Source organism: Phodopus roborovskii, unplaced genomic scaffold, assembly GCF_943737965.1.
Source record: "Phodopus roborovskii unplaced genomic scaffold, PHOROB, whole genome shotgun sequence".
In the NCBI taxonomy this organism is placed as follows: Eukaryota; Metazoa; Chordata; class Mammalia; order Rodentia; family Cricetidae; genus Phodopus; species Phodopus roborovskii.
The window spans coordinates 5,883,860-6,028,038 of NW_026126611.1; the positions used below are offsets into that span (position 1 = coordinate 5,883,860).

The 144,179-nt window shown below is 50.1% G+C and overlaps 2 protein-coding genes and 1 pseudogene across 2 annotated transcripts; 1 reads left to right on the plus strand and 2 right to left on the minus strand.

The window, feature by feature from the left end:
* The first annotated feature begins 2,028 nt into the window (after positions 1 to 2,028).
* LOC127237667 (ras-related protein Rab-9A-like) lies at positions 2,029 to 2,813 on the plus strand (annotated as a pseudogene).
* A 3,661-nt stretch (positions 2,814 to 6,474) lies between these two features.
* Positions 6,475 to 28,377, minus strand: Slc22a1 (solute carrier family 22 member 1). Its single transcript, XM_051206092.1, has 11 exons — positions 27,901 to 28,377; positions 22,683 to 22,786; positions 22,132 to 22,286; positions 20,485 to 20,653; positions 18,596 to 18,710; positions 18,359 to 18,465; positions 15,527 to 15,741; positions 13,305 to 13,413; positions 9,652 to 9,764; positions 7,952 to 8,054; positions 6,475 to 6,748 (listed from the first exon to the last, which is right to left on the minus strand). The coding sequence occupies exons 1-11, from the start codon at positions 28,312 to 28,314 to the stop codon at positions 6,682 to 6,684; spliced, it is 1,671 nt and encodes a 556-aa protein (XP_051062049.1). The 5' UTR covers positions 28,315 to 28,377; the 3' UTR covers positions 6,475 to 6,681.
* Positions 28,378 to 37,514: 9,137 nt separating this feature from the next.
* Igf2r (insulin like growth factor 2 receptor) lies at positions 37,515 to 116,121 on the minus strand. The gene is made up of 48 exons (XM_051206089.1): positions 115,896 to 116,121; positions 99,088 to 99,227; positions 94,651 to 94,775; positions 93,703 to 93,801; positions 91,950 to 92,082; positions 90,768 to 90,897; positions 89,193 to 89,298; positions 86,890 to 87,052; positions 86,567 to 86,732; positions 85,662 to 85,765; positions 81,970 to 82,134; positions 79,631 to 79,771; positions 78,605 to 78,748; positions 77,641 to 77,778; positions 76,940 to 77,087; positions 76,057 to 76,234; positions 75,294 to 75,409; positions 74,710 to 74,878; positions 73,852 to 74,031; positions 71,907 to 72,008; positions 70,893 to 70,994; positions 69,054 to 69,246; positions 64,543 to 64,707; positions 63,794 to 63,937; positions 63,524 to 63,699; positions 63,179 to 63,266; positions 62,297 to 62,512; positions 60,350 to 60,480; positions 60,094 to 60,191; positions 56,673 to 56,809; positions 55,634 to 55,824; positions 54,450 to 54,576; positions 53,788 to 53,907; positions 53,313 to 53,569; positions 52,748 to 52,966; positions 50,578 to 50,727; positions 49,693 to 49,854; positions 48,769 to 48,976; positions 48,289 to 48,435; positions 47,331 to 47,565; positions 46,652 to 46,788; positions 45,700 to 45,814; positions 44,585 to 44,731; positions 43,900 to 44,087; positions 42,645 to 42,831; positions 41,227 to 41,370; positions 40,375 to 40,444; positions 37,515 to 39,155 (listed from the first exon to the last, which is right to left on the minus strand). The coding sequence occupies exons 1-48, from the start codon at positions 116,048 to 116,050 to the stop codon at positions 38,739 to 38,741; spliced, it is 7,473 nt and encodes a 2,490-aa protein (XP_051062046.1). The 5' UTR covers positions 116,051 to 116,121; the 3' UTR covers positions 37,515 to 38,738.
* Positions 116,122 to 144,179: the final 28,058 nt, after the last annotated feature.

Genomic DNA, 144,179 nt, shown 5'->3' on the forward strand with positions numbered 1-144,179 from the left:
ATGCACCTTTGCTTTTGGTTGTGGGCATTCACCTTCATTTTGCCTCTTCTCCCTCCCTCTCAGCCTCTGGGCTAAGGGGTTTTGCCTTCTTGTTAACCTTTTTGGCTATGTATAATCAGTAGGTGAACATCAGGTGGTCATTTCTGTTTGTTTATGGCTGGAAAGCCATGACTGAAACACATGCCTTGTGAGCATGAGGACCCGAGTTCAATCCCCAGGACCCACATGACAAGCAGGCATGGTGGTACACCCTTGTAATCTCCGTGCTGGGGATGTGGTGCCCAGCAGGTCCCTGGGGCTCACTGGCAAGTCACCCTGGCCTGGTTGGCAAGCTCCAAACCAGTGAGAGACTCAAAAATAAGGCAGGGGCCAGGAAGATGGTTCAGCAGCTAAAGTGCTGGCTATACAAACAGGAAGGCAGGAGTTCAAATCCCCAGAACCCATGGAAATGCTAGCTTGCCTGTGATTGCAGTGTTGGCTAAAGAACAAGCTGGCTGTTAAGACGGGCTCTGAGGTCGACTGACAAACCCTACCTCAAAGAATGAAGTTGGAGAGTTATCAAGGAAGACTTCCGACATCAACCTCTGGCCTCCACATGCCCATGTCTGCACCTGCACCCATTCACATGCATGTGCACACTCACATGTCGTGTGTGCTCCCATTCACATGTGTGTGCACCCTCACATGTCATGCACCCATACACATGTGTGCACACTCACATGTCATGCACCCATACACATGTGTACACACTCACATGTCATGCACCCATACACATGTGTGCACACTCACATGTCGTGTGTGCTCCCATTCACATGTGTGTGCACACTCACATGTCATGCACCCATTCACATGCATGTGCACACTCACATGTCATGCACCCATACACATGTGTGTGCACTCATGTCTTGCACCCATTCACATGTGTGTGCACACTCACATGTCGCGTGTGCTCCCATCACATGTGTGTGAACCCTCACATGTCATGCACCCATACACATGTGTGCATCCTCACATGTCATGCACCCATTCACATGCATGTGCACCCTCACATGTCATGCAACTATTCACATTTGAACACACACACACAACCACACACATATAAATGAAGTGGAGAAAAAGATAGACAACCCCTAAATAACAGACACATGTGCACACATATGCACCCACACACCAACATACACACACATGGGTGGGGAGATGTCTTAAGTGCATGTGCCTGATTATTATTTCCAAGTGTGGTAGTTAAGGTCATGGCGTCTACATTCATGGTGACATGCTGTCAACCTTGCAAGCAGGCAGGCTTCCCTGGATATGTCAGAGTCAAGGCTGGCTCACTTCTGCATGGTCAGCTGATGTGACGCTCCCTGGACTGTGGGGAGCGAGCTGGGGTGCTGTGGCTATGGAGGTTTAGGTTTTAACCAGCAACAAATGGCTGCCATGCTTTACTTAGTTAGGCCTGTGGCTGTATTTATGCTGAATGTGTACAGGCTTGTACATGTGTCAGTATTTCCTATAACAACCATCTATTAATGACTCACAGAATAGTCAGATTATATGTTGTATTGAGTGATCTAGGTTAAGCTATGTTTGTGTGGGATACTGTGTCCTCCTAGAGTCTTGAGCATCTTCATATTTGGGTGCCCAGCAAAGGGAGAGAGATTGCAGGAGCACGCTCCTCTACTGTGGGACACCTGTCATTCACTGTTAGGAGGAGTTGGTGTGTAATTTCAAGGTTTCCAGAATGGACTAAGGAGTAGTATCCAGTAAGAGGTTATTTCCATGGGTCGGGGCAATAGCTCAGCAATGAAGAGTACATATTGCTTTTCCAGAGGACCCAAGTTCAGTTCCCAGAACCCACACTGGGTGACTCACAATCACCTGTCAACTCTAGCTCCAAGGGATCTGATGCCCTCTCCTAACTTCTGGAGGGACCTGCATTCATGTTCACATACCCATACAAAATACGATTATAAAAAGATGCACAATTTGATAAAAAATAAATCTTAGAAAAGTTTAAGTGGGTATTGATGCGTCTGCCGAAGTCGCCAGCTTTTGGAGCTGGAGCTGGGTACCGCTCTCTACGCTGCCTAACCTCTTCTTCCCTGGTTGCACCCAGGCGGGCTGGCTAACAGCTCCCGGGGCATCCTGGGTGTGGTTGGAAGATAATGATGCTTGAACTGAACTACTAAGGATTCTGAAATTAAAAGCTCACACTATTAATAATGGCAGGAAAATCGTCTCTTTTTAAAGTAATTCTTCTTGGAGATGGTGGAGTTGGCAAAAGTTCTCTTATGAACAGACCAGCTTTTCCACACAACAGGTGTGGAATTCTTAAATAAAGATTTGGAGGTAGATGGACGTTTTTTTTTTTTTAACCATGCAGATTTGGGACACAGCTGGACAAGAGTGATTCCGAAGATTGTGGATGCCATTTCACAGAGGTTTTCTGACTGTTGCCTATTTACTTTTAGTGTCGATGATTCGCAAAGCTTCCAGAATCTGAGCAACTGGAAGAACGGATTCATATATTATGCAGGTGAGAAAGAGCCCCAAGAGCTTTCTTTTTGTGATTTTGGGCAACAAGATTGACATAAAGGAACGGCGGGAGTCTATAGAAGAAGTCCAAGCCAGGTGCAGGGACAATGGCAAATACCCTTACTTTGAAATGAATGCAAAAGATTCCACCAATGTTGCAGCTGCCTTTGAGGAGGCCGTTTGGAGAGTTCTGACTACAGAAGATAGGACAGATCACCTGATTCAGACAGGCACAGTCAATCTGCACCGAACCCAAACCAAACTCATCTTGCTGTTGATGGCATTAAAGAGATGGTCAGTACATTCTACACACACACACACACACACACACACACACACGGATGGTGGAAAAGAGAATTAATATTTGCAGGAGGGCTCACCTAGTAATAAAATCCAACTAACGAAGGAATACTACTGCCTCATTAATTGTTGGGAGAAGGGACACATTCGCTCTGGAGGAAATCTATTTACTCAGTAATGGCACCTTACATTTGTAAATTGTAATAGTGGCCTAATGTTTAATTATAAATGTTAGTACTAATAAGATGACCAAGAATTGAATTGTAATTCAAAAACCTTTACTATTCTAGAAGTTACACTTAGGTTGTCCCCCCGCCCCATGCAAGAAAATGGAGCATTACTTTTATATTTTTATATAATTAGCACTCTATCCTTGGTCCAGGGAAGTAAATTCCTGCAGCAATACTATTAAAGATTATTTTTTAAAAAAAGAAAGAAACGTTTAAGTGTATTTTTGTTAAGTTTCGTTTGTTTACTTTTTATCTCTCTTAGCTTCTCTTCCTGTTGCTGTGATAATCCCGAGTTAAGGGACATGACTTTATTTACTTCAGTTCATAGTTTAAGGGTCTGTCAGTCATGACAGGAAGTTGAGACAGCAGGAGCTTGGAGCAGCTGGTGGCATCACAGTCACAATCAGGAAGCAGAGGGCAATGCATGCTAGTACTCACCCTCTTTTTGCATTTTATACAACCCAGGCTCACCTGCCTAGGGAAAAGCCCACCCGTGACTAAAATGGACCTTCCCACTCCGTATTATCAAGACAACCTCTCATGGGCATGCCCCAGGCCACCCCCCAAGGAATTCCAAATTCTGCCAAGTTGATAGTTAATACTGACCGGCACTGTGTGACAGCTCCAAAAGCATGCTTTGCGACTTACGAGACAGATGAGTGTGAAGTTGTAAGGCACTGTCAGTCTTTCCAGAGCCCACTACCTGCCACCCTGCAGACCAAGCAGTTTACACTCACTATTCCAAACCCTGAAGTTTTTCTCCTTGATTCTTAGGTTACTGTGGTTCTGGGCAGCCAACCCGTTTAGTATAAAATGACCAAACCACAGACATGTCCACTTTAAACAATCTTTATTGTTCCTGTTTGATCTCTTCGCTGGGAGTGCTAGTTGGCTGTGCTGTTAATGCACCATTGCACCATTGCACCATTGCACGGCTCATGTTAGTTGAGTTGAACTGATAAACAGTTTACAAGCGTTATGGAACTCATGGGTGTGTTTTCACTGGCGCAAACTCTATTATTTGTTCTCTGTAAGCACTGTTGCTCTTTTTTACAGAGCCAAAACTATTCTGAGTGACCATAATTACTGTCTCTGCGATGATGAAATTGTCTCTGCTTGGCCATCTGAAGCCTTCCTTATTTAGGCATCTTTGTCTTTTTAACGCTGCCCTGGACATCTCTGAGGACTTGCTCTTTGGCAAAAATGCTTGCCTGCTTTCATGAACTATTCCACCTCTTTATTTATTTATTTATTTATTTTTTGTTCCTAAGTCTAGTCACAATACCCCTTCTTAAAATCCTATTTTAGCAAGTTATGGTTTGCTCTGTAGTACTGTGTTCTTGTGTGAGAACAGATGCCTCTTCGTTTAACTACCAACTGTTTCTCATCCTCGCAAGTCCCTCGTGTGAAAGACCTTTTTATTGATTTTGTTTTCTTTCCTCCCACCAAATGACATCCTAAATTATAACAATACCATCCAAAGTTTTATAAATCTTCCTTTTGAGAAAATAGTACCAAACAGCAATTTTTACAGGCCGGCGGGAAAACACGCTCGTAACAATGTTTCTTAAATCGTATATGTTTGAGTGTTTGCCTGCATAATGTGTATGTGTACCATGTGTATGTCTGGTGCCTGCAGAGGCCAGGACAGGGTGTCAGGTCTCCTAGGATGGAAGTCATGGCTGGTTTTAAGCTACAATATGGGTGCCAGGAATTGAACCCAAGGCTTCTGTCCTCTGCAAGACCATGGAGTCATCTCTCCAGACCCACAGAGAGCAATTTTAAGATGCCAAACCATGGGCTGGGAATGTAGCCATGTTGGTAGAATGCTTGCCTGGGTTCCGCCCCCAGCACCACATAACACCAAGCATGGTGGTGCAGGCCTGCAATCCCACCCAGAGCATGGGAAGTGAAGGGAGGAAAGACTGGAGCTGAGACTCAAGGTCATCTTCAACTACATCGCAAGTTCGGGACCAGCTTGACCTAGCAAGACTCTATCTCAAAATAAACAAACAAGTAAATAGATACACATTCCCTTACACGCCCAATCATGATAGAGACCATGAGCAATTCAACAGTCCAAGGGGGCCGGGAAGTCACCATCAGGAGACAAAGAAGGTCCGTGCTCAGCAAGAGAACAAAAACAAGCCTCTATATAATATCACTTTTACTGACTTACGCATGTGTGTATAACAGAACACACAAGAGCACATACATGCAAGAACATGCCATGGCCAAGGGAAGCTAAGTCTTCCAATGTTTTCCAAAGAAACTCCGTTCTTTTTGTATAATGGTAACAAATGTTCTCCCAACCCCTCCCTGCCCCCCACACACACATACACACACACACACACACACACACACACACACACACACACACACCAAGATGTAAAATCAACATAGCTCTTCAGATGGCAGATATTGAGTTCCTGGCACTAAACTGCTGAGTAAGACCGAATTTCCTCCTAAGAGAAGGAGTGTCTTCTACCAGATTTGTGTGTTGGGGGAACAGAAACACAGTGTTTCCTCCCGTGAGCAGCTCGGTGAGGAGTAAACTTATATTACATGTCTGCACTCTAGCCAGCAATTTCCCAGCTCGTATGGAAGAATGACTTGTTCTTTCTTATCATGGTGTTTTTTTTTCTTCTAATGTCTTCTCCTTTCAGACAGTGCATCCTACCTCCTACCTTTGGTCTCTAGCCACCAATGATGGTGCTGGTATTATCTACAACAGACATGAGCCCGGATAACTCGTGTACCAACCCGAACTCTAATCTCCGGACAAAAGGAGTTCCGTTTCACTGTAATATTGCACTGTGGCCATGGGCGTTCACCTTCTGACCTCACCAATAAGAACCAAAAACAGGAGTGGAGCAGAACAACCTAGTCCCAAAACACGGGCAGGAGAAAAGGCTTTCTAAAACGGTCATAGTAACTGTGATCTAGTAATGTTTGTCCCCATTGCGTGTACTGAACTCAAATGGGAACTGCCACTTTAAGAAACTAACTCCCTCCCAAGCCATCCCTAATTAAAATGCTTTTGACAATGTAAATATTCACCTGTGCAAAGGCGTTTTCCTTCAGAGATGAATGTAGCAATTACTACCAAAACGCAGAGGCCTGTTTGGGCAGCCATGCTTAAAGGCTGTTGGACCTACTAAATGAGCAGTGGTCCTCAACCCTCTTAAGGTTGTGAACCTCTGATACAGTCCCTCACGCTCTGGTGACCCCCCACTCCCCAACCCACAACCATAACGTTATTTTCATTGCTACCTCATAACAGTAATTTTGCTACCGTTACAAATCATAATCTGTGTTTTGCCATGGTTCCTTGGGGTTCATGACCCACGGGTTGAGAACCACTGCTTTAAGGTGAGAACTATCCGTAATAACAATACCAGCATTTCACCAGGACAGACAGACAGGTCAAAGACAACCAGGGCATTTCAGAAGTCAAAAGAAACAAGACAATGCTCTTTCAGAAAACTCTTTAGGGTTGGTGCTCATTGGAAATGGGCAACATAGAAGAGTATGGGAACGCAAAGGTTTCTGGGAATTCTCCAAGTGGTGAGTTCCCCTTTCTCTCTGCTACTCAGCTCCTGGCACAGGGTCCCTGTTAGATATCTGGGGATTTGCCTGTTTGGACCTGAAGATAAATTGTCTTTTCTTTGGCCTTTGATTTCCTGTAGCAACCATAAATAAAAATTAAAGTTAGTGAGTAAAACAATCAACATTTTGCTTGTCCGATACTTGAAACAGGGTATTGTGATGTGGCTGTTGCTGGCCTGTCATTCACTGTGTAAAAATGCTGGTCTCAAAGTCACCATATAGATGAGTCTGCTGCTTCAGTGTCTCAAGTGCTGGAATGACGGCCATGGGCCATTCTGCTCAGCTTAACGGTCAGCATCTTGATAAAGAACTGTGCAACATTGAGACTTGGGGAATGTTGCACAAGAGGGGACAGAGAAAATAAAAAGCCCCAGGGGGTGGGGAAGAGTGCTGCGTAAGAGCACTCCCTCCCGGACACGAGATGGCACAACCATTAAACCCATGCACACTGCCACTGTGGTTATCGACACGAGACCCGAACAAGACCAAGCCAACAAGGTCAGTCAGCATTCCAACAGGCAGCACTAAGTGGATTTAACGGGTGTTGGACAGTGCCATCCTCCAAGCAGAACAGCCTCTGTCTTCACCAGACAGCTGGGTCAGCAAAGAGCATCACAGCTGGGATTGCTGGCATTCCCTCCTAGGAGGAGGGTGTGGGGAGCACCACTAGACCCGTACTGAGCATCCAGTCACTCCTCTCTGCCGGCTGTACGCAGACCTGCCCTAATTACATATGGCCTTGGGGTCTCAGGGAGGAGCTAGGGTTCACACACTGAGGGAGCCTAGAAGAAGACCCCGCCCATGCAGGCCCTGACTTTCCAGTGCTGCTGCTTCGGGGTCCCCTGTGATCTCACTTATAACCCTTGACCCAGCATCTGTAAGTAAGCCTAATAAACGCATGTGTTCCCCCGGGATTAATTTCGGTAGGATCAAAGTTTAGCTTGTCACCGGAACCTTAGAGGAAGGTGGGCAAACACACTGTCTAGTCCCCCTGCCCGGCGTGGGACAACGGTCCAGTGTCCCCGATGCCGTGTGGAACAACTGTCACTATCCCTGGTGCAGCATGGGACAACGGTCCTCTAAGAAGCGGGCTCTGTTTCTCTGCTTTTCTTGCAGAGCTCAGCGGCTGAGTTCTTTTCCCATCTCCAGCACCTCTGGAGGTCATTCCAAGCCCAACACACCTGAAAAGCTCTCCCCAACCCTTATGGGAGAGTCAACAAGGATGTGCAGGAGGATGCTGAGACCACACCCTCCCATGCCGGCAACACAGCCCTCACCTCCTCCGTAGATTCTCTGCTTCTTCGATTGTCTCAGGCAAGGCCACGCCCTTGGTCTCTGGAAGAAGAAATGTCATGACCCCAGCGGTCAGGCCCAAAACCCCTACAAATGAAACAGAATCCAAGAAAGAGGGTTAGAATGGGCTCATGGCCCTTACCCAAGAGCAGTGAGCCAGAGAGGTGCTGCTTGTCTTTAAAAGTCACCAGGAATATTCAGGAAAGAACCAGGGGCAATGGGTGACTTAGAGAAACGCAGTGTTTGCCTTCAGTTTGCATAAATTTCCAAAGCAGCTAATGTTTAAGTATTAGGGAATTTTTGAAGTTGAATGCCTTAAGATGTAAATATCAGCTTTAAATTGTTATCATAGATAGATAATGATAGGATAGAAAGATATATGCATTGATAGATAGCTAGGTGATAGATGATGGATAGATGGATATGTTGATTGATTGATTAGGTAGGTAGGTGGATAGATTGGTTGATTGATGATACTGTATGACAGATGATAGGTAGGTTGAGAAAGATAAATAGATGATTGATGGTAGATGACACATGAAAGATAGGTCGGTAGACATGTGATAGACACCTACTCAGATGATAATGAAATGCGGCAGACACACAAGCAGATGTTATATTCATACGTGCATAAGAGATGAAAGAAAGAAAAAAGTCAGATGAGAAACGTACATGGGTAGATATGGAGATGACGATACAAAGGTGCATAAGCACAGAGACAGGGATGGACAGAGTTGCAGAGCACGACCGACCTATAGGTGCCCTTCTTATTCTATCTCCACCTCTCCTTCCTTCCCTCCAGCTTCCCTTTCTCCTTTCCTCTGCCCTTCCCTCCCTCTCCAGCCCTTTCTCTAACTCCCTCCCTCCCTGGCCTTTCCCCCGCGTCTGCCTGTGCCAGGCATGGTACCTTCCTCACAGAGCCAGACACTTAGCCTTGTGCTAGTGGGTGAGCACGCCTTAGCCCCTCCTTCTCTATGCTGGGGGACAGCATAGGTATGCCTGTCCTCTTTATCAGCAAAGAGGACAGAGAACATTGGTTCCTACGCGTCCTCTCGTGTCCCCCTCCTCACTCTCTGAAACAGGATCGCACATGTAGCCCTCGTAGGCCCTTATTTCTGTGCTTGTCCTCCCTCCCAGGGTACTGGGACGACAGGGGAGCAGCACCACACCCAACACCATCATACCCCTGGCAATGACATGTTCCATGCAAACAAATTAGAAATTAAATGTACAGGGCTGGAGAGATGGCTCAGCAGGTTAAAGTACTGGCCGATCTTCCAGAGGACCTAGGTTCAATTCCCAGCCCTCACAAGGAAGCTCACAACTGTTTGTAACTCCAGTTCCAGGGGACTCAACACCACCCTCGTACGGGCAAACTACTGCACATGGAACAAACATGAGTATTTTAAAAATTAAATGCACAAGAAAGCAGGAGATTACATCAAAAGATTATCAGCCTGCAGACTGCAGGATGGATGGGCAGATTCTGGAGCCACGAGATGGAAATCTCTGGCCACTACATGGCACTCACTTCTTACTATTTCCTGAAACCCAAGGCAGAAAGAGTCAGGAGACAGCTGAATCCCACGCCCCATCCTTGACGCTCGGTCCACAAGCAGCTGCTGATTGCTCACACCATGCCCTCCACCAGGCCAGGAAGAGGGAACAGCTTGTGAAGTCTTACCAAACAAAATGAGGGGCAAGGCTTGCCAAACTTCCATCAGCCTAAACACCATGAAGGGGGTGAAGATCCCACCCAGATCACACAGGGCAGAGCACACCATCATCCCAAGATTCCTGGGGAGACACAGAGACCCAACAGGTCATGTTCATGTTTCATCTTCTAGGTGTTCACAGCAGCCTTGAGCAAGTGCGAGATCGAGATAAGCACTCAGCAGCCCAAAAGCACAGGGCTGGGGAAGGTCTGTGTGGAAAAGAAGCTGTGTGAGAGGTGAGCACAGAGGTAGGCGCGGGCTTGCCACAGCAGCTGAAAAGACAGCCTTCCTCTGCAACTGTATTCTCGTGTTTACCCCTCACACTCCGCAAGGCCGGCTAAGGGCTCCAGGGAGATGGACACGCATGCTCATTCTCTGACTGAAACTTTAGCTCTACCCTGCTCATGCCCCAGGGCTGTGATGTGTTGTCACGTGGGAAGAGAACACCGTATCGGTGTGCGCCTGATACGTTTAGAAGACCCAGATTCATACCAGACGGTGTCTGCTGTCAACCCCACATGACACCTGAGTATGATGCTCAGAGTGTGAGTTCAGCTCAGACAGCTCCTCCCCCTTTTCTCCCCCTCCCCCATGAGTCAGGGTCCTGTGGCTCAAATAGTCCCTCTGCATCGGCAGTGTTTACAAAACGAATGCCTTTTGCCATCTGCATTTGATTCTCTGGACTATAAAAACTGGAACTCCCATGGCTACATATGTATAGGCATCAAGTTTAAGGTTGTTTCTGGACATCCAGTTTCCTCTCCTCCTTCCTGCGAACACTCATCTCTCAGGGCACAGCGGAAAGGGGCATTCGGGAAGGTACCATCTGCCCTTCTCCATAGAGGGCCAGGCACTTGGTGTTGCTGTTGTTTAGGGAAGTGTTGGGATAAGCCTTTGGTGCTACAATATAACTGGAGTTCTTAATCAGTCTAGATAAGAAAAACCTGGAGTCGGATATAGCGGGAAATGCTGAGGGATAGATCAGACAGAAGCAGCCACAGCACACCTTACCTCCTTCGAGTCTCAGCAGACAAGAGAGCGAGTTCCCATTTCTCCCTGTTTCCGCCCAGGTATCTCACTTCCTGTCTGTCTGTCCAGACCTCCAGACCTCTATGGTTAGCCAGTGGCAAGCTCCATTCTCTGACCCCCAGACAGTCTTTATTTGTACAAGCAAGGAATGACCGCACTATAATGAGATACCAAAGCCTTTGGGAGGTAGGGGCTAATGAAATGAAGTTGGGTTAGCAGGAGTGTGCCTTAAGTGGATGATGGGAGCCCCTGTCCTTCCTCTTCCTTCTTTCTGGCCATCTCCCCAGTTGAGATGGTTTGTGATACCTTGAACCCCAACCCCACAGCAACAGGGTCAAGTGACCATGGACGGAGACCTCTGTCTGGAAGCAGGGGCTAAGCTAGATCCTTCCCTTTTAAAAGTTGCTTAGTTTGGGTATTTTGTTACAGTAACACACAGCACCTTTGACCATTTCTCTGCATCCGGCAGCCATGACAATAGACTTGTTTGTCCTGGCTAATTCACTTTTAGACTCTGGGCTCAAAAGTACTAACACAGAAGACTCACCAACCCATGTCCTTGGTTTTCGTAGTTCTTATTTGTTTGGGGTTTTGTTTTTGCTTTGGTTTTAGCTTTTGAGACAGGGTCTCATTACCTAGGCCTGGAAGGCCTGCTAAAACACTTTCTCCTTAATTTGCCTTCATCTCTTTGTACTCAGATAAAGCGACTTTTTGCAAATGAGACTCTAAAACACATTCTTTAATAAAGAAAGTGGCTGAAGACATGAAAGAGCAGCCTGGGCCAGTGGTGTCTTCTTGCTCACTGAGCTGCGGTGTTAAGTGAAACTGGAGTGTCTCCTAGACATTGCCACAGAGCAGATGGAGCAGAAGAATTTATACAAGGGAAAAGGATCTAAGATAATACCACACGTTCTGCCCAAGGGCAGCTTAGGAGAGTGTCTCTTTTTTTTTTTTTAAGTTTGAACAAAGTAGTGACTTTTAAAATGAATCTCTCTTCAAGTTGAGATCTTAGGGCTGGAGACAAGGACCAGCATGGAAAGTTACTTGCTGCCATTCCCAAGACCCATGTAGTAGAAGGAAAGAGTAGCCTCCTGCAAGTTGTCATTTGACTTCTACACACACACACACACACACACACAAACACACACATACACACATATACACATACATATACACACGCATACACACACAGACACACATATACACACATACATACTCACACACACATACACACACATACATACTCACACACACATACACACACACTAAATGTGTTCTAAATAACTCTAACAGGTAAGTTCTTAAAACACAGGAGGCAACGAGCTCATGCAATGATACTGAGCATCATCCAGGTATAGGAAAAGTAAAGCTACTCTGATGCCTCTAAGTGGCCTCCAAGAAGACCTCCAAGTGGCCACGCCCAACTCATCTCCATCCCCAACACATGCTGCAGGATGAAAAAAGTAGAGTATCTTTGGATAGGTTTACTTTTATTTTGATTAAATTAAGCACACACATATCAAAGTATTCCATCCCTGTTTTCATCTGATTCAAATAAAAACGTGACCCCACTCAAAGGCTCCACATGGGTGTAGACAGTAGCCGACTCATTACCATCTTATGCTGGCAGCAAGATTCACCTGCTGATGGGGAAGTGTGCCCTGGGACATCCACATTCTGGGATACTTTCCGGGAAAGAACACAGTGTTTGTCAATACAAACACAGTCAGGCAAATACAGCTCATCATAATTAGTGGCAGAAGCCAGACAAAGGGCCATGACCTTTATTTGCTGGTGGTCCAGAGGAGGCAAATCTCTGTGGACAGAATGGGGTCTACAAGAGGACTTGCTGTGAGGAGGTAGGAAGAAACTTGGTGGGGACAATGGAAATATGCTCTATTTTGGTTGTGCCAAGAGTTGAAGAGCAATACACATAAATGTATATGTGTGTGCCATACATTCATCACCCAAACTCATGAAACTGTTATTTTAGAAAAAGCCAATTTTACTCTGCATATATGAGACTTTAAGAAGAAGAAGAACAAGAAAAAATGTAGACGAAGATGTTGGTTGGACTGTATGAAAACTTAAAACTTCTGTTCATCAAGGAAGCAATCCACAGAGTAGAAAAGCAGCTTTCAGAATGGACATACAAGTCCAGTATCTGAGGAGAGGCTGCTATGCAGAACATATCAAGAACCACAACCCAACAGCAGAGATGACCCAATCACAGGAAAATTACCTCACCAGCCATTTCTCTAAAGACAAGGATCTGAGTCACTAAGAGTGGGCCTTACTAAGAGTGGGACCCTACTTCCTGTTTACTCTTTACTTCCTGGCTGCCAAGGCAGTGTGGCCAGCCAGCCTCCTACTCCAGCAAGTCACACCTTCCCCACCATGATGAACTACCCCCCTAGAACTGTGAGCCAGAGTAAACCGTCCCTTTCTTTAATCACTTTGGCAAGGTATTTTATTGCAGCAAAGAATGGAACTATTACAGTGACCCACCCTTGGAAGCATATTCCAGAAATGTCTTAGAAACGCCTAGCTGCCGGGTGGCTATTTCGATGTCTGTCCCCATTTATGGTCTCACCTGATGAATGTAGGGTAGAGCTCAGCATTCACCAGGCAGATCATCTGCAACACGATGGTGGCTCCCATGCGGCCCAGACAAGCGAGGGTGACATTCAACCAATGCAGCTCTAGGAAGACACAAAAAGATGGTTGGTTGGTGCAAGGGTCCTCCCATGTGAGCTGGGGCCGACAGGGAAGAGGCTGGGCTGGGGCCTGCGATACCCTAGCTCTGTGAAGAAGGCAGTGAAGGGGTCCTCCCTCTGCCCTCAGTGTCATGCCCTCCAAGGGTCTTACTCGGGGCTCTAGAAATGGGGGTGGGAGAGATAAGAGGAGGTCATACACACAAACATATACACACACACACACACAGAGACACACTGAGACTCTCATACACACATACACACACACACACACAGAGAGACACATAAACACATAGACACATACACAAACACAGACAGATACACACACACACACACACAGAAACACTGAGACTCTCATACACACATACACACAAACATACACATACACAGACACACACACATACACACAGAGACACACTGAGACTCTCATACACACATACACACAAACATACACATACACAGACACACACACATACACACAGAGACACACTGAGACTCTCATACACACATACACACACACACATACACACAGAGACACACTGAGACTCTCATACACACATACACACAAACATACACATACATAGACACACACACACATACACACAGAGACACACTGAGACTCTCATACACACATACACACACACACACTGAGACTCTCATACACACATACACACACACACATACACACAGAGACACACTGAGACTCTCATACACACATACACACAAACATATACACACACATACACACGGAGACACACATACACACACACACAGAGACGCATAAACACATAGACACATACACAAACACAGACAGATACACACACACACACACACAGAGACACACTGAGACTCTCATACACACAAACATACACACACACACACAAGAGACACATACACACACAGACACACACACACAAACACAGATACACACACATACAGAGACACACACAATACACTCATACACACAGAGATACACACAGACAGATACACACACAGACACACACACAGAGACACACATACAAACACATACATACACACATACATACACATAGAGACAGACACACACACTCACACACACAGATATACATACACACACACACATATACTCACACAAACACAGACAGAAACACACGCACGCACGCACGCCACCACTATTCATGTCCTGCCCAGTACGACCCTTGAGAAAAGACCCTCTGATCTTTTCGGTGACACCGTCGTGAGAGACTGCCAAAGTGGCTCCCCAGGCCCACAGTGCAAGACAGGGCAATAAGAGGGAGAGAGGGTGGACCAGCCTTCATAGGAATTACTGCTTCCAACATGAAAAGCTTCGAGCAAGACTGCCTCAAGTAACTCTGCCCGGACCCTGTGTGCAGCTATTTGTCTCCGGTTAGAAGAACTACGAAGCAATACCATTGGAGACTTCTGGACGGGCCACAGAGCGGGTGGAAGCTGCTGGCGGAAGCAGAAACTGGCCCAGCCATCTTTGGAAAGCTGTCAGGTGTCCGCCGAAGCTAAACTCAAGTGTCCCCGTGGATTCTGACAGTATGTTCACAGCCATGTCTCCAAGGGAACAAGGGACCCATGTGTACCAAGAAGAACTGTGTAGCATAGCCATACTCCCAATGGACAAACACCACAAGCAACATCAGTAGGGGGAACCACATGATGTGATGTCTCTATAAGGGACATTACAACGCTAAGGGGGAAAAAATAGTCTCCATAGTCATGTGACAACACAGACAAGCCTCACCCGTATAATGGACAGGTCAGCGGAATACGTTCAAGGGGGCTCATCTGTGGCAACAGAGGTCAGGAAAGGTGTTTGGCAAAGCAGTGGTATTGATCATGAGGTCTGCAGGGGACACTAAGGATTGGAAACATCCTCAGACTCGGGGTTCTGCTACCCGATGTGGGTGTGTTTAACAAATTGAGCCATTCACCTACAGAGTGCCTAGTATATGTTTGCTACACTTCAATCTAAAATTGTTTCAAGTCTAGCCAAGGAAACGCCCGGCCTTTGTTCTGGTTCCAGAAGTTTATCAGGGAGTTACAACACATTCCCACAATTCCATGACCCGGGAAGTGATTAAAACGGACTTACCATGTGGGATAAAGATCATGATGAGACAGGCCGCCCCTGCCACCAGATTTGAGATGGCCATTGGGTAGATGCGGCCAATGCGGTCGATGGTGACAAGGATGATGAAGGCCGCAGGGAACTCCACCAGAGCAGAGTAAAAGAAGTCGAGGTAGAGGTTCCCGCCTGTGGCCCCCATGTGCAAGATGAGACCCTGGTAAACCACAGCACAAGAGAACCTGCAGAAGAGACCACAAGTCACAAGCTGGCCCTAAGGACCCCAACCAGCTGGACAGAAGGATGTGGCAGCTGGTACAAACAAGTCCTGGGACGACATGGAAAATATCCTACTAGGGTCTCCAATAGGAAATTGTGTCCCCACCAATGTGACAGTGTCTTGCATATATCCCCCCAAGACACGTGCTGCTAAAACGTTCCCCCCAGCATATCTCAAACAGGAAGAGAGGGGGAGAGATTTCCACTGGATACTCCTGCTTCCTACAAGGTCAGGTGTCTGGAACACTCCTACAGGCCCACCGAGCAGAAAGAAGGTACGGGCAACAAGTGGGTGCATAGGACCTGGTGCCGGCGCTCCGTACGCTGTGTGACTGTGGGGAGACTGAGAGCCCGCCCTTTGCTCCCCCCTCACACGTGAGTGGGACGGCGCTGGCAGGTAGCATATGGCTCTGCTGTGAGTATTTACTGAGGTAACAGACAAAGGAGCAAGAATAGCAAAGGTTGGATATCGTCATGGGCATCAGCATCGTCCCTCCAAAGTCAAGGATCCACAGCTTGACTAGCCAGGTCTCTGGGTCCACAGCACTGTCTTTATCAGGCACGCTCAGGTCCTCTCTTCACCTACCACATCAGCTCCATCCATAGTCAAGGAAGGCACGGAGGCAGCATCGTGGGCCGTGTTGCATAGTCAATGAAGACATTAAATCAGTAGCTCACGTTCAGACTGGAGGGAGCTAGTATCACTAAGGGGAAATGATGCTATTCTGGAAGCTGACACCATTGCATCCAAATTGGCATTGCAATGGTAAGATTTCAATCCATAAGAATCTCAGCCAAACAAAAGGCTGTCAGCCAGCCCCCACTGTCACACTTAAGAAAAAATTATGTCTAACCGGTCAGTGAATTAGTGCTGCCATCTTTTGGCAGGCCCTGGAACTTTAACTGTGTGTGTGTGTGTGTGTGTGTGTGTGTGTGTGTGCGCGCGCGCACAAACAATTTCCTACAACTATGTCCAACACTGTTCCAGGACCTCTACACAGATCATCTCACTCGGCGTATCATTTCTCGTACTAATGATGAGTTCCCTAAGTCACAGACTGGTGCAGGTGCTCTATTACGGCCACTCGGCCATAACAAAAAGAAACAGGTATGGGCTAGGGAGATGGTTCAGTAAAGTACTTGCTACGCAAGCATGAATTCGAAGCCTCAGCACCTACATAAAAAGCCGGTGTGACGGCACATTTTATAACCTCAGAGCTGGGGCCTGCCAGGCAGTCAGTCTAGCTGAATTAGCAAATTCCAGGCCCAGTGAGAGACTGCCTCGATAAATAAGGTGGACAACATAGAAGACATCTCATGTTGACCACACACACACACACACACACACACACACACACACACATACACAGCAAGTAGAGGGCATGGGGCGGGGGGAAGAGGGAGTTTAAGTCACAGGAGACCAAGCAGCCCACAAGAAGGACCGCAACTCTACTCTTGTTGGACTCGGAAGCCAGTGTGCGACTGCCTTACACAGCACAGCCGGTGAGAGGCAGGGTTGATGCAGGCTGCAGCAGCACAAATGAGACGGACCCTGGCCGTGCTCTTACATGACGGAGAAGCAGCAGAAGCCTCGTGCACGTCCAAGGCCAAGTTTGTACGGAGGTTGCTGAGGGGCCGGGTGATGGGGGTTAGAAGACGGAGCTGTCAGCTGCCCTCTTGGGAGGAGTGTGCCTGGACTGCAGACGGTAAATCTGGCAGGGCAGGAGAGCGAGCCACTGTTCCTTCCCACAGTGGGTCACAGGTGCTGCATGGAGGCTGAGTGGAGCGCAGGGTAGACGCGTGGACGGCTGTGACCCCAATGAGAGAGGGATGAAGGGCACAAAGCAGGGCAGGAGAGACGGGCCCAGCATCCATCTAAAGCGGTCAGAGGAACCCATGGAACTATGAGCACTCATTCAGCATCCAGCAAACATTTACCACAGGCCTGCTATGTGTCCGGTAATATCTGACTCCTCAGCTCTTCGTTCCACTAAAACACAGCAGACTGGTCAGCAGGGCAGTCCCTGTGTAAGAGAGGGGGCCCAGAGCACAGCAGCTCGGGCATGGCTGCTCAGGGAGTAGCTTGATATTTGGGTTGGAGCTGGACTGTGTGGAGGATCGACTGATGTCCTGGGAGATCGGGTAGAATTCTTCCTCATGAAAGCAATTAGGGGGCACAAACTACCCTTAGCAGATGCAGGGGCAGATACATCTATGAGCTAGCAACAAGGTTTTTAGATATGAGGAAGGATACTTCCTATTTAAAAGCTACTGGAACCTTCTCCACTACCCCACACCAAGTCAACACTCAGCTACCCCTAGGACATAAGGCATGTAGACTGAGGTGGCCTCGGAAACCCTTCAAGCTTCCTCATCACCCTTCTTGGAATTGACCTCGAACCCATTCTTACTAAAACATGGGAAGACACTGGCCCAATGACTGCTCGGCTCCTCATCATGTTCTTTCTCCAGGGCTATTGGTACCCAGCATTTGGACAGCAACAGAGTAGTCCCCCCACTCCCTACCCCCGGGGGCGGGGCGGGGCGGGGCATGGGGAGATGTGTAGGTAGAGCACCCACCATAAATACATCAGGATGAAGGTATGCTTCCTCATGCTGGGAGTGCGAAACAGGTCCCCAAAGGAAGGACTCTGCTTTTCTGAGACGTCCTCCTTAACGCAGAGCATCTGGGAGAGAGTCAGTGTTCACTACACTTGGTCTGCGTGCGCACGACAGTCCCCCCGGGGAGGGGTCCCAGGTAGATCACGAGGCAGTCCCAAACCCACAGAGGGAAGAGCCCCTTCTGAATTCCGGTACCTTCAAGTCAGCAGGGGGCAACTTCCCATTCTTCTGAGCAATGTGCTCCATAACCTTCACTGCTTGGGTGGTTCTCTTCTGGGACAGCAGCCACCGAGGGGACTCTGGCACACACCTGCAGACACACCTCAGAACTGCAGTACCTTCCCCCAAGAGCTCACCCCACCTTAGCCCTTGACAAGAGTGGTGCAGCGAGGGGCACGACTTAGAGCAGCCCAAGACCCTCCCGCAGGATAGTGACGCCCCCCCCCCCAAGATGCTTGCAAAGGAAGGCCTCGGCTCTGGTGCGCAGTTGTGAGCCATGGCATGTGACCCATGCTGGCTAGCCCATACACAACCTCTGTGGGTCACTCCTACCCAGGGACACTGGCCGAGATTCCCAAAGCAGAAGGGATCCAAGCTCCCTGGCAGCCTTCTTTTCTTGTGAAGTAGGGTCCCATCTCTCTTAGAAGTTGGGAGCCCTGTTCTACATAAACTGGTCAGGTACTTCACATACATGTTATATGTATATGTACAAGGGCTGCTGAACAAGGCCCATGCTACTTCCAAACAAAAGTTTTACTTGCCCTAAAACCAAATAGACATGTGTTTTTTCTTCCTCCTTTCAATTTTTTTTTTCTCTCCTTTTTGTTTGGAAACAAGGACTATTGCCTCTGAGTTTTACACTGAGATCATATGGAGACAGGGTCTTTGTATGTATTCCTAGATAGCTAGGTACTTCCTATGTAGCCTGGATGGCCTTGAACCCCATGGCAATCCTCCTGCCTCAGCATCCTCCACACCTGCCCCCAATCCTGAGTGCTGGGATTGCAGGCATTCGTCACCATGTCCAGTTCAAGCCATTTCACACAGGACTGGGAAGTTGCAGCTCAGGGATTGAGACGCTGATGTGATGGATCTCCCACAACTCGGGTATGTCCTGGGTAAACACCCACATGGAGCCAGGGTCCTTTCTCACAGAAAACCCCTTTTCACTCTGCAGGGAGGCTACAGGCTCCTCCCAGCCCCATCTGCCCACCCAGGTACCAGCTTCCATGTAGAGGCTGAGCCTAGCCCAGTGTCTTCCTGAAGTAAGATGTGTCCTCAGTAAAACTGGCAAAAGCTGCATGGGTGAGGTAGCTTTCCCTGCAGTGGCCTCTCCCCTGCATAGTCCTGCCTAGCTCTGTGGATTTGCTTACCCCTTGGACCTGCAAAGTGCACACAGCTAATAAGATTGACACCTCACCTGGTGGCAGCCAGCAGGGCCCTGCCATTCACTGACCCACTCATAGGTTCTTTTAACGGAGATCAAGTGCCTGCTGTATCATTAGATGGGAGGTGGGCAGAGCCTTTCTAACGGGCACATTGTGAGACAGGAAGCGAGGAGAGGAGGCAGGGGACTGAGGAGGGAAAGCAGGTAACAAAGTGAGGTGATGTGGCTTAAAGTGGTTAGAGGAACTCTGGCGACTGCAGGCTGTAGCGGCCATGGCAGCAAAGCATCCTGTCTTGTCTGTCTCCCTGTGCTACTTTATCTCCGAGGTTTCCCAGGGCCTCTGGGAAACACACATTATTTGATGCTGGCCCAGGGCAGACTCCCAAGGTCAGTCTCCCTGTGGTTGGCTTGCTTTGCGTTTCTACAAGAAGGTGCACTTCCTTTGAGATGGGAAGGCAGCCTCGGGGCTCCCTTGTAGTATCACTCCTGTCTCTCTGAGGGTGAGGCAAATTTGGACAAGCTCTGTGCAAGGACACGCATAGCGTGTTAAGCTCCAGGCCGCGGAAGTGGTAGTGAGGGCTCATGCCTCTTGGAAGGTGGCCTGTGTGGTGGCAGAGGTCAGGACAGCCCCCAGAGTCTAGGCCTGAAGCAGACAGCGTGGAGCGGGAATGTCTCTGGCAGTAGGTGAGTTCGTTACCAGTAATACAGCAAGAAGAAGAAGGTGGGCAGGGAGACCGCCAGCTGAAGCCAGCGCCAGTGCGGAATGGCGTAGGCCACCCCAGAAAGCCCCACGAGCCCCACTGTGAAGGCCACTTGGTACAGGATTGCTGTTGTTCTTCGGTAGTCAGAGCCGACGAACTCTGTGACTGAAAGGGAGATGGTGGTCAGGGACAGCTTCCAGAGAAGACAGACCTAGAGGTGGGCTTGCTTCTGACTCCCGCTCCTCCTCAGCAGTCACAGACCTCGACCTACGCCCCACCCCACCCCCAGGTGCTTCTTTCCACATCTACACATGCCCGGCCTCTCGCTGGCCGAATGCACTCCACCTGAGCCCACAGCTTACGGGCCAGGTTTGCCACCCGGCTTTCTCTGGGTACACTCTCCCTTTGCCTATATGTCTCCCTTGCTATGCATGCTTCAAGGCTCAAGTCTGTCCTCCCCCAAATATTCACAGAAACTCCCAGCTGAGCTGCAAAGTCTCCCTAATTCTACAAGTACCTTAGCACGCCTTCTGCGAACCTGGTATGTAGTTCTTGGGGTTGGAAGGTTAATGAAGTCTCCTTGCTCCCAGATGGAAAGACATTCTCCTTCCACGTAGGAGATAAATGAGTCAAACACAGTTGTGTAAGTAAGTCACTTGCTGGGGACTGTGAGGGCAAAGGGGACGCCACCTTACACGGGATTGGTGGGCAGGGAAGTGAATGGAACATAGCCCATTCACTGGGAAGGGAGCAGCTTTGCCTCTCAGTTATAGGAGGAGCTCGGTCCTGGGGGCAAGGACGCCGTAAGGTATGGAGAAGGAACTGTGGAGATGTAGGAGGGAAGAGGATGGGTTACAAAGGCAGAGGAGTAAGGCCGAGTTAGGGGACAACAAGAAATCCTGGGGGCTTGCCGGACAGTAAGGGAACCTCATGCTTGGTGTGGTCCCGCCGGCAGCAGAGTGCCACGAGCTTATGCCAGCCGCCTCCCACATCCAGCTAGATCTACTTGGGTATCTGTCAGTAGGCCCCTCTCTAGCCTTGAGAGCCAAGCAGGCAAAAGGGACATCTTATCTACCGTGGAGCCCCTACAGCCTACCACAGTGCCCACAGCAGTACCAGCAATCTTCAGAGAGATGCTTACAAGCCCCCACGCTGCTCCCGATGCTCAGTAACATGCCTGTTTCTCACAAACCCACATCGTTTCCAAAACACTAAGGCACAGATGAATTAGCTTGCCTAAACTCCCACAGCTGCTCAGACCTGGAATGTGGGTTCAACCCCGAGTTTCCCTTCTTTAACCAACCACTCATTATCACTGGACAGGTTTTTCAGGCTATCCTGTAGTACCTGAACCTCAATAGTGAGTCATTATTTCTCAACGCAGAACCTCTTTTGTCCCTATATCTAGCTTAACCTGGCTTGGTTCTTACTAAATATTAAACATTAATATTCTTCTACATACCTTACTTCCTAAACATCTCCTACCCACCTACCCACACAAACAGGACTGCCTATCAGCCTCAGTTTCTCTCTCTCTCTCTCTCTCTCTCTCCTTTCCCAAGAGCCCACAAGCATCCCCCGCTCTCTCTCACCCCTATCTTTCATGGAGCCAGGGAACCCCACCCCCCCAGCCCTGTAATTACTCAGTGTGTAGCCAGACACCCAGCTGCCCTTGCTGACCGTGCCTTGCAGCAAACGAAAGAGCAGCATGGATACGTAGTCTGGGGCCACAGCTGTTAGCACACCCGACAGCGAAGTGATCAGAGTAGTCACCAGGAGGCACAGCTTACGACCAAACCTGCGGAGACAGAGGGGTGTGTGGGAGGGATTAGGGATCCGGGGTCGGGCATACAGAAACTCCACTGACAGCCTTTGTCAGTGTCTCAGACCACACTTCCACCTCCAGCAGGTGTGCCGACCCCACAAACAGCTGAGACTTGGTCATGGCCACCTCCCTGCTCAAAGCATAACAACATTCTGTTTCTCTCAGCCCCAATCCCCTTCCCCATTTGCACACCGTTCCACAACAGCCCAGCTTCTCTGCCATCCATCCCGGCAGCCAGAAGCCCCAATGTCACATATATTTTTGTTTGTTTGTTTGTTTGTTTCTTCTGCAGAACTCTTCACACTAGATCCTGGCCAAGCACGCTCTCACCCTTGCTCGCTCGCCGAAGGCTGGCTCACGTGGACATACCTATCTGCAAGGTAACCCACAGCCAGCGAGCCGAGGAAGAAGCCCAGGTTCACACAGGACTGAAAAAGGTCGACCTTCCAGGCGTCTCCACACACCAGGTTAAACTGTAGCAGCGGAGAGAGAAGGAAACTGAGAATCCTAGGAAAGCCTGCTCCCATCCTCTGCCATGGGAAGCAAGCTGTTCCACAGAAGTTGGTTCTGCCTCCCTCCCCCCCCCACCCAAACCAGGGTGGATCAGTTGTATCTAAGACGCTTTTCCAAGAGGCAGGAAGCCACGTTTCTTCTTGACGTCTTTGTGGTAGTGAGGTTGGCTCTGTTGTTGGCTTCGCCATTGGTGGTTAGCTGCCATTCTAAAAGGAGCAAGAGCAGTTAAAGACCCTCAGAAGAGTCTCTAGCTGCCAAGAACGCTCTCCTTAGACAAATACAACAAGAGCCAGGGAGGTAGCTCAGTGGGTAAGGCGGGCAAGTGTGAAGACCAGACTTCAGAACCCCGGAACCCATGTAAAAAGCAGCTGGACACTTGCCGGGCAGTGATGGCATGCTGGGTGGTGATGGCATGTGCCTTTAATCTCAGCGCTGGGGAGGCACAGGCAGGCAGATCTCAGATATCAGAGTTCAAGGACAGCCTGGTCTACAGGATGAGTTCCAGGACAGCCAGGGCTACACAGAGAAACCCTGACTGTGCCATCACCACTGGGCGAGTATAGACAGGAAGGTAGAGTCAGAAGGAGTAGACGTTCAAGGTTATCCTCAGGCTGAATAGTAAGTTCAAGGCCAGTCTGGGCTCCATGAGACCCTGTCTCAAAAAAAGTGAACAGCCTTGTTTTTCAGAGTATATAGATATTGTGCACGTAACTGAACTCTATTGCTAACGGAGCGGTGAGAAGCAATGGACTGGAAGGGCTCAGGCAGGGCTAAGACCGTGGAGGTGGAGTCTGAGAGAGAGGGGCAATACTACACGTCGAGAACTAGGCATAGGATGAAGTAGGAGACGGAAAAACAGAACAGGCCTAGATGTCACCTGTTTAGAGGCCTGGAGAGAGAGATGCAGGGGGAAGATGTTCCTGGCCAAAAGCCCAGGGCAGCAGGGCACATCCTGAGCATGCACAAGGCCTGTGTCCAGCGGGTCATGCTCTCCTCACAGCTGAGCGGGGTAGACAGGAGGCACTCCAGGAGGCTGGGCACTAGTGCTAAATGGGACCTCTCCTTCCCAGTGCTGGCACAGCTCTTCCTACCCTCCTGCAACCTCTGTCCCATTGTTCTTCTCTGCTCTGTGGCCTGTAGCCATGGCTCTAGCAGCCTACAGCAACCCTGTGGGGTATGACAGCAACAAGCCACTTAGCAACCGGAGGCTCTGAGTTCCTGAAACATTCTTACTGTGCCCCTACAGAGCTGCTGTGAGGTCCATTTTAATTTAAACGCTAAGGTTGTATTAGCTATCTGCTGATTCTGAAGTTGGCATGTGAGCTGTACCCTTGACCCGTCATAAGATCAAATACTCTGAGTCTTAGAGATGCTTCACAGGTCTGTGTGACCAGCCTATGTGTTCTTTAAGCCATCCCCTCGCTGTTTTTGGGGAGTTACATGCAATTTTCAATCTGATCTTTGCAGGTTAGTGTTGCCATAGGGTGTTCTGACCCCTTCCTTCTTCTTGACAGGTGGAGACAGCCACTCTACCCCGGGACTGTGTGTGGAGCCAGTCAGCTGCCATAGCAGAGGAAGTCCACCCACCTTGATTCAGTCTCACCCGCCAGTGCCGAGATCCCCCGCTCCTCAACGCCACTCACCCATTGCACCCTAGGCATGTTTATGGCCCTGCCTGGGTGGAGAGGGTGGGGTTGCTGGACTTATCTGCTATGCCCACTGGAGTTGCACCAGAGCAAGGCAACTTTTCCAGTCCACAAAACAACCTTCACAGTTTGCCTCATCGGAGCCGTCCAAGGCCCTTGTTCAAACACCCGTCCTCCGTGGGTTATGTATGCAGGTAAGTTTGGGAAGCACCAACCCGGCCACGTCGGCTCTCCGCTGTCCAAAGGCTGCACCCTATTGCTCAACGCCCACAGCTGGGAGGACCAGTGGCTCTCTCTAGCCTGCTGCATGGGCATGGGCCGTGGTGAAACTGAGGCTCACAAAGCAGGTAAGGGACAGTTAATCCCTTCCCCAGTCCTTAGCCTTGGGGTAGACAAAGGTCACCCATCTACCTCCCTAACGGAAGTTCCAACGTCCAAGATAACGATGAGTTAAAAATTAGTTCTGCAGGAATGAGTAACTACTCCTGATCTCTGGTTTGGGGTAAGTGGCGAGGCATGGGCAGTTTGAAAGCAGCTGGGGGGCAGAAACAGATGGGAGAGAGCGCCTGTCCCCACTGCCCTGCACTCCCCCCCCCCCCGCCACAGCTGAGCTTTCCTAGTAGCTGGGCATGTGCATGTCACATGAACACTTGCGAGTCTATATGTATACACATCTGTGTGGGCCTGCACACAGAGGTCAGAGGCCAACATGAAATATCTTCCTCTGCCAATTTCCATTTTATTTTTTTCCTTTTTGTGTGTGTGTGAAATGAATGTGTGTGTATATGGTATGTGTGTGTGTGTGTGTGTGTGTGTGTGTGTGTGTGTGACTGCAGGCATGCACAGGCCATGGTGTACATGTGGAAGTCAGACCCCTTTAGTGTCAGCCCTTACCTTCTGCCTTGTTTAAGACAGGGCCTCTCTTTTTTATATTCACTGTGTGTGTGATATGCACACATCCGTGGACATCAGAGGACAACTTTGCAGGAGTTGGTGTGGTGATGTATGATTTATTAAAACCGTGTGAGGATTCAGAAAGCATACTCAGCCATAGGTCATAGAAGCCAGGCACACACCTTTAATCCCAGCAGCCAGAAACTAGGAGGTGGCGGTGCACACCTTTAATCCTAGGACTCAGGATGAAGAGAGAGACAGATATCTGTGAGTTCGAGGCCACCCAGATCTACACAAGAGTGAATCGGTCTAAAAGAGAATTATAGCTCACACCTTTAATCCCAGGACTCATGAGAGGTATATAAGTCAGGATGGGAACTGAGTATCAGGCATTCATTCTCCAGCCATGCTGAGGAGACGTTGCAGTCTGAGGCGTGGTGAGAGCTCATGGAGACAGGGCCAGCCCATTCAGCCTGAGGTAGAGGTAAGAAGCTAGCGGCTAGCGGCTTCGCTTTTCTGATATTCAGCTTGAAGTTTGAACCCCGATATCTGCCTCTGGGTCATTTATTAACTCATGATACAATTTGGTCCTCTCCTGCCATCATATGAGTTGCGAGGACTGAACTCAGGTAGTCATGCTTGGTGGTGAGGACCTCTGCCAGCCTAACCATCTCACCAGCCCTCTTTGCTGATTTACCGTTGCACACCGTTGCACACCGTTGCTAGCTGGCCCTCAAGGTTTGGGTGAACCTTCTCTTCCCACTTCCCGTCTCTCTGCAGGAGCGATGGTGTTACAGGTATGTGCTGCCGTACCTGGCTTTTAACAGGAGTTGTGGGCATCTGGACTCAAAATCTAGGTTTACACAATGGTTCTCATGATTGCAGAGTAAGCAGCTCCCCAAATGAAGCCTTTCCCCCCCCCCAGGCCTCACATCGGTGTTTCTTATTACCCTTGACTGTTTCTGGATAGGTACAGCGGACTTTCAAACAGCCCGGCTCAGCGCTTAGTCCCAGGACGGCATAAGCTATGTGGTGGTCTATAAACACCTATAACCTGCTCAGGAGGCAGAGGCAGGAGGATGAGAAGTTCAAGACCATCCTAGGCTATATAGCATGTTGGAAGCCAGTCTGAGCCCAAGCAGGGGGCACCCTGGGACCAAGGAGACAGTGTTGCTTGGATCCCACATTTCCCAGCGGTACATCCTTGCAAGGTGAGCCATTTAACTCGGTGTCCGTCACTGGAAGGTGCCCGAGGGCCAATATCCATATCCAAGCCGAAAAACAAGGTGTCCAGCAGACATTCTGCAGGCAGCCAGAGGGAGCACTGAGCAGGACAAGGGGAACCCTCCCAGGAGTAGCCAGCCCTACCTGTATTGACTTTAAAACCATTAAGTAAAGGGGAGAAAAGGGGAAGAAACCCCAAGTGGTCTATGCGGGGGGTGGAGGACATGGGTGAGGAGGACAATGGCCTCAGCCTGTCAGTTCTGGTGAGCTGTGCTCTGGCCATAGGCCAGACAGTGCTAATACAGCTTCTCAGCTGCACACACTCTCAGAGGAATCCATGAAGGGGGAAACAAGGGGCATTTTTCCCCTAAAGTCTCTTTCTGAGTGCGGTGATGCACACGGTTAATCCCAGCACTAGGGAGGCGGAGGCAGGAGGATCTACAAAGAGGCTGATCAGGCTAGCAAGGGCTACGTAGTGACACCCTGTCTCAAAACAAGCAAGCAAACAAAACTTCTCAAAGACAAGTGCGCAAACAGTCAACTACAAGGTGGCATCAAGGCCCCTGGATGTCATCACACCCCCTATGACCAGAAAGAGTGTAACTGTGTTTGTGTTTGCAGCTATCTGCCCAGTTCCCAGCTGATCCTTACAGTAGGTGAAGTTATTGTGATCCTGCGGGCCTAGAGGGAGATCGAGGCTCAGAGAGAAACCGAGGCGCTTACCCAGATATATTCGGCCAATAAGAGCTGGCATCACAGTCTGACCCGAGCCAAGGCAATTCCCATACCATCCCAATAGCCACTTACCACCCACTGAGGAGATGGATGAGGGGTTTCCACAACATCAAGAACAGGGAAGCAGGACATACAGTGAAGACTATAGGTTCAGGGATGAGTCAGCAAGTTACAGGAGACTTGGCGATTCTCGAGTCGTGAGGGCCTCAGGAGATAAAGGGGCCAGCTGCCAAGCCTGCTGACCTGAGTTCAATCCCTGGGACCCACAGGATCTTCTGACCTTCAAACACACACATACACACACACACACACACACACACACACACACAAACACATACCCACATACATGGGTACATGTAAAATAAAACTTAAAACAAAACAGGCCCTCCACATAACACCTGTGCCGGAATGGCCTCTCTAGTCCTCAGCTGGTGGGAAGGACACAGAGGCCAGGGCAGACCCTGCTGCTGAACAGCAGGCAGGAAGTTGGCCCTCTCCCTCCCTGGAAAGACACTGATCCATCCAGGAATTGTTCTCAGCCTCAACATTACCCGAAATGTAGAGCCCATTAGTACCTCGGTGACGATGGAGGAGCCAGGGGTGTCATACACCCAGCCCTGCTGGCAAGGGCTCAGTGCAAAGTGGCTCCTGTTGGCAGCCAGGCTGGACAGGGGGTCCACACAGTCAATGGAGCTCTGGTTCCAGTCCACCTCGTACTGCATGCACTGGCTGAGGAAGGAGGGTTCATGTGTAGACCCCAGGCCCGGCACGGTGTAGTTCAGTTCCTCTTCCAGGCTCCAGCCACAGCGCTGGCTCAGCTCGGCCACCCCAGGACTCCGGCAGTAATGGTCAGGGGTAAAGGCCAGGAAGACGATGCCCATGTAGACTGGAGCTATGGAAGCTGAGATCAGGCACAACAGCAAAAAGGCCTGCTTCTGGAACCAGCCAAACTCTCCAACCTGCTCCAGGACATCATCCACAGACGGCATGGCTGGATAGTGCCCTCAGCAATTTGGCCAGACCGGCTCTCGTCTGCCACCAGGGCTGGCCACGGTGTCTCATTTAAAGCCCGTGGAGCTGGGGTGGTTAGAAATCAAATTGTTGTCTAAGCACAATACATCTGGAAGGCAACCAACCAGAAATAACCTTTTATCCCATGATACCAGTGTGAGGGTCAGGGCAGGGTGTACATCAATCTTGCCCCAAGCCTTGTTTGCTCTTCTGGGAAGTGAGCCAGGACTCAGTCCCGGGAGGAGGGACCTTCTGAGGGAGGGGCACGCCTACCGGAGAGCCTTCTGTGGCCTCGGTTTGTCACCCAGCGGAGTGCTTGCGGGCACATACTAAGCCCCGAGTTCAATCCCCAACAGCACACAACCCAGATACAGCAGTGCACACCTGTAATCCCTGCAGCCAGGGATCAGGAATTCAAGGTCATTCTTGGCTACACGGCCAAGTCTGGGCTACATGAGCTCTTGTCTCAAAAGTTCATAAAGGACCGCCACTTTGCAGGGATAGCAGGTCACCGTTAAGTAGCCTTGAGCCGAACCAATGATTCACTTAGATCAAGTGGCCAAAGCCAGGGAGGAGGCCTCTGTGATTACATCTCAGAGGATTGGCTACCCCACCTGCAGCAAGGAGGTAAGAACAGAGGGCCAAGAGATAGTGATGGGTGAGCAACTGAGACCCTCAGCTCTCAGCCCTCAACCACAGGAGCCAGATCCTGCCAGCAGTCGGGCAGGCTCAGAGCCTCATCTCTCCTTAAAGGTGCACATGCTTAAAAATTCAGTCTCTTCAAACGTCCATGCTGAGGTCCAGGGCCTGTGCTGACTCGGGAGAACACTGACTGTAAAGGGAGCTACTTCTGCAGGCACATCAAGGACCGAACCTCACCGTTAAAAAGGGGACGCAGAAGGCTTCTGAGAGTTCCCACCCCTACCCCTCACCACTTTGCCCCCCAAAAAGTAACAGCCTAGGCAGGAAGCCATCGAAGAGAACTCTTAAACACTGTGATAAGGATGCTGAAGTGTAGCCCTCCACGGTGAGAGAAGGCTCTGGCAGGGGGGGCAGACTCCGTTTTCTTTAGTGGGCCGACCTCTGAAGTTTGACCACGCTCCCGTGAGTATATGGGCGACGCAACTGGACTTGTTTTTTTGTTTGTTCATTTGTTTGTTTGTTTCTTTTTGCGGAGGGTCACAAGGGTTGGAGGGCACAAACCTGGGAGGACTAGGAAGTATGATCAGGATTCGTGACATCAAGTACCAAAGTAATCAATAAAATCACATTAAACGCTAACTATCCAGTCTCCTTTAAAATCCAGTGTCTCTCAAGTGTGGGCTCCTATAAAATAAAATAAAAAAAAAATAAGTTAAATACTTTCTTCTTTCAAGAGGGAAGAACTAAAGAGTGAACAAAGCAAAATCGAACACTACCTGCAAATAACTCAACATCCCATGTCTGGGATCCACTCACTGTATTCCAGGCTCCTCCAAGGGGCCTGGGTGTCTTCTCCAGCCCCGCCCTCTGCAGCATACACAGCTGTCTTCTGGGCTCCGGCTGCCTCCACTCCCCTGCTGCTGTTCTTGGTGGTCACCCCGTGGTCCTGGCATCTCCAAAGCGCTGGGGTCTTCTGACGCAACTGGTCTTCATGGTGCCAAGAAGCCTCAGCTGCTCTCCAGACCCCTTCATACCAACAAAGCCTGAACCACCTGGGTGACTCTTAGATTACCGAGTTTAGCTGCCAGCACCAGGTATAACCTTGGCCACATCAGGAACACAGCTGACTCTAAGGAAGCACCTCCCAGAAGATTTCACCACAGTGGCCTCTTCTTAAATTACTTCTTAGCTTCAGCTGGCCAGCATCAGTTTTCCCAGTAAAATAAAGGTTTTACTTTAGTGGCTCTGGTCTCTTGTTAATCACAGCCTATCCTTCAACGCCAGCTAACCACAGCTACAAAGGACCTGGTAGAGTCTCTGCTTCCCTTGGAACCTTCACGAGCCAGGCTTCATTGTCTGCAACACACACACACACACACACACACACACACACACACACACACACACACACACCCCTACCTTCTAAGCTCCTACAAACAAGCCCAATGAGCTCTCAACACTCAATGGCTTTTCTATTCAAAAGTTCCAAAAGTCTCCTGAAGTCCTCCCCAAAACCTGGCCAGGTCTGTCACAGCAATACCCCACCATCCTGGTACCAACTTATCTTAGTTAGGGTTACTATCACTGTGATGAAACACCGTAATCAAAAGAAAAGCTAGGAGGAGAGGAGGCCTTATTCTTCCGCATCCATAGTCCATCACCGAAGGAGTCAGCACAGGAACTCAAGCAGGGCAGGAACCTGGAGGCAGGAGCTGATGCAGAGGCCATGGAGGGTGCTGCTTACTGACTTGCTCATCACGGCTCGCTCAGCCTGGGTCTTATAGGACCCAGGACCACCAGCCAGGGGCGGCCCCACCCACAATGGACTGAGCCCTCTGACATCAATCATTAGTAAGGAAACTATGGCTTGCCTGCAGGCTGAAATTACAGAGGCATTTCCTCAGTTGGCTGTAGCCTGCATCAAGTTGACATAAAACCAGCCAGCACACATCGCTCAAATTATGTCATTTACAAGATTGAAAGACTGACTAAACCTTGGGGCTGGGGATGAACTTCAGTGTGTAGAGGGTTTGCCAAGCAAGCATGGGGTCCTGGGTTTGATGCCCAGCACCTCAGGAATCAACGATAGGCACTCACGCCTGTAATCCCAGGACTGAGGAGGTGGAGGCAGGATGATCAGAAGTTCAAGGTCACCTTCCACTCACCATGCATTCGAGGCCAGCCTGAGACTTTGTCTCAAAATGAGAAAACATTAAACGAAGCTTAAAATATAAGTGAAATTTTATAATTGTCTGTCTGTGCATATGTATGTACATATATAACACACATGTACACATACATTTTGGGCTCTACAAGGGCACGTGACAGAAGCAGGGCCCGTGGTAGTTTAAGTGAGAAATGTCACTGAAGGGTCATGCGTGTGAATACTTGGTCACAGAGCTTTAGCTGCACAGGTTCTTGACCCCAGGCCCCGTCCTACTGTCCCTGTCTGAGGAGGCCTCTCTCCTGAGTGGTACTAGCTCAGGTTTGGGCCATGCCCTTTCTTGGGCTTCAGGGCAGTCACCTCCAAGCCGCATACTTTCCATTACCTTTGGCCTCACTCGCTGCTCTCATCCTATTTGTGGAACAACACACAGATCATCGCTAATAGCCATGCCGTGGCCTCAGCCAAAGCCACGCTGCCCCGGAAGCTTCCTCCATCAGAGAAATTAGAGCATCGCTCTCCACGCCAGCCTCATGCCGGTGCTCAGAACATGGGTAGAACGCAGCCAGATTCCTCCACGAAGTATCACAGCAGTGGCCTCTGGATGGGCTGCTAACACAGTCCTGGTTCCCCTCTGAAACCTCATGCGCCGGCCTCCACCGCCTGCACTGAAGCCTTCCACCCTCCAACTAGAAAGCAACTACACACAAAAGCTGCTGCCCATGGCCCAGCGCCAGGCTGGCAGCCATACCCAGGAGTGTTGTCTACATGGCAACGGGTTTGGAGGCTTTAAAAAAAATAAAAAAGCACGCTTAAGGAAGCCTTCCTCCATGGGTGGAGGTAGCCACCGCACGTGGCGGCTGTTTGTGAGTCTCTTTGAGGAGGCACCGAGAAGCCATTGCCTGAAGCTGTAAAGGTGGAGCTCGGGTTGTTGTTGACGATGACAAAGTCACGAGACATGAGCCAGCCAGAGCCCAAGGGAGGTGTATGCTGCAGGCCCCGTAGGGAGGAGCCAGAGAAGCCCCTGAAACCCAAGTCCCAGGCAGCAGGCTCAGATGTACAGGACTTGGACATTTTTATATTTTGGCCCTTTTGGTTTTTTTTTTTTTTTTTTTTTTTTTTTTGGTTTGGTTTGCGTTGGTCCAACCTTTGCACTGTGACCCACTTCTCTCTAGTGGGAATATATATCCATGCCATCATCTATTGGAAGTATGTGATTTGTTGCTGGGAAACCCCCCCCCCTATTTTATAGGGGATCACTATTAAGAAATTGGCCAAAGTCTCAGAAATGGCTTTGAACTTTTGAAGTGTTGAGACTGTTAATGACTATGGGGACTTTTGAAGTCGACTTGTATTTTGAACTGTGATACGACCATGAACCCATGGGTGTCAGAGGCTAAACACGGCGGTGGCCTAAATGAGGAGTTCCATGGGGCGCGTATTCAAACCCTCATTTCCCTGCTGATGGTGGTGCTGTTTGGGGGTGACAGGACTTCTCAGAGGTGGAGCATTGCTGGAGAGAGGGTGTCACTGGGGATGGGATTTAAAGGTCTATGGTCTCAACCTACTTCCTGTGTGCTTGCTCATGTGCTCGCTCTGTCTCCCCCTCTCTCCCTCTCTCAAAAGGACTTTATCTCTTCGCAACCATACGCCAAAATAAACCCTCTAGCTTCCTTAGGTGACTTCTGGTCACGGTATTCTACCACGGCAACAGAGAAGTGATACAGATCACACAGACAGACAGACAGACACACACACACAGGAACAAAGGGCCCCACAGACTGGGTCTCCTTCTTGCCCAGGTATCCACTGAGTGCCAATGCCCCTCCCCCCTCACCATCTCCCTCTTCATGAGAAGAGCTCAGCCAATGGGCTCTGCTGGAAGGGTCGAGCTCATCCTGGGAGAAGGGAGGAAGGCAGGAGGACAGGGAAGTAGGCATGAGGGATAGGGAAGGAGAGAGGAAGAGGGAAGGAGGGTGCATCATCAAAGTCCCACCCCGAAGAAAGGCCAAGTGATTAATTCTGAGTAGGATACCTGTCTTTTCTGAGCCCCCAAGATGTTCCTGTCCCTGAGAGGTGCCTGCATATGCCCGTGGAGCAGCCAGGGTCAAAGGTCCCACTTGGAGCACACACCACAAGAGAACAGAAACCCTCACCATCCCCACAACCCCTTCCACCACACTGGGCTCCATGCCCACCTAGGACATTTCCATACATATTAGTTGTCCTAGTCCCGAGAGGCGCTGTGCCCCTTCTACTCTGCGGGCTCAGCCCTTCTTCTGTGTGGACCATGGGTTCTTTCTCTTGTGGTTCTCTTTATGTTGACCCAGGCCCATGGTTCCAGTAGTCCACATTCAAATGTCCAGCTATCCAAGGCAGCTTAAATCGCAAGACTCCTTCCTGAGAGGGACCCATGCTCTGATGAATTCCCAGGGTGACCCCATGTTGTAGATGAGAATCCAGAGCCAGAAGGGCACATGCTATGGTTTGGATGTATTCTCCTGCCAACGTTCAGATCAAGTCTTAACTGTTAGTGCGATGACACTGAGATAGGGCAGGACCTTGAGGTCAGTGGGTGCTGGCTCTCCGCCCTCACGAAGGAATCAAGGCCATAGCTCGCAACCCTTTACAGCTCTGCATGTTGAGGTGACTACCAACCATAAAATTGTTGCTGCTGTTTCAGAACTGTACTTTTGCTGTTATGGATCGTAGCGTAAATATGTTTCCACAGGATCTTAGGTGACCCCTGCGCAAGGATCACTTGACCCACCCCCGCCCCCCGCCCAAGGGGTCTCGATGCACACGTTGAGAATCACTGGGTTAAGGTAATTCCCAAGAGACCGGCTTGGTTACTCCACAGCATCTAACATCCTGTCCCTCCTCACGTGTGAACACTGCCTCTTCTTTCTGCCGTGAGTGGGCAGCACCGGTCACACCAGCTCGATATTCTTGAACTTTTCAGCCTCTACTGTGACTTCAAATTAACTTGTTTTCCTTGGAAATTACTAGTCTCTGGTGTTCTGTTATATGCAAACAAAGTAAGATCACAGGTCACCTGCCCTGAGCGAGGTCATGTCTCAATCAATCAATCAATTCCCCCGGACACCAGCGAGCCATTTTCCAAAACAGTCTATGCATCAGCTCAACTCACCTAATGTCCACCTAGACACACATTCCACGTGGGTGCTTTCCGCCTGTAGGAAATGCACCCCAAGAGCTGGTGCCTCCTGGAGCCAACGGAGGGATGGGCTTGAAGCTGCTGCAGGGTCGAGAACAGGGACTGGAGTCACCTGGAGGGAGAAGCGAGGATAGAGGAGTCTGGGTCCTATGAAGCACTGGCTTCCTAGGGTCTTCGAGATGTGACCTTCCTGGGCCAGCCTCTAGTCCTGCCGAAAGGACGGTGGTAGGATGTGGGGGCACCTACACAAGAGTCAGGAATGACTCAGCAGGAAATGGCAAACGGGCTTCACTCCGGGCCTGCCCAGTGGTCCCCAGGGTGTGGAGCAGCTCCCCTTTGGCCTGTCATTTCTTTCCACACTGAGACGCTTGACCCTCCCAGGGCTGCGTGCAAAGGCAACTCCATTTTACACAAATTAGGGTGCCCTGCGCCTCTGGTGAACACCTTGCCTGCTCCCTCAGCCATGTGACTCTGTAGGTGGTCCTCATCGGGCACAACTACAGCCAGACCTACGGGAAGCTCGGGTTTAGGGTAGGGGTGTCAGCAGAGCCCTGACCAGACAAGCACACAACAGGACGGGCATGGGCAGTCTAAGACCTAGGGCCCCTCAGGGGCCGAAAGAGGGCTTCTGGAAAGACGGAGTCCTCTAGACCGTGTTCCCAACCGGAGTCTGAGGGCCGTGACTCCCCGGGGGGGGGTGCAGAAGAAACCAGTGGGCTCTGGGTTCTTGACCGTCATCATCTGCAGCTTCCCTGACAGGGTGGCTGCGGCCATCCCCAAAGGCTTGGCTGTAGAATGCTGTTTAGTGGCTGAAACTGGGACTTCACGTGCCTTACAAGGTCCTGATAAGCCATTCCTGCTCCTCCATGATTTCCTCAGCGAAGGGTTGCCCGCATCATCATCTTTAAACACCCACTCATTCCGTCAGCATTCAACACTCAAAACCAGAGGCTCAGAAAACCTTGCCGAAAGCAAAATACGAAGGCAGCGTTCTAGTCGATAAAACCCTTTCTCTGAGGAGAGCTGAATTCCTCCCGTTTTCCTGTCAGGCAGGCTTGGTTAAACGATCCTATAGCAACTGCAGGCAAGGACCATTGATCTATATGCTCAGAGGCTGGCGGGGGGGGGGGGGGAGACAGAGCAAAAAGCAGCCATACTTCTTAGCACCCACACTTCCCAGCTGAGGGCCAGAGCTAAGCCCACAGGGCAGGAGCCAGCAAAGCCAATACTCCCCTCCGCTCCTGAGCTTACCAAGTGGCAACAGGCCTCTCTCTGCAAATGCCCGAGTATGGAGAGGTAGGGGAAATGGCTAGAACAGCCCCCCCCCAGGCAGAATGTCTGAGCAACAGGCTAGAGATACAGCTCAGGGGTAGATCTTGCCTCACACACAAAGCTGGGTTGACCTCTAACAGCCTAAGACACGAGCATGGTAACGCATCTCTACACTCCCAGCACTCAGGTGGAGGCAGGGTACCGAAGAATCCAAAGTCCAAGGTCGTCTGTGGCTACAGAGCAAGCTCTAGGCTCCACTAGGCAGGCTGCTGTCCCGAAAGAGCCATGGGGAGCAGTCTGCACATAAGCACCATAGCATGAAAGGGCTGATCTGATCCCGGACATGGCTACTGACTACAAGGTGGGTGAGTACCATGCAGAGGACTTTACACTCAACACAGACGGTTCACTTCCTGGACACCCGAATGCGACGCACAGGATTTCTGCCCATCACACACACACATACACACACACACACACACACTGCCCATCACACACACACACACTGCCCATCACTCACACACACACACTGCCCATCACTCACACACACACACTGCCCATCACACACACACACTGCCCATCACACACACACACTGCCCATCACACACACACACTGCCCATCACTCACACACACACACACACACACACTGCCCATCACACACACACTGCCCATCACACACACACTGCCCATCACACACACTGCCCATCACACACACACACACTGCCCATCACACTCACACACTGCCCATCACACACACACACACACTGCCCATCACTCACACACACACACACACACTGCCCATCACACTCACACACACTGCCCATCACACACACACTGCCCATCACACACACACACTGCCCATCACTCACACACACACACACTGCCCATCACACACACACTGCCCATCACACACACACACACTGCCCATCACACACACACACACACCCATCACACACACACACACTGCCCATCACACACACACACTGCCCATCACACACACACACTGCCCATCACTCACACACACACACACACACACTGCCCATCACACACACACTGCCCATCACACACACTGCCCATCACACACACACACACACACTGCCCATCACACACACACACACACTGCCCATCACTCACACACTCACACACACTGCCCATCACACACACACACACACTGCCCATCACACACACACACTGCCCATCACACACACACACACACTGCCCATCACTCACACACACACACACTGCCCATCACTCACACACACACACTGCCCATCACACACACACTGCCCATCACACACACACACTGCCCATCACACACACACTGCCCATCACACACACACACACTGCCCATCACTCACACACACACTGCCCATCACTCACACACACACACACTGCCCATCACTCACACACACACACACACTGCCCATCACTCACACACACACACACACTGCCCATCACTCACACACACACACACACACTGCTTTAAAACGTGGGAATTATGTGTAGTCTCTTCAACAGGTCAACAGAAACTTGGGGCAGCAAAACGACGACTGGAAGGGGGCGACGTGGGTCAACTTCCTGCTGCCAAGTCAGCTCTCCGTCAAGACAGAACTGGGATTTACCCAGGACTGGACTGGACCGCACACAGAGGCTTTACGGGCCTCTGGACACGAGTGGCAGTCTTGCTTTGGCAGAGGGTTATGTGGGAGAGTGGGGCCCTCAGATCCAGGCAAAGCTGAAGGACAACGTAACACACAAGTGGGCCAGCTGCAGGGAAGCAGCTGCATTACAGGACACTCAGGTAAAACCCAAATGCAAATGCCTTCTGAAATGTAGACAGAATGAAAACCCAGCCAGTCAGAAGAGCCACTGGCTCAGCAAGTTGTCATAACCAAGGGTGGGGGGAATCATTTACACCTAATTAATAATTTATTTTTTATTGAAATCGAATACTTTATATTACAGTAAAGTTGATTGAAAAAAATGGAGAGAAAAAAATCAATTTTTAAAAATACACTTATGTTGAAATCAAATAAGCCAGCCAAAGAGGCATATAACCAAGAAATCTGCAGGGCGGTTTGCTTTCCGGTGCGTAGATGCCGCTATGTACAGTTCCATAATGTGAGAAGTCACTGAACACGTCAGCCAGCGGGAGGTCCCGGCCTTTCCATGCCGGGACACTGGCCAGACACAGGTCCACACACAACACTGGCCCACCGTGTGAAACACGGTGTCTGTGAGTCACCCTGTGCAAATTAAGGCTTCTTATAGGTCAAATGGGTGATAAACACGTCTCCCCATTAAAAAAGAAAGAAAGAAAAAAGCACAGTAAAGGTGGCATCATGAGAACCTGAAGAGATGAGACCTACAGCCCAAACCTGAAGTACAGCTACTCTCCGTGACGCCTCAATTCCAGTCACATGCCCATCTCTGGGTGAGCGGCTGCACTACCCAGGAGCTGCAGCTACATGGGGCACCGAGCAGGTGTGCCTTCCCAAACCGAGGTACTCGGGGCCTGCACGTGTGTGCCCTTACAAAAGGGAGAGCGAAGAGCAATGGCGACCGCGGCTCACTAATGTGTGCATCAAGGACCAGTTCAGGAGCCACACACAATAATGGCCCCAGCACACTGCCAGCTTCACCTCACACCCTTGATGGCAGAAGAAACTGGCTTTTTTCTTTTTGTTTTGTTTTTTTCGTTTTTCGCAAACCTGAGTAGTAATTGTCAAAGTCAATAAATAGGGGGAGAGAATTACAATGCCTAAAAATATAAATGGTCAAACACCCTACAGGGTCTAAAGCAGCAAGGGTTTTTTTCAAACACAGCCCTCTGGGGTGAGATGCACGTGGCTTTGGCACCTGCTGGATGCATACTGCAGCTATGCTTGTGAGGACTTGGGGCAAAACCCTGGCACAAAGTACCGCCCTTTGGCCAATTCAAGCAACACTTGTTCCACTGACTGTAAACGATCATGAAGGAGTGGTACCTGCCTCCTTCACCCTCTCCCCCATCACAAAAACTCTTCCCTTTGAAGCAGTTTTTGTTAAAGGCAAAATGATGGAAGCATCATCGAGTTGAAGTCTTATTTGGTTGGAGGTGCTTGGCTGTCCCATAGGTCCGCGGTCTCCTGCGGGGACCGCGGAGTTAGACGTGTAAGAGGTCCTCATCGCTGTCGTCATGGAAGGACACCAGCTTGGTAGAGGTTGGTGACTTGTGCTGCCCAGGTCTGGGCTTCCCTTTTCTGGCCTTCTCTCCTTGGACCAGCCCCACCCTATCGTCCTCCCTGTCCTTAAGGACCTTGCGCTGTGGGTTTCGCATAGGCTGTGAGCTTTCTACCTCGGCTCCTCTGCCTGAGTGCACCTTCACCTCTGGGACAGCCAGGACTTCGTCCTCACTGTCCTGGTCATCCCCGTGCAGGGAGGTGAGAGCGTCTGCTTTCACGGCCTTGGTGGTGACATGGCCGTTCTCCTGTCCCTCTCTGCCTAGTCTTGGGGCTGGCGGCTGGATCTCTTCCATCAGCCATTCCGTTTCGTTCTCATCTGTCTCCTCTTCCTTGTTCACCTGCCAGGGAACGACAGCAGAGACCGAGTGAGAGCCGGCAAAGACACCCAGATGCTGCTGTGAGCGCTCCGGACACAGCCCACCCCAGGGCCTCTCTATGCTGGCACGAGATGAGAACCTGCAAAGTAGAGCCGCTGGCAAGAGCCTCGCCAGGAGACGAGCAGGTCAGGCAGATGGGACTTGACACGGGCCACCGCTGCCGAGCAGTGCCGGCAGAGAGGGGCTCTCCTGGGCAGCTGTGTGCTGGGGAGGGGGCATCCGGTGTGCAAGAGAAGCCACAGGAAGAACTTCCATCAGAGAATGGGATTTTTAAGTTGTATTTATCTACGTGTATGCTCCGATGTGCACAGGTGCACACGTAGGAAAGTCCCGGGCATCATTCCTCAGAAGCTATGCACCTTGGTCCTTTGTTTTCCAACAAGGGCTCACTCTGGCCTACAGCTCACCAAGTAGACTGGGCTGAGTGGCCAGCGCGGCCGGGCTCTGCCACCTTCGAGCCTCTCCTGTGCTACTCTAGCATGTGTCACCACGCCCAGGGTTTGTTTCTTGGAACTCTGGGCCTTGGGTTTGCAAGGCAAGCACTGTCCCAACCAAGCCATCTCCTCAGCCCCAATTTAGTTTTAAAAAGTGATCCGGCAGTATGTCTGTGGGATATTCTTTACACCGTGTGAATACATCTTACTGTGGTTGGTTTAATATCGAAGCTAGGCAGGGTTTGGGGGCAGAGTCTGAGGACTAGTGAGGGATGCAGAGAGAAGCAGATGAACACGAGATGCCACGTGGCACAGAGTAGATAAGAAATATATATGGGTTAATTTCGGTTATGAGTTAAGTATAAGTTAGCCTAACAAGCCTCAGCTAGGGGCTGAGAATTTTATAATTAATAATAATCCTCTGTGGTTTTTTAGGAGTGGCTGGCAGGACAGGAAACTTCACCTAGGTATGTCTGAGGGCTACACACATATCTGTGACCTTTGACCTCTTTTCAAAGTCTATCTAAGAGATGCTTGGTGCACAGAGACTTCATCACAGGGCTTTTTCAGACGTGTGAGGAAAATCAGCCACAACCACACTGAGAGAAACTTGAAGACAGGAAGTCCACAAAACAGTGAGGCTTCCCTTCCGATGCCAAGCTGCCAAGACACTCTTCCCAAGACACAGGAAGGCTCAGGCACTGGGCAGAGCTGCAGGGGCAGCTGACCCACACAGGGGACAGTACCTTCGAATACTTGTAGGCTACGCCTGAGCTCCTTCTGCAACAATTGGTCAGCTTGTTTATCACGGTCTCCCTGTCAAAACGGAAACCACAGTAAATGGACAGAAGCATGAGCACAGACTGGGGGCCCGGTCGGCAGCCCACAAGTCCAGTCTGTGGGACTCCTAAGGGCTGTATACGCCCCGGGCAGGGCATTTGGAATGACTAACAACTAACTGCGGCATCATAACTGCAACCACTGGGCTAAGCACAGACAGAGAAATGCCACCCTTGCTCCATCTTGAGACCCAAAAGTCAATGTCAGGAATATACTTTCTGTGTGCCCAGACTACTCTGATGATGGCCTCCACAGACACCGTCCACTGCTCTGCCTGAGCCCTGACCCTCCAAGTTCACTTCTGAGCATGGCTGGCTCCAGTCTACGCATTCTTCTACTTGACCAGGGCCTCTCAAATGTGTGACAAAAAAAAATCTGACTTAACAAACAAAACGCTCATATGACAAGCCCTTCACCTAACAAAGCAAGACCAACAGAAGGTGCTTAATAAATGCTCACTTTGTGTGATGTGGGGAAGGAGGGTCAGTTCATCAGTCTAAAACTCCTCTCATAATTTCACATCAGTCTTTGGACTTCACGTAAGGCCCATGTAGCATGGACACACCAGTACCAGCTGAGAAGCCAATGACATACACATCCAGTGTGAACTAGAACCTGTGGTGTGCACACCCAGTGTGAACCAGAACCACATCAGCACCAAAGTTCTGGGCAATCTCATGCCATGCCATTGAAATGAATCATTTAAAGGCAGTACCGCTGGCCCAACCCAGCCCCCCTTAGCACAATGCCCACTTTACCTTCTCTCCTTCTTGTGGAGCAGCAAGGCCAGCAAACAGCATGTCAGCGCCACCAGGAGGAGGCTGAGGACCGCCCCCACGGCCTGACTCCGCTCCGACAGTCCCTTATACTCTGGGCCAGCATCGTCACCATCAAAGGCCATGCTAGAAAGACACCACACCGACAGGAAGGCGTGTCAGCAGCAACACTCTAAGGAACCCAGGGCCCAGGAACCAGCCTAGGGCGCATGACACACTAGGCTTAGAAAACAGCATCTAGAGTGCTCTGAGAATGCATTTATGGGAGGAACAGGGTTAGTGACAGAGACAACTGCGTTAGGTTTCAGGAAGTAGCAGGGGGTGAAGACTTGGACCAGCCATGGACATTATCTCCTGTGGGTCTGCCTGTTCCTAAAGAACCCTGCAGGTTCTTGTCCTGCAGGATCTAGCCCTGGGGCTTCTAGGTAGAGGGACTGTCTATGACAGACTGGCTTAGGTACAAAAACCATGAAGCTTGCTGGCTCTAGCCCAGCTGGCCCAACCACACTGCTATGGACAGAGTAATTCGGCCAGGCCCACTCAATGGTGCCGGTCCCAAGGGAGGAAGCAGGACTCCCAGGAAGTTCAATATACAAGGGAAGCAGCAGCTGTACATGGACACACGCTGACTTTCCCTTCTGCTCAGGAAGACTTGACACTCTGGGCTCCTGTCACTCAAGGCCACCAAACAAAATAACACAAGGACACAACCGGATCTCCTCCCTCAGAGGAAGCTGGGTTGGTGAAGAGTGATGAGAAGCATCTGAACTCTTACTAAAAGAGGGACCGCCTCCCAGGCCACTCGGCTGCAAAGGTGGAGCTTTGGGGCAAACAGGCAAACAGGTATGTAAGAAAGCCAATTACCATTGAAAGTTTGGCTCCAAAATAAGTCAAAGTAACTGGACGACAAATGGCAAACAATCTCGTTTCAACACTAGGAAGACACCTCTTGGCCTGCGCTGGGCAGGAATGTCACATATTAATGGCAGTGTGAGAGCCACAGCCGGCTCGAGCCACTGAGACACACAGGAAGACACTCTGGGACATAGCCTAAGGGCCCGCAGAACGAGTGGCTGTCTCTCACTCCAGCACGTTAAATGCTTCAGGCCAACTGCACTGAATCCCACCACGTGAAGTTCACCTCAGCACACAGAGAGGGCGGGCGGAAGGGGTCCCAGCCAGCCCTGCTCCCGGCCGCTGAGGAGACGGAGATGGTATGCACAAAGGAACCAGTCAATACCGATTGGGACAGAGGGCAGCGGTGTCAATGTCACAGACCAACGAGAACTGCAAGGTGATCTTTTATGAACATCAGAGTACTTCCCAGCGTAATGCCAAGGGAAAACACAGCGGCTTAGCCCTGGACAGTGATGGGAAAGGACATGGGCTGCCACACTCACCCCAGGGGACAAACAGCCGCCGTGTACCAGGAGAACAGGTACTGGCAGTCAGCAGTCTCGTGGCTGAACTCTGGGATGCCATCCTTCACCATGGGGTCACAATGGAAGAAGATGGTGGATGAGACAGATTTGGTCTTATCTTTCCCGCACTTGGAGGACGAGGCAAACACCACATCCAGATCGCCATCTGTCGCCCAGGGAAGGAGACAAGCACAGCATCACTACCACCCACCAAGTGGACACTTCAATGTCCCATGTGCACGCTGTCCTCACGGCTTTAAAAACGGCTTGGTGTCCTAAGCAAGCCAAGAGTGTAACCTCATCTAACATGAGGTCTGGCCCTTGTCCTTGCTGGCGATAGGATTTACCGTGGGCTGACCAGGAGGTCTCATTCTATCTGGCAAGTGAGTGGATGGCAGCAACACACCCTAGCTCCACAGGAGAGGCCAGAGGAGGGTCTGCGCCTGCTCCCAGTCCGTCCCCACGAGCATCGTCAGGGTGACAGCAATCTAAACCCTCCACGGTCACCAACTGCAGGCATGAGGGCAGCAGCTTCCCGTGAATTCTGAGAGCCCTCAACCAAACTTCCCAATGGGGGTGAATTGTGGGAACCCACTGACACAGGCCTTGGCGTTACAACTAAAGAAGACTGGGCGGGGCCTGCTCGAACCGCTCTTATCAGGTCACATCCTCGTAATCAAAAACAAATTAAAAAGGTGTGTGGTGAAAGACGGCCTATTTCAAACAGAAAATACAGACGTGGCCACCCAGGAGCACACTTGCCTGACGAGCACGACTCCGGTGCCAGCCTCCCCAGTACACTCCTACTCTGCTTGGTGGCGTTCCTCCACCATTCCCACTCTTTAACCCTTCTAGCTTTAACACTGCCGGGTAACTGGGTGTGACCATGCGCCCACCCTGGTGAATGTCTGGAGATCAGAGGACAACTTAGGGGAGTATGTCTTTCCTGTCACGTGAGGCCCACTAAGCAGACCCGGGTCCTCAGGCTTGGCAGCAGGCACCCTTACCCACTGAGCCAGCGCCCTCGTGAAACCTGTTCTTCTCTAACTACTGAAGAGTTTCTAAATAAGGAAGCAGCGTATATAATGCCAGATCACAGTCGCACTGTCTGTCTTGACACCCCCCCCCCCAGGGCGTTGGTTCTAGAATGAGTCTGGGATTTCCACAGAGGGTTTGTGGATGAGCATGACTTAAGCTCTCCCTTTGAAAAGCTACACAGGCAGCAGCGAGTTACCTTGCACATAGTACTTGGTCCTGTCCGAGGTGCCCACTTTCCTGCTGAAGTGCTGGTCATTGGGCTTCACCTGGCAGATGTTGGCACCAGAGCACGCAGGGTTGGCAGAGCTGGTGATGGAGGAGAGCTGGATCTCATACAGATAACTGTCCCCATTGGTCCGCATGTCCCCAGAGGCGCTGAACAGCCTGAGGCGGAGCAGAGCACAGGACTCAGCATCCTTCACAAGTTCCCTTTCTCCTGCATCTGCAGCCAAGTTTCAGTCATCTTCCTGCCCCACTGGCACCCACACACACCCGCACACACACTATAGACAGCATACTGCCCCCACACGGCCAAAGGACCCCAAGACAGCCCAATGACACTGCCCAGAGACAGACCTTTACTTTACCCAACACGCTGGTGAGCCCGGGAGATCCCTTGTGCCCCTACACTTCCCGAGGTCCTTTGCTACAAGCCCAGGGCTCCCTAGCAGTGAGGGGAGGGGGAGCTGCTTTTTATAAAGACTCACCATCTGTGGTGCTGAACCACGAGAAACAGAACTACCCTCTGTTTTAAACGACAGTAACGGAGGAGGCGCACAGACTACTTACCTTGCAGCACTCCTGCTAGAGAAAGCCTCACAACTTCTGTTCACTTCTGACTTACGTGTGTGTAAATGCCAAACAGGCAACCTTCCACTTACTTAAAGTAAATTTCCCCGAGGCTGAAGCTCTTGCCGGTCACAGGGTTGGTGAGCGTCCCATTCACCATGCTAACCTCCTGAGGCCTCACGGCGCAGGCAGCCCTGGAATCCCAGCGGAAGTGGTAGGTGCAACTGTCACTGTCAAATCTGGGAGGGAGCAGAACGGTCACCACTTGGCGACATAAGAACAGCTACCAGCAGACACCGCACAGCTGGGGAGGCCTGGGTCCCCACGCACAGTGTGAGTGACAGCTCTGGGGTGGGACGGCTTCCTGGGTCGCCACACTCCAGCACAGTAATACCGATAACATCAGCGGTATGGAAAAGTGGACGCGGGTTCAGTGCCTGCTGACCCCAGGAGGCAGAGGCAGGAGGTGGTAAGTGCCTGTCACAACTACACAATAAATACCCAAGGCCAGCCTGGGCACCTTAGTGACAGCTTGTCTCAGAAATCACGAAAGGGAGAGGGCTTGCTCAGCTTACACGAGGGCCTGGGTTTAAGCCTCTCTCTGTATATGAGAAACAAGCTCAATAAAAATGTCTTAACAAATAAAGCTGGAAATTCTACTTTAAGATCTCACTTTCACAAGCATCTCACGTTACAAAGCCCTTTGATAGTGTATGGTTGTCTTTCCAAAGCACAGCTCCCACAGCAGCAGCTCACATGCTCCCCCTGTTGGCCGCACTCTCACTAGGCACCCAACACTGGAACACACTATGCAACCATTCAAGAACATCCCAGAACTTGCTTGTGGGTGGGTTCTAGACAGGCTGCTGCTGGTGGCCCCTAGTTCCACCATGGTATTTAAGGACAGCAGCTAGCCCTATACCCCTGGGCTCGCACGGTCAGCTCCAAACCAGGCTAAGGAGCTGAAGGGGCCTGGTTATGCTATATCTTTACGTCTGAGTTGGGGTGGGGCGCCTCCTATGGGAAGAAACACCACACAGGACAAGACAATCTGGACCTGGCCTCTAGGCCTCAGTCTCAGCTGCCATCTCTGCCCACAGTGACAGCCCCGAACACCCTGTCATCCGTGTACGCATCCCAACTCCCACGTGGGAACAGCGGGAGGCATCAAAGAGCTAGAGTGCGCCTGACCTCAACACCGTCTCACCTCCTGAATGTAGGCCGGCCCACGGTCTTTGCACAGGTCAACTCGATTACAGAGGATGCGGTCTTATTCCCACCACAAGGATCACCTTTGGAGTAAGTGACAATGACCTTGTCATCTGAAACAAAGCAATGAAATCATCAGGAGGTTTAAAATCTACTGTGAGGACAAGGGCCAGCTCTATGAGGTGTCTGCCACGCTGCTGGTCCATACCACCATTGCCAAGGCAACAGCAGGACCATGTGCTTCCTGGCCCTCAGGGATGCTAAAACTCCACAGCCAAATGGATACGACTCCCAGCCTGTCCCACAGGACTCCCACGGTGGGGAACAGGGTTCCTAAGATGTGAGTGTGCCCACCAGGGTTCGTATGTTGAGAATCTGATTCCCAGAGTGAGGCCCCTCTCACAGGCCACTCCTGTCCGGTGACTCTATCACTCTGTAGAACCTGGTTCCCTCAGAATTCACTTTCCACACACGACTCAGAACCCCACCCTAGCCCGACATGTGGGGCAAAATGTCCAAACGCCCAACATAGCCCAGTCATTCTTAGCTAAGAAGTACGACAGTCCTTTAACAAGCAGATGTACCGCCTCTTCGGTGACCAATCGGAGGTGAGCTTGCACTCAAACTACTCAGAACAGACATGCTAATCTGTACCATGTCCTATGCAACTGTGCGTTTCTTACACGTGTGCACACATAGATTTAGAAACCACAACACAATCGCCAGAAGTGCTTTAAACAGACAGGCTGGCCTGGCCTCAGAACAAGCACACAGAACCGCATGTACTTTCGTGTTGGGGAAGTGCGTAGAAAGGCTGCCATTAGTCCTGCAGAACAGTCTCTGAAGTCTCTACCGAAGCAGGGGTATGTTCCCAACCACACCAAGGACAGCCTTGCCTGGCCAATCTTGATACAGCAGCTGAATCAAAGTCAAAGGCCCCGGAGCCTTACCTATGACATCCAGCTTCTGTGTATGAACAAGCCCCAGAACCTGGACTTGACCAGATGAACTCTTCTTGCAAACACTGGCCCTTTCCGAGCAGTCCAGGGGTCCTTTGTATACTCTCTGACACAGATTGATAAAGTACCTACGGAACGGCACAAAGGGGTGGGGGGAAAGGCAGTGAACGCTCTACCCTGAGATACTCCATGCTGCCTTAGAGGGTGGCTGCCAGAGCCAGAGTAGTCACAGAAGGGAGCCGCCTGGGCAGGCTCACATGCAGATACATGCAACCATGGAGCCCTGGCACAGTGCAGAGCCGGGAGAGAAGGCTGTGGAGGTGGAGCAAACGCTCACCAAAGCCCTCCATTCAGAGCCCTGATCTACAGCAGGACCCGGGGTGCCTGGCAGAGCAAGCAGTCCCCACATGGAGCAGTCAGGGCAATTTGCTCCTAAGGCGAAGACAGCACTAAAGACTGGCAAAAACCTTAGAAATCCACACTGCCCTCAGCCCTGAGCATCAGAAAGCCCTTCACAACTGGCAGGGCCCCAGGCTCCGAGCGTTCACTACAACCCCACACACACTAATGACGCCAGAGGCACACAGTGGCAGTCGAGACCGTGTCTCAGTGAGAGCATGTGATATTCCTATCTGCAAACGTGAGGGACCATGGGCAGGGGGGCACTCACGAGGTTCCTTCGTGGGCAAAGTCCCAGGACCCTGTGAGGGATGAGAGCAACCGCAAGTCATAGGTTTTGTGCTTCTGAATGAACTTGCACTCCATCTTCTTTGGAGGGCAGACAACTTTTGTTTTCCACTCAAATGTCGCCTCACAGCCACGAACTTCACTCAAGACTTCTGGCCTCCCCATGCCCTCACTCTCGTCACATGTGAATATGATGGCAGACATCCGGTATCTGTTGGCTGTAGAGCAATGGCACGCAATGGTCAGACCTAGGGTGGGTTTGCACCTGGACGTCTCCTGCCTCCTGTCTCACGGCCATGGTTTGTCCTGCAGGTCTACCCTGAGTCTCAGCTCCCACAGACCCCACAGCACCTCTAAGATTCCTCCTGGGAAAGCATTCAACATTTGACCACATGCTGACGGGGACAAGAATTTAAAACTTCATGCCACCCATGGGCCACAGTATTATCTGTCAACACAAGCCTTGGAGCTAGCTATCTCTCATAAACCAAGCACCTGTCCTTGATTGATCACTTAGAGAATTACAGATTTTCAGCCATTTGTGTCACCCTTCTTCGATCCCTTAGTTGCAAAGGAGGAAACGTGCTAAGTGTGGCTCTCCATGAGCGCCACCGCCCCACAGGCGCCACCGCCCCACAGGCGGTGTTCAGTGACTTAACACTCACTGACCATACTGCAGACTCAGAGAAGTCTAGCTGAGGAGGGAATCTGAACCAGACCTGAACGCAGCCACCCCAGCTACTGTGAGGCGGAGCTGGCCACTCAGTATGGCCCCTCTCAGCACAGCTCCACCAGGATTTAGTATACACTTGTGTTGTAGCTAACGTTTTCTGTAGCTAACATGAACGAAACTTACACGATAAAACCATGGCCTTAATGAACTTGGCCATCCCTAGACCAGCTCCCCCTTCCCCCAAACCCCAAACTCAGCTCCCACTCACTCTGTCTGCAGAAGCCCCATTCATGGTCACGATCATAATTTGCAGTTTTGCTACACCATAGTCTTGCCCGTCCCTCCAAAGCACATTCCTCATATCTCTTCCCCTCATAGATGAAGGGGAAGACACAGGGCTCACCATCCTCCGTTTCTGGAAGGAAAGAAGCATAGATCGTGTAGACGTATCAACACCTTACTAGATGCCATCACCCAAGGGCACCCAACAAGGAGTCCCTAAGAAGCTGTCTACATGCCTGACAGCCAGGATTCCAACAAACAAGCAACAGGCAGGCAGGCAGGCGGGCGGGCTGGTGGGCAGGCGGGCAGGCAGGCAGCATGCTCCAGGCATTGGTATTCACACCAGGGAGGGTGCTGCGGCAGGGTGTAGCACTTATAGATTTGCAGCTTCAAGCCTCCAATATTTTCTTTCTAAGTCTAGTCTATTTACCAGAGATTTGAAGTTTCCCCTACTTTGAAGATTTACCTGCAGGGCAAGGATCACCATTCACATAACTCAGAATGACTGCTTCATCCTGGTGCCTGTAATCCAGCTGCATCGATGCTAGGCGCCCAAAAGACGCCCCTCTGCTCCCAGAGAGCAGACAGACGCCGCTGTCCTTGCAGCCTCCCTGGTCTAAGCCAGCTGCCATGGTGCACACCCCTATACTGTACGTGTGAGAGTCCCGAGTAACCTGTACAGACAAACAGCACGTGGCTCTGGACAATGTTAACAGAGCAGGGCTCCAAGTAAGGACAGAAACACCACTGCAGTTCATGTTCCTGTACCTGGACAATCCCATGGCTCCCCCGCTGTCTCCTGGGCCCAAGACCACCTCCAGGGGCAACCAAGAATGCCCTGCTAGCACTCTGGGCAATTCCCTCTGGCCACTCAAAGAGGTCAAAATTCCCTCACACCAGGCCAGTCTTGGTCCCCCCCTCTTGTCCTCTCCCTTGGCCCAGGTAGCCAATGGATGCTGCCCAACTCTCCTTCCTACCAAGACCCTGCTGCTCAGAGTGTTCCCCGCTCCCCCAGGTGCCAGCTCCTGAGTCAAGCTCAGAACTCCCCACTCACCAGCCGCCAGGCACTGGAATGACTTGACGATAACCACACAGACTCAGTGACAGCCCCCCACCTCCCACCCACAGAAACATGGCTGAAGAGCTTTGTACAACACCAACTCACTCACTGTTGCTGTGAGTTGGCAAACTGTGGTCTCTTTACCTTAAGCTCAGGCTGGCAATCTAGCAATTCCCTGCGGGTTTCTGTAACCATACTAATCTTGCCCTGGCCCAAGGCTATGTGGTCCAGTGCTTGTCCCCAAGCCACCTCGCTTGTTATCCACCTGTGCCACAGAACTTTCTGCCCGCCTAACTAGTGAGAGCCCCTGGCTGTGGAAAGCAGCCTTGCCTTGAAAGTGCTCGCAGAGAGGCTGGTGAGGTTGAAGCTGTAGAGCAGCTGTTCATCTGTCACAGCGCAGCCCTGCGTCCTCACTTCATCGGGACAGACAATCGGAGTCTCCCACTCAAACACAAAGTCGCAGTCATTGGTCCTTATCAGCTTAGGAGTTCCCTGTAAGCAAGAGGGGCACGGGCCTTAAAAACCACGGGTGTGAGTAAAAGATACACGCACGCACGCACAGCCAAACCAAAGCAGGTCTGCATTCTGCCACATCTGGACACCAGGGTCACTTAAGAAGGAAAACGTAACGCAGCCACACAGAACACAGGCATTGCATCGGAGCATTCTCTCTCCCTCATTCAACAGCAGCGGAGGACAGAGGAACCGGTCGTTTGGGAATTCCGCTCACACTTGCTGATGAGCTCTTTTCTCAGTGAGTTGTACGGGAAATCGCTTCTACTACAGACAGCAAACACTGGGAAGGACGGTCCTTCAAAAACTCTCCCAACACATCAAGTGCTCAGGGCGCTGGGAGTGGATGGCAGAGTCCCCTCAGTGAACCATCCCAGGTGTCAGCACTCGGGCTGGGAACAGTGCACTTGCTCATCTGGCCCAGACATGATAAAGCCACATGACGAAAGACGGCAGGAGCCCTAAAGCCTGACTCTCTGATCAGAAAACCAATCACCTTGTAGTTTTAAGATGTTTCAACTTTTTGTTGTATTCCGAATTACATGCTAACTAGAGCTTCCGATGTTTTGAGTGACAGAAAGTATCCATGTTAACTCAGACTTCTCATGCCTCAGGTAATGTTTCAAGTTGTTTCGAGATACCACCAAGGCACTCCCCACAGCAGGTGCTGTGAGTAGAGGTAACAGGTGGCAGGACACTTACCATGCTGACCCCTCTCTTGCAGTGAAAGGTGATGAGTGAGGTGTAGTTCATGTACTTGTCCGCTAAACAAGGAGTACTGCTTTCAAAGTTCAAGTAGACTTCATTCGCCACAGGGTTGAATATCGGAGGACCTGTGACTCGGCCAATATCCTACAACAGAAGGAAGCAGACAGCGCTCCATGACCAGCCCAAGGCTGGCAGATCAGGAACGACGTCAGCAGTGTCCTGCTGCTCTGACTGCCCAGCCAGCAGATCACCAGTGTGTGCAGAAACCAGAGAGGCTTGGATGGGCACCAAGGGTGTTTCTACTCATGTTCAGCTTTCAGATTCCAAGCCCTAGGGACTTCTCTCCTCATTCACAGCAAGAATGCCACCATCCCCAGTCCCAAAGGGGGAAGGCAGGAGCCCTGGCAGTGCTCCTGCTGGTGTCCTAAGACTGCCCCTTACTGGGCTCAGCGATGCCTACTGGGTACATCCACAGGGGACAACTCTTGCTCACTATTTATCATTGCTTAGGATGGTGGCTGACACACCGCAGCTCTTCCACGGGTACTACAGAAGGCACAAGTAAATGAACGAAAGGCAGATGGAAAGGAAACATGCCTGTACGTGTGTGTGTGTGTGTGTGTGTGTGTGAGAGAGAGAGAGAGAGAGAGAGAGAGAGAGAGAAGTGTTGTGTGGAGTATGTGTACACCAGTTATGAGCATGGGTGCGTGCATATGAGCACATATATGGTGAGGGCGTGCTTTCTCTCATGTTTTACTCTCAGCTGCAAAGATCTTAAATCACCACTGTGGGCCATGTTGAGGCCACAGAACATAATACCTTCACCACTGACAGAACCTAAGGCAAAATTTTAACCTTACAAAGGATGTCCAAGCAGATAAATCATCAGAATGGACCTCTGGGAAATGATTCACAGTCAGAATGGCTTGTCAGGATGTTACTCGAGAACCCCCTAGTAAACCGTGGCTCATGCCGCGGTCACCCTCGGCGTACTTCACTTCACTTTTAAAGTCATCTGACTCCCACAACAGAACTTAAGACTCAAGTGGATTTTCAGTTTAAAACACTGAAATGACTTGGCAAATCATGAATACAATTTGCAACACCTAAATCTGCACCAAAAAGCTTTCAAGGCCAAGGTTTAGTTCTTAGCATAACTATGCCCTTAATTGTAATTCATTACTAAGGAAAGAGCCTATATTTCTCAGGTGTTTTAATTATACAAGTATTTGAAACAAAACACAAGCTATGCAGATACTCTCTTGCCATTCTGTGTGAACACCTCTTGCCAGGTTCAACCCTGAGGCTCCTAACAAAATACACAGAAAGCACGTCCAGGAGGCTGGAGGGAAGGCCCAGTGGTTGTTAAGTGTCCATTGCTCTAGCATAGGACCTGGGTTCAGTTCCCAGCACCCACACCAGGCAGCTCATACCACCTGTAACTCCAGCTTTCAGGGACCCAGTACCTCTGGCCTGTGCTGGACACCCACACCCAATTTTGCTTATACCCATACATGGACATAGACACATAATCAAGATAAAAATCTTCGAAGAAAAGTGTCAGGGGTCTGGAGAGATGGCTCCGTGATGACAAGTACTGTCTGCACTAATCATAAGCACCCTGTAACACTTTCACCAGCTGCCCCTGTCGTGTGACCATCAACCCGCAAATGTTTAAGGGGTTACCTGTACCTTCTTCCAGAGGATGCTCAAGTTCATAGCCCAGAGCCAACAGCAGGGAGGTCAGAACGCTTGGAACTCCCCCCCAAGGGATCAAAACCCTATTCTAGCTCCACAGCGTCTAAATACATGTGGCACACACTCGTGCACACACTCGCTCATGCACATGCTCGTGATCATGCGCATGTTCATGCACCGTGCACACACTCGTATACACACACGCACACTCACACTCACGCACACTCAAGCACACTCACGCACACTCAAGCACACACTCACTACTAGAAAACTTATCAAAGCAACTGTTCAGATTCCCCCTGTGCAGCTCAGATTCCCAGCCAGCACTACTGGCTCCTTGGCTCCATACTGTTTGCGCTCATGTCCTCACCCATTCGAGCCCACACTCGGCCCTTTCTGCTTGAACACTCCTCTGGGAGTTGCAGCACACAGGCCCCACCTGGAAACCTTCACCTCACACACTTACTATAGGGGGCCCGTTCACAGGGACTTTGCACACTGCGGCACCCGCGGGGCAGGGCACTCCATGCATGGGATTCAGGGGCTGGCAGATGTTGATGTAGAAATCAGGGGTGGTGTCAGAGGTGCCATCCTCACTCTCATCATACGCTTCATAGCCACCAGTGCGATGGATGAGAGGGGACAGGTCAATAACTGAACTTCCGTTCCGCACGGTGCATTCGGTCTGTTAAACAAGAAGAAAGACTACATTTGAGCCTGCAAGTAATTTTTCTCCGGTGACCACAATGGTTACCACCCAAAAGAAATTAAGAAGCTAACTCCGGTATGATGGAACATGGCTACAGTCCCAGAACTTAAGGGGCTGATGCAGGAGGATTTCCACAAGGTCAAGGCTAGCCTGGACTACACAGTGAGTTGAAGGCCAGCTTAGGATACAGTGTGAGACCTCTCACTCCGAGAGAAGGACAAAGGAAGATTAGCTGAGGCCACCTAGCCTTGGGGCTGCTAGGAGCCCGGGAACCAAAGGCCCAGGTGCTGCTGGGTGGCAGAGGCACACTGTGTCCACTCACCACTTGCTCACAGGCCAGGGGAGTGTGCCAGGAGAAGAAGAGTGTGCAGGTCTTCTTGTCCAAAGAGATGAGCACGGGCCTGTTTGTAGGTCCAGCCTCAGGCCGGCACACGAAGCTGATGACACTCTTGTACCTCAGGCCTGATTTGGAGGGACACAGGGAGCCTTCCTCATACACCAGCTGCAAGACCTGATCCACATAGCTCAGTCTCTTGCTGGCCTTGCCCACGCTGATCTTGGTCTGTCCAAAGCAGGCCCCTGCACCGCACGGAAGGAAGAGGACAGCACTGTAAGAGGCCATGGCTAATTCCCCCTCTGCAGATCCAGTTAAACCCGGCATCCGCCACTTGTCATGCAGTCCCTTATCTCCTGCAAGGGGTGGCAGTGTGGGTGTTGGAAGTGGTGACAGGGCTGAGGCCAGCTCTTGGGACAGCAAGGAGGGACAGCAGCCAGGCAAACGAGGCTATGGCACTCACCCACACCACGGCCACAGTTCTCATTCTCCCCGCAGATGCTCATGTAGACCAACCCCTTCTCACTGTAGGAGACGGTGACGCCAGCTTTGCCACTTAAGGAACTCAGGTCAAACAGGTGGCCTGCACAGCAGACAGGAGGTGGGAGCCGAGACTCAGGAGAGCGTCGCCACAAGCTCAGCTCCCATCAGCGAGGGTCGTTTTCACTCTCCAACACCCCGCCTGGACACACCAATCACACATTCCAACCAGCAGCACCTGCCACCCAGCCAGCAATCTCCAGATTGTAAGATGGCCTCTGTGTCCCACAGCAACCACTGGGGTCGCTGAGAGCCTGACCCATCTCTCCAAGCATCAACAGTGTGCCTGCCACCCACGTTCCTCTTGGCACGGAGCGAACCCTTCCAGTAGCTGTGCCGCTGGCTCTGAAAGGTGCCCAGCTCCGTAGACCCTAGCACCGATGGAGCTGGCGGGGCCAGCAAAGTTAGCCAGGACCGCAGCAAAAACAGGATGAGACTGGCTTTCAGAGGAGCAAGGGGCACAAGGGAGCTCCCTCCAGGAGTGAGCACAGGCTCAGAGGAAAGGCCAAAGACGCCCAAACATCATCAGATGCCCTTCCTCGCCCCCCCCCGCCCCCTGCAGGGCTGGCGATGCCCGTCCCTCACCTGTGCTGGGGTTGGTGACTTGGCAGTCGCCATGTGTGTTGTTCCTCACAGGGCAGGCGGCAGGTGTGGGCCAGGAGAAGGTGTACTCACAGTCCTGCACAGCACTAATGAACAGAGGCCTGGAGCTCTGGGGCAAGCAGAGAAACCCCACATTAGAGTAGCTGGTACAGTAATACCACCCATGCCCCAGGAAGGTTTCTTGGGTGTCTCTATGGGGTACGCATAGGTCAGGAAAGGAAGGGTAAGGTGCCTGCGGACCTCACACAATCAAGTCAGCAAACTACCAGGGGCAGAGGAGCCAGCTAAGAGAGCCAGAGATTTCCTAAGGATAGCCGCAGGGAACCCAGGGAGAAGGACTCTGACACACACTAGCCAAACGCTTGGTAGAGAATGGGGCACCGGCTACGCTCACCCCTGGCCTCGGGCACTGCCCGCCGTTGTGGGGCTCAGAGCACTCACTCACTCTTGGACAGTACTCTCATACTCCTTCCTGTGCAGCTCTCAGCACCGATGCATAGCACTAGCGGGTCCCACCACCCTCCAGTGTACCACGGGCCGTAAGTCACCCTCTCCTCGCACGCTGACCGCAGCCCGCGCTGACCGCAGCCCGCGCTGACCGCAGCCCGCGCTGACCGCAGCCCGCGCTGACCGCAGCCCGCGCTGGCCTCCACTCCTCACTCTTTCGCCTATATACACAGAAGGGGCTTCTCCGGCCAGAGCCTACCTCCCCCACACAGATGTGCCCCATGGCACACAGAAGCACAGGGGTTCCTCCACATCTAAGACAAGCGACCCATGCCATCCACACCTGCTGGATGCCAACACCAGGCAACCAGGGAAGAAGGCCATTCAGAAGGCCAGCCCAGCGAGGCGGCCTAGCAGCTACAGAAGTGACTCACGCACGTGTGGTCTCCTTTCCACATCTTGCCCACAAACACAGGACAGACAGCCAAGTGACAGCTGCCCCCCAGATCTTTAAGGAACCAGACTAGACGAGCCCTGTGCCTGAAAGTATCCAGGTAATTGCCTAAGGAGTCAACAAGGAGAGACGCATTCCCAAATCACAGACCTTCACCCCAGCATGCACCAGAACCATGAGCCCTTCCCTTCCACCTGCGCCCACGGGAAGCCGGCTAGTGTCACTGGCTCATGGTCCCACCTTCTTCTGGAAGCCTTTAACTCACCACTTGGCTCTCACTGCAGGTGAAACGGATAACGGCTGACCTTTTCCGAATCTGGTCTGGACACAAGTCACCATCCACATACTTCAGGACAGCAACACCACCTGTCCACTGAGGGCCATCCCTCACCTTGCCGAGGTTCACAGGCTTGGAGCCATTCAGCAAACACACGGCTGCCTCTGGAGGGCACGGCTCTGCAACACAAGACACAATCAGTGTCCGCTGGGGTGACTGCAGAGGAGACTGCTCCAGAAATGCACACCACCGCCACCACTCCAAGACAACCAACTGTTCTCCACCAGTCACATGGATTTGACATCCATTTTTTTGCCCATTTAAAGGCTGTGTAACCATACATGGGCTGGGGCAAATGTGAGGTACGGAATAACCGAGACCAAGGCCCTCCCTCCCCATCATTTCAGAGCACAGTATGTGGTGAGTCTAGGAGCCCTCGATGAGGTCAGCACTGTCAGGGCCTGCATGCTCCTCTTTAGTCACGCTATTACTAAGACCTCTAGGGACTTCTGTTCTCCAAGCACCTGCGTCATATACCCTGAGGAAGGCCATCCCTGTACCGGAGCCACAGGCTGCCCAGGACAACACAGCCAGGGAAAGTGGGCCATGGTCTCCCTAAGGTCACGCTAAGGGTGCAGTTAAAAAAGCATCACCCGAGGTGACACCATTTGTGCCATGGCTGAGACCGCACCTCGCTCCTGCAAAGAGGTGACAACTGTTGGTCACACAGTGCCCTCTAGTCTCCACTCCCATCCCAGACCCTAGGGGGACTCACCCTAAACGGTACAAGTCCCCTAAAGGATAAACAGTGGCCACCTACGACCTCAGGTCCCCTCCCATCCTGCTTTTTTCTATCCACAGCCATGTCCTCGGCATCAACAGAGCCTGGGCCACACGGGGATCCGTCACCAAGGCCCTTGGCTCCTCTGCCTCCCACAGAGGCCTCTCCTGCTCTGTCTTCTGCCCCACAAGGTCCACCCTGGACCATCACCCCACCCCCGCCAAGGGGAGAGGACTGAGTGCTTACCGCTGCCAGCCTGTGGGGATAGAGACTTGCATACGTTGATGAGGTAGTGCTCGGTGGCCCCTGTCCTGGTCACGGCCTCCCAGTTGTCACTGTATCTTGACAGTGAGGAGAGGTCGATGGAGTTGCCAGCCCCATCCCTGCAGGGAACGGAACACCACAGCCAGGATTCAGTGAGTGCCAAGGACACACTTGGTACTGTCCTCAGAAAGGCTCAAGCGCCGGTCGACCCCTGATGCCCGGTGAGTCAGATGTAGGATGGGACTTTCCCTCCACATTTACACAGGGTGAGTAAAATGCAGCCTTCAGCTTGCACGAGTCAAGGTTCACTTCAACAAAATGAACTAAATGCAAAGCCAGGTCTGGAAAAACACTGTCCACACACAGGCCAGTGAGAAGTGGACAGAAGCCAACAGAAGCCACCAACCGGCACTCATAGCCATTTCCAGGGGCTACCCCACCAAGCCATCTGCTACCGAGACCTAAGGCCAACAACGACTAGAAGCGAGTTTGAGTTCATACGGACCTTTTGCCTGAATGACAGACCAGTACTGCACACCTGGACAACAGGAAGCTATGGAAACCTGGCCATGTGCCACATGCAATACCACTGTAAGCAAGACAGGGCATCGGCGCCACAAGACACCAGGTCCAGGTCCAGGTTAGGGCGGGGGAGCATGAGCTCAGGGGCCTCCACATTCAAAGGAGAGCGGGGAAAAAGCCTAGTCATCCAAACGCAAAGGCTGAGCCAGGAGAGGTGATCAAACAAAACAGATCTAAAGGGGCCAGTCCCATGGAGTTCCACGGGTATTAGAGGAACGATCTATTCTTTAAATGTTAGCTGAGCAAAAGAGTAAATGCCGATGGGGAGCGAGGAGAAGGGATGTGAAAGTTTGGAGTTGGTTGAAAGTCGAGACAGGACAGCTGGGCAATGCCTGGGGGTGGGGAAGTATGGCTGTGCACCTATGTTTGTATTCATATAAATGTTTGCGCGTACATGGAGACCACACACTGGCCGTGGGCGTCTTCCCTGTCTGCTCTCCATGTTCTTCCAGCAGGGTCTCTTGCTCATCAATTTAGATAGTCTGGCTAGCCAGCTTGCTCTGGGGATCACACCTCTGCCTCACAAGGCACACCCACTTGACATGTAGAAAGGTACTTAGGATTCTAACCCAGGTCCTCAGGCTTGCCTGGTAAGTGTGTAACCCACTGAGCTATCTCCCCAGTCCCCAGAGAATACCCTCTTCAGAAGTGGCCTCTGAATATTCCCACAGCACACAGAGCAAGCAGCATCCCGAAAGTGCGTATCATAGCAGAGAAGCAGGCAGAGCTGCGGCCCTGCAGCACTGAGAGCCTGTCATGATGACGAGAGGGAGAAAACAAAACAAAACACAAACAAGCGCTGTGGTTGAGCTGAGTCAGGGTGAGACCGGGAAAGCAAACACAGGAACCGAGGTTACCACCAAAGCATCAGCATCGCGTGGGTCCTTGAGTCCCAGGAGGAACTTCAGCCTGCGACCCCTATGAGATGGGCTGACTGCAGTGCGGGGCAACCTCAGTCCCAGGTCTGGCTGACACGGTCAAAGGATCCCTCCGGTTCTACGTGCGTGAAAAGACGTGTGGCGAGGACACAAGTGATGGGGATGCTGAGTGGCTGCGCAGAGCTACAGGCACAAGTGGAGGAGAGCAAGAGCAGGCCAGGGAGCCAAGGGACAGCCGAGGAAAACAGCCGGGAGCAGACCCGGGAGCAGACAGACCCACCCCGGGAGCAGACAGACCCCGGGAGCAGACAGACCCACCCTGGGAGCAGACAGACCCCGGGAGCAGACAGACCCCGGGAGCAGACAGACCCCGGGAGAAGACCCACGGGAGCAGACAGACCCCGGGAGCAGACAGACCCCGGGAGCAGACCCCGGGCACAGTCTCACAGCAAACAACGCTGCACTTGAGAAGTAAAACAGAGGAGACATGTCCGAGGCAACGGGTCGAGGCAAGGGTGACAAGCTGACAGGCGGCCTTGGAGATCCAAGAGCACCTGTGCTGAAGGGCTGTTCCTCTTGTCACCGACCCTAACAATGCAGTGGTGTTCTGAGATGCTCTGCACAGCCCAGGCTAGCCTTGGACACGCCACGGCTATTGGCGTGCACACCATGGCACCCTTTAGAGTCTAACGATTATTTAGTCAACACTGTATAGAGTACCCTAAGTGATCTAGGCATGGCTTAATGGATACAGGAGGAGGACACAAGTCAGGTACAGACCACAGGACTACATACAAGCCTTACACACCCCCGGACACCACAGGGGTCTTGGAAGCAGTCCCTGCCTGCCACACACAGAGCAATGGATGACTGTGCATGCCTCACCTCTCAGACATCCACACCACTGGAAGCTGACAACAGAGGTAAACACGCCATTCAGAGTTAGAGAAAGCTCGCAGACAAGACTATGGAAGAGAGGGCTGAGGCTGGGGGCATGCATCCTACCATATCCACTTTGTGCTGGATGAATTTCCTACTCTACATAGGAACTGCTATTTAAATTAATAGTGGAATTTCTTCTGATTTCATTTCTACCGAAATACCTTTAAGAAGAGCTTCATATGCTCGGGCGGGGGGGGGGGGGGGGGGGGGGGGAGGGAGGGGAGTTCTCAATTTTGCTCCTGGAAAACTAAAGTCAACTTCAATGGCATTGAGAAAACAGCACAAGAATCATGTTCACATCTATCAGAATACAGTGTTCCAATTTGGTTCCCAGGAGAACATTTTGCCATGTGAACCAGAAATGGTAGCATTGCTAAAACAATGATTTCCAGTCATACACAACATTATAGAACATGTGTGTTTACGTATACTCTAGAGCAAAAATAAAACAGATAACAGCCAGGGCAGGCGAGGGTAACAGAGAGGGGGCCTGTGCCCCAGTGTGTGGGGATGGTGCAGATCTTTTCAGCGTGGCCTTCACAATGTGCTCCTGAGTGAGCCATAAAAGTAGTTACTAGAGGAAGCTCCCCCTAATCACATGCTGGGGTCCAAGATGGGCCCCGAGCGCCAGCAGGACAGGGCTACACTATCTGACACTCCCTCACCCACTGTGCACCAATTTGTGTGGCTCCCTCCATCAAATACTGTAAGGGCTGGGTAAAATGCCCACTGTCACCATGGCGCTGGCTGCTAACATAAGCAGCGTCCCGAGGAATTGGTACACAAAGGGCAGTGGACCACTCCATTCCTTACGGCCCCGAGAACCAGGGAGGCTTTGGGGACCTGCTTCTGTCCCTGTCGCCTCTCCATGTACACCATCGGGAGCCAACCTCCCCAGGGTGAAAAGAAGTGAATGGAATGAACTAGCCTACACAATAGCTGTAAAGACAAACTTAACCAAGATAGGCTGATTCAAAGAGCCAACAGGGGTGAGAACTTACTGGGTAGAACACTCCGTCACGTCGAAAGGTGGGCAAGCGTACTGTGTTCGCCACTCAAACAAATAGGAGCAGTCTGAAGTCTCCCTCAGAAACACTGGCTGGAAAGGCAGAGGCGAACATACATAAACTGGGGCAGAAACCAGGGGGACTATGCAAACAGGCGTGCTGGGCTCCGAAGGAGACCGGCCCTAAGAGCAGAGCGGCTGGGGTGGGGCTGCGTGTGGGAGCGGAAGGCGGGGACCCCACACGGGCTCACCTTCTCAGTGCTGCGGTCGCAGTAGAAATAGATGGCGGTGGAGCGCTGATACACCTGGTGGCAGCTGTCCCCCCCAGTGTAGTTCATTTTCAACAGTCCGTTTTCGTAAGTCAGCTTCTGAGTGAGGAGACCTGTCCAAGGAGAAGCACATCCATGGGACTCGTGACAAGTGCCCCCGGCTGTCACGTCACACACACCCACAATGCTGGACTACTCGTCCTGTCCACATTACAGGAGGGTGGGAGAGGGCTGCCCACAGGTGCAGCCTGGGAGAAACCGTGGAGCAAGTGGAATGTTGATCCCTCAGCCTGAGAAAAGCCACCTTCACCATGAAGTCCTCATGCTGCCCACAGAGGCCACTTCTGCCTCTTTTAAACATCAAGCTGATTTAAGTCTCATCCAGCTGCTGAAATGGCTTAAGTGACTTATCAGTTGTCAAATGAGGGCTGGGGGACTACCTGTTAACTGAGACAGGGTCTCACCATGGAGCACAAGCTGGCCTCCAACTCAAGATCCTCACATGCCAACTCTGAATGCTGGAATGACTGGCAAGTAGGCACCATGCCAAATAACTGCATCAGTTCTAGATTTATTTATTACTTCATGAGCGTTTTGCCTACATGTATGTCTGTGCACCACACACGTACCTGGTGCCCTCAAAGGTCAGAAGAGGGCATCAGATCCCCTGGGACTGTGTCACAGATGGTTGTCAGCCACCAATGTGGGTGCTCGGAATCGAATCCTGGTCCTTTGCAGTACAATCCTGTCAGTTCTATAGCTAAGCCTTCTGCTATACACGTGTCCTTCGATGCAGCCCTAGGTACATACACTGCCTGCAGATATCCAGTGCTGTCTAGTTCAATGTGTCCCGTAGCTGACATAAAGCAAAACCTATGGGCTTAGGGACAGAATGCCCTGTGCAGGTCCCACACAGAGCCCCCTTGCAGTTCATAGCCCACTCACCTGAGTCCTAACTCGGAAAGCCTGGCTTTTCCTTCTTCATCTTTCAGAAACAGCTACCCCAGGCATGCTTTCCCTGACACTCTGGGCTTCCTCACTCCTACTTCTGCCAAACCTCAATACCTGAGCTCAGCCCCCAGGGGCTGCATGGCACAAGGAGAGAGTGGCACCTGCGAACTGTCCTCTGACATCCACTTGTGCTCAGTGACACCCATCCGGCCTCCACATAAAATAAATAGGAGGGGGAGGGGGAGGGGCGCTGGGAGGGGGAGGGAGGGAGGGGAGAGGGGGGAGGGAGGGAGGGGTGAAGGAAAGAAGATAGGGAGAGGGGGAGGGAGGCAGGGAGAAAGGGAGGGAGGGAGGGAAGGAGGGAGGGAGGGAGGGAGGGAGGGGGGAGGGAGGGAGGGAGGGAGGGGGAGGGGGGAAGGAGGGGGAGGGGGAGGGAAGGAGGGAGGAAGGGAGGGAGGAGGGAGGGAGGGAGGAAAGGAGGAAGGGAGGGAGGGAGGAAAGGAGGAAAGGGAGGAAAGGAGGGAGGGGGAGGGAGGGGGGAGGGAGGGAGGGGGGGAGGGAGGGAGGGAGGGAGGGGGAGGGAGGGGGAGGGAGGGGGGAGGGAGGGAGGGAGGGAGGGAGGGAGGGAGGGAGGGAGGGAGGAAAGGAGGGAGGGGGGGAGGGAGGGAGGGAGGGAGGGAGGGAGGAAAGGGAGGGAGGGGGGAGGGAGGGAGGGAGGGAGGGAGGGAAGGAGGAAAGGAGGGAGGGAGGGAGGGAGGAAAGGAGGGAGGGAGGGAGGGAGGGGGAGGGAGGGAGGGAGGGAGGGAGGGGGGAGGAGGGAGGGAGGGGGAGGGAGCTAGTTCGCTTGTATTATTTAGCGTGTGCTCTGCTTGGAGATGGCTCGTTCCTCCCATATTAGAGAAACGTGACCTTTAGCATTATATCTTGACATTTTACAATTCAAGAAGAAAAAAAAAAAAAACAAAAAAACAACAGTACCTGCCACTTTCTGAAATCCCTGTGGTCCTTTCTTTTCCTGGCATGACGAGACTACCCTGGATCCATCATGGACAGGACAGACATCTGAGGACAGCTTCCCACAGACCCGGAAGTAGTAGGTGTACTCGCCAGCTGTGATAATGGTGTCACTGAGGGCCAGGGGCTTCAGGTCATACAAATTGCCATGCCTGGGGTCTTTCACCTGGCAGTTGTCTCCTTCAAGAATACACATGAAGACAAGACAAAATGCTATCACACACGCATTCCTATTTCCAAGGGGACAAAATTTTTTTTGTAATTAAATTTCTTATTTCCTTTGCAGTACTGAGAATTAAACCTAGGATCTAGCATACTGCACGTAAACATTCTATTACTGTGCTATATTCTTAGCTCTATTTACTGATTTTAGACTGTGTCCATTAAATTACCTACACGGGCCTCAAACTCACAGCCCAGGGAGGCAAGCCTTGAGTTTATGGTCCCCCTGCTTCAGCCTCCTGAGAAGCTGAGATTATAAGCCTGCACCACCAGACCTGGCAAGCAAATATCACAAGTGGGCTACCTCCATGCTGTTTTGTTTATATGTAAGACAGCTGACAGACGGCTTTGGAAAGAAGTCTACAGACATTATCCGATTTCAAGAAGCCAAACCTATCCTGACTGCTTTACTAGTTTCAAGAGAAACCAAAACTCCAATCTAAGTACAGGAGAGAGAGGCCAGTGGTAAAGTTAACGAAATGCTCAGTAAAGAACTCAAGGAGAGGCAGTGGTGCACCCCACCCCCACCCCGCGTCTCCTGACCCCACCAGCAGGGCCTCCCGAGGCACCATGCTCGCTACACTGCACATTTACAGCGACTCAGCGGCAGTGGCCAGAGCTCACCTTCCTCCCTGAGCACAGGACAGGCCTCCACTGTTCTCCACACAAACACGTACTCACAGTCTTTGAGGAACTGGAACACGGGGGACCCCTGCAACAGAAGCAGCAGTCTGCTTTGCTTTCTACTTATTACCAAAATCAACGAGGAGCCCAGGTTAACACCCAACTCTTGCTTGCTTAAGCCAAGTATGCAGGACTTTACATAGCATCTCAGGCTTGAGGAAAACAGCACATTCTAGTCAAACACTAGCAACGCCACTAAATCTATAAAATGCAGACAAACTGCAGACCACACAGAAGATGCGAAGATGGAGCGGAAACAGCAGAAAGGCTGCCGTGCACACTCACGGATGTCTGGGCACATTCGAATATTATCCTGGTGGAGAAGCGCTGGTCTCCGCACTTGTCACCATTCACATACAGGATGCTGAGGGATCCGTTCGCATCCGCTTGAGGACTGATCTGCACCACACCCAAGTTCACACCTCCGTCTTCTGACACCATGCAGGACCCCACTGCACTGCCTGGGCGAACGAGAGAGTGGCGAGTGAGCAGGGCTGACCCCGACGCAAGCCAGGCTCCAGGGACGCGCGCAGCAGAGGGAGGGCCCCAGCACACCATGGCATCTGGGGATGTAAGCGAGTGGAGTGCAGACACTCAGGTAGAAGCTTCTTTTCTTCCCTTCCGCTGAGGTGTCCACGGCGGTCCACGGCTTCCTGGCCATGCTCAAGGCACTGAGGTCATACTCATTCCCAGCTGGGTCTGGAATGGAAGGAAACACCATGGAAAACTGTTCTCGACCTCTTCCCCCAGCATGTAAAGACTGCCAGGGTGTAGATGGAGTTCCTTGCAAGACCCAACAAAATACACAAGAAGCCTGCAGAGACACAGCAGTGCCCCTGCTGAAGAGCCACAACAGGGAGCAGAGGCTGAGGGGTCAGGGGACAGCTAAGGGATGCTTACATCTTGTGTCTTTTTTCTTCCTAATATAAACCTCTGACATACATCTGCATTTGATTTTCTTTTTTACTTGAGTTTTCTTCTCAATTCTTAGGAGCACCTGACCCCCAAATCATAATCTAAATCCTTAACTGTATGGGGGGGAGGCAAAGGGGGTGGGGGAGTGTCTTCAAGAGACGCATTTATAGCGCTAAGCAGCACTTAGAAACAGGCAACAATCACCATATTACCCATGAAGCAAAACATACAAGCCCCATTTACAAATGGTTATGTTGCATTCAAGCATGTAGATATACACACATGCTCTCTCCCTCTCTCCCTGTCTCTCTCTTCCCCCCCTCTCTCCCTCTCTCCCTCTCTCTCTCTCTCTCTCTCTCTAACCCAGCCTGCTAACCCCTAGGCCTCACCCGTCACTTGGCAGTCTACTCGAGAAGGAACACAAGCCAACGCAGTTTGAAACTCAAAGAAAGTGTTCCGAATCCCTCGTGCAGAGTCGATGTCCTGATGCAGAAATTTGGCGGTTCCTGGATAAATGTCATCGTTGCAAATGAAACGGATGATGAACGCTGTGCCTGTGAAAGAAGAAAGCCACTACTCAGCAGGCATCTCAGACTCAGGAGACCTCGTAGCCATCCCTAGGACCACAGCGCTGCCAAGGGGTCTGATCCAAACAGAACAAGGACATGCTGCCAGCAATACTGACTGACACACAGACAGGACAGGGGACCACAAAGTGTTCACACCTCACATCAGTTATCAATCCATGAGAAGACAACTCGGACTTCCTGATTTTTTTCCAGCAAACCCTATATACCTACTACTCGACTAAGGGGCCGAAGGCCACCCTGAGTGAGTACACATACCAGGGCTAGTGTAAGGGAGACACCACAGCAGGACAAGACCAGACTGGCAAAGCAAGGAGCCAGCCGGCTTCTACTCCAGGCACAACACAGAGCCACAGGGATACTCTTGCTGGGAAGGAGCTCATCTAATCAAGCACTTTAGAAACATCACTGTGACTCTGAACGCAGGCTCTTCTGTAAAACCAAGGAAGCTTCTAGGGCAAAGGCAGGTGAGGCTCTCATTCCATTCCAGAGCCATCAGTCAGTGCACAAAACTCACTTCCGTGACCGGGAGCATCACCAACTCCACTCTACGTGGATAGCGGTAAGAACAAATCTAAGGAAGCACAAGCAAGGGGACTGAATGCCTAGAGTCTCACAACAGGCATCGATGTCCCCAATGTTAGTACAGCTACGTCAGGAATACTATTGTCACAATCCAAGCCTGAAGGACATGATCCAAAGATTACTGTTGTAAACCAGTGATCTGCAACACGAGAGAGAAGTAGCCTCTAAACTAAAGGAGCCATGCCGTGGCTTTGTGAACGCTGAGGAGAAACACGATCACATCCTAACAGCTTTCAGAGACTTCCACCCTGAAGAAAACCATGATCCCTCCATACTTGCCCGCCTGAGCTTCCCTCCCAGAAAACTGCCCCAGGCTCCAGCACTAGCCCCTTCTACTAAGGAAAAGGGCTGCAAGAGCCCTTCTTGGGGGGCACCCTGAAGCAGTGCTTGCTGGAAAATTCTGTGCTCACACAGCCGCGTGGAAGAAGACACTGAAGGCTGGCCTCACAGCCCCCAAGGCAGCACACATATCCACTTTGTCTAATTCTTTAGCCAACTATAATGATCCCGGCAACTCCAGCCACTGGTCCATGCCATCTCCAGCCCACTTCCTTCTCTGCTGGATCCCTTCCAGGCACTCTCCAAAGTTTATTCGAAACACTGTCAATTAGGTTTAAATCTATTTCTAACTGCCACAAAGTGACTACACATTCACGGGTTCCGCGGTCACATTTCAATCCAGGTATAGGACAAGCAGTGATCTGATGCGAGCAATGAGTGCTTCTTCATTGCCACAATGGTCCCTGTGTTAGGGACACCAACATTCTTCTCACAAGCTAGTTAGAAACGCAATCGGTGCTGTCGACTCTAACTCCTCCTAATCTGCTGATCAAACTCTGTCCACACCTCCCTACCCCAGACCCTGGTAACTACCAAGAACAAGTGTTTACCACAGTTCCCACACAGGTGAGAACGGCAGGATTCGTCTGTATCCAGCTTACTTCACTAACAAGATTTCTAGTGCCATGCAAACTGCTTCAACTGAGAGATTTCAGTTGTTTTTAATAACAGTCCACTGTACACCCATCATATGTATGTACATGTCCACCCATCTTTCCAGGAAAACCCAAGTTGATTCCATACACGGGCTGTTGAGAAAAGGGTTGCAATAAAGGCAAGTACAGCCATCAGATGCTCTCAAAGTTCAGCACCCTGGGTGTACACATGGTCAGCCGTCAGATGCTACCAGAGTCCAGTACCCTGGGTGTACATATGATCAGCCGTCAGATGCTACCAGAGTCCAGTACCCTGGGTGTACACACGAACCACAGCGGTTTATGTATACCGCTTTGCGTAACAATTTTCCTTGATTTTTGGTCTCGACTTTTTATTATTTGAGTGCATCTGTGTGGCTGTGTACACCTACCACTGTGCACGTGGGGAGGGCAGAGGATAACTTCATGGCATCAGCTTCTCCCTTTACCCGTACGTAGTCTCCAGGGATCGAACTCAAGTCATCAGACCCACAGTTAATTATCGAACTGAGTCAGCCCTCTCGTTGGCTCAAGGTACCGGGCTTCCAGAAAAAGATCTTACATGTCTTCCAGGTTGGCCTCGAACTTGCAATCCTCCTCTTTTCCTACCAAACGCTGGGCACTGCAACCATTTGTGGTGCTCTCCTTGTAGCTTCTTAGAAAGGCCCACACTGCCCCCCTAACAGCGGCTTTCCTGTCTTGAGTAGCAGCCCTGGCTGATGACAGAATCTATCACTATGCCTTTTGATTTGCGTTCTCCCTCCCATATTTATTAATATCTCAATGTCCTACTCTGATCCTGGACCATTTTTAATCAGACTGATTTTTGCTGCTTGGTTGCTGGTATATTCTAAAGGCCCCTTGTTTGGCAGAAGCAATTGCAAGGGCTCCTTTCACTCAACTGTTTCCCCTCGCTCTATTAACCGGCTTTGCTGCATAAAAAAAATCTTCTAAGTCTGATGTAAGCAATTTATAGAATTTTCCTTTGTTGTCTAAATTTCAGGGTTTTATTACCCCCCCCCAAAAAAAAAAAAATCTCGGCCCAGGCCTGTGTTCCGATGTCTCCCCCATTTTTCCCTCTTAGTTTCATGTTTCCAATTTGACACTGAAGTTTTTGACTCATTTATTTTCGTATACAGTTGAGAGTGGGGCCAAGACTCCTTCGTATACAAATTAATAAAGAGCCCGCCTGGCTTCGCTGATGTGCATGCTCATCTGACTCAGTGAAAACTCGACTGAAGATGAGCGTGTGGCTTCATGTGTGGGCGCTCTCTGCACCACTACTCCCGTGCCCGTTACGCCCTGGCCCTGCGCCATGCCGATGCAGGGTCCGCCATGCCTCCTGCATTGCTCCTCTCGTTTGACAGCCTTGCTCAGTCAGGGTCTTCTGTGATCCAGCCCATCCTCCCTTTGATGTGTGTACCCACCTGACTGGTGACTTCTACCCACCACATGAATGCATGTGCCCACAGAGGCCGAGAGGACACCGATCCCTCGGAACTAGAATTACACGTCCTAACTAAACTCAGGTCTCTCAAGAACAGCGATTACTCAAGACCACTGGGCTATCTCTCCAGCCCCTTTTCCTTTGTTAAAAACACTGCAATCTTGATTTAAAAAAAAAATAAAATTATCCTCAATCTGTGGGTCACTGGGTAGAATGGTGGGCTTGGTATTTCTTCTCCCAAGCCATGAATGTGTGATGTCTTCTCATTTGTTATGTCTTTAACCTCTTCCTCGGGGTTTGTAACTTTTCACTGTAGAGGCCATGCACTTGCTGGGTTAAATTTATTCCCAGGGTTGGTTTTGTTATTTTATTTTATTTTTGTGCTGCTTATGAATAAAACTGCTTCCTGGTTCCTATTGTCTGGTTATTTCTTCCAGAATAAAACACTTTTCTGCTGAAAAGGTTGCAGGCTCTGGAAACTCACCGTTAAGCTACAAGCCTCACACAGCCCTTACTGGGTTGTAGAGACAGCAGCGATCACTGGAAGAGGACTCTGCCGCAGAGCTTCCCCGCAACCTGTATAGCTGTACCGCATCTCTGGCGACACAGCCTTCCCGTGTCCTAATCCACCCTCAATCCCAACAGTTTTTGTGAGAGCTGAAGTTTTCCCATGTGCACCGGACCTCAGATCTGACCCTGTAACTGAATGCCAATACTGAGTAGTGGTGGTCCAGGCCTTTGGTCCTAGCAAGGTAGACACAAGTAGACCCGAGTTTGAGGAGAGCCTACTTTACATAGCCAGTGCCAAGAAAGCCAAGGCCACACAGCAAGAGCCTGTCTCAAAAGGAAAAAAGAGAGAGGGGATGACTAACAGAACTGGCAGAACTGACCAGACAACATTCACACAGTGTCTTAACCAGGGCCTGGTACACTCGCCTGCCAGAGCCATCCACCGACACAGCTGCTGTAAACATGGAGGGCTCAGAATAGACTTACACTTAACCAACGAAAGATGGTGACAAATAAGTATTAACAAGCTTAATATACCCAGACTGTCACACAAGAAACCACACAGGAGGAAAGGACCAGCTTAGGAAAGCGAGTAATTTATGGTCGTCACCACCATCTCAGGACCTAAAGAAATGCAATTAACACCCCCGCTCTGAAGAACTGGGGTGCGAGACAAAAAGCAGAGCTGGGGGAGAGGTGTGTACAAGTGTCCCCAAGGGAGGGGTTGGCAAACACTCCAGGAGACAGAGTGCCAACAGAGGGATCTGCTCATTACAAAACCACAAGCCTGGGCTCACCTTTGTCTGAGGGAGAAGCCCCTTTGTAGGTCAGGGTGAGGAAGCCCTCAGGAGACAACTGGAGGCTCTTTTCCACTCCGACTGGCCTTTCTGGTCTCAGGCTCTCCAACTCTGTCTGGGTTCCTGCCTCACAGCCATAGGCTGGACTTCCTGCGATCGTTCCGCAGTCAGGCATTGCACCACAGATATTGAACTGGAAGCCAAACAGGAAATAAATAAATAAATAAATAAATAATTAAATAAATAAATAAATAAATAAATGTCTCCCATTTAGATTCCAAGACTTACCACAGATAAGAACCCTAGAACCCAATGTACCACTGGATTAAATATCTGCTTATCACTAGTTAGTTTATCAACTTTGGGGGAGCGAGGTCCTAAACTGAGAAAGAAAAATCCCAGTCCAAATAGCAAACCTTACACAAATTCCTCTGAAGTTTAGTGCACAATGTTTTATGGTCTTTCTACACAGCACTGTCAATGTAATTACTGAGCTATATACTAGAGAGTGACACAAACCACTTTATTATGTCGTTAATGACACGGAGAAAGTGTATACAGCTGAGTCGTAACTCAAAACAAAGTGATGCCTCTGATACTGTAAAGATGCCAATGTATTCAAAGAGAGATGTGTTTGCTGTAGTTATGTAAAGAAAGCAGCTCTGGGGGAGAGGCCACCAAATGCACAGGGCAGCTGAAGCCAGCGGGACAGGGGACGGTGACGGATGGAGAGCAAAGGGCGGGCAGGAGTCATAGCCCTGGCTGTGGGCAGCGGTAGAGGCCCCAGCAGACAGGGTCCTCCCGCAACAGAGTTCAGGCACACTTTCCGACCGCTGAACTTCTACTCTTGTGTTACCCACTGATGTGTCACCCACAACCAAGAGCCACAACAACACTCATGCTCCTACTGGCATGGTTAGAGCATGAGGCAGGGCCTCACTGGTTTGCTTCAGGTGCATTCTTTATGTAGCTCACGGTCATCTCTCTTAGCGCAGCCTCTAGGTGATTCAGAACCTGCCTCTCACACCAATACAGGCTGACCTGCTGGAACCCTGCTCAATGCACCACCTGGTACAAACCACACCCTCTGCAGCAGCCGAAAAGCAGGCTACACTGGAGCTACTTTAGCGGAGACCCCTCCAGGTTTCTTACCTGACTGTGGAAACGTGCAGGGGGTGGGGAAGAGGGCCTGCCCAGATTTCCAGCTAGGGACAGTTGTCAGAAACCCCCTGGGCATCAAAGACCTGCAGGACACTCTCATCTCACTTCCTGTCCTCAGAGCTACTCTGCTCTTCTCCCAAAGAGGACTCCCAGAACTTAAAAAGCGGATGTGGTAGGAGCTTTCGCCCTGCCCTTCCAGCAGCTTAAACGATATCCCTGTGAAGACCGTCCATTTTTCGGCTCTAGACATCTTCAGAACAATCTATAAAGCAAGTACCCTTGCAAGAGTCTAGAGCATGGCCCTCCAGCTAGCCTCCTCCCTTTTACAGGGTTCAGTGGGCACCACAATCATCTGCTGGGCCTCCTGAAGCAAACTCCAAGCCCACCACAGAGCTGAGTCGGGAGGCCTGCCACGGGCCCAGGAAGCTAGGCTTTAGCCCGGCACTAAGTGTCACTCTGCTGCTGCTTCTCAGGAACTTGGGGGCGCACAGGAAGCGAGGACTGGTACCGGCTCCCACCTAACTGCATCAGGACCAGGGCGATGATGTACTTCCTCACCCACCCCCTGCTTGCGTTTCTGTCTGCCCTGGACAAGCACTAAGGATGCAGCTGCAAGTGCCTTGCTTGAATGCAGTTCACCTTATTTAAAGAAAACTAGAAATTTACTGTCACTCTTACCACAAAATTCTTTCCAATGCCGGGGACCACGTATCCTTGAGATCTGTTGAGTGGGCTAAGATTAAACACAAATCCACTGTTGGGGTCTCTTATAGAACAAGCCTATCAGAAACAAGAAAGGAAGAGAAATACATTCAGACCAACTACTGGAGCAAAACAAACAAGCAGCCCCCCAGAATCCCACACATGCACGTGGCAAGCTATACTTGCCACTCACTTTAAATCCCTGTGGGAGCAACAGCGTGTTAATCCACAGCCCCTTTGCCTGTACCAGTGTGGGGTGTGTGTGCAGAAGAATGGAGCTCACCCCATGGATGCTAAGCTGCTCAAATACCCCAGTGAGACCACACTATTAACCTGCTGCCTGACTCTGCAGTAAGAAATCACAAGGATGGGGAGGGAAACATGTCCCACCATAAAGAACGCTCATGGTGCCATGAAACACCCTACCACAGCAGCCCAGAAAGGCAGCAAAGAACTCAGAGTAGTGTGCTGCTACCCTGCACAGGACAAGAGCAGCTAGCAGGGGAGAGACACTGGGCACGAAGAGCTAGGGCTTTATTCTGTGTGGAGGGCCCAGGGTCACTGAACTCTACCCTGTGTGCAGGGTCACAGCAGACACAAGGGCTAACTAAGGCCCATGGAGCACCGGGTTGCTCCTAACTGGGAAGGGACAAGAGGATGGTAATGAGCTAGGCAATGGTGGCACACGCCTTTAGTCCCGGCACTTGGGAGACAGAGAGGCAGGCAGGTCTGTCAAACAGGCAGTCAAAGCCAGACTGGTCTACAGAGCAAGTTCCAGGAGAGTCAGGACTGTTACACAGAGAAACCTTATCTCAGAAAACCAAGAGGGAGATGGAGAGGAAGAGAGAGGGAGGGCTGTAGTAGAGCTGCAGGTCCTGGAGATCTAGGTGCCAATGGGAGGGAGGGTGCAGAGGGTGGCGATGTTTGAATCAGAAAGTGGGGTAGGAGGCAGAGGCAGCCTGAGCGTGGACAAGGTGAGGATGCACATACCTGGTCTGTATCTGTGATCGTCTGGATAGGGCAGGCAGCCTCTGTGTTCCACAGGAAACTGACCACACATTCCCAGTTGTAAGTGAATATGGGGTGGGTGTTCTAGAAGGTCACAGGGCAGAGAGAAATCAACAGGACATCGACACAGGGGTCAGCACTTAACAACACGCACTTCCTCCCTGTAGTACATCATTCTCACGACCCCGTAAGAGAGGTCATCTCACATGACTGGGCATTAGCACACATGTGAGTTCACACCAGCAGCAAATGGGAAAACTGAGGTCCAGACAGCTAGAATCCCAGCCTGTACACCCAGAGTCGAAGCAACCAGAAAGCTACTATACACAGTTGTAGACAGCAGCTGGAAGGAGTCACGACTGGTTGTGTGTCGCGGAAAGGGCTGAGCACCAACCAGAAGGGCACAAGGAGAGCTTCTAGGCAGGGCACACGCCATGTTTGCAGAGCTTCTAGGCAGGGCACACGCCATGTTCTGAGACTCAGCCCTGATTACACAGATGTGCCGATCAATCTGTGGCTGTTACTGGTTCATAAGCCGTGGGTTTGGATGAGAAGTCTCCTCCGTGAGAGCCACGTGCCCTTCCTCCACCACAGGCAGCAGTGGCTCACTCTTTAGTCAGTGACAGTACAACGGAGGCTGCCTGCCTGGGGAACTGCCCTGCTACTGTACAGCTGGCCTCAGCCCGCACCCCAACTACCTGCAGATCTGAAGGCCCACCCACACTCTCCTTCCTCGTCAACCCTTAGAGCAGAGCAGGAGTAATCTGGCTCCCCACGGTTGAGAAGGAGCCCGGCTTTAGCCTGTGGTACCCTCTGTGAACCTGACCTCCTCTTACATCCTTCAGGAGTCTTGCCTGGGCCTATACTGGACACCAGACCACTACCAAATGCCCAGCTCAGCCACAGTGGGAAGGTATTTGGAAAAATAAGGGTCTGAAAGCGTTTTCTGGAACTAAATGGCATTATCTAAAAAGAAAAATGAGTAATCTATGACTCCCACACACCCAGGAGACAGGCTGCCCCAGGAGTAGCTGGAAATGAACCCAGCAGCATCTGTCCACCTAACTGATCAAGATGATGTAGGCCAAGGTAGTGTGTCTGCGGCCCATGGAAGGACACTGTCTTCAGGGACCACAGGCCCAGGCCCAGTCAGTCTTCTGAACAAAGGACACATTTCCTGTCTGGAGGATACCTGGGCACCAACCAGGCCTCAACATCCACTAGGCTGGGCCCCAGCAGAATCCAGGAGCATACAATTCCTGTCAACAAGTAAAACTCAAGACTCACCTGACTGGCAGTTTGAAAACAAAAACAAACAAACAAAAACACAAAACACTAAACTCTTGCTAAAAAGCAACTGGGCCAGAGAACAGTGGCACACACCTTTAATTCCAGCTCTGAGTTTGAAGCCAACATAATCTACATAGTGAGTTTTCAGGCCAGCCTGAAATCCTGTCGCACCCCCCCCAAAAAAAAAAAAACAAAACAAAAACAAAAAAAACAAAAAAAGGGAGGGAGGAAGAGAGGGGCAACAAGGTTGGGAAAATAAAAGTTACAGATGTAAGAAAGACACCACAGCCCAAACCTTTAACCCCAGCTCTCAAGAGGCAGAGGTGCAGGAGTTCAAGGCCAGTCTGGCTAGCCAGAGGTACACGGTGAGACTCAAGTCTCAAACAAACAAAAACTGACCCCAAAAAGCTCTCAACATTTGGTGACAAGTATGCAGCAGCACTCATGGTAGACATAATGTTCTCGGTAACACTCGGTATTTCCTAAAACGACCAAGACCAAATTTGTGCCCTAGATATTTTGCCGCAATTTTTTTTTTTTTTTTTTTTTTTTTTTTTCTTTTTACAAGAACAGAATTGCACATGCTGGCCCCAAGTGCTTTTCTGGAGCTCTTGCCACACTCCTACACAGCACTTACCAGGCTTCCCCGACCACAGATAAGATGGATCCTGGTGCTGTAGGTGGTTAGCCGGCCATCACTGGTGGTACAAGCAGAGCCGTTCACATACTCTAAGAGGAGGCTGCCGCTCTCTTCCACCACAGGGCCTGTCTTTGCAACTCCCAAGTTACTGATGGACACAGTCTCAGTCAAGGAGCCCTGCAACATAGTGTGGGTTAGGCTTCTCCTGGGAACAGCTGACTTTATTCCCTTTCCCTAGGCAGTCACCACTAACAACTGTGTGAGCAGGAGCGCCAGCTACACTGTGAGGCCGCTGTTCTGGTAAAGAGCACACAGCCATGCAGACTCAGCCTCCGACACCCTCTGAAGCACCACTGCACACAGCTGGTTTATGCTAAAAAGCAAATCTTCACTCTGCTTCCGCAGAAGTCAACCTCTGGGGTCCGTGTACAGCTTTCATGGCCATCACATATGAGGACCAAGGAAATGCATCAGAGTCCCTGCTAGCAGTGACAGCAATCAGCCAGGTGACAAAGTGTTCACCAGAGTGGCATTGACCCATGCGTCTGGTTCACCCCCAGCCAACGCTTTCCAATGTTTATATCTAGGTCATCTTGAGGACCTCTGGGCAGCTGGGGCTCTGAGCTATGGATGTCTGCAGAATAACTCAGGCACCTGAACACAGGCCAGACGTGACCACTAAGAGCTTCCTCTGTGATGTACTGGACATCTCAAAACTGAACCAAGACTCAAAGCCACTCTCCTCAGAGGGGTCCCTGGCAGCAGGGCTGCCCTGATCAAAGGCTACAGAATAACTATCTTCACACACTAAGCCCCAGAATCAAGGGAGAAAAACGTAAAAAATGACAGACATACCTCACTGCTCTCATATTTCATCTGGCAAACAGCGGCATATCGATCACAGCCTGGCACAGGATTCAGGGGCCGACAAACGTTGATATAGTATTTCCTCCGTAAGACGTGTTCCCGGGAGTTTTCCATGGAGTACCAGTTTCCTCTACTGCCACCTTCAAACTTCACCAAACTAAATTGCAACACAAAGGTACGCTTTTAAAAATCTGAATCAGGCTGGGTTGTTAATGTTTAGTCATTAGGGAAATGAAGATGAAATTCTCATTGGAGACTCAGTTGAACCAAGCTACATGCAAATGGTGACTGACCCATAGGACATGTCCTAACATTGGCATCCTGAAGCCCCACATGCAGAGGACCCTTCAAAATTCCTACATGCACACCTTATGCTGAACCACTGTTTTAAACAGTAAAGCTACACACTGAGTGCTGGCTATGAAAAAGATCAATTGCTGTCAACCAGTGATGAGATCAGAAGACACCTGCCTCCTTTCTGCTCCAACTCTCCCGGTCCCGCACCCTGAAGCCAATGCAATGCCTACCGCCGCCAGCTAAGCCGCATGAGGCCAGCTTCTGGCTCTGCTCACCTGGAAAGATCATACTGTTCCATCATGGAGGGGTCTGTCACCATGCACTCCAGGGGCTCCTCTGGGCAGGCATAGCTGGTGTACCACCGGAAGTTGTAGGTAGAGTTGTCCTCTTCCTAGTGCCGGGACAAGACAGACATGAAAGGGCAGCCCCAGACACCACGCAGGGAAGGCGCCCTGGGCCCTGGCCGAACATTGCGAGAGTGATGAAACCGCCACGCATGTGCATGTGCGGGACAGAGAGCCACCCGAGATGTGGCTCAACGCTAAGTAGCTCTCTAGTTCCTCTTGCTCTCTTGTGCTGTGAAGTTAATGGCCGCGCTCCACCACGCACTGCAGGACCCAAAGCCATGAGCCAACCAACCATGCACAGAAAGCTGCAAGACCAGGTGGCAAAACAACCCTCCTAAACGGACTGCCTTGCGTGTCTGTCCTAGTAACAGAGAGCTGAGAACGGAACTATACAATGGAATCTGGCCCTGGGTACGCGAAATAGGAGGGCTTTTTTTTTTTTTTTTTTTTTTTTTTCTTAAACCGTTGCATGTTTTCTACAGAACAGAGTGGTGGACGGCATTAAGATAGGTGGCCCTTTGAATAAACAGCTTAACAAGTGACTAAATACTGCCTAGGCACCCTGAAAACTGCACTAGAACTAATTACGTGATGGTTTGGCCAGAAAACCAAACTAAAAATAGCTCAGTTTCTACAAGATTAGGCAACTAGCCCAGGTCTGCCCAGGCAAACTGCCCAAGACCTTTCCTACCTGATATTCCGGGAAGCCCACTCCAGCGTCTCGGTCGCATAGAAAGGTGATCAGTGTGGCTCTCGGTGTGTGCTTCTCATTGTTATAGGGCGTGCCACCCCTGTAGCTCAGCTGGATCATCCCATCATAGTACGAAAGTTTAGTATTGTTCAGCCCCAGGTTCCAAGACTTCTGATCACTAAATGAACACAGAAATGTCACTCAGGAAGTTCCCGGGGCAGCAGCTCCTCAAGAGCTGCACAAATAGGGGCAAATGTATGGTCAGGACCAAGACACTGCAGCCCCTGGAGCTCTCATTCGCAGCCCTCCTCACTTTAGGAAGAGAAAAGCAACACGGAGGGAGGGGAGCGGAGGGGAAGGGAGGGGAGGGGAGGGAGAGGAGGGGAAGGGAGGGGAGGGGAAGGGAGGGGAGGGGAAGGGAGGGGAGGGGAAGGGAGGGGAGGGGAGGGGAGGGGAGCTCTTGACTGTAAGAAGAGAAAAGCAACATACACACACACACTCACGCACACTCACTCTCTCTCTCTCTCTCACACACACACACACACACACCCAGGAGCCCAACTTTCTCTCAGCACTACTGGCTTATAGCACAACTCAATAAATTACAACTAACATGACTAAGTAAGAAGAAATATATAGGTAAATATGCATGAACTGCAGAGCTCAAAGCTCACACAAGTGGGTATCAAGTGAGCCCAGACCTCTCTCCGCCCCCTAGGGTAAGGTTTGTCCTTTCTCTGGGAAGTTCAGCACGCCTGGCATCCTGCAATTTTTCTGAGCGGGTCTCTTCAGTATCTAGATGTTGGAGGGAAATCTAACTCTTCCTTAATGAACTCACTAGCATGGAGTACCAAGGACAAAGCCACAGGGACATGTCACTTGCCTTTTTGCTACCTGGCAGGCCCCTGAGTTGGGCTGACAAAGGTCCACAGATACAGGGCCACAAACATTTATGTAGAAGTCATATTTCTCTGTCCCAACTTTATAGGCACCATTCTTCTTTGTGAGAGGTGACAAATCAAAAGAAAACCCTAAAACAAAAGCAAGGGAAGCGCATCAGGCCAGTGAGGACACGGGAGACAGGTGAATGCACACATCCCTCAGAGAACAATGACTCCAGGGAAAAAAGACATGGAACGAGAAAGGTCGCTCTGCCTTTACGCTGCCATTCCTGCAGTGAGTGCCATCTACCCCCTTGGACACAGGTCCCTCGCCACTGCCCTTTTTCCTTGTGGGAGCCTGGCAACCCTGTTCAAACCTGCAATTCCAGGTCTCAGAAACATGGCATATCCAAGCAAGATGACCAGAATACAATGGCCTTCTAGTAAAGTCCCCTAACAAGGGGTTCTGACCTAGGACTCATACAAAAGCCTTCCAAATGTGTGTGTGTGTGGACCCCCATTAGCTCAAGTTAACCCAGCGGGGCCACTGCTCAAGCACACAAAAGATGCCCAGAATTCTCGTCAAGTGGCATTAACAGAGTTCTAAAGTAAGTTACCTCTAACAGTCATACAAAGTGTTTAGCAAAAGCTAGGTGTGGTCCCAAGTTACACTAGACAGTGGAGGCTTTGCTGAGGCACGCACCTGCCTGCGCATCAAAGACCGTGCAGTTCTCTCCTTCCGTCTTCGACAACACACAGGCAGCAGCTGTGTACCACTCAAATTCATAGAAGCAACCATCAGGCCCAGCAGCTCTCAGCACCGGAGCACTCTCTAGATCGCCTGTCAACAGGGAAGGGAGGCGGGGAAACATCAGCCGCTAACCTGTGGGTTCTAATCATCTCCCCAGTTCTGGCTGTTTAAAGCCCCGGCAAAGACAAGGGATGTGGCTGATTTAGGAGAGTGTTTGTCTGGCAAGCCCTGAAAAAAAGCAGACCTATCTGCAATGCCAGTACACAGAAGGTGGAAATATGTTCTACCAAAATAAGACAAGAAACAGAATAGTTAGTTCCGGCATGTGACCTTTTCCCACGGCTACAAATTTATACAAAGGAAACTTTACAGGATGGATATAGAGAGGATGTCAAGCATCCAAACTCCCTCCAGTGAAATGTTTTAAAATAGTAAGACTGCGCCACGTCAGTAAGGAAATCCCTAGAAATTATAAATAGAACTGTGAAGCATAGAATGCATAAATATGGCACTCTGAGAATACTAAAGTACACATACAGATGCAGATCTTAGCAAAAAGAGCAGAAACTTATCAGTTCAGGGAGACATAACCACATTTAAGATGGTGAGATCAAAGACCCATTTGAAGGCATTTATGACCCCAGTGTGGGAAGGTCAGAGTTCCACACCCCTTATCCTCTCTCAGACCTTAGGAACAGGATGTCATGCAGAGAGACCCACGACTCCTTTGCAAAAAGTCAACACGCCTCCCTGAGGACAGCATATGGTTTCTCCATTTCTAGGCTGAAGTCTAATGGGCGTGATTCCCATTAGGGGGGACTAGGAGACTAGAACTGGTGGTGCTAAGCACTGCCCTCCATCCTGCCCCACTGCAGAGCTGACGGAGAATGTCAGCCCCCTTCCTCTGTGACAGTACCTGGTTTGCACACAAGAGTGATGTTGGTTGTTATTTTCTTATCGTTACCACAGTCATCACCATCAGAGTAAGAGAGCTGGATGTATCCTTTCTCACTTGTAGGAGAAGAGACAAATTTCCCAAGGTTTTTACTTCCATTCTTATCTGGAAAAAAGGGAGAAGGGGACAGAAGATGTGCTGGAGAAGTCTCATCATTAGAAATTACACTAAAACTCAGGTAAACGCCAGCAGGGCACCGCAACCTCATCTCAGCCCATCTGCCCTGGCTGGGATGGAAACAGGTTTTCTTGAAAGAAAAAATAAGCATAGTCACTTAAGGCCACCTCCTGCCTTAGCAGGGACAGGCTGGGTCTGACACATGGGACAGGTTGGTATGTGTGCTGTCACTGTCACTGTTAAGTACCCTGAGACACGGGCTGTTGGGGAGCATAGACAAACCACAGGCTTTGTTCATGACCGAGCAAAGGCATACATGTGGCACTCACACCGAATTACTTACTGGTTCAACCGCTTTTCAGAAAGGGTTATTATGCCTGAGTCTCTAGTAAGACAAAAACAGACTCCACTAACGGTGAGACACATCTCGGGTTCTCAATGCCAGCATAACCTACAAAATCCAACCAAGCCTCATACTCTCCTCCTGGCATCTTCAAATTGCGCCTTAACTGACACACACTGAACCTGGGTGTCCCTTAGACAAACACCTCTGTGTTATACACAAGATCAACAGTGACAGCAAGAAGAACCCAGAAGATATCTGGCTGGGGCCAAGGGCTGTAAAAATCCAAAATTAATTTTACAAGTACTGGCAATATTATTCTTCAGGTTACAGAATGAAGACAGACGGCCGAGCATTTTCCAACATGGCCCTTCCTGTCTGCTTATACCTCTGCCGATCTCAGGACCTCAGGGTTTACCAGTTCTGACACTGAAACTGCAGAATGCTTTGTCACCTTAATGTTACACCCAAAGAAAGGAAGCTTAAGCAAACTGCATTCCAAGTCTCTCCCCTCTGGCATGACTCACCCACGGCACACACAGCGGCATCTTCAGGACAGCTCCTGGCCTTGCCCTCCGGTAGCACTCGGTGACAGACGTTAATGAAGAAATCCTTCTTTTCCGATTCAGCCTGGGTCCCATCCACTGCTTCCCAGTTCTTCTCTGATTCTGCAACCAAACCCAAGTCCTTCAGACCTCAGTGGCTGTTTCCTTGTGGTCACATCTTAAAACAGGGAAGGTCCGACAACCCACAGGAAGTCATGGCACCTCCACTTTCTCAAGTGAGTGTGTCAGGGACAGACCGTCCCCCAACCTGCCTTCTGAAGAATAATACCGAACTTCTCCCACACCCTACAGTACAGACCTGTACTGAACCACAAAGACTGAACCTCATCAGATCGCCAGCTGCGGTCCTGAACCTGGGGGCGCGTACTGGTCACATGCCAAGCTTCAGGTCCTACAAGGGCCTGGGCACCTAAGAGAGCTACTATCTCTTCTATACAGGCTGACTGGAGCAGGACAGAAGGTTTGGCTCGCAAAAATTGGTGAGGAGGATCCCACTGAATACCCAAACTGAGTGAATGGATACCGGTGGGAAATGGGGGAGGGAGAGTCGGGCGGGGTTGGGTGTTAAGGACGTTAGACAAAGAAAACAGCAGTCATGAGAATGTCCCTACCATCACATAAAATGGCACTGCAGGGTACACAAGGCACATTCTTATCTGAAATGTCCCCTTGGCGAGTTGGCAACCAGGATTCGGAAGTAAAAGGCCACCACTTGCCAGTGAAAACAGCCAAAGCTTCTGGAAAGCTGGGTTCCCGAGTCCACAGCCTTGAAAGACAGTGTGAGTGCTCAAGTTTTCCCCACAGCACTGGGTACTGGCTGGGGATGCAGGCTGCAGTCTCCAGGCTGAGACTCTCTGGAGTAGCATGGGAAGATTTCAACTCTCAGCTCACAGCATCCTCTAGTCTACCTGGCTGCAAATGCTATAAAAACACTCCAGATTCTTCAAGAGCCAGGCTGTGGTGCAAAGTCTGCTAAGTGAATTGGTACACCTCCGCATCATCGTGCCTCGAGATCCCAGCCCGTCCTGTAACACACTGATACTTAAAACTTAAAAAATAAATAGGAAATCAAACAAACAAAACCCGTGTCCCCCTCTCTGCTTCCTGACTGCAGGTGCCACGTGACCAGCCATCTGTGTCCCTGTTGTCAGACCTTCCATGAAGAACATTATCCCTTCTTGAACTATAAGCCAATAAGGGACCCCCTTCCCTTGAAAGAACAAAAACAAAAACAAACCCAGAGAAGTTCACGTTGCTATGTGCGACTCAGAAGAGCAGCCCATGAGACGGAGGAAGGGGAGGAGTGCTACGAGACTGATGCCTCCTTACAAGTCCCAGAGCCTGCAATCTTTCTGAAGCCCTCCTTGTCGGCTGCAGCTACATGAGTCTTAGGGTTCTACCTGAGATTAGAACTCTTCCCACATTGCAGGAAATCAGCTTTTCATGAGCACACTTACATGGGATTCAAGCACGGCTTCTGGAAGCTATTTTAACTCCTGTAGAAATGTCCTGTGCTCTTACAGCTTCCAGGATGCGTAACTGCTAAACCATGAAGACGACTTACTGCTGAAGCAATTAGCTAACACAGATCATTTACTATGGACCCTGCATTCCTCCAACAGCACTTTTCAAACAGATGGGTCTCCAAAGACAATGGGACAGGCAGTACTGGTGCAAGTTAGTTCTACCTTAGGAGACGCAAAGCTCCTGCAAACCTACTGCAGAAAACCCCTAGGAAGGCCAGGTATTCCTGGGCATAAGCTCTCACCTACCTCATTCATTTTCGTCAACACGCCACCCATGAAGGCAGCTGCCATGTAGGGCTTCAACAGTAGTAAGTCACCTAGCATCTATCTTGTTAGTGCCTACCACATAACATACACTCCACCAGGCCCTAGGATGAACACGCTCACATGGACACACACTGGTGCACAGCACCATCCATGCTGGATAATCCTCCCAGATCTAGGGACCACACGAAAGGGCAGAAGCACAGGGTGTAGACAGGTTGGAGACCCAGCTCCACCAGCCTCCTCGGTCCCTGCCCTAAAAGGCTGCCGCAGAGAACCATCTCAAAGCATGGACCAGTTCTAAGTGACCCGGTCAGGTGAGCCAAGACAACTCCAGTAGAGAGGGGGAGTGAGACTGAGATGCAGCCAGCCCACCTCTTACCTCAGTGCTCCTTACTAGCACATGTTACTGCTAGAAGGGAAGGGGACCACGACTCAGCTGGCAAACAGAAACGTTTCCCCAAACCATGTGATCAACCGGCCTGTGGTCCCCAGAGCGGACAGCGATACCTGAGTGTCGAGCCAACACAGACAGGTCGTAACGTTTTCTGCCGTCGCTGACCCCGCAGAGGAGATCTTCCTTCTCTTTGACACAGGCGTATTTGGTGTCCCATGTGAAGAAGTAGGTGCAGTCCACTTCACCTGTAAACACAGGCTGTCCTCTCCCGTCGTTACCTACGCACACAACGCCACAGGGAAGCGCACAACTCGGTGGTGTGACCCAATCCCAGGAACTTCTCAAAAGCCAGGGAAGAAGTAGAAATCAAAGACAACGCCAGCTGTCCAGATAGGGCAGGGCTAGGAAGACTTCACAGAAGCTCTGCGCTGTACGGAATGCTTTCAGTGTGCATCTCAGTGAGAGGATGGAAAGGGCTAAGGAGGGCCGCGGAGCACCGTGAAGGCTGTGCTGGTCCAGGCTGCAGCACACTGCAAAGGGCTCATAGGCGCACAAGGAAAAGAACACAAGACCAGAGCCCCAGTTCCAAGAGTGCAGGCTAATGATAAGTGAGACCTGAGGTTCCCCCAACCATGAAGGCAAAAGCAGGGACCCGATGCAGTCACTTCCGCTAACGCATGGCAGGAGCTCACGTTACCCCACAACGTTAGAGGCATCCACACGTGTAACCTGTCAGGACATGTGCCTGTAAGGTCCCTCTACAGTCAACAGCACTCCTCCCTCACCCACAGAGGCCCCATCCATTGCCCAGAACAGCACAGCCCTGGCACAGCCCTGGCTCTGCTCTTCCAGGCCTGGGGGGGTGGGCAAAGCACTCCCCTGGCTCTGGAAACCCTATCCTTTGGCCTTTCCCCGCTGCCGGGCCACTGGCCCACTTTCCACCCTTGGTGGTTTCACAATTCCAGCCGGCTGCATCTCCCATGTGTCTGCCTGCACCCTTGAGGTGTGGTGTCTGGGCAGTTTCACATTCTAAGGAAAGGGGAAATTAGGTTTTATAGCTAAAAGCAAATGAGTTCTCAAGTGTAATTTCTAAAAAATCTTCTGTTAATTCAATAGGATTGGAAGACCAAAAGCTAACCTATCCCAAATGCAATCTGAGCCAGGAACTAATACATTCATATTGGAAAAATATTAGTGATTGTTATAGGAACAGTGGTTCTCAACCTTCCTAAAGCTGCAACCCTTTAACATAAGCTCCTCATGTTGTGGAGACACACAACCACAAAATGTTTTCATTGCTACTTCCTAACGGTTATTTTGCTACTGTTCTGAATCGTAAAGTAAATATCTGATATGCGCCCCCACTGGGGTCCCAGACCCATGGGTTGGGAACCACTGTTACAGAGGCAGCTACACAAAATTTCATTAAGATCATCTTCCTACTTGCACACCTGAAAACTTCTGTAAGAAAAAAGATGAAAACGAAAAGGGTTTGGGCAATGGATTCCAATATGCACGGTCAGTCAGAACCTTAGCAGGAAGTCCAGGACCCCTCCATCCTCCTCTGTCCTCTGCTGGCTCGGCACTCCACCTTCCCAGCATCCCACAGTGAGAACAGCCTGCACTCTTGAGACCTCAGATCAGCTGCATGAAGGCCTGAACAGGACTACACGGGGGTCTGGGCACCTGACAGTATAATTCAAGCCAGAGGAGAGACCAGAGGAGCTGGCACCAGCCTGGTGTCCGCTGGCTGTGGACACGGAAACAGCAGCAGGTTTCGTGGCCCAGGGATCAGGGACAGAATAGGAGCAAGTTGCCTAAGGGCCATTCCAGTGTGGATGGAGCAGGAGGAGAATGGACGTGGGCGTGGAGAAGCACCCAACAGCAACTCTATTCCTCACTCAGCCAGAGGCTCATCAGCCCTTGTGACTTTGCCCACCTTCCCAGGCTCCTAATTCAGCCTGTCTGGGCAAGTAGCTACAGGCCTCATCACAGCTCCCTAGTTCATGCCTTTGAGGGCCCCACATCCTGGGCCCTGAAGCTGTCCCCATCCTGCAACCTTTCCTCTGGATGCCTGTCCCTTGGCTGTCCCAGAACCAGCTATGACTCCCTGCCATACAAGCCCCCTGACCGGGACAGCCCAGAGCATACCTGAGTAAGGGTAGATAACAAGGCTCTAAAGACAGTGGGTGGGTCAGCTCTAGCACTTTACCTTACACTTAGCCATATCTCTGGCAAACCCCTTATCTCTGTTTTCAGTCTGTGAACTCCCAGAGAACCATCTGTCACCCTCGGCCCCTGTGGAGAGGGCCTTGGCAAACAGGCGTGGAAGCGTGCACCCACTGTGAGTGATAAGAAAGAGCCAATGGGAGACAGCAGAGGAAAAAGAGGGCAGCAGGGAGCCACAGCCCTCAGGGCCCTTTAGAAACCAGCCAGTTTGAGAACTTTACTCCAGGCACAGGGGCTGCTCCAGATCCCTCTGTGAATCATGCAGGAACCACCCAAGACTGACCATAGAAACATATAAAACATTCGCTCTCCAGGAGCAGCCATGAGATCTTGGGCCAGCGCACATAGACAAGGCTGGGACCCAGGCCCAGTCTCAGGATGAGAACCCTTGCTGACGCAGGTCAGCCAGGGGTGCCTGGCGCATAGCCAGAGGTGCCTGAACAAGACAGATCTCTAGCAACAGAACCTACAGGTGCCAGGAATGTCTGAAATCAGGACACAAAGAGCAGACAAACCATTGCAACTCAGAGCTCCCTCCAGTCACCCAAAGGGTGTCATGCCTTCAGCTAGGACTAGTCCAGTAGCATCCCAAGATTCCCAAATTCAAACTCTACCAATCTACCAGTCTGTAAAAACTCTTGAGGACAAGAAAGAAGCTGCACACTAGAGGCTGCTGGATGAAGCCATCTCTCTGCCAGGCCTGCTCTGGCGAGTGTGCCTGCAAAAAAAAATTCAAGACACAAACTCTCTCCAGCAAGCCCAGCACTGGGCAGATTCCCAAAACAAACGTGGAACGTGGAGCGAGCGCAGAGGAAGATGGAAACAGGATGTATGCCTCCTGAGGGGGGGAGGGCTGGGAGGCTAGCCGGTAACAGAAAAACCTGAGGACTGGAGGTGGCCAGGCCCAAAGACAGCCAGCTCACTCCCCTATCCAGCACCCTACTTCCAAGAAGTGTGTGTGTGTGTGTGTGTGTGCGCGTGCATGTGTGTATGTGTGTGTGCGTGTGTGTATGTGTGTATGTGAGTGTGCGTGCGTGCGCGTGCATGTGTGTACGTGTGTGTGATTGTGTGTACGCGTGCATGTGTGTATGTGTGTGTGTGCGCGTGTGCGTGTGTGTATGTGTGTGTGTGATTGTGTGTGCGCGTGCGTGTGTGTATGTGTGTATGTGTGTGATTGTGTGTGCGCGTGCATGTGTGTATGTGTGTATGTGTGTATGTGTGTGTGAGTGTGTGTGTGATTGTGTGTGCGCGTGCATGTGTGTATGTGTGTGCGTGTGAGATTGTGTGTGTGCGTGCATGTGTGTATGTGTGTATGTGTGTGTGTGTGTGCATGTGTGTGCGCGTGCGTGTGTGTATGTGTGTATGTGTGTGTGTGAGATTGTGTGTGCGCGTGCATGTGTGTGTGTGATTGTGTGTGCGCGTGCGTGTGTGTATGTGTGTGAGTGTGTGTGTGATTGTGTGTGCGCGTGCGTGTGTGTATGTGTGTGTGTGTGTGTGTGTGTGTGTGCATGTGCGCATACACGCAAGCCCCTTGAACACAACAGGAAGGTGGGCAGGGCAGTGCGCACTCACTCACCTGCGGTTTTGTTACACTCCAAGTTGATGACGCTCATTCGCTGGAAGCCCGAGCTGCACTCATCGCCTCCAGAATAGATCAAGGTGAGGTCCCCATCTGAGTACCTAGATTTCCGTGAACATAAAGCGCTTTACAGAACCAAGAAACTTGAGGTTTGGAAGACGGCTTTGTTAGGTCTCCTGTACACCACCCACTAACCACTACTGACATAAACAACAGGCTCTCCAGCCGGCTGGGCGAGCATCCTGGGGAAATGAGTTCCGAATGTTCAGGCTGGCGGCCTCTTGCTGTAAGTAGCAGTAAGGGACCAGGAGGAGGGAGGCCACTTTGCTGGCAGAGAAAGACTGCTCTTGCTGTCACTCCGGGACATTACACACCACAAATAATGCCCACACATCAAACAACCTCTGGAGACTTCCAAAGGCATCACACCACCTCTACAGGCCCCGGTGTAGAACTCAATTTCAGGAAACTGCCTCCCCTCACTGCTTTTGGGAAGCCGACTGCCAAGTTAAGGTCCTAAGAATTACACCAAGGGAGTTTTTCAGCTATTTAAAACTTGTATATAATGCTAATGGTATTTCTGGTTCTCAAACTGCCAGGAGAAATAAAAAAAGAAAAAAGAAAAGAAAAAAAATGAGGAAAAAGAAGCCGTATCAGGAACACAGATTACTGTTAACTACCTAAATCCCTACAATATGGTTCTTAGAAACAATACATTTGCAAACCAATAGTTCTACCAGATGTACGCTTGTCAAAGTCAGGAAGTTGGCCAACTGCTCAGGGACAAATGGCAACTTGCCCAAGTCCCACAGGAAGGTGCAGTGGGCTCTGACTTTTGTGTGTTCAGGACAGATGGGACAGGGGAGGGGGAGGGGAGGGTAGAGTCCTTGACAATCACCCACCGGAGTGTCTGGTTCTGATGTCTTCCGGCCACTTTGACTTGAGTGGAATCCAGCTTCTTCACTTGACAAACAGCAGACTCTTTGATGTTACAGGCTGGGGCCTTTGTGTCCCCACAGACACTCATAAAAAACGTATACTCTCTTCCATCAGAAACGTAAGGCGACCCTAGAGAAAGCACCAGCAAGAAGTGAGTGAGTGTTCACACGGGTCACGAAGTGTAGTATTTCTTTTAAGCAAATCCAAGTCCATCTCTCCTCTCTCCCAGCTAGGCCCCCCCCCCCCCCAGTGAAGCACGTGGCAGAGCAGAGGCACCCACACATACCTCCGTGCTGGGCCAAGGGACTGAGGTCAATGGCAATGTCATGCTGCTCACTGCTCAGGGAGCATGTTTCACTCTCCAAGTAATCTCTGTGGCATGCGTACTCGGTGATCCACTCCACCTCGTAACGACAGTTGGAACTGGCAGTGAGTTTGGGGATGGTGCCCTACAGGAGCAATCAGAGAGTTTTAGATGCGCTTCATACACACACCTCCCATGCTCTGGCAAAGCCCACAGCCATGCTGCTGGAACTCTGTAGTTTTCTCTTCCTTGTCCCTGGCACATTGTGATTGCCTTATTCTATTTACTCTTACTAACACTCAGGGGTGTGGGTGTGTGTGTGTGTGTGTGTGTGTGTGTGTGTGTGTGTGTGTGAGAGAGTGGGGGGGGGATGGAGCACTGTGTGAGCAGATGCACTCACCTGTGCACACACCAGGAACCCACAGATCAACTTCAGTGTCTTCCTCTACCTTTTCCTACGCTGCCTTCTTGGAGTGTTGCAGACAGAATGTCAGATGAACCTGGGGGTGCTGCTCTGGCAGAGAGGCTGCTCAGTGAGACCCAGGGACCTGTCTGTCTCTTAGCACGCCCAGTACTGGAGTCACAGGATTGGGTATTTGAGGTTCAAACTCAGATCCTCATGCCCAGAAAACACTCTGCCCACTAGGCTGTCTCGGCATAATCTAAAACTTGATTTAGCCTTCTTTTTCCATTGACTTGGAACAACTGTCCTCACTCTCTGAGTGACACACCAGCTTCAGTTAGCAAGTGCACTCTAAACTCTGTTCCTGGAGAATCAGTACAACTCTGGAAAGCATTGTGGGTAGCTCCAAACAGGAGTCTGGGGGAATGCTGCCATGCAAGAGCACCACTATCCCTTGCCCTCAAAACCCCTCTGAGCCAGTGTGTTCATGTACATCAGTTACCCAGCACCTGAACGGCTGAATCGGGAACACTGGAGGGTCAAGGCCTGCCTGAGCTGACCTCTGGAAAGAACAGAACATGGGCTGGGAAATAGATGAGTCAGTAAAGTATTTGCTGGACAAGCACAAAGACCCAAGCTGAATGCCCTAACCCATGTAACCAGCCATGTGCGAAAGTACGCATGCTAATCCCAGTGCTGAAGAAGAAGCATCCCTGAGGCTCTATGGTTGGCTAACCTGGATGAATGTGGCAAGCCTCAGGTCCTAGTGAGACCCTTGCTCAAATTATCAGGGGAGACAACTCCTAAAAAACAACACCCAGGGTCCTCTGGCCATCATACACGACATGTACATCTGTGCACATCACACTCACACACACACACACACACACACACACACACACACACACACACACACCCCTACCTCTCAAAGTGTACACCTAAATAAAAAGTTCTTCTGAGCTTGGCAGATGACCTGCGTTACATCTCTAGGATACATGGAAGAGAACCAAGCTGTCCTCTGACCTACTCCTGTGACCCTTACAATTAAACAAGTGCAATTCTAAAACTTCTTTTACAAAGCTGCTCCGGATAGAGCTAGGGTTTCCCCAGCTGCAGCAAATGGAGTCTGCCATCTTGTGCTTTCATCTTTGGTGGGAAACACGGAGGATGCGGGCAGGTTGTCCAGCTCATGAGTCACACCACCTCCTTCCCCTTGGAGAAACTGGTCCCAGTACCAGAAAAGCAATGATGCTCTAGGCACCTAAATCCCTCAGCATTTTCTGCACACCTGCTGGAGGCCAGTCACAGTTCACGCAGACCACACCATGAGCGGACGGAACCGCAGCCACACCCCCTCTGCTGGACTACAACTTGATTAGGATTAGGTCTGTACAACCTGCCAAGGAGCTGCAGAGCTGAATGCTGAGGGTCAACACCAAAGGCCTACACACTGTAGTGAGACATCCACCAGCCTGCACCTGCTGCACTGACCATGCCCATTGGGGTGTGGGCACAGGTGCGGATGTGACCTGTGGGAGGCTAGGTCTGGGGTCCCAGACCCCAGCTCAGTCTCTGGGTTCCGATCAGATCACGGAGAGCAGCTAGGGTGTGGATCCTTGGAGCCAGACACTGGTGCACATCTGCAGCCCCAGCACTTGGGAAGCTGAGGTCCACAAAAAGACCCTGTCTCTAAACTAACACACACTAGGAAGAACGGACTGGCCGCCACAGGGAGCTGAAGCTCTTAGAAGCTGTCTCCCCACCCAGAGCCCAAGGTCCCTTTAGTCTGCCACCCTTGCATGTCTCAAACACAGACACATGATCATCTGGGTAAGGCTGCCTGAGGAGCATCTTCAAAGTCACTCAGGGACAAGTCACTCACCTCTCTCCGCTCAGACGGGCACACAAATGTTATCGTCACTGCAGGGCTGTGACCATTACAGAAGTCTGGCTTTTCTGCCTCTTCCTTCACGTAACTCAGAACAAGCCTGCAGAAGCCATGTGGAGAAAGCATATTACAGAAGGCACATTACATTCAAATTGATGCATTGCCTGAGCAGTCAGGGCATTTGAGGGGTGGACTAGCAGAGGAACACAATAAAACAAAATTGTTATATTTCCATTTTTAAAAAGCATAAAAATGTAAACTTCAGAGTATCTTCCTGTCGAAAGTCAAATAAATATGATCATTATGCACAGTGAAAATACTAACAGAGGCTTTCTGCAGAAAGAGCATTTTGTAAGGACCTAATAAAACAAGCTCAACACAGCTGAGCAGGCCTATTACACTGTCCCCAGAAGGTCACATGATCTTGCCCAACACCCAAGTACAAACCAAAGAGCTTATGTCGAGCTGTCACCCTGTGGTTAGTCAAGACGGCAGGGGCGTCCGCCACAGGCGAGGGCTGCTGTGCCCAAACCCCAGCACGTGCCCCTGCCAGGAAGCTCCCAGCCTCGTCAGTGGGCTCCTGCCTCACCTGTGGGCCTGCCCACACCTCCAATGCACCACCACTCAAGCACCGAGCACAGACAAGCCACGGTCCTCACAGTACCCTTCGTTCCCTGAACCCTCAGCCACCAGCGGGAGCCTTGACCGCCAGCTTGTCCTATGGACAACCCCTCCAACTCCAAACGGTGCAGCCCTGACAGACACGCCCCACCCGTGGCTGACTAGATCACAAGGGATTAAAGAGGTAAACAAGTGGGCCGTCGTGTACAAGTGCTGTCACTGAGCGGGCGGGCATGAGCCCGCCACCGGCGAAGACCAACCTGAGTTCAAGGCCAGCCTGGTCTTCAGAGCAAGTTCCAGGACAGCCAGAGCTGTTACACAGAGCAACCCTGTCTCAGGGACACGTGTGTGGGGCTCTGTCTTCACCTCTGAAATTGCAGCTGAGGAAATAAATTTCTCTCGTTCGAAGGCCCCGCTCTGTGGTACTTGCTTATGGCCGTGTGAGAAGTTAGCACAGGCACAGAAAACTCCCGGCCTCTTCCAGTTCAGGCTGCTCTAACCGTACAAGCCTGCAGTCTAGCACTGCTTCAGTTCCAGCTTGAAGCCCATGGGCAACACAGACAGAGCGGTTGGGGAGCGTGCGCACCATGTCCCTACCAGAAAGAAACTGCAGGCCGGAAGACCCCCAGCAAACTGCTGTGCTTCCCTGGCTCCTACAAGTCAAATTCCTTCTTTTTCTCATCTTCTACTAGTATTAATCATACTAGTAATCTCCAGACCAGTGGGTCTGGAGAGGACATTTTCTCTCTCTCTCTCTCTCTCTCTCTCTCTCTCTCACACACACACACACACACACACACACACACACACACACACACAGAGTACACTTCGCTCATGCCAGCACCCCACTGGCAAGTCTCCATTCCCTTCTCTTCTCCATTAGTCCCCCTACAAGGCAGGCGCTCTTGCTGAGGACCTTACAAGCCACCGAGGTGGATGCAGACTGACCTGTCCTGGCTCACCAGCTTCAGCCCCTCCTTGGGCCGCCCCACATCGAATGCCTGGTCTCCCTTCAGCAGACAGGCGGCGCTGCCAGCAGGACAGGCTCTCAGCTGTGTGCTTGGGTCCCGAAGCGAGTCTACAAGACAGCACAGATGACTTTAAAGTCAAGCAGGTGACACAAGTGAGCGCATGTGAATCCCTGTGTCCACGTCTCCATAAACAAATGGACCGTCACAATCCATCACTATATGCTGAGGTTCTGCGTGAGCCAATCCCCTTCCTACATAACGTGTGGGCCAAGAAGCACCAGGTACCACTCTGTCTGACACATAAGGGGCCCAGGTGGCAGACATTCCTGCGTCACTGGTGGTCACAAATGTGCACATCTGCCCTTAAGTCTAACTAGCACTGTCCCTTTAAGTTTGAGACGCTAGAAAATGGGGCATTCTGGGGACAAGTTAAAGCACTCCCTGTGGATGAGAAGAAACCCCAGACCCCAGAGAACAGCTGCTCCTGCCTTCCTCCCTCAAATTTCTCTAACACCATCTCACTTTATTAAGAAACATAAGGAAAACAGAAAACTCTGGCGTCTTCCCTTCTTCCTCTGCTTTTTATTACTTGGCAGTCCACGTTCTTTCTCTACGGCGCAACCGTAGCTAGCACAGCAGATAGAGACGGGCCCCGTGCTGAGCCCACGAGGGAAGCACAAGCAGGAAGGGGCCTAGCGAGCAATAATGAGTGCACAGGAAAACCGGACAGCCCTCTTGAGATACAGGCCTTCAATACAGCCTTTGGTGATCAGCGAAAGATGTGCTGGACTCTCCAGTTCCACCAAGAAAGCCAGAGCCAGTCCCACCGCAAGCATTCAGCACAGGCACACCGCCAAAGCCTTTGCCACCCCTCAGTCCCTCTCCCCTCCACTCAAAGCAAACTGAAACAAACCTCACCATGGAGCCCCAAACCACAAAGTATCTGGCAGAGAAAACCAAGAGAAGCAATAGCTTGAGTAGAACGTGTGGGGTTAGAGGAGGGAAGGGCCACATTTGCTGAGGCAGAGGGGCAGAGGGATGTAGCTGTCCAGAGAACACTCAGGACAGTAGCTTTCTTAGAGAACAAAAGGCAATGTGCATGTCAAAGGGGTCAGGGCAGGTAGTGACCCTCCCCACCCTTCCTCCTGAAAAGACTTACCTATGTCTCGACACACGTTGATGAACAGGGATGTTTCAGGGTCAGAATCGTCTACCAGGTAGCCGCCACTCAGCTTGATCAGTGGGTTTAAATCGTGCTTCTTTAGCTTGTCATCAAAAGCATAGCATGGCACCTGGGGAAGCAGATGACAAGTGAGCCAGCGTTGCTGCATCCCACAGCGTGAGGCTGGTAGACCACACACTTTTGATGGGTACCACACAGCAGTGATCTATATATCCCACAAGAACAACATAAACATGGTTCTGTCAGGGGTGGTGGCACTCAGGAAGCAGGAGGAACTCCGTGAGTTCAAGGCCAACCTGGCCAGCCAGGGATACACAGCTGAGACCAGTTCCGTCTTCTATATCGTTTCTAAGGGCCGTGTCCCCGTAACCACCTCCTTCAGGCAGGGTGCTACAAAACCCACTACCTTACAAGTGTTTCCTTATTCCCCGGCCCCCTCAGCTGCCTTCGCGTCTCTGCGAAGAGAACTCCTGAGCTGCCCGTCCTTTGTCTCCTCTCCCTGGCACTGTTCTATCTGGGTGCCTGGCCCTCACCCCAGAGCTGGACCTGCCAGGTGAGTCTGCCTGCTGGCAAGTCTGAAGCTTATTTCTTAGGCCTGTGATGGGATGACCACAGCCTCAAGCCCTTCATTCCCTCTCTGTTAGACTCCTGTCCAGAAGAACCTGTTTCCTACTGCCCCAGTTGCATCCTGGAAACCTCACCATCTTCTGATTCTAAATGCAGAGGTCATTCTAGCAGGAAGACTGATTGTGTGAGGGTGCTCACCGCACCAGCCTGGCCAGGGACCCGTATTTAACTGCCAGAGCGCACATAAAGGTAGGTGGAAGATGTGATGGGAGATGTCATTCTGTATATATGTTTCTCATACTGGTTAATGAATAAAGCACTGTTGGCCAATAGGAAAGCAAGACAGGCGGGACTAGGAGACAAGGAGGATTCGAGGAAGTAGTAAGGAGGAGTCAAGATGGAAAAGACCGGGGAGAGCACAACACCAGCCCCTCCCCGATAAAATAAAACCACGTGGAAATTCTTAGATTAGCAGAAATGGATTAATACTTAAGACAGAGCTAGCCGATAAGAAACTAGTACCTAGCCAACAAAGTTATAGCAAATAGAGTCTCTGTGCATTATTTGGGGCTGGCACGGCGGCGGGACAAGACCAGTGGCGGGCGGAAAACCCGGAAGGTCCGTTGCCACGGGAATTCTACATCCACCAAGCAGACAATCATGCGTAACCAGCACACCAAGGCACAAAGACCAGCCGGTCTGGGTTCCATGAGACTGGAGACGAAAACTGGCAGGAAAACGATCGTCTACGTGAGACCTACCAGGCCAGGGATCTCCGAGGGCCCCTGAGGTGCAGGGCAAAACCTAAACCTACGCCTGACTGTGTGCCTGGTGGACACCAGCAGAAGCAAGCCTGGAAGGCGTTCTTCCATTAAATCTCCTAGTACCTCTATGCAAATGAACCTGACATCCAAAAAATGGCTTTTACCCAAAGAGACTGTTGTACGCATTTGACACGTCCAGCAGCCCCAGCCACAACCTTCTCTGAAGTCGTCTCTCTTACTGAAAAAGGGTTTTGTGTGTGTGTGAAACATCCTGAGTATGGTTCTCCCTCCCCCAACCCCAAACTCCTCCCACCTCCTCTCGTATCCAAATCCACACCCTTTGGTCTTCAAGATCTCCAGGGTAAATTTCATAACCAAGTAGTTCCCAGCCCCATTACCTCTTTGTCAGCCTTAAATATGTCTTTCTTGCAGGCTGCAGTAGTCCTCCACTCAAAGTAATGCACACAGTCTGTGGCCATCACAAACTCAGGAGTCCCCTGTTAATAAAAAAAAAAAAAAGTTACCCCACCACTTAATAATTCAACTTTGTTTTTAAACTTACAACACTGTAAAATCTAGTGAAACTAATGGTGTAACAAGAAGCCTAACTGTTTTACATTGGCAAAGCTAGCAAGGATGTCCCCTGATGGAGAGGGTGGACATGAGCCTCCCGACATCACTGACTGTCCAGCTGCCCCAGATCCACAAGCAGAGTAAAGTCATGGACGTTAGTCAGCCTTTGTCTTCCTCCCAAGAGCCCAATGTTCTCTAACCAAAAATCAGCAAAATCAAAGCCAGAAAGTGTAACCTCATACATCCTGTGAGAAGATCTGAGCCAGTTCATGAGACTCGCTGGACCCCACCCCAGACAGCCCATTCTGGCAGCTAGGGATGATTCCAGAACAGCTTTCCCTAGGTGACCCTGCACATCAATAATGAACTTCTACCTCCCTGACCCATGTGCAAAGCCCTGGGTTCACCTTCAAGCCTGTTTCCTGTCAGTGAGCACCAAACCCTGAAGAGCAGGCAGCAGAAGTAAGTCGGCAGCTAGCTCACCCCGCAGCAGGGCCTCCGCACTTTACACTGCCACTCGGAGATACGAGATTTTAACATCTCAATGTGTGCAATGAGCAGCCATGGGCTGGTCCAAAATTACGATGCATCCTAACTGGTTCCACTTCAGTTCTCACCGTGTTTAAGATGGCTCTGGCTGGTGGTGTGATGTGGGTGTGAACTGGGGCCTATATGTTCATTTTTGGCCATTTACTCCTCCCGCATCAGGGTGTCTCTAACAAGAATGCCAGAAGAGGAGGAAACCCCTAACAAGGAGCATGGAGCCCACTCACCAGGGTCTTCCCACACAGAAATGTAATACTGGTTTGGGTTCTGTGCTGAGAATCTGAAGGCTGGCAGTCCGTGGTGGTGTTGAATTCCAGGAGGGATCTGGATGAACTTCTCAAAAGGGAATCACCTATTAGAGAGGATGAGAATGAACACACATGTGGCATGTTGGGCCTTCTGCTCACAGATAAGCACTGGGCAAACCAGGAGCAATAAACATGCCAGGGCTACCTCTTGAAGCGGAGACATACGGCCTGCTTCCAGCCCAGGAGGCTGGGAACAGAGGTAGTTAACAGTTGACAACCTCTGTGCTACCTGTACGGCCAGGCCACCCCACCTGCCCAGACAGACCCTTATCCTCAGCTCTGCCTACGAGGAGCCTGCACTGCACCCTTCCGCTTACAGAAGATACTGTCTGCACTTCACAAGAGTTTCAGTGTAGCCATGTCTCAAGCTTCATTGTGTACACAGGACTGAATTATCACCAGGAAACTTTTTCTTCAAATTGTGCTTTGCTTAAATGTGCCTAAAATTAACTGTAAGACTTTCCAAATTTAAACCAACACCAGCTTCTGCCTAAATTTTTCTGGGGAACAAGCTCGGCACGCACTTTATATAAATGTTTCCAAACGACATGGGAGAATCTTCGAAGACCAGGGGAGAATCTTCCAAGACCAAGGGAAAATCTTGAAAGACCAACATCACCAGGTTCCAGGCCAGGGCAAGAGGTATTAGGTAAAAAGGCCAGCCAAAGAAACACACCCTGACCCTGGGAACAGAGCTAAGGTCAGTGAAAGAAACATTGGCCCTGAAACCAGAGCCAAAGAAATACACTCTGCCCCTGACCAAGTCAGTATAAAAAACAACCAATCCCTGAGCGTGAAGTCCAGCCAATCTCTGAGCTTGTCTAAATTCAGGGACTGAAAGCCAACCAATTTCCACCCTGCAAAAACTCTTCCTCTAAAAAGCTTTATGTATAAGCTCTGTGCGAGCTCAGCTGGTTGCTGCATTTTCCACCATGACAAATATGGCCACCACACCCTGGATTCTTCTCTCCTGAAAAATCCAGCCTCTACAAAAGCCCTGGTACCAGCCACAGAGTCTCTCTCTGGCATAGCCAGACTAAGCGCCTGCCGACCCACTCAGCAGCTTGTTCTTCATTTGGTCCTCTCTGAGTCCTGCAGATGGTCAGGACACTTTCCTTTCTCTCTCTCTCTCATACATGAAAACTGTCTTCCATACCCTCCATTCTCCCTTGGGATACCTCTCAGAAAAACTCCAGCCTCTATACCTGGCATCCAACCTATTCGCCTTTACAATCAAATGTGGCCTTAATGCCCCTTAGATAATGGCCGTGTAACAACACTCTAGATTGGAGTATTATTCAGGACCTTTTCAACTAAAATGGAGACTCCCCTTTCTTTCCCTACATTCAAGCTTTCTCTTTTCTCCACTCCAAGCTGTTTGTATTTTTGTCTGGTGTGTGTATACACACAGAGAGAGGGGGGGAGGGAGGGAGGGAGGGAAAGGGAGAGGGGGGAGAGAACCCCTGTCTTTCAAGTTATCATTGATGGATCTGTAAGCTTGTTACAAAGTGGGAGCTGGAAGCCAGATCTGGAGACATATCTGCCACGCACTCCCCCAATTGAGTAACTTAGTCCCTTCCTGGAGTGTCCTTTGTCTGCATTGAGGGCTCAATATTTTCCTATCTTTAAACCTTCTTTGTTCTTAACTTACTGGATTCAGTTTTATAAGGATTCGGACATCTTGTAGGTACTAATGGCATTGGAGATCTCACTGAGCAGCAACACCAGAATGGCCACTCAGAGCCTGTGAGGGAAAATTAGTAACTAAAAGATACAGGACTTTAGTAAAGAATTAATGGCTATGTGCAAACTTGGTACAGTCTGATACAAAGAAGACAAAACATAATAAAACCATAAGACACAGGTCAAATGGGGCTGCAAATCCAGAGATCCACAAAACACACCAAAGCAGCACAGAGAACATCAGAAGGTACTTCAACTGTTAAGAGTATAACTCTACTTCTCTGGGCAATAAAGATAAAACAAAAGAAAGGATTGACCAGACCCCCCCCAAATAATCATAATCATAATAGGAGAGCTGGTAAACCCAACAGAAGTCAACAGCTGAGAGAATGGAAGGTTCAGAGAGGCTCAAGATTTAAAGGGAAATAAAAAATATGTACTTGTTAAAAAGTACTATCTGTGTTTTCTGGTGTAAACTTAAGTTTTGTTACAAACATGGAGCTAAAACAAAAATGGTTTAAATATTTTTACTGTCTAATACTAACAGCAGTCAGTCATTTAGGAATATAGCTCAAAATTTATGTCTGAGCTCTGGTCATTAAATTCAGATAAAAATGTTTTATGGTTAAATCTATTAAAAATTAAAACTAAAAGGTTAAAATTAGTAACACTGAGAATTGATAACATAAATTTAACAGTCATCCAGGTGATAATGGTTTTAAAAACATTAAGGGTACTTTATTTTTGATATTACAAAAAAGATAAGTTAGTAGCCATCCTTATAAACTGTTGGTTATAATGAAGCTAAGTATTAATAACTAATAATGGAGATAAACCTTACTCAACTGCCTGTATATGTTTTCAAAGGTTAAGCTTAAAACAAGTAACTAAAAACAAAGTTGTCTATTCAGATCGACCTAGGCAGATCTACAGAATATACCATTTACAATGTTAACTTAAAAGCTTATTATCAGACAGAATCCCAGATCCTGACAGTGACCTAAGGTCTCTAAAGAAGATTGTGATTGTGACAGCCCTTACCAGTGAGCAAGATGCTCAAATGTGATGCCTGCTTCCAGACAAGACCCGGCTCAGACTGTTCGGTACGGTTCTTAGCAATAAAAACCTTTTGCTTTTGTAGTTGGGTAGTCACTTGACGGTTGAGGAAAGCCAGTAGGCACAAGCTATGCTGTGCCTGAGCTGAGCTTTGGCCAAACTCAGCAGGGCGTGAGAGATCCAAGCTTGAGCTATAGCTACAACGAGCTTGAACACACCATGCGAGGGGACTGGGCTGAGCCAAGCTAAACAGAGCCACGCCTCGCGAACCTGAAGCCGCGGGACCCAGAAACCCAAAGTTTAACCCCGGAAATCTGAACTCAAAAAGAAACCAAATGGGGAAACCTGAATCTCAAACCGCGGGAACCAAACGCGAAGCCACGGGAACTGTAACCTGAAGTCAAGCCTGCTGGACCCGGAGCCCAGAAGCCAACACTTCCGTGAGAAATGAAGCCCAGGGACTCTGAAGCCAGCGGGAACCCGGAGCCCAACCAGCGGAATCTGAAACCCGGAGCCCAACCAGCGGAATCCTGAAACCCGGAGCCGAGCCCGCGGAATCCTGAAACCCGGAGCCGAGCCCGCGGAATCCTGAAACCCGGAGCCGAGCCCGCGGAATCCTGAAACCCGGAGCCGAGCCCGCGGAATCCTGGAAACCCGGAGCCGAGCCCGCGGAATCCTGAAACCCGGAGCCGAGCCCGCGGAATCCTGAAACCCGGAGCCGAGCCCGCGGAATCCTGAAACCCGGAGCCGAGCCCGCGGAATCCTGAAACCCGGAGCCGAGCCCGCGGAATCCTGAAACCCGGAGCCGAGCCCGCGGAATCTGAAACCCGGAGCCGAGCCCGCGGAAACCTGAAACCGGGAGCCGAGCCCGGCGGGACCCCGGAACCCGGAGCCGAGCCCAGCAGGACCCCGGAACCCCGAGCCCAGCCCGGCGGAACCCGGGACCCGGGGCGAGCCCGGCGGAACCCGGGACCCGGAGCGAGCCCGGCGGGACCCGGGACCCGGGGCGAGCCCGGCAGGACCCGGGACCCGAGGCGAGCCCCGCAGGACCCGGGACCCAGGGCTGTGCCCGCGGGACCCACAGAACCTCGAGCCGAGCCCGCGGGACCCTGAAACCCCGATCCGAGCCCGACAGATCCCCGGAACGCCGGGCTCGCGGAACTCCGAAACCTGGGGCTGAGCCCGGCGGAACACCGGAACCCGGCAGAACCCCGGGACCCCGGGACCCAGGACTGAGCCCGCGGGACCCACAGGACCACGAGCCGAGCCCAGGGAACCCTGGAACCCAGATCCGAGCCTGCGGGACCCCCGGAACCCGGGGCTGAGCCCGGCAGAACCCCGGGACCCGGGACTGAGCCCGCGGGACCCACAGATCAGCGAGCCGAGCCCGCGGGACCCTGAAACACAAAGCACTGCAGCGAGAACCCTAAACCGAGCAACGATAACCCAAACCTAAAGCCGTGGGAACAGGGAACTCAAACCACGTGAACCCGCAGACACATGGACAAAATAATCTTTTAGAAAATGCCTATTTAGACATTATATTAACAATATGTATCTTAAACATACAAGTGTGCACACCGCTACAGCCTGGTTTACATTAACAGCGTTACTTACCCACAGATCGACAGGTTTTTGTCTTTTCGTCACACATACAAACAGCACTTGTTGGCCCACACCCGGGAAGATCCACATTTCCACAGATGCTGAATTTATACATTCCATCGTTTCTGGAATTGACAGCCTCCCATGTGTAACTACAAAGGAAGAAAGACAATTTGTCACTTTCGTTGACCTGACAACTTCTCTCTGGCTTGACATTCAACTAGTATAAACAAGAAGGTGTTTCCAGTAACCAAAAATACCAAGCCACAAATGGCAAATATTTTGAAAAGCTGACAGGATAGAATCCCCCACATGCCTACCACCTAGCCAGGAAAACCTCAGCATACTCAAGTCGATCCTTATTCTAAGAACACCAACTCAGGAGAGCAACTACTTTGCCACACTGTGTGAGGTGGGGCTGAAGACCCAAAGCCTGCTGTTTCATTTCGTTCTGAATTATTTTATATGTGTGGGTGTTTTACCAGCATGTGTATCTGTGCACCACGTGTACAGTACCCAAGGAGGCCAGGAGAGGTTATCAGTTCCTCTGGAATTGGAGTTACAGACATTTAGGAGCTGCCATGGGGTGCTAGGAGTCAAACCCAGACCCCCTAGTGTTGGAAGTCTTTATCATTTATTACAAGTAGCAATTAATATTCTAGGTACCGACTCCAGAATATTTGTTACTATGAATTTGACTATATATAGAATATATACTGGGTGCTCTGTATTCTCAAAAAGGCTGCAGAGAAAGGGATTTTCTCGTTGGGGTCTGGGTCTCATACTATATGGCCTTAGTTTTTCCCTTTGATTCAGCACCGAGAAAACCCTTTAACCAGGAAATTGCATTCCTACCCCTGAGACTTAAATTTGCCAGGACATTTTGCACGTCACATCCAGGGAAGAGATGTGCTTTTCTCAAGACCCTACCGCCTTCCTGGCTCTGAGAGAGATGCATACCCTACTGTCAGAATTGTTCAATCTGCCTGTGGACATAAAACTCTGCCTGTGGGATAGAAACCTCAGGAGAACTTTTAGAAGATGGGAGAGAAATCTTAGACAGCACAATCAACTCACTTATCATGAGCCTAGTGTCAAATCAGAGACCCCTGTCCAAAAGCAAGTGTGTGTGAGCATCTGGCAAGTGACTGTGTCCTGGGAACTTGTGGCCACTAAGCTACTACAAACCTGAAAAACTGGTTAGTTGAGTGCCCAACCTTTGGGGGTGACCACGTCAGGCTTTGGAGCAGTGACTACTCAACAGACAGAGGTTGATCCCCAGAGGCCTGGGGATCATTAAATGCTGTTTCTTCTTCCTCCGGCTGGGGAGGCTGGGCTTAATTTGTTTCTGCCCGCGTGCGTGCGTGCGTGCGTGCGTGCGTGCGTGCGTGAGTGTGTGTGTGTGTGTGTGTGTGTGTGTGTGTGTGTGTTTTATTCTGGGGGGGGGTTCCAAACTTCTAGGCATTCTTCTGCCTGTGTGTCCCCTATCCCCAGTGCTGGGATTACAGAGGCCCAGCCACAGGGTTTCCTAAATACTCAACAAGGTACAGAATGACAAAAGTTCCCAGGCCTCATCCCAGTAGGAAGGACGGAAACTAGGGGAACACTGCACAATGCCAGCTCTGGCGGAAACAGTCCTCGGGGACAATCAGTGGGTCACTAAAGACTATGGCATAGCTGGGCCAAGTTACGGAATTACTCTGAGCCCTGACAGACAGCAGTGACTTCAGGGGTGGAGAGGGGGAAGAGGAGAGCAACTTGGCCGAAGATGGGCGACTAAGAGGTCAGCAGCAGGTGGGAGGCCACAGAGGCAGGGCAGCCACTCCTGTCCTGCAGTTAGCAGTTTTGAAAAGGACAGCCACAGCACGCTAGTAATTCACAGGATGTGAGTACATTTCTCTTGTTACGGTAAGCTACAGAGAAAATGCTAATCTCCCATTTGGGAGCTGTGATGAGGTTTTCCAAGGTAGCAGGCAGGAAGTTCACTGGAAACCTTAGCCTGACATCATTACAGCTCCTCACAGCCCCGTGACTGAAGTACCTACAGTACCGCAGAAGAGAAGTCTGCAATGAGAATCAAATCTAAAGAAACCCAGACAGAGAGAAACAGAGATAACGTAAGTTACACACAAGTCGGAGAAAAGGCTGCTTTGTGAAAGTGTACGGTTTTGTATTTCATACAAATTTATAAAGATGGAAGTAATGATGTAAAGGGGGCACAGGGGGTACTCAAGGCTTTCAACACAGGTTATCGGAATTGATTTATGGGCTCACAGGCAGCCCTCCCCAGGCAGGCAGATGTCCTCAGCACCGTCAAGTCAAACTGAACCCGCAGCTCCTCGAGAGGTATGATAGCTCAGCTCTTAGTCACATCACTTAGGAGCAAAGAAACAGGTCTCAGTATCTTCCAAACTGAACCCTAACGATGTGCAGGCTGTTAACACTTGAGGAGGTCTAATTCCAGTGGACATTTCAGCTGCTTTAAAACAATCCAACAGGCCTGGCACCCATGCACTGTCACTTGGCTGAAATAACATGTCAGGAAACTCATAGGAGACCAGTTAGCTCCACACCATAGTGAAAGTGAACTAACATGAGGGTACTACTTAAAATTACATTATAATACTCCCAAGAGTGGCAGAAATACATGGCCGCACTTTTAAAGATATGCCATGTCAGAAGGGGCTGCATGTTTGAAATCAGGTGTGACAATGGTGCAGTACGAACACCAGGGCAGCCAAGGAAGGAAATCAACAGTTAAGGACAAACTGGCCACTCCGAGAAGCCAAGTCTAGCCTACAATAGTAAAGGAGCCGCAAGCCAAGCACAGTGGCTCCTGCCTTTAATCCCAGTGCTCAGGAGGCAGACCTCTGTGGAGTTGAGGCCAGCCTGGTCCACATTGAAAGTTCCAGGACAGCCAGGGCTACACAGTGAAACCTTGCTCAAGAAAGGAAAGAAAAAGAAAGCAAAACGAACAATACAAGTTGTCACATTTAAATTTATAAACTAGATGGCTGTAAATTTTCTGGCTGGCCAAGCAACCAAAACGGCCTAGGCTGCAAACATTCTTAAAATGAATCTGTAAGAAGCTGACAAGTCAGCTTGGTCGTATCCAACCTGAGAATGGGTGCACTGGAGATTAAAGGCGCAGTCACATCTTTGAGGGACAAGTAGAAAAAAATTCTCTACTGGAAACAAATATGGAAAGCCAAAATTAAAATCCCACCCCACCGCAAGAGTTCACTGCTCCACAAAAAAGTCCCATCAGCCAAGAGGCCCAGAGTCTCAGCTGAGGCCATCACTCGGCCGGTAGAACACTGCCTGGCACTTGAAGCTGTGGTGGTTTCAGTGAAAAATGTCCTCCACAGGCGTATGCATTTAAACGTGGCTCCTGGTTAGTGGTACTCTTGGGTGGTTGAACATTAGGAAATGGAGCCACAGGCTTTCACATAAAATTAATAAGCACACATGAATCTGTAATTTGTCTTCCTTTAAAAATAAAAAAAAGTTGGTGATCCATGCAGCAAGATACACACACACACAGCACTCGCTGGGGGTGAGCAGAAGGCCGACTCGTGAAGACAAAGAGAATACTGAGTCTTTCCAACCTGAACCCCCAAGTGTGACTCCGCTTTGGAGGCATGTACCGGATTCCTCCAACAGAGTGTGAAGGCTGTCTCAACCGACACAGGCAGCACACAGGCACCAAAGCCAGACCAGCCTCTACTGAGAGATCAGAACACAGAGCCCCAGGGGGCCTGCAGCAAGGCAGCTAGCCAAGAGTGGACCCCGTGGCCTGGGTACTAGGAGAAATCTGGCCCGACAGGGTGACTCAACCTGACCAGGGGATGACACTGGGAAACACATGAGTTTGACACAGCAGAGCCCAGGATTATATAGGAAGTACTTCACTTCCTACTCTAACTAACCACAAGACTGCAGATAAAGATAAGACATCTGCTCCAAAACAAAGAGAAGATGCTCATGGAGTGTCAGCCATTAGTTGGCTTTCCCAGAGAGCTACGCAGGATCCAGAAGCAGGAATCAATTGGGTAAGGAAGGATCCAGCCTGAACCCCTAAATCAACTGTGACACCTACGTCCATTTCCGAGGCTAAGGGACCAGGGCTGGCAGGCAACCAGGGCCCGATGATGTCTCTGAACCGTGCTGTGAGTTATAGCAGAGGCAGGGTGGAAGACAGGGGCCTCAAAAAAGGAACCATGATCACACAGTGGAAGATCTCACAGACCCAGGCCTGGACCCTGCCCCTGCACCCCAGCCTACAGGCAGAGTGGAATTCATATAGTCTCTAACCCCAATTCCCTTGTCCACAAACCGAGCAAACCCAAAAGGTCACGAACAGGGAGCAACCTGTGACGTAACAGGGGTGTTCAGATTGCGTAAGAACTGAGTTCACACGCACAAAGGACAACTGCCACATGACACATGGCACTGGCAAGGAGCTGAAGACGACAGGGAGGGCAGACCCTTCTCATCGCCACACCCACCATGGTGCCGAAGAGTCTGAACCTCCACACAGAACTCCAGGGGTGCTGAGACACGGCAAATACACACATGCACACACAGTGCCTCAGCATGGCTGTGACAAACACGAGAGGCAACTTAGAGAAAGATCTACTTTGGCTCAGCTGCCCCACTGCTATGGTCTAAGCTGAGACCAAACATCACAGCAACAGGAATACGAGACGGGAGAAACTACTCGCTCAGCTCACGGCAGTCACAAAACACAGGGAGGGAAAGTAGGGGAAGGGGGCCACATATGCAGGCCTGGGACAAGATGGCCTCCAAAGACATGCCACTCAGGACAGACTTCCTCAACTGAGCACCAGCTCTGAAAGTCCCAATCCTCTCCCAGTCACACATCGAGTTAATCCCTCGATGACAAAGTGAAAGCCCTGATGTGAGCGGAGTTTCTGTGTTCCAGCAGCCACTCCCAGATAACCACTCAGAATCTTAACTATAAATGCTCTACCAATAGCTCAGACTTATTACTAGCTAGCTCTTACAACTTAACCCATTTCTGTTCATCTATGTGCTACCCCAAGACTCATGGCGTTTACCTCTCCTGTGTGTCCTGCTTCCTCTATCCGACTCGAGACTCCTCTACTCTACCCTTCTTCCCAGCATGCTCTCTGCCTTGAAAAATCCTGCCTAGCCATCAACCAATCAGCTTCTTATTAACAATGAGGGCAATACATATTTACAGTGTACAGAGACTGTTCCATAGCACCCTGATGAAGCAGCCACCTCTCGGTGACTTCATCTACCACTAGAGACCAAGGTTTCAAAAACCATAAGCCTTTGGGGGTGAAGAGATGATACCCCTCATACCCAAACTACGCACACACCCTACAGTGCATGTGGCGGGAGGGGGGTACACATAGACAAGACATCAGACCACAGAGCTTGCCCTTGGTTGTCTCCTTAGGACAGCCCAGCAGCTGAGCCTCCCCAGGCCTCCACTATCTTAACCTAAGTGCTAGCAGCTGCCACCACAGGGTAGCCAGGTAACCATGCCCAGTAGCACAGGGGCCAGGACTCTCCTCCACAAAAACTTCCCTACAGCAAACAACATCGGCCCTCCAAAACACAAAGCCACCAACAAGAGCCCAGAACGTGGGTTTGCCCAGCTCAACTCTACCATACAGGTTGCAGGCCAGTGTTTGAATCCTCAGCCCTACTCCAAGTGGGTGTCCTGTGTCTGTAAACGCGTGCATTCCCCTGTAACTGGGATTATGTTCTCCTAAATGGTAAAGATCGGATGCTCTCTTGCTGCAACGGAGCTGCATTAAAGCTCAGTGGCAGAGCATTTTCCTCAGCCTGTGGCAGCCTAGGTTCATCCTAGGTCTGTGATGGGACCCTAGTTACGAAAGGAGTCTCGGGTTGTTAGTTGTCAGATGCTTGACTACCAAGCTCAAAGCCTTGAGTTCAATGATGCCCAGCACAGTATAAAAAGAGTAGAGGCGTGCAGCTGCAATTCTAGACCTGGGCAAGAGGAGACAAGAGGTCAGATGTTCAGGGTCAACCCTGGCTATATAGCAAGTTCACTGCCAGCCTAGGTGACAGCAAATTGTCCCAAAATGACAAACCTGGGACAAGCCCTTGGGGGCTTCCGAACATAATCACTTAACCCCGCTGTCTCTCAAGGAGCACGCAATCTCCATCTTAAGAGACATGAAACTACAGACCATGGATGTAACCTAGCCTGCAGCCTCAGATCAGAAAGTGACCAATGCCAGCAGGGACTTGCCATGCCCTCTGCCCCAAGCACAACCTACTTCCCATTGCATCCTGTCAGCAAACCTGTCACCACCCTGAGGGACTTGAAACACAAGCAGCCACTCTGCACAAACGCAAACCAATCGGAACCTTTGTGTTTGGGGTCTGTTTCTGAGCCTCATTCCTTTCAGCTCAGGCTGATTTGGAACTCAGGGCAATCCTCCTGCCTGAGCCTGCCACAGTGCTAAGACCACAGAAATGAGCCACTGTGCCTAGCTTCCTATTCTCCACATGTTCTTGGTCCCCCAATAGCTCCAAAGTCATTATAGTCGTCATCTCTGAGTCCCAGCCCCAGGCTAATTCTTCACATCTTTCCTGCACCCCCCCTACTGGAGTAAGCAGGCTGCTCCCACCACGCTGACCCCCTTTGGTCTCAAACAGGCAGAGTCCTGCAAGGCTCTTCTCTGTTGTTGTGTAATTTACCCCCTCACTTCCTTCCAGGCTCTACCTTATCTTTACAGAAGAGCCTGGACCCTTGTCACTGAGCCCTTTCAAAGCCCCACCATCCTCTCTCACATTACTAAGGAAAGCCAGGACCCGTGAAGCCACTGGCTCATACTGCCTCCTCTAAGAGTCAACAGGAAGCTTTCGCTTCAGAATGGAAAGTAACACATCTACAGCTGGTCGGGTGAGAGGAGGGGCCCAGAGGGACAATGATGATGACTCAGTGGGTACCGCCCTAGTCACTTCTAAGAAACCCTAGTCTGTGTCATTTCTGGCCTGGTGACTTGTTCTATTTGCAGGCCAGGCGGAGGAGTGGGGAGTTTTCCCACACAAAACATCTGCTTTAAGCTGTGCGGCTCACAGCCAGGCCTGTTGGCACGGACTTGCAGAGCCAACTGCAATGGAGGCTAAGGTAGGGACAAGCGGAGGGCCGTCCTAGGCAACCCAGTGAGAGCCTCACAGATTTTGTCATTGTTTCACTGGAGACACAGCTCAAGGGCACTGTGCTTGCCACCGCCGTATAAGCCAAGGCCCTACCTTCAAATCCCACTATCGCCCAAAACAGGGAGTGCAGACTGGTTTTGGAGTCAGCCGGAATTCCAACAACCGTATATCCAGTCACACCTTAGCAGCCACTCAAAAGCCCTGTGACAGCGCATACCCAAGAGTTCAGCAAACAGCCACCTCTGACACTTACTTCCCAGGCCACCGGGAGGCGAAGCAAGTTGCAGGCCACTGTTGACTGGCTGCACACTACCTAACTTGCCCTGGTGTCCTACCCTGCTCTACAACACCTGCAGGATCAGTCAGGCCCTGAGGAACTTGGCCTCCAGCGCTAAATGAGCAAAGAAAACTCCTGCCAAAGGCCAGTGGCTGATCTGGAGGGACAGTTTCACACCCACGGGGCAGGACAGTGGGATTTTCCTCCACCATGATGGCTCTCAGAGACCAAAATAGAACATGACAGTCTTTGGCACCACAATATCCTTGCCAATAACAGCTGATTTGCAGTTGTAGAGCAAGGTGCACTGACCCAACATTTTCTCACTAACCTGTGGGGCCCTACCTACAGCAGGCAACCCCAGCCCCCAGGGAGCCAAGGAAATCCTGCTGATGGCAGGAGACACTGGTGGGTATATATGTATCAGCCAGGCCTTCCTGCCTCCCACTACAGATATACAACCACAAGGCTTGGTGGCTCATGCCACCACCACGTTCTGCTTCTGGATGGGAGAGAGCAGCCCAAACCTGGACCTGGCACCTGCCCAAACCTCACACCTACTGTGCCGTGGGGGGGGGGGGTATGCTGGGAAAAAGTCTTGCAATCTGCTAACTCAGATCTCAGAACTCTGAGTGTGAAGAGGGACAGCAGACCCATAGACCCACAACTTCAGACTTTCTCAGAAAGGGCCCTATTCCTCCACACAAGGAAATCTCGACCAGATGGCACTCACTGAGTCAGAAACTCCTGGTCCAACAAGGGGTAACACCAAGACAGTGACTCCTAAAAGTGGCTTCCAGCCAAGCGCAGTAGCACCTGCCTGTAATCCCAGCACTGAGGATGCTGAGGCAGGAAGACCACATGCCTGACACTAAAGAGACAGCCATTCTCAAAACATATATATGGCAATGGTGTGGAGGAAAACCACCCAGAGACAGGCTCGACTCCAGCTCCATCGCCCAGACCGGTCTCAGGCAGGTCTCACAGAGTGCTGTCTAGCAGCACCAGTGCCCTGCCAACAACTGTCAACAGGGGCCAGCAGCTGCCTCCTGCAGGAAAAGAGATGCCGGGTGGGTGCCCACAGCAGAGTCTCAAAGACCAGCCCCTAGCACATTTTACCCATCTCCCAACTTCCCCAAAGCAAATTATAGCCAAGTTTCAACAAATGTTCCCAGCCCTCCCCTGAACAGCTGCACAGGGCAACAGATGTCCAGGATAAGATTTACCATGAAGAGCACAATCAGGGGCCACCGGGGGTCAGGGCAACACTAACACAAGATAACAACCAAAGAAAAGAGCCAGGGAACAAAAAGATAGAGCTAGGCAAACCAGGTATGGTACTACTTGCTTGTAGCCCAACATTCAGGAGCTTAGGTAGGAAGTTCGTAAGTTCAAGGCCAGGATGAGCTAAACAGTAAAATCAGGTCTCAAAAACACAGCTGGGTGATGGTGGCACACGCCTTTTATCCCAGGCTTGCAGAGAGAGATAGCCAAGGACACAGAATGAAACCCTGTCTCAAAAAAAAATAATAATAATAATAAGCAAATAAATAGATAAAAGGGACATTTAGGAGGAAGAAACAAGTGGATCTCTGTAGGTTTAAGGCCAGCCTGGCCTACACAGTGAACTCCGGGACAGCCGGGGCTGTGTAAAATGATCCCTTCTCAAAAGGGGGGAGGAGGATGAGGTGAGGGCAAAGGGCCTGGGAAGCAGCTTGTCGGGTAAAGGCTTCCCCTAGTGTGAGCACAGCCCCAGAAGTGAACCCCAGCCCAGCTTAAAATCAGAACCAAAATGATTACAAGATTTCAGTTCATCCTCAAGTACATAGCAAGTTTAAAGCTAGACTGGGTACCCCAGACTTCATGAAGGACATGAAGCTGTGGGTCTCCATCAACAAGGGAGCTGCAGAGCCCATAGTAGACAGGCACACATGGGTACACCCCATCCAGACACAGAGCCATGAACAAGTTGTAAAAAAAAGGACCCAGGGCAGGAATAACTGGGGGCCGAGGAAGCTGAGCAGCACAGCTAAGGACTCTGACCTATACTCACTGGCCACAGTGGAAAAGAGAAATAACCCTAAAGGTCGTCTATGGATTTGCCCACACATTTTTACCACAAAGAAATGACTGAGACAGGCCATGTTCCGGCCCCCACTTCTGAAGGTCTGAGGTCAAACCACGCCAGTGATGGAGGCTTTCAGGACAAGATACGGGAATACATACACACACACACACACACACACACCTGTGCCATGTGTGTCTGTAGCATGTGTGTGTGATGGACTCAGTCACAGGCTTCACATTAATGGTGTCACCTAACCCTAACCACCTCCCAGAGGCCTCACCTCTGAACCCCAACTGGGACTAAATGTTCACCCTCCTCCCTGTCATAATGGGGATTTAACTTCCGACGATGAAGCTTTGCGGACCTCCACCACATCTACACGGCGGCACTTGAAGGCTATGCTTCAGTGGGTCCAGGAGGTTAAATACTAGAAAACACCAGAAAGTGGAATTAGAGGTGTAGAGCCTTGTAAGAGCACCATGAGCCTCAGGGAAAGAACACAGGACTTTAAAGAGGGTCTTTGTGTCGCTAACATATTTTGAAGTTTACTGTTTTAGCTGCATGTGTGCATGTGTGCATGCCTGGTGCATGTATGTGCAGGTAACACACTGGGTCCCCTGCAGCTGGAGGTACAGAGCTGGTTTTCAGTTTGCCTGCCATGAATACTGGGCGCCAAACCCACATCCTCTGCCAGAGCAGCACGCACCCTTAAGCAGCTATCTCTGCAAAGCCTGAAGACATTCCTTAATACAAGGCAAATTCATTTTAAAGGTTTAAGCTTTCAACTAAACACAGAACAATTAGAAGTTAGTAAGTGGGTACTGATAAACTAGAAAAAAGTTGTAACAGTGGGGCCTCCAAAGACATTAAACATACATGCAGGCAAGACACCCATACACAAACATTTTTAAAACATCTCAAAAAACAAACAAACAAACAAACAAAGCCAGGTGTGATGATAGAAACCCTGGCTGCTAGTACTTGAAGACCAAAGACAGTGGATCACAAGTTGGACAGCCTGGACTAGACAGCAAGACCCTGTCTTTAATTAATAAATTAATTTTAGAGAAATTTGAGGACGGGAAGCGTGAGAACATAATTTGGAGCCTTAGAGCCCACATTAAAGAGCCAGCAGAACATACTTATTATCCCATAGATGAAGAGGTTGGGAGTGGAGGAGGCAGGGAGATCCCTGAAGCTCAAAGGCCAGCTAGCCTGGGTGGAGTTCCACTGAGTGAGAGATCTTGTCTCAGAGAAAAGGCGGTACATGAGGTTGCCCTCTGACCACACACAAACACGCAACAAAGACACACATACACACAACACAGACACAGACACACACACAATGCATGGACACCTGCACTGACTCTCCCTCCCTCTCCCTTCTCCCCTCCTCCCTGAAAACACAGATTATCAAAACTGGCCCAAGAAAAGACAGGAAATCTGCATAGACAAGGGTGTAAATCTGAACCCTGAAATGTTGGCTAAGGGGACAGATGCTTATGACTCCAGAGACTGAGGAAGAGGACCCCAAGTTCAAGGCTTGCTACTCTACACAGGAGATCCTGTGTCAACATGACGGATGGACGGACAGAAGGACGAACAGACAGACAGACAGAAGACACCATATTTAAGTTCCTCCCCAAAGCACTAGGTTACTAGATTACTGCTAAATTCTACCAAAATATATGGAAGAGAAAATGCCTACCTAGTTCACCCAATGCATTTAAAAAAAAAAAAATTTTTTTTAAGGCTGATTGATTCCACAAAACTGTCATATTCCTGGTAACAAAAATGAGTTGAGACCACAGCAAAGAAAAATTACAGCATGGTACCAGTTAAACACTGAGCTGCTACCCAGCAGTGGTAACACACACTTTATCTCACCACTTGGGAAGTAGAGGCAGACAGATCTCTGTGAGTTCAAGGCCAGCCTGGTCTACAAAGCAAGTTCCAGACAGCCAGGGTCATTACAGAGAAACCCTGGGGGAAAGGGAGGCACACCTCTCCAGCAACCACATCCAGGACAGCAAATAAAAGACTACCTTCTCACAATACACACACACACACACACACACACACACACACACACACACACACACACACAATTAACTAAGAGGATAAAATCTCTGTGAAATATCTGGGGACATTTTCCTCTATATCACCCAGGTGAGGGGCATGTTGTGACCAGGAGCGCTGCCTAACACCCTGCAGTGCACGGGAGGCCCTTCCAACAGAGAGATTCTGCCGCAGCTAAGATGTCTTAGATTCTGTGGTTAGTATGAAAATGCCCCTCATAGGCTACCATATTTGAACACTTAGCCCAGTTGGTGGTGACATTTGGAAGGCTTAGAACATATGGCCTTGCTAGAGGAAGTAAGGCAGGCTTTCCTTCATGCTGCAGTTAAAGCTGCCATTGGGCTACCATGCTAACCCAACCAAGATAAACTCCTTTGACTAAACTGTCATAGCCATGGTGTTTTATCACAGCAACAGAAAGGGGACGGAGGGAATCGCCAAACACATACCTAAGGACTTGACCCTGAACACCTTAGAAACTCGTAAATTTCTGCAAGTATACGATAAAAAGTTGCTAAGGGGTCAAAAGACAAATTATTATTATAAACAAAAAGGGGGGTGCTGTTTTAAGATCTGACAGAAAGTAGAGGCAAGAGGCCCAGGAATTCAAGGTCGCTCTCCACTACATTACAGTGAGCTGCAGTGAGGGTATGCGGCCCTGTCAAAAAAGGAAAACAAAAACCATCATGTTACCATAATTAACAGTCCCAGGCTAACACACACTTACGGTTGAGGAAATGCATGCACACAAATGGTCATGATCCAAGCTAACATGTGGCCTAAATTAAGTATATAAGCATTATTCTTTTGGAAAAACTGCAGGAGGGGAAAAAAAAAAAATCTCCCTAGAGATAGCAACTAAACTGACTGCAACTCCCAGCTGGCTTCATTATTCTCTTGTCCTCAATATAATAAAAAACTCTCCAGCATTCATACCCAAACAGTTTGGAGAAAACTTGTCCTGTATAAATTTCAAAGTAGTTAACCACCAGACCAAGCATTTTATAATCAGTTCCAAGTGTTAGGCCTTCCCCCATGAAGGATACTGCAAACACTTAAATCAAGGGTGGAAACATGCACTTAACATACCTAATGTGGCATTCTGCAAAGTTTAAAGTAGCAAGTTACTCCATTGAATGGCACGCAAGAGCATTACTTGGCCCCTTCTGGTTCTGCATTGCCTGGCCTCTGCTCCTCTCCTCCCTTACCCTGTATCACTCACTGACCTTCACATGTTCCCTACCCCAGACTTCATTCGGGTCAGTGCCACCAACAGGCTAGGCAGTGTCACCAAGCACATTTTTACACGAGCTTCTGTACTAGCACAGCACATCCCGAAAGACCCAAGTAACTTCTTCCAGCATACTGTCCTCCAGACACTAGACAAATCAAACAGTGCCTGGAATCCTGGCTACAACCGAGACTAGGGCAGGAGAATGGCAAGTCAACACCAACGTAAGAGAGCAGGAATGCAGCTGGCAGGTAAAGCATGTACCCACCATGCATGAGACCCTTGGTTCAGTCTGTGTGTGTGTGTGTGTGCGTCTGTGTGTGCGTCTGTGTGTGTGTCTGTGTGTGTGTGTCTGTGTGTGTCTGTATGTGTCTGTATGTGTCTATGTGTATCTGTGTGCATCGGTGTGTGTCTGTGTATGTGTCTGTGTGTGTCTATGTGTATCTGTGTGTGTGTGTCTGTGTGTATCTGTGTGTGTCTATGTGTATCTGTGTGTGTCTATGTGTATCTGTGTGCGTCTGTGTGTCTGTGTATGTGTCTGTGTCTCTGTGTGTGTCTGTGTGTCTATGTGTGTCTGTGTGTAGCCTCTTCAAAGAGCAAGCAGTTGTTTACAGTGTACACTTTCTTCTGCCATGTGTGCTGTACACACACACCTCCCAGAGCAGGCCTCTCCACTGTGCAAATAAGACCTGTTGCTGAAATGGCCCCTCCCTCCACTCGGGCTCTTCATCCCTCCCCAGGCCTAAATGTAGTAGGAACTGCACCCCTATCCCAGTGGCCAGGGGCCTAGCTCATCTCAAAGCTCTGCACCAACCTGAAGTCCCCACAGGAAGCTGATACCCCAGAAACAGACCAGGACTCCCCTCCTGTACTCTGGAAATTAGCCTCTCTTGGGAGAACCTATGACTCAGGCTTAGGAAAGCCCCATGGTGCCTGGGCATGCCATGTTACAGAAATAACAACTGCTGGAACTGCCCTGGGCATCAAACCACACCACGTCCATTTGTGTTTTTGTTTGTTTGTTACAGCAAGGAAAAAGTAGTCGTTTCCATTGTTCACAAACACCTGGGATGACCCTTGTCACACAAGGAACTGCCTGCCTCCATGTGACCAAGTGGCAGAAACACACACTAGACCACCCACTACAGGAGCCTACTGCCCACACCCAGGAGTCCCGTGTGGGCCATCTGTTTCTCAGCCACGGAGCCCGTGAAGAGAATGAACGGGTGGCCCCGCGACCCGGAAGGGACTCATACTGGATCTGGAGAGAACGGCTCGCCTCCTTCCTCACTCATGTGATCACATTAAGGGACTTGAAGGTGACTTTATCTGACAGTACTCAGATAACTGCCCACATTCCCAAGGAAGTGGTTAAAAGCTTGAAGAGATTCTCAACTAAAGGGCTGTGGGTCTGGTTCTGTAAGAAAACAGCTGCCTAGCTTTGTCCCAGGCCTGGATTGATCTCCCAGAACACAAAACTAAACAGAAACACACAGGACAAACTACACTCTGCAGATACTAAGTTTGGAAGAGACACTAAAATTGGTTCCAAGAAAGTTTCTATGTACAAACAGGGCATAGTGACAGGCAAGGGACAGGTGTGAAGAACTGGGAAGTTCAAGGTCCCTGAGGAAATCCAGAGGAACAACCTTAGAGATAGTCAAAGACTGTGGCAGGAACCGCTAACAACACCCCGGAGAACCTCTCTAGCACTGGCATGAGCTGCAAAGGCCATTCTACCCGGCTAAGTACCAGCACTTCCCCCACCCAGATGAGGTAAATGGCCACAAGTTCAAGACAGTGAGATGACCACACACAAGTGAGTGGCCCTGAGACACAGGTATCTTATCAGTTTTCCTTGTGAACTTATAACCGATTAAGAAATAAACTCTAGGGTTTGGGGATTTGGCTCAGTGGTAGAGCACTTGCCTAGCAAGCACAAGGCCCTGGGTTCAGTCCTCAGCTCAAATAAATAAATAAATAAATAAACAGACAGACAAACAAACAAACTCTAAGCCAGGCGGTGGTGGTGCATGTCTTCAATCCCAACACTCTCGGGAGTCAGAGGCAGGCAAATCTCTGCGTTCCAGGCCAGCCTGGTCTACAGAGTGAGTTCCAAGACAGCCAGGGTTACACAGAGAAACCCTGTATTGAAAACTAAAAAAATAAAAAAGTTTAAAGGATGGAGGGAGGGAGGGAGACTAGCTAACTCTAGGTAGCTGGAAAGACGCTCAGCAGTTAAAAGCACTGGTTGCTCTTGCAGAGGACCCAGGTTCAATGCCCAGCACCCACATGGTGCCTCACAGCCATCTGTAACTCCAGTTCCAAAGAACCTGACAGCCTCCAAGGACACCATGAAGGCATGTGGTCAACAGACACACACAAAAATGGATGCTAATGCACACAGAGTAAAATAAAAATAATTTTAATTTCTTTTTTAAGAAATGAATTATACTACAGCTGGAGAGCGGCCTGGTGAGGGGGGCCCAAGTTCAATTTTCTACACCTAGACAGGCTGCTCACAACCACCAGCTCCACGGGATCTGAGAAGCTGCTGTGGCCTCTGCATGGCAGATATAACTCACTCTCTCTCACTCTCTCTCTCTCAAAGACAAACACACACACTTTCTCTCTTTAAAACTAATAGTGCAAAACAAATAGAAACCCAAGGAAAGGGCTGTAGGTCAGTGGTGGGTTATTTGCTTAGCATGCCTGACCTAGGTTCAATCCCCGGTACCATCCCCCTCAAAAGAAGCACATTCCAATTAACTAGGAGGACCGTTTCCACAGCACTAGTGAAGCTGTGTTAATTCTTGGTCACAGCCGACCTTAATCCAAAATTTCCTGTTCTAAATGCCCCCCTCCTTTTGTTTAAGGGGCACCGTTTGTCCATATTGTGAAGTTACTGGGGCAGCAATTTCTCTTCAGGCAGCTAATTGGTCTATTAACTGCGGTGCAGCAGACTCTCCCTCCAGGTACTCTCCAAAATGGGAAATGGAAGTCTGGGGTGCCTTGTTCCTCTTACAATGATTCCTCCAAGTTGTGAATTCCAGGTGAAAACAAAACTAACAAGCGGTGGAGGGAAGAGGTGGCTGGAACCACCATCAGAAACTTGAGAAAGTCAAAGGTAAGGCTGGCTTCAATATTTTCACCCTGCTTCCTTATTATCCAAGTTTTAAAAACTTCCCATCACCCTAAGGAGCCCAGAGGAGGCCAGTCCCCAAACTCCTGGGATTAGAAGTTCGTTCCCTCAGCCCACGAGTCTGCGTCCAACACCAACAAACTTCAACGGGACTGGAGATTATACAACCTTGCTTCCCAGCACAGAAGACTCCACTCTGGAGACAATGACATCATGTGAGCAACCAGACAGGAAGCTGACTGGGAGAACTGAAGGGTAAAGTCTTGAAAGCCAACACGGATGACCACCCCTCAACCCCCGCCCCACCCACCCACCCCCACCCCGTCCAAAGAAATGAGGGAAGAAAAAAAAATAAAAAAAAAAATAAAGCCGAGAACTGCCAAAGACGGGTTCAATGTGCCATCGAAACCACCACTACCCAACTCCAAAGCCACCGTGGGCTCGCACTCCCTGGAGAGCCGTGCACACTGGAGGGGGATGGAGGGGGGGAGACGCCTGCGAAGCCCCGCGGGCTGGCACGTCAATGAAAAAAACGTGCCGTGGGACAAAAGCCCAGCCGTGGCTCTGGCCGCTGCAACTTCCGACGGGGCACACCCGGCCGCGGGAGTCGCACAAAGCCGCCGGGACTTAATGACAGCCACAAGTGGCCGTCCGGGCGCGGGGCTCCGTGGGCCGAGCGGCTCGGCGGCGGCTGCCCCGCGCGTCCCCCTGCGCCGGCGCAGCCACCACGCGGGCAACTTTCCCGCGGGGGCCGGGCCGGGCCGGGCCGGGCAGGGCCGGGCGGGGCGGGCGTCTGCGTGTCCCCCGGCCCGCGCCCGCCACGCAGGACACCCACCTGCACAGAGCGGCCAAGTCCGCGGCCTGGGCCTGCGCGGAGCCCGGGGCCGCCACGAGCAGCAGCAGCAGCAGCAGCGGCGGCGGCAGCGGCGGCGGCCGCAGGAGCGCGACGCGCGGCCCGGAGGGCTCAGGTCCCGGCCGAACGGCCCGCATGGCGCGCGGCGTGGGGCTCACGGCCGTCCGAGGCCGCGCCTGCCCGGGGCGGCGGAGGCGAAGCCGCAGCGGCAGCCGGGGAGCGAGAGCCCGGAGCCCGAGCCCGAGCCTGCGGGGTGCGGGGGGCGGGGAGTGCGGCGAGGAGGCGCTGGGCGGGCGGGCGGGCGGGCGGCCCGGGCCGTCACGTGACCCGGGGACGCCCCGCCCCCCGCCCCGCCCCCGCTCACGTGACGCCCTCTCGTTCAGGTGATCTCCGCCCCGCCCCGCCCCGGGTCACGTGAGCGCCGCGCCCGCGCGGGACGGGCGGCGTCGCGGGCCGGGCGCCTGCGCCAGGTACGCGCGCGCTCCAGGCCCGGCTCCGCCGGCGCCGCAGAGCCCGGAGGAGCCTCAGTTTCCCCGTGCGGCGTCCCGGTGGCGTCGGCGCGCGGGCGCCTCCTAAGTAATCCCTTCTTCTGTCTGGACCAGTACGGTGGCCGAGATGGAGTTAGGTGCAAAGGCCCTGGTTGATACTTAGTGTTGCACGGGATGCGGGTTAGAAGGTCGGTTTTTCTTTTTTCTAGAATCCTGCACCGGAGGTTCCGACCCATGCCCCGCTGGGCCTCACAAGGAACCCTGTGGAAACGTCATTTCCCCCAGCAGGGCTCTCCGCAGCAAGTTTGGCGCCAGTGAGGGACGAGTGTCCAGTAAACCAAGGGGTGACAACCGAGTGACACTCAAAACTTTTGCTTTCAGACTGCGGCTTCGCTACGTAGCTCAGGCAGGACTGGGATTCGGAACCTGCTACCCAAGCCTCCTGGGCGCTGGGTTTGCAAGCGTGCGCCACCACCTCTAATATATATATATATAAAGTTTTATTGTTATGGTCAGCTATAGGTGCCCATATTGTTGTGTACAGCCGTGACCTAGGGAGCGTAAAATAAACGCGGGGCTTAGGAAATGGCTCACACTATAAAGAGCTGCGCGCATGCAAAGCCTGCTGCGGCTGCAAACACGTGTAACCTCGGTGGGGAGGCAGAGGAGCCCTGCAGTTTGCTGCGCACCGGGTCTAGCTGAATCTGGCAAAGGTCCGCGTGCAACGAGGGGTTGTCTCGATAAGATGGAAAAGCAAACAGAACATAGTCCTCTGGCCTCCACGGGAGTGTGCAAGCACACACACAGGGAACACTTAAGATAACTCTGCTGGCTGTGGTGACATAACCTTTAATTTGATCCCAGCAGTTTGAAGGCAGACAGACCTCTGTATGATCAAGACTAGCCACAGCTACACAGTGAGACCAGACCCTGTCTCAAAAGAAAGGAAAAAAAAAAAAAAAAGATACTGTACGGCCCAGACGTCTACTATGATTATTAAGAAGTGGGCCCTGTACAGACACAGCTGACCTGAGCTCTTGGGAGCTCGTGGACTCTGAACCAACAGATAGGGAGCCTCCAGGGGACCCCGCCAGGCCCTCTGCATGTGTGACAGTTGTATAGGTTGGTCTCTTTGTATGGCTCCTAGCAGTGAGATCGGGACCTGTCCCTGGTGCTTAGCTGGCTTTTGGGAACCTGTTCCCCATGCTAGATGACCTTGCCTTGACGCAAGGGGAGGAGTTGGGTCATGCCTCAGCTTGATGTGCCTTGCTGTGTTCAAGCCCTTGGGAGGCCTGCCCCTTTCTGGATGGAGACAGAGGAGGGGAAGTGGGTACATGGAAGGTGGAGGGTAACTGGAAGTAGACAGAGAGGGGAAACTTCTGGCCGTATGGAAAAGTTATTTAATTAAGGGCCCTGCGTGGAAACACTTTCTGGCTGTGACACGTAACCCGCATTGACCGCCAGGGCAGGTCAGCTAATCCAGCTAACTAGGCAGATATCCCCCTTCCTTCTCCCTCCTGGGTGGGAGAGAATGACCTGTCCCTGATCAAGAAGGACCGATCTTGGGTCAAGGGTACAGGAGTAGTTGCGCTCCCCTGCTAGAAGCCGGAGTTCATGTTTTGCATCTCCAGTGTTATAATCGACGCAGGCAAGGGTGATCCTTGAAAACTGTTAAGTGAGAGCCACTTCATCAAAGTGTCACCCCGAAATCCATTTCCTTTGGATGGCTTGGAAATGGAGACCCCCCCCTCCCGATAAAGGCCCTGGAGATGAAGGCTTGGTCACCAGGCAACGGCACTGCTAAAGGTGATTGGGTCATGAGGCTAAACTTAATCAGCCGAGTGCATTTACCACAGTTACAGTTCTCCTCAGACCACCTCAGATTAAAAATAATAAATAGAAAGTTTCGGAAAGTTCAAAAGCTTTCAATAACGTATTGATACATTGTTATAGTTGTTTTGCTTTGTGGGAATGCTGAGCTCTCATTGTGCCTGTTTAATAAAATAATTACTTGGAGGCTCGTGGTTAGGAGCAAAGGACCCAGGTTCAGTTCCTAGTACCCATAGCAGCTGGCTAAAAATCATCAATGTTTTTTTTTTTTTTGGGGGGGGGAGGGGAGGTCGAGACATGGTTTCTCTGTGTAGTAGCCCTTCCTGTCCTGGAACACGCTCTTTAGACCAGGCTGGCCAAAAAAAACTCAGAGGTCTTACCTGCCTCTGCCTCCCAAGTGCTGGGATTAAAGGTGTGCGCCATCGTGCCTAGCCCTAAACTGAATATTAAAAAAAAAGACAGAAACATTATTTTAAGACTAATTTTGGTAGCACAGGCTTGCAACTCCCACACTGGAGAGGAAGGGGGCGGCAGAGTCAAGAATTCAAGGCCAGGTTGGGATGCCCTGTCTAAAAACTCCAGATGTGAGCCCTGCACCTTTCATTTTGGACTTGTGGCCTCCAAAACCATAAGAAAATAAATGTCTTGTTAAAATTCCCCTCCCCCAATGGTACTGTGCTGTTACAGGACCTGGGACACAAATCGTCCTCCAACTCACAAGCAGGCAGGCTCAGGGTCCAGGTGGCCCAGCCACTGTATCATTACGCTGGCTCAGTCTTTTTGTCCCTGCCATTGTGGCCTGACCCTCGGAACACAGCTCAGGCAGCAGCTTGCCCTGGTTTTCACGTAGGGAGCAGTAGCAGAGGCAGGCAAAGCTAACAGTTGCCTCCATGAAACACTACAGCCCCAAGCTGTCAAACTGACACTGTCCAGAGGATCCTGTGAATCTCAAGCAAATGCTTAAAGAAAATTCCAGACACTTCCCAGAGCACCCAGAGGAACCTGATCCTACCAAGATTCTCGGGCACTTGATGCTTCCTTTTGTCATCCCTCGCCTATTACAATAAATGAACTGTTTCTCAAAACACAGTTGGAGAGCTAGTGACACAGCTCAGTGGCCCAGTGCTTGCCTGACATGTATAAGGCTCTGGGATCAATGCCCAACCTTACCATGAAAATTATATAGTAGGTAAGAATTTGTCAATGTTATTGTCCAGGGTGAGGCATCAGCATTTAGCTATGGCAAAGGATGGACATGTTCGTAGGTGATGCACTCTGAGTGCGAGGGTCCAAAACATTGGCAGCTTTTGAATGCTTTAGGAAACATGCATAGACAGAAAGCAGACCTTTAAAATGCTCAGAGGTCAATGGAGGCGAAACTGTATTGGTGACCCTTGCACTATCGAGTCGTCGTTCCTGAAGGTTAGACTTTTTTTTTTTTTTTTTTTCAGATGAAGTCGAGAAGAAAAAAGAAATCTTAGTGTAGAAGTTGATAGCTTTGGAGATGAGCCCAGGAGAGCAGGTTGAAAATTCAGAGAAAGGACATTGCAGGTGAGTGCAAAGTCACAGGGGGAAAAAAAATGAAAGACATGCCTTTTATACAAGGCCTTTAACTTGAGAGACGTCACATGTGACTAGAGGGAACTATTTTTGGCTGAAAACAGAGCTAAATCCTGAGCTAATAAAACATAATCCTTCCTCAAGCCGATCAGGTTCAGACGATAGTCCATTTAATATAAATTTGGGGAGATGTAGCCTAGCTATTCCTCCAGGCTCTAGTTCTTCGATAGAGGTGTGCTTAATTAACCATAAAGTGGGTCCACTGTCAGACGACGGTAATTCCTGCAGAAGGCTCACTGTCAAAGCCATTGGGACATCATCACTGCCCTCACAGTAGTCCAGCAGCATGGATCCTTCCATTCTCATTCAGCTCCAACCTGAGTTGGTGTGAAGCTCGAAGAAGCTCACTCCGTGGCCAAGGCTGTGCAGTCGGAAAAAATGACAGTTTTCTGCAACTCACCAATTTCATCTGAGAGAGACCCAGAAGTTCTTCAGCTGGGTCCGTGCATACCCCTTTAACCCGAATCTGAGTTCCAGGCTAGCCTGGTCTCTTTAGTCTTTGCACTCAGAGAAAGCAGAGGCAGTCAGATCTCTCAGAGTTCAAGGCCAACCTGATCTACATAGCTAGTTCTGGGCCAGCCAGGGCATCAGAATCAGAACCTGCTAGAAAAACAAAAGAATGGGGAAAAGAAAGAGAAAAAGTTGAAGAGAGATTCAGAGAAAAGAGAGAAATGGCCACTGGGATGAAAAGCCATCTTGTTGCAGGATTGATTAAAAGCTGCTTCATTGAACGGATCAGGATTAGCTAGGTAGGCGTGGCGGGCATCCCTACAATCTCAGTCCAATACTTCCAGGGTGGAGGATGGAGGATTGCCTTGATTTCAAAGTCACCTTGTGCTACACAGGGAATTCCAGTCCAGACTGTGGTACAGTGTAAAACCCTGTCTCGAAACACTAAACAGGTGTGGTGGCCTACACCTCTAATCCCAGGAGGGAGGTAGACACAAGGGGAGCAGGGGCTCAAGATTATCCCTGGATACACAGTGAGTTCAAAGCCAGCCTGGGCTACTCGAGACACTATCTTTGGGGGAAAAAAGAAAGAAAATTTCTGGTTGTAGTACACACCTTTAGTGCCAGCACATGGGAGGCAGAGGCAGGCGACGTCTATGAGTTTGAGACCAGCCTGGTCTACACAGAGTTCTAGGTCAGCTGGGGCTACATAGTGAGACACTCTGTGTGTGTGTGTGTGTGTGTGTGTGTGTGTGTGTGTGTGTGTGTGTGTATACCATGCTGTATACATGGCGGTCACAGAACAACTCAGTTCTCTCCCTCCACTATCAGTTCCTCAGATCAAACTCAGGTTATCAGGCTTTCAAAGTAAGTGGTGTTACTGCCTTTTGTATTTTGTCAGTCCAGAACTATCAGAATTAATACGACAAAACGGAAGCCAGGTATCCTGAGTTTTGTGTCAACTTGACACAAGCTAGAATTATCTGAAAGGAGGAAACTCAACTGAGAAAATACCTCCAGAAGATCAGGCTGCTGAGCATTTTCTTAATTAGTGATTGACGGGGGAGAGCCCAGCCCTTTGTGGGTGGGGCCATTCCTGGGCTGGTGGTCTTGGGTTCTATAAGGAAGCAGGTTGAGCGAGCCTTGATGAATGACCAGTGAGCAGCACCCTCCATGGCCTCTGCATCAGCTCCTGCCTCCAGGTCCCAGCCCTGCTCGAGTTCCTGTCCTGACTTCCTTTGATGGTGAACAGTGATGTGGAAGTGTAAGCCAAATAAACATTTTCTCCCCAACTTGCTTTTTGGGTCATGGTGTTGTGTTTCATCTCAGCAATAGAAACTCTACCTAAGTCACCAGGCATGGTGGCTCACCATTTGGGAAGGAGGATGTCATCAGGTTCCCAGGCCGAGGATACAAAGTGAGATGCTTTTCTCAAAAAGGGAAAATATTACAGAATAGAGAGCCAACAGCCTTTTCTCCAACAGCATCTATTTCCTACGTTGGTAAACGTCTGGCTAAGGCTAGAATCCTGGCCTATGGCATGCAGCGGAGAGGGGAATGGGCAGGAGCAGCTTGCTATCTTCGTGCAGAGCCCCTCATCCCCTCTGTAAAGAGCACCTCCAGGTGGACAATGTGAAGTCCTTGCTTCACAGCCATGCTTAAAACCGGATCCAAGGTCAAGGCTCCATCTTGGCAGTAGGATTTGGTGGCAGTGACTTGGGACCTTCTATCAAATGTTCTTTTCCTCTAATAAGATAAAACACAAGTACTATCTATACTGAAGAATTACCTCCATCAGGTTAGCTGCAGGCATGCCCCTTTGGGCATTTTCTTGACTGTTGGCTGACTGCAGGCAATACCAATCCTACAGAAATAAGCCTGCACTGTGCAAGACAAAGTAGTGAACCAGTAAGCAGTGTTCACCCATGGTTTCTGCTCCAGGCTCCCAGCCTTGAGTTCCTGCCCTGATTTCCCTCCAATGACAGACTGCGACCGGGAAGTGTATGACAAACCCTTCTGGCCTTGCAAGAGAATCAGTACATTTTCAGAAGCTTCGTGTGCCATTAATCAGCTTCAAATACACCCCTCGTGGCAGATAGCATGCTTGCCTTTAGTTTGCCTGTTAAAGGGACCTGATGCTAAGCTTTCCAGCTTTCCAGGGGTATTGTGAAGAGGGTGTCCTGCAGTCCCAGGCACACCCATCAATACCATGTGTACTGGCCATCTGTCCCAGACTTGATGCTATGCGGTGGCTGTTGTGTTACTTTTCCTGAGGAGATCTGAGCAAATGTCTACTCATCCCAAATAGTGCACTGAGGACAAGCCAAAGAAGTTACTCCACCTGAGTCCCTCTTTGCGAGCCAGTGACTTTATAGAATGGTTACCTACAGGGCTGTGGGAGAGTCAAAGCAGCTATATCATCAAGCCTGTGTGTGTGTGTGTGTGTGTGTGTGTCTGAATGTGTGTGTGAATGTGTGTGTCTATGTGCATGTGAATGTGTGTGTGTGTCTGTGTCTGAATGTGTGTGTGTATGTCTGTGTGTGTGTGTGTCTGTGTCTTTGTGTGTGTGTGTGTCTGTGTGTCTGTGTGTTTCTGACAGATGTTCTCCTGAACTCACAGCACTTGGGGGACTTAGGCAGGAAGATCAAGAGTTCAAAATCACCCTTGACTAATAATGAATTTGAGGCCAGCCTGGGTGCCCCAAACAAAGCAAAACATAGTTCAAACCTTTATAACCACTTCCCCCCAATCTCCTGACACATCTCTAACCTCTGCTGGCCACTTATCTGCTTTCCTAATCTAAGGACCATTTTAGTTTCCTTTTGTTTTTGTTTTGAAAGCCATTACACAGGGAAAGCAGTGCCTACACACAGTCCCAGATACTCAGGAGGGAAAGATGAGGGGATTCGCTCCATCCCATAAGTTTGGGGCTAGCCTGTGACGCATAGTTAGAGTGGTAGGAACACATAGGCACCAGTAGAATCAAAGCACTTTCTATTCACCTTCTGGGGCTTGCCTCGCCCTCCTCCCCCAGGAGGATTCTCCTGAGAGTCACAGAAGTTTTCACATGCATCAGTATTTCCTTCCCTGTGACTGCCGAGTGGGTGTTCCACGGTGTGGATATACAGTGACTTATTCCACATCCTCCATCTTGCCATTACAAATGAAGCTCTGTGAATATTCATGTGCAGGTTTTTGTAGGTACATAAAATTGTATTGTCCTGGGATGCCCAGGAATCACATGGTACATACGGTTTTTTATTTACTTGTTTGCTTATTTATTTCTTTTTGAGAAAGTGCCTTTGTGCAGCCAAGGATGAACTGGGACTTACTACGTAGCCCAAGCTAGCCTCAAATCCATGATCCTCCTGCTTTGGCCTCAGGCTAGGATTATAAGCATGCATGCCCACATTTGAAATGAACGTTGTTTTATAAGAAATTGCAATTTTTGTTTTAATTTATGCCACTCATTATGGCTCAATCCTACAACCCCAGCACTCAGGAGGTGGACACACAATCAGAAGTTCAAGGTCATCCTCTGCTATATAACCTGTGAGGCTAGCCTCAGGTTCCTGAGAGCCCATCTCAAAACACTCCCACAAAAGAAATTGCAAATCTGCAGGGCATGGTAGGATACGCCTTTAATCCAAGCACTTGGGAGGCAGATGCGGGTGGATCTCAGTGAATGTGAGGTCAAGGGGCCAGCCAGGTCTACACAGTGAGTCCCAGGACAGCCAGGGCTACATCGAGAGTCCCTGGTCCCTGTCTCAAAAAAAAGGGGGGGATTAATTAATTGTAAAGCTATAATCAAATATACATAAATTAAGACCTTATATATCTAACACACTGTGTAATCCCTGTACAAACAAAAGAAAATAAGTTTAATACTTATAGGCCAATAAAATTATGGTACAATACCAAATCAGCATGGTAAATTAGGAGACTTTTTTTTTTTTTCCAAAGTCGACAGCATGACTAAAGTTTCTAGAAAAATCTGTTTCTCATAGTAGCAGTTCTGACATTTATCCTGAGGAGCAATGTATGACACACTCAGTTTTTCATATCCTTATCAGTATTAGGCATGGGTTTGTTTGTTTGTTTGTTTTACATTTTGGGGATTCCTCCATTTGTAAAACTCCCCCGTCACGGAGTCCCAAGGGCAGATCTGGGGAAGATACCACCTGAGAAAACTCGCTCACAAACTTTAGCAAGAGTTAGGTGGTGTATTAGATCTCCATGCTCCCCACTCCCATCTCCTCTGCTTACAGAGAGAGAGTGAAGCTCCCCAGCAAGGACAAACAGAACCCTGAGTGTGGCCACTGCACTCCCCACAGCAACAAAGACAAGCCACGCCCTCTCCCTAGAAACTCACAGGCGCCTTTAATCCCAGCACTCAGGAGGCAGGATCCCTGTGAGTTTGAGGCCAGCCTGGTGTACAGAGCGAGTTCCAAGACAGCCAGGGCTGTTAAACAGAAAGCGCTGTATGGAAAAAAATAAAAAACAGCAAAAGAAAAGATTGACACATCAGTGTGCCAGGCTTTAATAATGACCCACTGGGAAGGCAGGGAGGCAGCCACCTATAATTTTAACTCTGTCTGCAAGAAGCAGAGAGATTCCCAAAGGAGGTGTTTTAATCTGGAGGAGAAAGACAGGAAACTTAGTTTTTAAAACTTCATGAAGCAGGGAAAAGGATATGGCTTGGTAGGTAAATAAACTAGCTGCCAAACCACACACACACACACACACACACACACACACACACACACACGATTCATGAAGATAGGACTGATGCCTGTGACAGGCCTGGAAAGTGTACTGGGTCTGGTGTAGCTCAAACACATACAGGAGCAGGGTCTGGTGCAGCTCAAACACATACAGGAGCCGGGGGCAGGGTGGAGTATTTAAGAACTCGAAGTTTTGTTAAAGGAAGTGAAACCCTGGGCACTTTAAGTCACCACATAATGCAATTTCCGTCATAAGTAGATCACAGTGGCTTTGGGGCTCTTCCCTCAGCCACTAAGCTCACTAATTCTCAGAGGCGTTTCTTCCTATAGAGTGTTGCCCCCTGAGATGTCGTCCAAGTTCCACTGACCCTCAAGCGATACTGAAGTTCCGAGCCCCATGACGTCAGAATGTGACTGTGTCAATTGGCTGTGGTATATATCCTGACCAAAAGCAACATCATAGGTGAAGGGCTTGTTAAAATAAAGCTCACACTTCCCAGTCACAATCCATCACTGTGGGAAATTGGCAGGAACTCAAGCAGGGCAGGAGCCCAAAGGCAGGAACTGAAGCAGAGGCCATGGAGGATGCTGCCTCCTGGTTTGCTCCCCTACCTTGCTCAGCCTATCTTTTTGGTTGTGTTATTGTTGTTGTTTGCTTGTTTTGGTGTGTTTGTGTTTGGTTTTTCCAGGCAGGGTTTCTCTGTGTAGCCCTGGCTGTCCTGGCACTCACTCTGTAGATCAGGCTGGCCTCGAACATACAGAGATCTTCCTGCCTCTGCCTCCTGAGTGCTGGGATTAAAGGCTTGTATTAATAAAACTCAGGACCACTTTCCCAGGGGTGGTACCACCCACAACGGTCTAAGCCCTCCCACATCAATCAATATTAAGAAAATGTCCCACATACTAAAGGGCCAATCTGGTGGAGACATGTTGGTTGAGGCCCCCTTTTACTAGATGATTTTAGCTTGTGTTAAGTTGACAAGTAATATTAATAATAATAAATTCTTTATAAACTAACTAGCACAGTGGACTTATTTGGAAACCTTCACTAGCATGAAAAAAGATTTGAACTCAGTTCAAAGCATGGCTGGGTTTGGCAGCCCATATCTGTGAACCCAACTCTCAGGAGGCTAAGGCAGGAGGATCTTGAGTTTGGGAACAGCCCGGGCTATATAGCCAGGCCCTGTCTTTAAAAACAAATACAGAGAGGCTGGGGAGATGGCTCATGGGGTAAGAGTACTTGTTGTGAAAGCAATAGGACCCAAGTTCAAATCCCCAGCACACATGTAAAAGCCCACTACGGCCACATGTGCCCCTAACTCCAGTGCTGGGAGGTGGAGATAAGAGGGTCTTGGGAGCCTGATGGCCATCCAGTATAGAAGACAAGAAATGGCGAGCTTCAGATGCACACACGCGCACACACACACACACACACAGAGAGAGAGAGAGAGAGACACAGAAAGACAGAGACAGAGGTGTAAAATAATTGAGGAAACACTAGATCCCCCCTTCCTGCCTCTGTGTGTATAAGCATTCACTCATGTGCACACACACATACACGCACACAAATGATAAACAACAAGTGTAAGTCACTCCTAATCTCAATACTTAGGAGGCAGAGGATGGAATTCACTGACTTCAAGGCCAGCCCGGTCTACATAGTGAGAGTCTGTCTCAAAAAGAACTTTTTCGTAAGTGTGATTAATACCGAATACATATTGTTTGAATATCACCAAAATAAATATGGGTCAACATTTTGTCCACATGAAATTTTCACGTGCTCGAGTCAGCGTCTTACGATGCAGTAGCCCTGACTGCTCTAGGGCACTCTACAGACCAGGGGCCTCAAACTTGGGAGTTACCCCCTCCTTCTGTCTCCCAAGAACCAGTGTTACAGGCCTGTGCCACCACACCTGGATAGAGTGGGTTTTTTTTTAATATGTCTTTCATTTTATTCCACCGGTTATTGACATGTTCTGACATTCCAGTTGGCGTCTGTGTCTTTTGAAAATGGGGTGTCCTTGCTCTGGGCCTTGCTCTTGAGAACACATGAACCTGTGTGTATGGAATGAGGAAGAACATTACCGGAGGCTGTGAGTGAAAGTAGACATCCCTTCCCTTTCCTCTTGTTCTCTTCTCGGCCTCCCCCTTTTATATTTATTTATTTTATTTTATATGTTTGAATGCTTTACCTGCACACATACACATACACATACACATACATATATCCTGTACATGCCTGGTGCCTGAGAAGACCAGAAGGCATCAGATCCCCTGAAACTGGCATAGTTATGGGTGGTCGTGAGCTGCCGTGTGGGTGCTGGGAACTGAACCTGGGTCCTCAGCAAGAGCAACAAATACCCGTAACCACGGAGTCATCTTCCCAGCCCCTTCCCATAGTCACATAAACTTCCTTTTGGTGTATGGATGCTTTGCCTGCATGTATGTCTATGTACTGTGCCTGGTACCAGAAGTGGCCTGAAGATGCTCCTGGAATTTGAGCTACAGCTGCCATGTGGGTACTGGAAATGGAGCTCAGGCCCTCCAGAGAGGCGGCAAGCACTCTTAACTGTTGAGCAGTCTCTCCAGCACCTGAAAATGTTGTTTCTAAGCTGGATCAGCTGTTGCAGACATTTATTTCAGTAGGTTTAGGTCAGCATCATTCTATTTAAAGGCACTATTGGTAGACATGACCAAAAAAAAAAAAAAAAAAAGCCAGCTCAGTCGAAGAAAGTCTGCTGGCAGAACTGAGGACGGTAGGTACCTGGGCTCCCATCTCTACCCTGGCAGAACTGAGGACGGTAGGTATCTGGGCTCCCATCTCTACCCTGGCAGAACTGAGGACGGTAGGTATCTGGGCACCCATCTCTACCCTGGCAGAACTGAGGACGGTAGGTATCTGGGCTCCCATCTCTACCCTGGCAGAACTGAGGACGGTAGGTATCTGGGCACCCATCTCTACCCTGGCAGAACTGAGGACGGTAGGTATCTGGGCTCCCATCTCTACCCTGGCAGAACTGAGGACGGTAGGTATCTGGGCTCCCATCTCTACCCTGGCAGAACTGAGGACGGTAGGTATCTGGGCTCCCATCTCTACCCTGGCAGAACTGAGGACGGTAGGTATCTGGGCACCCATCTCTACCCTGGCAGACCTGAGGATGGTAGGTATCTGGGCACCCATCTCTGCCTCCTATCAGCCCTTTGACTTTGGACTGGTTGTTTAACCTTAATCCCACTTTCCTCATCCAGAGTAAAGGTCAGTAAAGGCACCAAAGAGTCAGCCCATGAACTGTTTAGACCGTATGGGTCATATGGCTTTTTTGTCATAGCTACTCAGCTCTGCCTCCGTGGCGTGAGAACTGCCATCAGCGATGTGTAAGCATATGTATGTGGCTGTGTGCCAAGAGAACTTCACTTCTGAAAACAGCCAGCCTGACACATATATGGACCAATGTCTGTAGCTTGCCAACCCCCTACCCCCGCAGAAGAGTGGAGGACATTACGGTTGACTGTTTAGTGTCTGTCACACTCGAGCTGATAGTCTGAGCCAAGTGAAGATGTTCTAACCCCCGGGCACACTTAAGCCTGTGTGTGGAGAGGGTTACCAGAGGCTTCTGGGAGGACAGCATCCATGCTCCCAGGGAAGCTGGCCTCTCCCAAGGCAGGGAAGGGCAGGGAGCTGACAGGGTGAGTAGGGTCTGGCACCGCCATCAGCCCTAGGACACTTTGATCCCAAGGCTAGCAGAGTGGAATCTCCCTGGACTTCTTTTAACGTGAGCCAGAAAAATCTTCCACTTTCTCTTTATTAACTTGGAACTGGGTCATCTGTTATTTTGGCTAACAGCCTCCCTGGTGGAAACCACGTTGGAAGAGTAGTGATGAGCTCCAGCGGAAAAGTGTGTGATTGTGACATGCTAATAACGCAGCCTGCCCCTGAAATAATCAGCAGCCCCCCCCCACCGCGCATGCATGCACGCGCGCGCGCGCACACACACACACACACACACACACACGCACACGCACACTTACCACACTGAAATGGAAACCTTTCATCTCTCTTCCAATGATTGCAAATTCTCTTCGTTTGAAATTCCCAAGCCACGTAACCACGTAAGAAATAATTTAGTGGGAAGAAAGCAATGCAGATTAGGGTGAGGAAATAACACTGACCTAAAGGCCACCAGAGGTCTACCCCTCCCCCCACTCCCTCACGACAGGTCTACCCCTCCCCCACCCGAAGTTTGGCCTCTAGCTCACAGTGAGTCCCTGCCTCCACTTCCTGGGTGCTGGGTTTGCAGGCATGAGCCATTTGACCATCACACTTCTGCTTCCTAATAGTCCAGCAGAGCATCAGCTCTTTCAAGAACTCTTTTAGATGACATCATGGCAAGCCTGTGTCAGATCTAGCCAGACAGGAAGCAGGAGAGAGGGAGAAGCCCAGGCCTGTACCTTCATAATCACACTCTCAAGAGCCAACCAGGGTATCCTGAGCCCTACATAAATTCCTCCCCTGAATGTGGTCCCGCAGGGCAAGGTTCCGCTTCCTGTAGATCCCAACACATCTTAGAACCACACTAAGGACCAAACTCCCAACATGTGAGCCCTTCAGGGACAAATCAGATCCAAACCACAAGAGACTGAAGTTGCTCCTTAAATGTAAAAAGGGCTGGTGGCTTGTTCCTAAAACCACGGTCCTTGCAAGGCTGAGGTTTCAAGTTTGAGGCCAGCTTGCCCTTTATAACAAGTACCACACTGTCTGGGGCTTTAACCCTGTCTGGTTTGGGAGGTTTTAAGGCTTTTTGTTTGTTTGTTTTTCACTTGTTTGTTTGTGTTTTTGTTTTGTTTCGTTTTGTTGTTTGTTTTTTCTAGACTTGGAACCTGTTCTGGAACACACTTTGTAGACCAGGCTGCTTCAAACTCTACCTCCTGAGTGCTGGGATTAAAGGTGTACGCCACCGCCACCACCCGGCTTTTTTTTTTTTATAAGGAAAAAATAAAATGTACTAAAGCATAAAATCTAAATACATAGCCCCACCCTAGAGGTTTAGCAGAAAGGAAAAAAAAAAAAAATCTGTTTTTCCATCTATTTTAAATCTTTCCATGATGACCTAGATACATGGTGCTTTAAATTTTTAAACAAGGAAAAAAATCCAATATCGTATCTCATAACTTGCATTGCTTGCAACTATGTTGCAAATCACAAACTCAAAGTCTTCCTGGTCACGGCAACCTGGGAGCACCGGTGGTTGACAGTCACTGATACCAGTCAGTGATACCGCTGGGGAACGTGACCTTCATCAATGACATCTCCAACAAGTCTGAGGCACTTGCATTAGGATATAGAATGAGGAAGTGGAGGGGTCTGCCCGATGCATCCAGGACAGTGAGACTTCAAAGGCAGCAGAAAGTTCATCTCAGAGCAGAACCCAGAAGTAGGGAGCCTGCCAGCTGGTCTTGTTTACAAAGCTTGGTCAGCTGAGGAACTCAGTTCAAGGGTTGGGCAGGGTGTGGGGATCTAGAGAGCAGCCTGTGAAAATCCTCCCCCCCCCCCCCCAGTGAGACTGCAGGAAGAGCTGGGATCGTGTCTGTCCCCAGAGAAGGGTGGTGCCAAGCTCCAGTTCAGCCACGCCTGAGCAACAACAGAATAGGGACCCAGAAGAATCCATGTAAGCCCAAATGCTCATCCCTCCATCAGCTGCCGGCCTCACTCGCCACCCAAGGCTTAGGAAGCTCAAATAAACCACCCAGGCACCAGGCTCCAGTGCAGGAGAACAGGGTTTCTAACCAGGATGCAAAAATAAACGTTTCCTCCTTTGGATTTAGCCATGGTATTTTTCCAGAGCAACAAAACCTCTGAGAACAGTGAGACTTGTTTATCAGTGTTTTTGACTTTGTTTTGGTGTGTATGGTGGGGGGGGGGGAGGTTCGAGACAGGGTTTCTCTGTAGTTTTGGAACCTGTCCAGGAACTCACTCTGTAGACCAGGCTGACCTTGAACTCACAGAGATCCACCTGCCACTTGCCTCTGCCTCCTGAGTGCTGGGATTAAAGGCGTGTGCCACCACCACCAGGCAAGACAGGGATTTCCTTCTTTTCTGTATTGTTCACAATCTTACCTTTGGGTTTCTTTCTTTTTTTTCTTTTTTTTTAGATAGAATTTCAAGTAGACTGGACTGGCCTCAAATTCACTATGTAGTGAGAATAACCCTGAACTTCTGAGTCTCCTGTCTCTACCTCCCAAGTACTAACATACAAAGGCACACTATTCCTAGTGACTGTGGTCCTGAGGATCAAACCCAGAGCCTCACGCATGCCCAATGACTCTACCAATAGAACTTCATCCATAGCCTTACAGTACATTCTTCTGGCGGGTCTCTGTAAATCAAGCCTGTCTTCATTCCTCCTAGAACTAGGTGTTTAAACGAGCAAGAGTGGAGGATTTTCACAATGTTCTATTTAATCTTTTAAGTAACTATTTATTTATTTAGTGTGTGTGCGTGTGCGTGTGTGTGTGTGTGTGAGTGAGTTTATGTGTATCATATTTGTGTAGTGTCCACGGAGACTGAAGAGGTCTTCAGATCCCCTGGAACTGGGATTGCAGACCCCTGAGAGCCACTACCTGGGTGCTGGGAATCTAATGTCAGTTTCTCAGCAAGAGCAGTAAGTGCTCTGAACCACAGAGCTGTCTCTCCATCCCCAAGATTTTTCTTTTATATTTAGATGTCCACAAAACGGTCCCTGCAAGCAGCTATTGGCCCGTTGCCTCTTTACTCTGCACCCGGGAGCGGCATTATGCAGTTAAGCAATTCTGTCCTGGGGCTGGTGAAACACCCCAGTGGAACCACCCAGCAGTCCTTCAGAGTTCCTGTTTCCCAAGAGCATGCAATAGGGGTGGTGGTTACAGCTCATGCAGGACTGGGGCGGGCAGCTGATGACCCATGTGTCCCGAGTGAGTGTGTGTTTTCTGTCTACCTTGCAGATGGTGAGGTTGTTTCCACAGCAGATCTGCCACTAAAGGGATAGGAACTCGTGGCAGGAGGCACTAGAGCCCAGAGGAGAGTCTCCCAGTGACCTTGACCTCCAGCCAACCCTGCCCCTCTACTGAATGAGGAAGGCATCTACAGCAGACCCTGCCAAGATGGGAGGACGGGCACTCTGGCCTTCTCAGCCCTGGAGCTTTGTGTGAAAGAAAGCAAGCAGACACATTTTAACAACTGCAACCAAACAGGCTTTGTTTGATGCTGTTTAAACACTAACACTGGAATCCCCTTCCTGGAGGCTTCTAGGCAGGGAGCAGACCAGAGATCCTGGGTGTGTTTACTGAAGGCATTCACTTTCTCTGTTAAGATGCTATCATTAACCAAGATTTCCATGGAATGAACAGTCCTTGGCAGACAAAAACAAAACAAAAAAACAAAAAAAAAAAAAAAAAAAAAAAAAAAAAACAAAACAGAAGCAAGATGACCCCAAAATATTGAAAAGACACATAGGGCCGCTATGGAGTTAACCACTTGCACAAATACACAGAACCTGCCCCCATGGGGCCCAGAAGTAACAAATGCAGTCCCTGATTTAGAGGTATATGTAGCCGCAGGGTCCACACAAGCAGAGCAAAGTATCAGGACAGCCATTGTTGGTCTTGGCCTCCGGACTAGACCACCTGCAGCCACTAGTGATGCTTAGGGAGCCTGACCCACTTAGAGCTGGAGGTGCAGCCCAGGTGGTAGAATGTTTTCCTATTGTTCATGGAGGCCCAGGGCTTGAGCCTCAATACTATATAAACCGGCTGTGGTAGCTCGTGCCTGTAATCCCAGCAGCTGTAAGTATCCCATGATGGCTTCCAGCTCCCTAATGGAGTTGAGAATGGTCTTGAACTCCTGATCTCCCTGCCTCTATTTCCTAAGTGCTGGGATCCCAAGCATGTGCCACCATAGTTGGGTAAAACAGCTGAGGTGTTCTCAAATGGCTGTCCCTGTTAGGACAACTCCGGATGGAAAGCCTCAACTCAGAGTTCACCCTCAAGCGCGCACGCGCGCGCACACACACACATACACACACACTCACACTCACACACACACACACACACACTCACACACACACACACACTCCCAGTAAGACAAATAAATGCAGACGTGGTAAAACATTGACAGAAAGTGAGTATTGACAGAAAGTGAGTATAGGAGAAAGGCGGCTTCGGGAAATGAGCTCAAGCTTTTCCGTATAGGCTGGACTCTAAGCCCCAGGAGGCCCTGTTTATCTGTCCTCAGGAATCTGAAATTTTAACTAGAAACTTCAGAAAAACATCCCAGCAGAACAGAGTATCTGAGCGAGAAGTGACATCAAACTGGGGATCTGTGACAAACTCCAGGACCCACGAAGGAAAGTTGAAAAACACAGAGGCAGCTTCAGACCCCTAAAGACACTGTTGCCTGAGGCTGAACCAAGACTGATCTCTTTGTTTTTGATACAAGGTATGCTGTGTAGCCCAGGCTAGCCTTGAATCACATTCTCTTGCTTCTGCCTCCCAAGTGCTGGAGTTATACTCCTGCAGCCCATCCACAGCTCTAAGATTGATCTGAGGGGCACGAGAGATGGCTCAGTAACTGAGGGCTCTGGTTGCTCTCCCAGAGGACTTGGGTTCAATACCCAGCACCTGCATGGCAGCTCACAAGTGTCTGTAACTCCAGTCCCAGGGAATCTGATGCCCTCTCCTGGCCTCCACTGGCACCGGATACACACATAGTGCATACATGTAGGCAAAACACCCATGCAAATAAAAGGAAAATGTTAAATATTAAATATTTATTTAAATATTTATTAAATATTTAAAATATTTAAAAATTGATCCTAATAACTTGCTGTTTGTTTGGTTTTTTTTTTTTTTTTTAGAGACAGGGTTTCTCTGTGTAGCCCTGGAGGTCCTGGAATTCACTATGTAGAACAGGCTGTCCTTGAACTCGGAGATCAGGACTAAAGGTGTGTGCTATCACCATGGGGCTTGTTTGTTTGTTTGTTTGTTTGTTTTGAGACAGAGTCTCACTTCTAGAGACCAGGCTGGCCTCAAATAAGCCTCCTGGGTACTGGGATTATGGGTGCAATTCTATCACATTCTCTTAGAATTTGCTATTTGAATAAACTGTTCTTCATAGAACATAATGGAAGTAAGCTCGGTAGTGTCCAGGTTCCAATCCAAACTAGATAAATAATTAATAAATACATTTCCTGGTAACGTGATTACCACAAGATGGCAGAATAACACTGCAGTTCAACTTTATTGCAGTCTCTCCCCAGACTCACTAGACATCCTCCGAGAACACTAAGTGCCCACAGAGAAATTTTGGCAGGAGTTGGTGTGACCCAAACATCACGTGCTCCTTGTTTGCTGCTCTTTGGGAAGGGTGTCAAACAACAGGCAATGCTTACCTCCTGAGCATGTAATTAATGTGGGACTGTGGTCCAGCAGGCTGGAGCTCCTACAGAGGGGCAGAATTCCACTGTCCCCAAGAGGATCACGTGAGCCCTGGAGAGAGACCAACCGCCTAGAGAGCATAGAGAGACCAACCTAGAGAGCATAGAGAGACCAACCTAGAGAGCATAGAGAGACCAACCTAGAGAGCATAGAGAGACCATCTCAAAACTGAAGCAGAAGAGAATCCAGCACTGCTCCAGGGAAGACACTGGCCGGCAGCCCCAGCGCCTCATGTAAACCCTGGGGCACCAGAGAAGTTAGCTTTGGCAAACATTACATTCCCCAGGACCCATGTATAAAGCCAAGCAAGGCATGAAATCATGTGCCCGTAACCCCAGTGCTGGGAACATGAAGCAGCAGGTTCTCTGACGTTCCCCAGTCCCAGCTCAGCCTTCGCGGCTCACCCCAGGCCAAGCAGAGGCCCTGTTTCACAAAACAAGACAGCACCTGAGGAAGAATAGGAAGAATGACACTTGAGGCTGGCCTCTGGCCTCCACAAGTATAGGCACGAGCACGCGCGCACGTGCACACACACACACAGACACACAGACACACATTCACACGCACATGAAAGAAAAGAAAAAAGATCAATTGCTTGCATATCTGACTTGGTAAAATAAAACCATCATGAGAATGAATCTTAACATTTGGGGTGGAGGACAGCAACGGGTTCAAGGCCAGTCTGGGCTACACAGTAAGCACTAGGCATGCCGGGATTGATAGCAAGACCGTCATCATAAAACAAGAGAGGCAGAGAGAGAGAGAGAGAGAGAGAGAGAGAGAGAGAGGCTTGTGGGCCGCCCTGTAGCTGCACGTGTCAGGGTTGGCAGTCTCTCCACATTAAGCCCAAGCATGCAGGGCCCAAGGGCTTGCGATGGCTGAGCGCACACTATCACTAGTGCCCACACTGCAGGATCCAGAGCACACTTGTGCAATAGGAAATGAGCCTGCTAGGGAGGCCTGGAGGCTGGAGACAGTTCATGGGTCCTGTATGGGAGAGGAGAGGAAGCGCAGTTAGGAGAAGGGCCAGCCTCTGGGCATGTTCTTTGACACACCCTCACTGCATCACGCTGACCTGACCCCTCTGCTGAAGGCTCGTAGGCAGAAAACCCTCCTGCTCCGCACGGCTAGCTCTCTCCAGTCCGCAACTTTTGGCACCATCTTACTTTGATAAAAGGAAGTTTGCAAAAAAATCTCTTGGAGGTGGTTCAGTGAAGAGATTTTATGTTATCACCAAAAAAAGCTTTGAGAAGTGGAGCTGGAGAGCTCAGTGGTTCTCTTCCAGAGGACAGGAGTTGGATTCCCAGCACCCACATTGGATGGCTCATAACCACCTCCAATTCCTGCTCCAAGAGGCCCAGTGCCCTGTGGGCATCCATACACACGTGTGCAATCATACAGGCAGCTACACATACATGGACAAAAACAAAATACATCTTTAAAAATAAAAATAAGCTGCGGAGGGCTGTGGAGACAGGTCGGTGGAGATGCTCACCTGTGGTGGAAGGGTGAGGATGAATCCCCAGCACCCATGTTAAAAAGAGCCAGGCGTGGTCCACACAAGTGCTGGGAGTCAGGGGGATACTTGGGGCTTTCTAATCATCAGCATAGGAGAAAAATGAGCTCCAAGTTCAGGGACAGACTAACTCATACAAGCACTACAAGACAGTTGATTGCATTACCAGAGCTCTAAGGAAGGTTCTGTGGAGAGTGATAAGGAAGATAGCCGATGTGTGTGTGTGTGCGCGCACACACACATGCATACACACACACCCATATGCACACACATGCACATGCATGCACACACACATACACACGCACACACATATATACACACCCCCATATACACATGCACACACCCATAAGCACACACATGCACATGCATGCACACTCACAACCACATACACATGCACATACACACATATATATACACACACCCATACACCCATACACACACGCACACATGTATACACACACCCATACACACACACACGCACACATGTATGCACACACACACACACACACACACGCACACTCAACGGAAAATGTGTTCATTTCTTCAAGCCGTAAAGTGGTTGTTTTGGGAATCCATGAAGCAGAAGTGTGTTAGATTCCCCACCTGCCCGTCTGCACACGGACCATGTTGCTTTCACTGGTGCTGTCTGAGATCCTGAAAGTCCCTTCTGAGGAGAGCCTGTGGGATGCTTGAAAGCACGGAGAGAGATTTACACATCTCAGGTCATCCCCAGGAGTCACTGAGTGTGCGCGCATCCACCCAGGAACTGAGAATTGGAGCCCAGCTGACAGAGGCATCCAGATAACACCTATCCCGTACCTGGGACGAACCCTCAGATTTAAGGATGCAAAAATCTCGGCTCCATGTGGACACCAATTGGGTTTCCAGGCTCCTGGGTACAGATTTGCCCAGGAAGAAGGTCACCCAATATACACAGTGCTAAAATGGCAGGGTACCCAACCCTGAGCACAGCAAGGCTTCTGGCTGAGTAGAACTCCTCACATATTAGTGTGCCCTGGATCTGTCTCACCCCTGGGCTCATGACCACATCCAAACAACAGGGACTCAAGTTAATTCAGGGAGTATAGGGCAAGCACAGATTCACCCCAAGCCCTGGAGCTGCTTCTCGGAAGGACCAGGAAGAAATAAAGCATTCATTCCCTGGCCAAACCCATCCATCTGTGACAGAGGTCCAGGGGAGAATTGCTGAGGTGGCTGGGAATGGCCGCGAGGACACCCCCGCCTCTGGAGTTGATGCCTTTGCTGTGGGTGGGCAGGATGTGTGACACATTGTACCAACAGACTACGTCAGAAGTGACAGGTTGTCTTTCCACGATTAGACCCACGTGAGTAAGACTCCATTTTGTGAGCATTCACGACTCTCTCTCTGGTCTTGAGGAAGCTGGTTCAGAGTGGGCACAATGGAGAGGACCCACCTCTTTACCAAGGAGCTATGGGCAAACTAGGGAACGGAGAGCCGCCTCCCATCAGAAACCAAAGCTGCGGCTTGAGGTTCAAAATGAGTGCCTGAGACCTCCCCGATCCTGGGAGGAGATCTCCTCCACCCAGGAGCCTCCGACAACGGCAGCCTGTGTGAAGGCTAGAGCCCAGAACCCAGCTGAGCCACGCCCAGGCTTCTGGCTACAGAGACCCTGAGGAATCCATGTCAAAGAGCAGAATCAGAAATCTGAAGGTCCTGGGAGTAGTAAGTTATAGAGTGAGTTCGCAAAAGCGAACAGGCCCTCAAAGAAAGTGTGGGGCCTCCCTGCCATAAGTAAAGCAAATAAATAAAGTAAGCCTTCAAACAGTAGCCAGACCATAACTGCCCAGCGCAGAGAGGGCGTCGGCTTTCAGAGTTACCCAGCCATGGTGCAGCTGAACCTCCCCAGCCCTCCTAACATGAGCTCGTCCGATCACCATGACTGACATTTCTGGATGGTTTTCACGTGTCTTTTCTGTCTCGATATTTAGGAATGTTCAGCAAGATAACGTGAAACCAAAGTTAAGTATTTAACAAAGACAAAAAAAAAAAAAAGTTTTGTTTTCTTTTTAACCGTTTAACTGTGGAATGAAACTTGCAATTTGCAAAAGAGGTGGCCTCTGGGCTGGGCTTTCCAGATGTTTCCAAGAGGCTTTTGTATCATTCAGGCTGAATTACACCCTCTGTTTCCCAAGCGCTGGGATTAAGGGCATTGGCAGCCACCACCCAACTTGTGCTAGGCTTGTTAAAGTTTTTATTTTACATCCCGACTACAGTCCCCGCCCTTGGATCCACTGTTCTGCTTCTGTGCAGAAAGGGGCAGGCTTCCTGTGGGTGTCCACAAGCGCGGCAATCAAGTTGCAGTGAGACTAAGCCCCTCCTCTTATGTTAAAGCTGGGCAAGGTGAACCAGTGTGAGGAATAGCGCCCCCGAAAGCCAGCCAAAGCACTAGGGACAGCCCCTGCTCCCATTGTTAGGGACCAAGCTACACAGCTGTCGGAGAATCCTGCTGAAGACAGGGAGGAAGGATTGTGCCAGATTTTTCTGTCACAAACCTTGCTCAACTCTAATCACATAGGTCCCAAGGGAAACCCTTCTCCCAACATCACAACTCAGGATGCAGAGAGAAGGTTGTTCCTCGCGTGTGACCCGAGGGCTAGCACCAGGCTGGGACTGAAGCTCAGGGAGAGGAACCGCATGCAGCCTAGGCCCTAGGTTCAATCCCTGCTACCTCTCGAACACACAGAACAGAACTGGCAGCCCTGGCTACCTGGACCCTGGGGCTTATGCTAATCCACGCCAATTTAACTCGTCTATTTGGGAAACCATTTGCATCTGCAAGATATCAAACACTGTCCTAGGGAAATCCGTGGGGTTCAGATTGTACTGTTTAAACCTTATAGTTAACCTTGACCTTTTAATTTAGGCGTGGCTCTAGACTCCACAGGTGAGTGGCACGGTGTGCTCACGTGCTGTCCAACCATCACCACCCATCTTCAGACCTGTTCATGTGGAAAAATGGAAACCCTTGGCCCCTTAAGCACAAGCTCCTCATGCGCCACCCCCCTTCCCCAAGCCACCATTCTGCTTTCCGACTCCATGTGTCTAGCTACTCTGGGCAATTCAGGTAAAAGGCATCGTGCAATGTCTGTCCCTTTACGACTCGATTATTCCATTCAGGGTCCCTTCAGAGTTCGTCCCCAGTCAAGCATGTGTCAGGGCTCCCGTCTCCCGGCAGGCTGACTCTGTATTGTAGTAGAAGTTGCAATTTGCATTCCCCACTGCAATATGGACCACATCTGACTTATCTGTCCATCTGTGATAGGCGCCTGTGAGTACTTGTATAGTGTATGTACACTAATATAACCTATAGTGTGTGTGTCTATAATATACTAGATAGATGATAGATAGCAGGCAGATAGAAGATAGATATATGGATAGATGATAGATGATAGATGACAGACAGACAGATGGATAGAGCATGAAATCTGGTCTCTGGCTTGCTGCATGCCAAGTACACATCTTAGGAATTCTCAACTTTCATAACTGTGTCATCCAATTCTTTTTCAATATCTATATAACTATCTATCTACCTATCTATCATCTATCTAGCTATCCATCCATCCATCATCTATCTGCCCTCATACAGTACAGGTTAATATCCCATTAAATGCTCTAGTTCCTTAAGAGTCAGTCAAATGGATTCCTCATCCGCCTCGATAGGTTCACAACTGCCTTGGTCCTTTGAAATGCTCTGGCCTAGAGCCTCCCTGCGACAACTCAGTCTCCTGTTCTTCTCCCAGGGAGTTGCCTTGCCTTTCCTTGGGGTGGCTGCCCTGATCACAGTCCGTGGAGAGGTCCTTTGTCAGCCACAGCTCTTCAGCTAGCCCTGCCCAAGCACCTCCTTGAAATTTGCGTAGCAATAGCGCCACCTGGTGGCCTGACGTCTTCCCGCATCACCTCTGAAATAGAGCCATCCAGGAATAGTTCAGGCTCCAAAAACAAACGGGAAGAGCCTTTCTTACCCTTCCTACCCCATCCATGTCTTTGAGAATAAACGAATTACCCTCAAATCACCATGTCTTTTGCATCAAGCCTGTTCCCACGCCCCCTGGGTGCAACACATGGCGTGAAGGATAGCTGTGTGTTCTGTCTTGTCAGCTTCTTAAAATGCAACTGTTGAAGACTACTAGTCTCAACAACTTAAACGCCTCCCTCCATGATCCTCAAAATAAAATAAGAACAATGCTACATGGAGATGGATTTCAGAGGAGTTAGGGTGGGGGAAACATTGTAAACGTATGAAATTCTCAAAATTATTTAATAATATATTTTTAAAATGGCACACACACAAAACTCAAAGCAAATATGTATGCTGAAAGGGAAAACAGTTTCTAGATTCTTCTGAATGCAAAAATGCTAAGTACTTCTATTGAAAATAAACACATCATTAGAAAAGATTTACATCCAGCTATAAAGATGGCTCAGCAGTTAAAAGCACTGGGTGCTCTTCCAGAGGTCCAGGGTTCAATTCCCAGCACCTACATGACAGCTCAAAACCGTAACTCCAGTTCCAGGAATTCTAACATCTTCATACAAATATACATGCAGTCAAAAACCACCAATGCACATAAAATAAAAATAAATTTTATAAAATAAGTTAAAAGATTTGGGTGGGGCAGCTGGGAAGATGGCTTAGCAGTCAAGCTGTCTCTCTGGAATCTTTTTAATGAAGAGTTTACTTTCAATAAAAGTGCTTAGCACCAAAGCCCAGACTTGCCTGTACTTCCCATTCCAGGCGATGGGACACCCTCTTCTGGACTCCCCAGGCATCTGCATCTATGTGCTCCAATGCACATGCATGAGCTCTCTCTCTCTCTCTTGCACACACACAGGATTTTAAAACTTGAAAGTATTTTTAAATTTTGTTTTGTTCTGCTGGGCTTGCTTAACACATATAATCCTGGTCTAAAACCTAGAGTCTCTAACCCAGCCCTGAAGTATCCATGTTTATCACAGTGCATGGCATATAGATCACGCCTGATAAATGTTGGAGCTAACTGAAATAGGCATGGCGAATACTATTTGACTGACTGCGTCATGCAGAAAATGGATGTGTTTTTTCCCAGCAGGCCTGGTGATAGCAATATTTGTTTCTTTTTAAGCAAGACTATAAAGCTCTGGTTTCAGTAAAGTCTGCAAAACAATATGCCAGGAAAGAGAAAAGTTCCTTCCTAACCAAACAGTCAAGATCTCCAAATTTAAACAGAGTTTTCCCCCTCCAATCCCTATTTGGTAGGAGGCTGCACTATTATGTAACCTTGCCTGTTGCCAAAACACAATGTAAATTAAGGAAAGGTTAAAAAAAAAAAAAAAGAACCTGTGTGCTTAAAAGTATCTTAATTCTTTTTGATCCTAGAAAAAAATGAAGAAAGCAACTGCCCTTATACTCTTTCATATGTGTTATTATTTTATTATTAATAGGTATATTTGGAAATGCTTTTCCTTCACACACAAAAAAAAAAATATGCCAGAGGGAGAGTTAATGTTCTTCCTAAGATGACAGGCAGAACCTGTCAAATGCTATTTACAGCTTGCAGCCGAGAGCTGAAGAATAATTTATTTGGCTTATTAAGTTCTGCCTATGCCCAAAAGCCAACAAAACTCCAAACCCTCAAATTCTGAAATGTCAGAACCCTGTGATTAAATGTCTTGATATCCACCATCTGTCTGAGGCTATCATCTGTGAAATGTGTTTTCATTTGCCAAATGCAATCTTCCTCAATACTCTGGGTGGTTGGGATTTACTTGTGGTTCAAAGTTATCTAGCATGGAAAGACCCCCAGGAAGGATGCTCCAGAGCAAAACAGCCCAACCAGAGACAGACGGACTTCCAAGCTGCAGCTCAGCCTCAGGGGGGGCTCAGCCCATTACCAGGTGCTACACTAATCACCAGAGATTGCAGGAAACCTCTCTCCACCCAAGACATCTACATGGCCTGCAGATTCGTGCCACACACACACACACACCAGGATCTGGGAGCAGGGTCACATTTCTATATAATTGATCTCTTTGTAGTCCAGGTGTATTTTCCTGGATTCCTAAGAAGGAGTCCACAGCCTTCACTCATTAGATGAACAAATGAACAAAGGGGTCTTGACAATGTATGATACCCAGGGTCGAGAATTCAACCCCAAATTATCAGCTATACAAAAGGCGTGGGGAGATTACAAACAAGACAAGCCATTGAAGTTTGTTCACTGTTTGTTCACACCTAGGAAGCACAATTTGTAAAACAAAATGTAAGCCCTTTTGGGGGTGGCAGTCCTGACTTCTGCAACCCCAACAGGCTAGGCTCAGCCACCCTTCTCAAATGCCAATTAGTGGAGAAGGTCCGAGAAAGGAGATTTGAGCGCTGCCCAATGGGAAGGGACAAGAAGAGCTCTAGTGACTACAGCCCCCCTTCTGAGTGTTGGCCTGAGCTTTAGTTACCTGTTTATTGCTTTTTCTTTTATATTTCTTTTTTTTCCATAGTGTCTCAGCATACGTTAAGTTTTTGCTTACATACACTGCCTGTTTTTTATTCGCCGCTGGTCATGGAACTCAGGTCTCTCTGATGCCAGCTAACCACTCTACCAGTGGAATTCCATCTCTGGCCCTCAGGGGCTGTTGTCTTTGTGCCTTCAGCCTTGAAGGAGAATGACAAAGGTTGGGTATTACTGGTTTAAGTAGACACGCCTTGAGTGATTGACAAGCCCATCAGCAGGTGACCTAACCTGAAGAAGTCAGTTGCTCGTGCAGGTAGGAGCATTAGGGTCTCATCCTGCCTGCGGTTGACAGTAGTTTGGGCTTTTTGTTTTATGGGTTTTTTTCATAGCAGAAGTAATTTCTAATCGTGTGTTTTATCCCTGTCTACAATAAAAACAAAACTAGAATGCATTTTGAAATGCATCTCACAAAATAGGCTCAATTAGAAAGCTACCAAAAAAAAAAGAGAGATATCATATACATGTATGAAAACATTCAGTATCCTAAAAGCACGCTTCTTTCCCCAGAAATGATCTATATTTGTAATACAATTCTAAACAAAATCTCAACGGGGTCCTTAAAACAAAAGGCACAGCTTCTCCACAGGCAGGCCTGGAAGACATGAAGTCACAGAAGTCTCAGCTTGCAAACATGGTGTCTGGAGACGCTTGCCTCAGAGGACACCAGGAGGCATTGTGTCACAGCGAAGTGCTTTCCCACTGATGACTCTGCCGAGTCTGCCCACCTCATAGTCTCTCTGGGCTAACAAGCTGGACCTACTTTGTGTGGGAGGCTCTCGGGTGGACAGGAAGGAAGTAGCAGAGGCTGGGAGCATCTCGGAAACACCACACGAAGACTGTGGGGTATCCCTCACCCTGAGAACTCCCAAACCATCTTTGCCAAGCCTGTCAGCAGCAAGCTCAAAGGACACTCCAGCTTCCGGGTCACCCACGTTTTATCACCATCCACAGGAGATGGCCTGCCCGGAGCAGAGCCAGGTAAATGGTGCTGTGGTGGGGAAAACCTAGACTAGATTTGGAGAGGCGGTGAGGACAGAGTCTCCATACACAGGATGAGATGTTGGCGGCCTCGGGGTGACCAAGAGCAAAAGGTACAAAGGGGTCACTAGTTACTGACACACCAAGGTCTGTGCAAAGCTGCCTGTGTTGGAAGCTGGAGACCTGAGCTGAGCAGAAAGACTACCATCACTGAGCTGCACCTGGCAAGAAGGCCTACAACAGACTGATTGGTCAGGGCTACCATTTCCAAGATGGCAAGCTGATTAAGAACAATGCCCCCACCAGCCCTGGCCTATCTGATTAGAGCCTCAACCTCACCAGGCAGCTTTGTCTATAATGGCAAAGGGACAGATGCCTTTGTCGTGCTGGAAGCCGTATGATGGGGACCAACAGGTACCTGTGTATCCTATGCTAGTCCTTAATGGTACAGACCAAATTAATTCCAGGCTCTCTAGAAGATGGATCCGAAGTTCATTGACATCAAGTTCGGCTATGGCCACTTCCAAGATAAGAAGAAAGCATTCATACGTCAGAGAGAAAGGCCCGGCTGGGTAAACACCAGCCGTACATGCGTGAGGGCTGGGTTTGAATCCCTGGAGCCCACATTAAAGAGGGTGAACTCAGCAGCAAGTGCCTGTAATGC

Excerpts from the sequence above, each read along its gene's own strand:
- Slc22a1 (XM_051206092.1), bottom strand. The coding sequence starts at position 28,314 with ATGCCGTCTGTGGATGATGTCCTGGAGCAGGTTGGAGAGTTTGGCTGG. Across the intron at positions 22,287-22,682 it reads GTGGGTTACCTTGCAGATAG|GTTTGGTCGTAAGCTGTGCC; the intron begins GTATGTCCACGT and ends CTGTCTCCGCAG. Across the intron at positions 8,055-9,651 it reads CTTGCCCCTCATTTTGTTTG|GGGTTTTGGGCCTGACCGCT; the intron begins GTAAGACTTCAC and ends TTTCATTTGTAG.
- Igf2r (XM_051206089.1), bottom strand. The coding sequence starts at position 116,050 with ATGCGGGCCGTTCGGCCGGGACCTGAGCCCTCCGGGCCGCGCGTCGCG. Across the intron at positions 78,749-79,630 it reads TGCCGCTGTGTGTGCCGTGG|ATAAGAATGGAAGTAAAAAC; the intron begins GTGAGTCATGCC and ends CCTTTTTTCCAG. Across the intron at positions 56,810-60,093 it reads GTGACGGAGTGTTCTACCCA|GGATGGGGCTGGCAACTCCA; the intron begins GTAAGTTCTCAC and ends CGTTCCCTGCAG.